At 40.0% G+C, this 144,179-nt stretch overlaps 1 protein-coding gene and 1 long non-coding RNA gene across 2 annotated transcripts; both read left to right on the top strand.

The window, feature by feature from the left end:
• The first annotated feature begins 5,658 nt into the window (after window positions 1-5,658).
• SST (somatostatin) lies at window positions 5,659-7,152 on the top strand. The gene is made up of 2 exons (XM_003895257.5): window positions 5,659-5,926; window positions 6,787-7,152. Exons 1-2 carry the CDS (start codon window positions 5,789-5,791, stop codon window positions 6,997-6,999), a joined length of 351 nt encoding a protein of 116 aa, XP_003895306.1. The 5' UTR covers window positions 5,659-5,788; the 3' UTR covers window positions 7,000-7,152.
• A 60,090-nt stretch (window positions 7,153-67,242) lies between these two features.
• Window positions 67,243-133,866, top strand: LOC103882463. The gene is made up of 4 exons (XR_644305.4): window positions 67,243-67,363; window positions 74,142-74,272; window positions 130,948-131,044; window positions 133,716-133,866. It is a non-coding gene; the product is annotated as an uncharacterized LOC103882463 (long non-coding RNA).
• Window positions 133,867-144,179: the final 10,313 nt, after the last annotated feature.

Here is a 144,179-nt window from a genome sequence, read left to right as displayed (position 1 = left end):
ATAGGCTACATTATCTTATTAGTTAGAGACGGGTTAAAGATATTCCAGGAGAGGAAACAGCATGTGCAAATGGAGATGGGAGGGTACAGGGAAGAGGAGTGTTTAGAGGGATTAGGAGGGCTGGCAGACAGGGAACCATGAAGAGGGAGACTCATGGGAAAGTCACAAAGGAAATACAGCTGTCAGGCTGCTGTGTGTGCATTTGAACACACTGGCACTGGGGACTCATTTAAAGCTTTTGAGCTGGAAAGTGACAGGATAGGAGACTGCTGCAAGACATGAGCCTGTGATGTCACCACCCATCCCTCTCCAAGAACAGGTAATCTTACAGGTCTTTGCCCTTTCTTACCTAAAGCAATCACTTTGTCCTAGGCTTTGTGGAAGGTGGTGAAAGTCAATTTGTCAGGGAGGTCTGGCTCTTCTACCATCAGCAGTTCCAGGGGCTTGAGCTGGGAATTTTCCAGCTGAATGGAAGCCCTTGGAGGGTTGCAAGTTTTAATTCTTGTGCTCCGTGATGGTGGGGTTGCTTAGAAGAAAAGGTCCCTATGCGATGTTCATCCATGCACCCTTGAAGTGTCTATATACTCATAGCCTACCGCCATCCCCAACAGCTCATCTCACACAATCTGTCTTCTGCTGCATGGTTTCTTACTCCAAATTGGTCTCCTTCTCCCAGCTTTACTTAAATCAAACCTTCCACTTGCCAGCTATAAATCTAGAAGACAATTCAACAAATGAATCCACATTAAAATGTTAATAGTTACTAAGTTTTAATGTATTATACCTCCTAGGTAAGTACATGTAAGGGAGAAGAGAGTATTTTTTAATGGAAGGATTTCAGCACCTGTCTGCTGCATTTCTGTGAGATCTTTCTAGACCTTTAAGTCACACCCGACACATTCCCACTGAGAAAGGTCTGCATGCTTCTTGGGTCAGAGCCTCAGCAGAGTCTCCAGCTCCCAAAGTGATTGACTGGTTCATTGGAATCACCTTCGGCTTAGGACTGGTTGCCTCCATCTGAGCAGCAATAAGAAAACCTGTGACATTTTATGGGCTACCAAGCATTTTCACTTACATGGTCTTATTTGGTTCTCAAATCTTGTTTGAGAAAAAGAGAGGATTAGCAGGTCCATTTTAAGCAGATGCAAACTGAGTACTTAAGCCTGGGGCCTCAGACTCCCAACCCATGACTGTTTATGCTCTTCCATGTTGCTTCTCCTCACTGACTTTATTTCTCACTGTCTTCTGTCTGGAAAATAAAATGGTTTTCTACTTGCAAAATGTCCAGGAGAAGTTTTTGGCATAAACCCACTTCCTGACCTCTCTGGAATTTGTGAAACTTGAAGGCATTTGAGAGATAATCTGGATGACTCTCTAGGCATTGTTGATGGTTCTTCTCATTTCCTTAACTCAACATCCAAATAAACCATCATCGTATCCTGCTTACTATACTTCAAAATGAACTTTAAGTCTAACCAGTCCTCATCTTCTTCATGGCTACCACCTTCGCCCCAAACATCATCTTATGTCACCTGAAGTAGGTCTAGAGCACAGGATTCCCAGTAAAAAAAAAACAGTTGGCCATGGGACATTTCAAATAAAATCTGTGTTCCTTTTGCCCTGGCTCCTCTTCTCTCTTAAACACTTCTTAGACTCTGAGGTTCTCTCCTTTCTTGAGCTCTTGTGCTCCTACGATTAATTCCCCACTGAGCAGAAGGCATTATTTTTAAAAGAATCAAATCAGGTCAGTTTTCTTGCTCAGAAGGGTTTCCCTGCCACAGCCTTCAAGGCTCTCTGTGATCTGGTCCTGGCCTGCCTTGCTGACCTCATCTCCTAACCCTCTCTGCTTTAACCACTCTGTTCGAGTCTTTGCCTTGTTGCTGCTGTTTGCATTTACCAAGCATACTTCTGCCTCAGGTCTTTGCACTGATTGTCTTTGCACTCAGGTCTTTGCACTGATTCCACCTGAGTTGGAGATATCTTTATTCAGATATTTGCATGGCTAGCTCCCTTGCCTCAAACAGCTCTGTTCAAAGAGCTCCTCCTCAGAAGCATCTTCCCCCTACCATTATGCTCTATACTTTGCTTTAACCCTAACATAGTTGAACATACCTGGGTTAATATGTTTATTCTTTGTCTTTCTCAGGAGGACTATGCCTATCCAGTTCACTGCTGTATCATCGGCGTCAGTCTAGCAAAGCTTCTCAGGAATTAGCTGTAGAAAGAGGTTGAGTGAATCAATTTTATGGATGGAGAAATTGAGGTCCAGAGTGAGAAGGGCAGGTCAGTAGCAGAAACAAGACTCAAGAATACATCTTCTAATAGGCCTGGGAAATGCTCTCTGCACCCAGCCTCCTTTCTGGTATTACATAAAAACCAGGTTCTCTTCCAATATAAAATTCTCATCTTGAGAAAATGATAACATCTTAACAATAATAGTACATTCTAGTTTGCCTTTTTATTTCCTCAAATTTATACTCATTAATTATCAGAGCTGGAGGGAACCACAAAGATGACCTGCCAAGTTTTGTTTTGCAAATAAAGAACCAAGGCCCAGAGAGGACGTCCCATGGTTGGTTGTGGCAGAACCAGACTAGAGCCCAGGTCTCTCAACTCCCACTACAGGCACTTTCTCCTTCCTTACATTGCTTAACATTGAATGTCTATGTCTAGTCACAGATTATGTTGCTTTGTATTAAAATAAGTTTCTACTCCTTATACTGGCAGGTAGTCACACCAAAATGTACATTCCACAAGGGAGGTGGGAAATCATATCCTGTCCAGAAAAAACTGCACATGAAAGAGGCTTGGATGCCTTCTAGAGGTGCATGTATCCCGGCTGCAGACTGCTCAGCCAGGAATCTCTGGCATCTCTGAGTCAGGGAAGCATGAAGCATTCTCAAGTGAAGTAACATTCTCCCTGTGACCATGCCACTTCCTGCCTGTGTGCCCTCGTGTAAGGCACTGAAGGTCTAAGTACCTCAGTTTCCTCCTCTGTGAGGTGGGACTAACATGCCTTGATGTATTGGATGAGAAAGTGCTTTGTGAGCCACAGAGGACTGGGTAAGGATTCCTAGTGAGCTCGGTTGGTCTGGGAAATAGGGTCCCCAATACAACCACAAACCACTTTTCCCTTCCAGCTTTGAGACTTGGGAGAGATGCCCTGGGGGTTGATTGCAGAAGGCTCAGGTTGGGAAAGTTTGAAGTGCTTTATGCTAAACCAACCTTTAAGCTATAACTCACCATGGAGGGCTCAAGGGAGAATTTGTGTTCCTTTTTGTCCTGGCTTCTCTAATAAGTGGTTCTTAGACTCATAACACTCCAGGAAGTAAAAACAATAAAAGCAAAACCCATAAGTCATCTCATTACAGCCTCAGCTCCTCAGCAGGGTGCGAGGGAAGCCACTGTTTACTATTCATAAGTAGGTACTTAAACAGATAGAGATCATGAAGTGTTTTGTTTGTTTGTTTTTGGTGAGAAGCAGCTGAAGAGGGAAGAAGAAAGAGAAGAAGAGAGACAGGAGAAGGAGAGATGTCTTGAGGCAGAGACTGGGATAGGCCCTGGCTAAGCAGGGAGAGAAGGCAGGGAAAGAGCCGGGCTGAACCAGACCAAACTCAGAAAATGATTGAGAAGGGCAAGAAAAACAAAGGAATGAGGATACAGAGTCAAGAAAGGAGACAAAAGAAGGATTGAATGAGCAAAATTCTGAAAGATAAATTTGCAGAAAGGTTAAGGAAAAGGAGGAAGAAGAAGGAGGAGAAAGTGTAGAGGGAGAGGACAGGGATGGGGAAGGAGGCGAGCAAGCATCCGGGGAAGGAGAGAGAAGAGATCCTAGAGCACAGGGGAAGATGGGGAGCTGCTATTTGTTCTTCGACTGGCTCCTGCTTTAGAAAAATCCTCCTTTCCTACTCAGTGGGAATGCCAAAGACCACATCCTGGATACAGGAGACATGAGACCATTTGGAGGTACGGAGGGACAGTCACACTGATAGAACTAAACTCTGAGTCCTTAGTCAGGGGCCAGAGAGAGTTGCAAGATTTAGAGAATATAACATGTATTTCCTAGGGCTGGGTTCCACAGCTCCGGATTCACTGATCTCTTAGACTATTCTGACACATGTGAATGACTTTTTAATGTCCCACTTTAAATGTCCCGCTTAGTCTTGTCAAGACCTGGAAGCTTTAACACTTCTTGCTGTGCATTTCCTCTTTGCCTTGGATTACAGGCACAAAAGGAAATAGTGACAATTATTCAAGCATTCAGGATACTTCCCAAACCTTTCTGCCTTCTGCCTCTCAACACTGTGGTTCAGGTCTAAGTACTGAGAATATTTTAATACATAATGTGAGCTTCGCATGGTTTCCGGAGATGCAGCATATCTTTTTAGCTAATATTGGCTTTTTTGAAGCTCATAAGATATCAGCTCTTAAAGATCCTGTAGGGATCATCTCGTCCATGCTAGGAAATTAGTTGGTCCTTCCTCAGTAAGGAACTATTTAGATAAAAGCAGTCAGAACTCTGGCCTGAAGAGCAAACATTTAACCAGAGTTCAATCAGAATTCAAGAACAGGTTTTCTTAAACTTTCTTTGTGTCTAGGAGATCAGGCAGAGCTGAATTTAAGAATCTTTTGATCCTTTCCCACTATAGATACACAATAGTGGTCATATATGTTTTGGGAGTTCCTAGACTTTATATGTCTAAACTGAGGCTTCCTGACATAAAACTACGCCTACTGGTCAGGAATCTGTTAGAAAACTCAGAGCTTGGTAGAAGAAACTCTGGCTTTGGAATGTGGAGGTCTGGTTTTGCTCAAAGTATGCAGTATGTGAATGAGAACAATTTACTGACCATTACTCGGCCTTACGGATTCAAATTCTGAGGTTTATTGGATGATTTCTTAGATTGCCTTCCAGTTCTAAATTTCTCAGCACCAAAATGAAGTCAATTTCAATCTCTCTGTCTCTCTCCCTCCCATACATATACACATACTCATACATACATATGGACACAATAGAAAGGCGGGTAGATCAGAAGTCTCAGTTGCTGAGAATCAGGGAGGGAGAGTGAGCCAGAGGTACCTTCTCCCCCATTTTAGAGAAGAGTGACGTTCTTTCAGAGCCCTGTTACATCTTCAAGACTTTTGATGAGATAATGGAGGAAATAAAGAGGGCGCAGTCCTTTTACTGTCCGTATTTCATTCCCAGATCTGTTATTAGAGGAATGATTCTGATCTCCACCTGCCATACACATGTCCTTTTGCATTTGTCGGGCCTTCCTAAAATGTTTGAGTATGATGACAGATGGAGTTGTCTGGGTACATTTATGTGCATTTAAGGGTGATAGTGTATTTGCTCTTTAAGGGCTGAGTGTTTGAGCCTCTGTTTGTGTGTAATTGAGTGTGCATGTGTGGGAGTGAAATTATGGAATGTGTATGCTCATAGCACTGAGTGAAAATAAAAGATTGTATAAATCGTGGGGCTTGTGGAATTGTGAGTCCCTGTGCGTGTGCAGTATTTTTTTTTTTAAGTAAGACACTTTAGATCTTGTCGCCTCCCTTGTCTTCTGTGATTGATTTTGCGAGACTAATGGTGCGTAAAAGGGCTGGTGAGATCTGGGGGCGCCTCCTAGCCTGACGTCAGAGAGAGAGTTTAAAACCGAGGGAGACGGTGGAGAGCACACAAGCCGCTTTAGGAGTCGCGAGGTTCGGAGCCATCGCTGCTGCCTGCTGATCCGTGCCTAGAGTTTGACCAGCCACTCTTCAGCTCAGCTTTCCCGGCGCCGCCGAGATGCTGTCCTGCCGCCTCCAGTGCGCGCTGGCTGCGCTGTCCATCGTCCTGGCCCTGGGCGGTGTCACCGGCGCTCCCTCGGACCCCAGACTCCGTCAGTTTCTGCAGAAGTCCCTGGCTGCTGCCGCAGGGAAGCAGGTAAGGAGACTCCCTCGACGTCTCCCGGATTCTCCAGCCCTCCCTTACCCTTGCTCCTGCCCCATTGGTTTGGACGTAAGGGATGCTCAGTCCTTCTAAAGAGTTTTGGTGCTTTTCTGGGTCCCTCATCTCCCAAAGCTCTTGAGAAAACTTTCAAAGGCTAAAATCCCCTTTTAACTCTTTTTTCCCCCATGATAAGCAGAGTCGGGCACAGTTCAGGTGAGTTCTTACTTGGTATTCAAGAAAATTCCAAAACCTGGGTAGTTGTCTGGGCACGAAGCGATGATGGCGTCTATCCCTGGTGCTGACCCTGGGAAGCGCTGACCCAGGTGCTGAAACGCAGACCTCGGAAGCTGCTACCTCTTCGCGTATGTCACTTCTAAACGTCGGGACTAGGGCAAAGGGGCACTCTAAAGACCAAACGCAGTATGTTCGAGATTGTGAGAAGTCTCGTTTCCTTGCAGTTTACTTGGTAAAATGGTAAAACAATTCTACTTTGTAGCTCGTGATATGAAAATTGAATTAAATTGTTGGCACACACTTTATCTTACCAGAAAGGTCTTAATGTCTGTGTGTGTCTGTGTGCGCGCGCGTGTGTGTGTGTGTTTTAAGCCTACAGGGACAGAAAGATTGCAGAAACATTTGAGCTCTTAAAGTCTTTTTGTGTAACTTGGTAATTATAGCAATTACCCTTATTTTTATATCCTGGATTGATTTTAAATGTGACAAAAAATGCGCAGCTGTAAAAACTGGATTTTGTGTGTGACCAAATCTGTTCTTTAATTTAGGCTTTTCAATTTTTTTCCATTGTCCTCCCTCCTTCTCTTTCTCTCTTTTTCTATCCCTTCTGCCATATACAGGAACTGGCCAAGTACTTCTTGGCAGAGCTGCTGTCTGAACCCAACCAGACGGAGAATGATGCCCTGGAACCCGAAGATCTGTCCCAGGCTGCTGAGCAGGATGAAATGAGGCTTGAGTTGCAGAGATCTGCTAACTCAAACCCAGCTATGGCACCCCGAGAACGCAAAGCTGGCTGCAAGAATTTCTTCTGGAAGACTTTCACATCCTGTTAGCTTTCTTAATTAGTAAAGTCCATACCAGACCTCTGATTCCTCACCCCTAAACCCCATCTCTCTTCCCTAATCCTCCAAATCCTCAGCGAGACCCTTGCATTAGAAATTGAAGACTGTAAATATAAAATAAAATTATGGTGAAATTATGAAAAATGTGAATTTGATTTCTATTGAGTAAATCTTTCTGTTCAATAATACATAAAAAGCTTGAGTGGTGGTTTCAGTAAAGTTATTTGAGATAGGCACGTCAATGTTCACAAAGATCTATTTAAAATTCTCAGTGGCAATAAAGTTTACGTTTTAAATGATAACTATTATAACATGAGTCATTTTAAACCTAAATAGTTTCACATAACTCTATGCATTCAAACTTTAATTCAATGATAATTACTGGGAGGGGCTGACACAAACATTAATTACATATTAAATACACCTAAATTATATGTTGGACTATTGAAATGAGTGTGTGTGAATAGTTAGGCTGAAAAATCCAACTATCTACCAGGTTGATATGTAAAATACATAACATATGAAAAGATGGAAGGAAAAAAGTCTTTTAGTGGTTGAGAAAAAGTCTGGCTTAAATAGCTAAAATGAGGTTCTGAATTTGTTTCTAGTTTGTAAACATTTATCTAGAGAAATACCATTGCTTCTGTATCTTCTTTGACAATTCTCTCTAATTGAACAGTGCTAAATGACTGTTTTAAAAGCAAGCTTTTAAGATATTTTTTTCTCAGGGAGAAATATTGCTTTTATTGTAAGATTCCTTCTGGAAGTACCATAGGTTGCAAGAAATGCACATTGGTTTACCTCACTGAATGCTATCCATATTGCTGGTATTGGAGCTCAAAACCATAATTATGAAATAGCTGAAGGAGACATCTCTGGTATTCTCTTAATTTTATCAATATGGGAGTCAAATAAAAACACAAAAATTATTCTTAAATTCTCAGTAAGGGTGGTAGTCTTATAACAACATGCTAAATGGGACCACTCAAGACAGAAATGGAAACATTGCTAATTTAATTTACAGAGACCTAAAGAGATATCCTTTTGGGGGATGTGTGCTTTAGCTATCAACTGCATTTCTGCGTAGCTACTGGAATAAAAACCAAACATAAATATCTAGGCTCAATATAAATCCTTGTAGTATAAACTAACTGGTCGTATCATAAAAACATTTAAGAAGAGCTTAATATTTTATAGAAAATATTTGTGTTAGATAATACACATTTGAATGTGGCTGGCTTAGAGGAAGTTAATTTCTGAACAGCTGATCAAACAAAAGAAAAAAAACCAAGCCACTTTACTAATCTCTGTGAAAACAGAACATCCTTTGATGCTCTGGTATATCTTTTATTTACAAGACATTTAGGTGTGGGGATTAATGCATGTCCACTTATGGGATCTGTCTGTGCTAAATGCCTTATGTACATCTGGCTACCAAAAAAACCTCAGTGGAGTAATAGCATCATATTATAATTAAAGCACAGATGAGAACACAACTTAATGATTTTCTGGGCCGTGTATGAGTGTCAGGGGATTTCGAGTTTTTAATACCATCTTTGTTGTCAGTTCTCAATAGTAGTACGAAAATAATTGGCTTGGGAGGCTGAGGTGGGGGCATCACGAGGTCAGGAGATCGAGACCATCCTAGTTAACAAGGTGAAACCCCCTCTCTACTAAAAAAAATACAAAAAATTAGCCAGGTGTGGTGGTGGGTACCTGTATTCTCAACTACTTGGGAGGCCAAGGCAGGAGAATGGCATGAACCTGGGAAGCGGAGGTTGCAGTGAGCTGAGATAGCACCACTGCACTCCAGCCTGGGTGACAGAGTGAGACTCCATCAAAAAAAAAAAAAAAAGAAAGAAAGAGAGAGAGAAAGAAAGAAAGAAAGAAGAAAGAAAGAAAGAAAGAAAGAAAGAAAGAAAGAAAGAAAGAAAGGAAAAAAATAATTGGCAAGAATTATGTAGTCATATGCTCACATACATACACATTTTTAAAGCTTAAATTGAGTAAAACATCTGAACATAATCAACTATCTTTCAGCCTCAGTTTGCCCACTTCTGTAAGCAGAGGGTCGTATTAGAAAAGGCACGCACATCTCTTTTAGATGTGACTGCCAACTGCTATTTTGTGCTTTGACATTGACAAGGGTGCTCAAGGAGGGCTGATTTTGGGCTGTTTTAAGTAATATATAGAGTATAGCTTTGTTCTGCTTTGTTTTATTTTACATATACAGAGGATCTTGCTTTTTACTTCCTATTTAGTTCATTTGAGTTCCTTTTAAGTCTGATTCACTGAAAGAGTCTAGCATTCTAGCCTGTTTATTACCTAGCCACAGTGAATCATCTATATATTTTCCTTCTTGCCTGCCACAACCACGTGCTTCAGCCATCCTGAGCAGCCTGGTATTTCTTTTAATGGAAAAAATTGGGCTAGGTGTTCTTTACTGCTGGACCTTACTTTTCCCACCCGAAACTAGGCACACAGCAGAACTAATCCCTTGCATTTATGACGATTCACTGAGACCATGTATTTAAAATTCTTAGTACACACTGAACAGTAAATAAATGTTAGATGTTACAACTGATGTCAACTTTTTTTCTCATATGTGGTATGCTTCCCAGCCTCTTTTTCTTTGCCTTTGCTATTTCCTGCTGTTTCCACGGGATAAACCTAATGTAGTCTTGAAGGTCCATATTACATACTTCTTGCCCATAAAATTCTTCTTTTATACCCTCAAGTGGAATACCTGCCTTCTCTAATCTGTGTCTTAATCTGTGTCTCTTTCATGGCGCTTATTTATCACTTTGAACCATTCATGATAGTTGCATGAATGTATGCAGAAGAGTGAGTGAATGTTTGTGTGTGAACTTCCTTCGAATAGATATGTGTCTGATTCATATTTATGGTCCACTCAGAATCTCATACAGTGTCTTATGTATAATAGTGTCTCAGTGCTCATTGAAAAAGTGAGTGAATGATCTATGAACTTACAGTGTCTAGTGAAATAAATCTCTATTTATGAGGAGGCAACATTCTTATTGCTTTAGTTGGCATAGGAAAATGACATTAGTGGCCATTTTCTGTCATGCTAGTGTGATGACAGAAATAGCACATAGTTATGATTTTAATAACCACTAAAGCATGTGGTTAGCAGACTCAGTCATTTTGGAAGCTTCAACCCGTTCAATTTTCCTTAACCATGGTACAAAACCCTTGGCAGGGCTGCTTAACTGTCCATCAACTATGGGGCTCACAGTTATAGAAAATTAGATTCACTAACCTTTTTCTCACATTTGTTTATTTCAAGATCATGTAGATCCATTTTTGACCCTAATACATGGCCACGTTTCTTGGCCTTTACTGAAACTATTCTCAACATATTGACAATTCAGTTTTATAGTGACACAAAGTATACCTTTAATTCTAAGTATCCAATATGAAAGGAGTCTCAGAAATGATACTGTCCTCACCACTTATGTTACTGCAAGATGACTTGGAGAGATTAAGGTTTCTAAGAAAACAGTAAGTTGCCACAGAGTTTGAACAAAGCTAGACTCTCCCTCTCCTATCTCAGGGTTATTTTGATTATTCCACTACACTGTCCCACAAGGAATCTACCATTCTAGATAATTGGTATATTTTATTAGTCTGATGTGAATACTAATTTTGTTCCTGGAGCTTCCTTACCCTCCACTAAACAGTTTGTTTTCTTCTGAAAGGGAACAAGACAATTGGTACAAAATAACGTGTACATTAGGAAGAAGTGGTAAAGGCATTGAATAGGAAGAAAAGAAACTCAAGGGACTGTCTTTCACTAGATTAGACCCAAGAAATAAAGGATGCTTCTGTCCTGGAGTGGAAAAGAAGTGGCTGTCCCAGAAAATAGAAAATTTTTAAAATAAAGAAATAGTAGTGTGCCTTGAGAGGTAGTCTTCAAATCAGTCATGGTTCACAACCACAAAACTAAGGAGACACTTTGATGACCACACCCCTGGCTCTTTAGTAAATGAGAATGAATGCTTCAATTCCAGGGGTTCTTCTTTTTATTACCTAAAGTGTGCCTCAATGTCAAGGATGTGCTGGAAACTGGGAAACAAAGTTTACATGTCAAGGACCCTGCTTTCAGGAAGCTGAGTCGAATAGGTAACATACATTCATAAGAAATAACCAAATGCTATAATGGAAGTTCGTACAGAGTGCTAGGAAATGACTTCTGTAGGAGTTGGGAAAAGCTGTCAATGACCCCTCTCTCTTTCTGTGTCTCTCTCGCTAAACTATTTTTTCTTATTGGTTTTTAATTATGTTTTAGAAGTCTAAATGGTTTTATTCTGCATGAAATGAATAAGTTATAGGTATAATGATGTAGTATACACTTTGATAACATCATCCACATTAGCTTGAAATGAGTTAATATTTCTCTTGCATGTGAAGAAATGGAGAATCAAAGAGATTAAGTAACTTGCCAAAGGTGTCCCCAGCTGCTTAAAGGTAGAGATGAAACCAGGTCATCTGATTTCCAATCCAGTGCTCTTCCTACTGTATCTTAGGGAAAAGAGCAGAGTTAAAGGAAAATTGTAACTTGCTGGGCAAATTAAGAATAGATCAGCTCTAGGCCATCTAACTTAGCTCTTCAATTTATAATACAAATGGGTATTACTACTCTATTATTGTTAGAGGAGAAAGTGATTTAGGCTCTGGGATTGGGATTTCATTTTGTGACTTTACTAGGGGCATTATTTCCAAGGAATTATTTGTAACCTTTCTTCTCATATATTCAATGTCATAGCTTTAACTTTACTAAATGAATAAATGGATAGACACATAAAAAATAAAATCAGTGACCTCATGTTTTAAGCACTCCTTTTCTCATTAAATTCCTTATACACAGGTTTTAGTACAACTCAGGATGTGGGCACATTTAGCTTTAAGCAACTATAAATTGACTGGTCACAGTCTTTACTGCACAGGCCATGATATCTGCCTCCGTCATGACTGGGTAGTAGCCATGCCTTCCACCCTCTGACCTTGTAGGTGTACCTGTAAAAAGTTGGCCTGAGCTGAAATCTGAAGACCTGAGTATTTCTTTTTTGAGATTTATAAATGAGGTTAACTTTTATGTAATAAGCATTTATGTCATTGAAGTTGATATACCTCTCAGGGTCTCACATGAATATTCTAGGTCACATAAGTAGTAAAGGGTCTCATATAAATATTCTAGGTCACAGAAATTGTCGTTTTATTTCTATTAGCTTCATATGTTTTTAGAATATGGTACATTAGGATGATGAAGTTGTTATCCAGATATTAAATAGTACTATTAATATAAATAGTATTTCAAAGAAATTCAGACATTTAAGGTAAAGTTCAAATAGTTAAGAAGGATAATGCATTTCTAGTTAATTGCTGCTTAATTCTATCTTTCCTGTATAAAAACCTGAAAGTACATTTTTATTTCCAATGCTGCATTAAGGTCAGATGACACACTTTATGAAGGAAAATATTAAACTGCCCTAAAACTGCTGTCCTTGGGTATCAATTTGTTCAGCTACAAAATGCACATCATGAGAGTTAAAATTCTATATGTAGTATATTCTATACTATATGTAGTAAATTCTATATGCAGTAGGACGTAATTTTCCCCTCACTTTTCCACGTACATTTACTCACCACCCCAAACAAGGATGGAAAGCAACGATTTTACTAAACTTCTCACCACTCCCTTCTTCATCATCATTTTTGTTTGTAATTATACATGGATTAGCAGGACGGACTCATGTGTAAGACCCCTAATCAAGTTCTGCAGTCTTTGCAAAGTCTTCTGGAATTCCTCAGCAATCAGGCTCTTTCTCTCATCGGAATTACCAAACAGTTACTTTTGGGTTACTTGTTTTCATCGCAGCAAACTGATTTCTGAAGTTGTCGCTGCTGCCTTCTGTCTTCATTCTCCTCTCCTTCTTCCTCTTTCTCTTCCCAGTTCTTCTTTTCTAATACACACTTTGAGTAACCCACCCCTCTGTGTATTCTCAGCAGTGTGGTTGAAATTGACTCCATTTCCAGTTCAGGAATGATATTAGAATGGATTAAGCCATTTAGAATATATCAGCCCCTAGACATAGGGATTGGTTCACCTATAATCACATGACCATAAACTTCTCTGGGCACTACTGGGACATCTGACAGTTCTGATTGTGGATGAAGAGGTAGTCCTGAGAGCTTCTGTCAATCATATTAAGATTTTCTCTGCAGTTTGAAAGCCTGTGTTGTAGAAGGCAGAGTGGAGAGATGTAATAAAATTGGGTATTTTGTGTACTTATTAAAGTACAATATTAACCTTAATTTTGAAAAAAACCTCACCATTGTATTTTTTGGTATGTATGATCCAATACGTTCTCTTTATTTTTTAAAAGTCATTTGGGTAAGATTTTCCTTTACTTTTAACCGAATTTTTCTTATTCACATGCACCTAGTACTATCTTGTGTTACTAGTGTTGTGTGTACACATGTACATGCGTGTTTCTATGGTTATGTTTTTGTTTACATATTTATAGCGACTTATATATTAATGTTTATCCCAACATTTCAACATGAAAGTTCTGAGGAAAAAAAGGCTAGGCTTTACTAGACTTTTTATCTTTTGAAAACTCTAGTATGTGACTGGCATATACTAGCTTCTTTACAAATGCCTTTGATAATAAAGGAAAGAACCACTTACAATTTTAAAGATATTTTCCAATTTATTAAAGTGGTCTACAATCTCACTGGAACTTCACACATTTTATAATTCATAAGTTAGACAATAGAATAGTAATTTATAACTCCATTTTTAAAGATATAGAAACTGATGTTCAAGGTATTTAAACCACTTGCCCGAAGTCGCCGATAGCTTACATGGAAAAGTTGAAAATTAAGACTGGCTTTTCTGAAGAATTAACCCTTAAAAACATGTGGACAATTATTATTTCCCTTACCTGAGTGCTTTCTTCTCCAGACTAAATTCCTTCAGTTACTTTAACATTTCTTGCATAGCCTAATTTCAAATTCTCTTCACCACTTTGGATGCTCTGTCCAAGAACTGCTTAAATTAATCTATATTTCTTAAAGGGCGATATCCAAAACAATATGCAATATTACAAGTGACAGCCAATTAATACCCTCCAAAATGGAACTGCTTCATCCTTCTAGAGTAGAAGAGGTTCCCTTCTATTAATGTGGCCCCAGAGAGGGGCTGCAGTGCTATAGCTGTTCACTTTTGGTGGGTGCTATCTTGTTGTGAAGAACCATCTATAAATCAGTCCTAACTTTTGTTCTTAATCAAGTAGTTATAAGGAACCCCTTCATGAGGTGGTGGATGTGGGCTATCTACCCATAGAAGAAGCAGTGCAGTAGGTGTAGAGACTGTGGGTACCTGGGACCACTTGCTTATGCTTACTTGTGCCTTCAAGATGTGTATGGGCCTTAAATCATACATATCATTCTCATTTGTTAATGAAATGCTGCTGTGTGCACCCAAGCTTATGGGCTGGTGGATCAGTCAGTACTCAATTCCTGGAAACTCAGACTGCAGTGTAACTTGATAGACTCCGGTCAAGCGTTCAATCTCTACTAGGGTCTAGGAAGAAGCCAGAAGCTGTGGGTTTTTGGTTTTGTTTTTAAAGGAGCATGGTTATCTCTATAGGATAGAATAGCTTAATTCCAAAACATGATTCATCATGAATCACCTACAGGAGCTAGCCAAATCTTCCCTAAAGCCCTCCTATGTGCCACATGCAATCCAAACAGGATGACTCTTTTGGGAATTATGGTCAAAATGGTAGAGCTGCTTATACTGAAGCCCAGATCTATTTGAAATACTTATTTTCTTCTAAGTCTTTCTAAAACCTGGGAGATTTTCAGATTACTTGGTAACGGGCCTCAGTTGTATGTCCAACAAAGGTATATACTGCTTCCATTCTAGAATCCCACTAGCCATTTTGTCTCTTTTCGTTAGGAGGTGAGAATAGGTGCATCTTACTTCATCTTGGTAAGAATATTACTCATTCCACCATGAAGACACATACACGTGTATATTCATTGCAGCACTATTTGCAATAGCAAAGACATGGAATAAACCTAAATACCCATCAATGACAGACTGAATAAAGAAAATGTGGTGCATATACACCATGGAATATTACACAGCTATAAAAAAGAACGAGATCATGTCTTTTGCAGCAACATGAATGGATCTGGAGGCCATAATTTCAAGCAAACTAATACAGGAACAGAGAACCAAATACCACATGTTCTCAGTTATAGGTAGGAGTTAAAGATTAGGAACATATGGATACAAAGGAGGAAAGTAGGCACTAGAGCCTACTTGAGGGTAAACGGCGACAGGAGGGAGAAGAATAAAAAACTATCTACAGGGTACTATCTTTACCATTTCAGTGACAAAATAATCTGTACACCAAACCCCTGTGACACAAAATTTACCTATAAAACAAACCTGCAATATACTCCTGAACCTAAAATAACAGTAAAAAAAAAAATCTCAATACAACCCAGACCACTAGATCCCTAGATATTTCAGTGAAGTTGAAGGCCCTTGAAGTTTTCTGGAATTCATTTGGCACCTTGTAGCATGCATGTGTCTTACCAAGATGTTTAGAGATGTTGCTCTATTTTGCTCATCTGTTCCAGTCTCCAGTGATATCCATGTAATGAACAGGCACAATGTCCTGTGAAATGTAGAGGCGATTGAAGTCCCTCCTAAGTGGATTATGTAATAACATAGAGTTTGAGAGTTGATGTACCCCCAGCTAGGATCATGAAAGTATATTCCTATCCTGGCCAACTAAAAGAAAACTATTTCTGTTGATCTTATCAACAAGTATAGAGAGGAAAATACATTCTCCAGATCAACAGCTATATACCAGGTGCCAGGGAATGTGCTGTTCTGGAGCAACAGTTGCAGTTGGAGTTACTATTTTAATAATTTTATGACACCTCACTGCCATTTTTCAACATCCATCTGTCTTCTGCACAAATCAAATATAGGTGACTTGTGTGGAAATGCTACAGGAATTACTAGCTCTGTATTTTTTAAGTCTTTGATGGTGACACAAACCTCTGCAGTCCCTCTTGAGATGTGGTATTGTTTTTGGTTTGCTATTTGATAGGTTGAGGCAGTTCTGTTGGCTTCCATCTGCCTTTTCTACAACAATGGCTCCTTTCTGTGGATCAGGGAGTCATTTTGGGAATTCTGTCAGTTGGGGAGATTTTCTATTTCAACTCTGCGTTTTAGACCTTGGGAAGATCCCCAAAGTGGGTACAGGGACACATTGTGCTTATTGGGAGATGAATCTGAACTAAAAGTTTATTATCACCTGATATCCATAAGCTCCTACACTGACTTGTGGACAACAGTGGAGTTTTGATTTTGTAAGAATTAGCATGAGTTTGGAGCTAATATCCAATAATTGCCCCCAAACCCTGACAATTTCTTCTTTCTTAATATACAGTTACCCTGATCAATGCATGCAAATCTCTTTGGGGAGGTTAAAAGTATACATTTTTGGCTGTTTAGTAGGGTTCTTCCTCAAGTAGATCAGCCTTCTCTTCATTCAAGGAGCTCTGGTCTGTGAACTGGCTCAAATATTGGAACTGGTTGAAGTGTAAAAGCTATATTATATATAACATATGTAAAATATATTATATATAACATATGTAAAATATATTATATATAACATATGTAAAATATATTATATAATATATGTAAAATATATTATATACAAAATATAAAATATATAATATATAAAATATATTACATAATATAGATAAATATATTATATATAATGTATATAAATATATATATAATATATAAAAAAATATAATGCCCATTGACTTCAGTTTCAGGGAAAACCAGGATCAATTAAACAATACTGAAGATCTCTGTTGGTCAAATCATTTTGACTTCTACTTTACCTCTACTGCTTGTTGTGGTAAGCACACTCACCTCATCTCTGGCTTTAAGCACCATTATTGGCCTCTGATACCCCAGGATCTGAAAATAAAGTGGACTCCCAGGAATTCACGGAGTTCATTTTAATGACAGCAACTTTTACTGTTATTTCCGGCCTACAGAGGAGAGACTTCATGAGGCTTCACAGAGCTCTGTGGGCGTTTTCCCATTCACAGCCTTGGTAGAAAGAGTGTTGCTGGTCCCTCTCACAGGTCATAGGTAGGAGGTGAATGAGCAAGTGTTATGTGATAAAGCCACTCCAGTATTCCAAGCTCCTCAATCCAGGATAATTTCCTCTGTCATAAACCAATAAAACATTACTTTAACTTTATTTAGTGTAGGCCACTTTAGGGTTTAGGTTCCAATCAACTAAGCAAGAAAACTCTGAGAGCCACTTCTAGCCACCAGAGCTAATAGTACACATAACCAAGAATATCTCCTTAATATGCCCATATTAACCAGTTTAGTCTAATCTAACATTATATTTCTTTCATTCTTAGTATCCATTCTCATACAAATCTCTCAGTCTTTTTTTCAACACTTTTTAGCAAAATTGTAAAATTTTTTTGGTGGTACTTTCTCAAGGTCACTCCTATACTTTACCGCCTGGGAACTGTTGGGATTTGATTCTATGATAGCTCCAGAAACAAAGGAGATGGTGGGGATACATCCTAAGGAGAAAGGATCAGCAGCCCTTTTAAGGCCACTGTTTTAGTGGAGTATTAAAGTTTCTTCAAGAAAAGGGAGACTAACTTCTTTGGACAACGGTAAAAGGAGATTTGGCAGAATTTAGGGGTTCAAGTTTGCCAACTTCACCAGAATCTGATCACATATCCCCATCCACCAGTCTTCAATATCCTACTCCTCTCTAAACAACACATTGAGCCTAAAAGACCCTTTCATGTTATTAATTCAATTTGCATATAATTTTTTCATTTTTAGAATTGAATTTTGGTTTTAGTTTTAAGAAATCTTAGCCTACTCGGGAGGCTGAGGCAGGAGAATGGCGTAAACCCGGGAGGTGGAGCTTGCAGTGAGCTGAGATCTGGCCACTGCACTCCAGCTCTGGCGACAGAGCCAGACTCCGTCTCAAAAAAAAAAAAAGAAATCTTAGCCTTGCAGCTAAGGAAATAAAAGTCACTTTTCGAGTAACAATAGATGCTTTCTGGTCACTTACCTACACATTGAGCTGGGAAATTAAATCCGTGAGCTCATATTTTTTTCTCAGGTTGTCCAATACCATTATTTCCAGTATCCTCCTTATTTTCATGAAAATGTTCTTGGTAGCAAGTACTTGGCCATCCAAAGCCTTGCTTTCTATAAGTTCTTGATTATTGGCACCTACAGGTGGTAATTCAGGTAAATTTTATGTCATGGGCTACAAATATCCCCTTTACCACAGACTTATTAATGCCTATAAGTATAATGAATTCTGTTAATTAGATAGCCCAGAACCAATTCAGAGAATCCATCTTTAAGGTCCTGTTCCCATGGAACAAACTTTGGTACCAATTTCTGTATCAACTGGAATTTGATCAGGATTGTAGAATCACTATCTGTGATATGGAATACAGGACTTTTAAACAGAGATTAAACCTTACACAGTTGTGGGGGGCTGGTGATAAAAGTTTATAGGAGACTACTTTGGTGGTTTGCCTGAAGTCACTGTAGTCAACAGTGATAAAAGTTGAGAAGAAAAGCTGACTGTAAAATGAGATGAACAAGAGAAACCTGGGAACTGTGTTAAGTAGATTTCATAAGAATTAATAGGAATCCACTGGGCACCGTGGCTCACACCTGTAATTCCAGCACTTTGGGAGGTCAAGGAGGGCATATCACGAGATCAGGAGATCGAGACCATCCTGGCTAACACGGTAAAACCCCATCTCTACTAAAAATACAAAAAATTAGCCGGGCGCGGTGGCGGGCACCTGTGGTCCCAGCTACTTGGGAGGCTGAGGCAGGAGAATGGTGTGAACCCGGGAGGTGGAGCTTGCAGTGAGCCGAGATCGCGCCACTGCACTCCAGCCTGGGCGACTGAGTGAGACTCCGTCCCAAAAGAAAAAAGAAAAAAAAAAAAAGAATTAACCTGAATCCTTATCTGTCTCTCACTGTCTCCAACCTCAACCACTTGAGAGACTTGTAAAAACAGCTGGTGTTCTTGGGCAAAGATCTGTGTACATGCTTGTCCCAGGAGTCAGAGAAGAAAAAGAAAGGGATATGGTGGGAGCTGGAGCAGCTATGGACCCAGCTGCTGCTCCAAGTCACTAAGGTGAGCCAGCAGATCAATGGCAACATGTGCAAATTGCAGTGCTTCCTGGAATCCTACATCGTACAGGTTGCTGTCTCACTTTCACCTTCTAAATCTCGTGTAAAAAAAAAAAAATTTTTTTGAGACAGGGTCTCCTTGTGTTGTCCAGGCTAGAGTGCAGTGGCACAATCATGGCTCACTGCAGCCTTGACCTCTTGGGCTCAAAATATCCTCTCACCTCAGCTTCCCTAGTAGCTGTGACTACAGGTGCGTGCCACCGTGCCTGGCTAATTTTTGAATTTAAAAAAAATGGAGATGGGGTTTCCATGTTGCCCAGGCTGGTCTTGAACTCCTGAGCTCAAGCAATTATTTCACCTTGGCCTTCCAAAGTGCTGGGATTACATGCGTGAGCCACTCATGTAAATTTTTTTTATGTCTAGCCCTAACCTGGAATCTATGCCAGGTGGGGGATTCTGCAGAACATAGCTCCAGCTTAACTAGCCACAGTTGGTAAGAAGTGTAGGCGAACTCATTTATTAGAACTTCTTTATTGATAACTTTTTAATTAGAGCTCTTACTCTCTTGAGAGTACATTTCAAACACATTTACATTTAGTGATGAGTGCTTCTGTGTATTATTAAGGAATTGTGTCATGGAAAATAAATCTGGAAAATATGGCATAAACGGGAGCAAAAATTATTGTCTCTTTTAATTTGTCTTTTCTAATTTTTCAGTTATCTGTATAAGCAATAGACCAACTATTGCATGGCCTAAAATGGCTATATTCTGATCAGCGTATCAGTACAAGTTGTCCCTTTCAAACTCTTCACCAAACAAGTTCAATTCTGCAGTGTAGAAAATAACACAGAACGCAAGAATGATAAAACATTGTAGAAGAAAAAAAATTAAAATCTACTCTTAAGAATTTTAAAGGCAGCAGAGGAATTAGAGTGTCCAGGTACAGGGAAGAAAAAATAAATTATAAGATTATATTTGGAAAGATATGTAGTACAGATAAAATGAAAAAATAGTGCCTCAAGTTGGAGTTTGCAATGTTTCCAAGACCTAAGTATATGTTGTTTACAAGAAATGTATAAGCATGAAGACATAGATAGATTAAAAGTAAATGATGACAAAGGTACACCGTGATAATCAAATCAAAAGAAAATGGAACATTTCATATTAATTTCAGACAAAGAAGACTTCAGAACAAGAAAAGTTATAGGGATAAGGAGGACATTACATAATGATAAAAGAGTCAGTCCTCCAAGAAGATTATTATCATTAACATGTATGCACCTAACCACAGAGTATCAAAATGTTTGAGGCAAAACTGACAAAGGTGCGAGGAAAAATAAACAAATCTACAGATAAACAAATCTATGGTTGGAGACTGCAATGTGTCTCTATCAATAATGTGCATATCCAACAAACAGAAAATCAGTAAGGATATAGTTGACTTAAACAGCACCATTAATCAACTAGAACGAATTGACATTTATAGAATACTTCAGCCAACAACAGCAGAATACACATTTTTCTTAAGCTCACATGGAACATTAACCAAGACAGACCACATTCTGAGTCATAAAACATACCTAAACAAATTTTTAGAATTAAAATAATTAAATAAAAAAAGTAAAAACATCATACCAAGTATGCTCTAAGAACATAATGAAATTAAACTAAAAAATCAGAACAGAAAAATAGCTGGAACTCTCCCAAATATTTATGGATTAAACAACATAATTTTAAATAACACATGAATTAAAGAAGTTACAAAAATTAAAACACTGTTTTTAAAATTTTTAAATATTTTCCTTGTAATAGGTACTAAAACACAATTTTAACTAAAGAAAAATGAAAATATAACTTTATCCAAATTTGTGGGATGCAGCAAAAGCAGTTCTTAGTAGAAAATTTATAGCATTAAATGGATGTATTAGAAAAGAAGAAAGATCAGGCCAGGCACAGGGCTCACACCTGTAATGACACTTTGGGAGGCCGAGGTGTGCAGATGGCTTGAGCCCAGGAGTTCTAGACCAACCTTGGCAATGTGGCAAAACCCTGCCTCTAAAAAAATTTTTTAAAAAATTAGCCAGGAATGGTAGTGTACCCCTGTACTCTGAGCTACTTCAGTGACTGAGGTGGGAGGATCGCTTGAGTTGGGGAGGTTGAGGCTGCAGTGAGCCATGATCCTGCCACTGCACTCCAGCCTGGAAGACAGAGGGAGACCTTGTCTCAAAAAATGAAAGAAAAGAAGAAAGACCTGAATTAAGTACGTACCTCAGGAAACTGAAGAAAGATAAGCAATATAAATCCAAAGCAAGCAGAAGAAAATGAGTAATAAAATTTAGAACAAAAATTAAAAACAGAAAATCAATAGAAAAAAATCAATGTAATCAAGAGTTGGTTCTTTAAAAAGATCAATAAAATGGATAAACCTCCAGCCAAGGTAACAGAAAAAAAAGAGCGAGAAGACAAAAATGAAAAATGACAAGTATCATAAATCAAAAGGGGTAATCGTTACTACTTCTACAGTAACTAAAAAGATAAAAAAGGAATATTGTGAACAGATCCATGTCTACAAATTTAACAATTTAGATAAAATGGACCAATTTATTGAAAGATAAAAACCACTCATACTTGTATAAGACGACATAGGTAATCTAAATGGACTGATTTCTACCAAAGCAATTGAATGAGAAATGAATAACTTTCCAAAAATGAAGCACCAGGCCCAGATGATTTTACTGCTAAATACTACCAAACATTTAAGGAATAAATTATACTATTGTTTACAATGTCTTCCAGAAAATACAAGCAGAGGAAAGCAGATAAAGCATTACAAGAAAGAAAATCTACACAACATTTCTCATGAACATAGATGCAAAAATCATTAAAAAAACAAAGCCAACAATGTCCAAAAGAATTATAACTACAACCAACTGGGGCTTTTCTACAAGTATACAGATCTGGTTTAACATTAAAAAATCAATCAGTGTAATCCATCACATAAAGTAACTGAAGAAGAGATGGCACAAACAAATGGAAAAACATTCCATGCTCATGGATAGGAAGAATCAATATTATGAAAATGGTCACATTGCCCAAAGCAATTTATAGATTGAATGCTATTCCCATTAAAATACCATTGACATTCTTCACAGAATTAGAAAACACCATTTAAAAATTGATACAGAACCGAAAACAGCCTCAATAGCCAAGACAATGCTAAGCAAAAAGAAAGACACTGGAAACATCATGCTATCTGAATTCAAACTATACTATGAGGCTGTAACCAAAGCAACATGGTACAGGTATAAGAATAGGCATATAGACCACTGGAACAGAATAGAGAACCCAGAAATAAGACTGAACACCTACACATCTGATCTTCGACAAACCTGACAGAAGCAAACAATGGAGAAAGGATTTCCTCTTTAGTAAACGGTGCTAGGAGAAATGGCTAGTCATATGCAGAAAAACTGAAACAGGACTCCTTCCTTACATCATATACAAAAATAAACACAAGATGGATTAAAGACTTAAATGTAAAACACAAAACTATAAAAATCCTAGAAGACAATGTAGGCAATACCATTCAGGACATAGGCACAGACAAAGATTTCACGATGAAGACTCCAAAAGCAATTGCAACAAAAGCTAAAATTGGCAAATGGGATCTAATCAAACTAAAGAACTTCTGCGCAGCAAAAGAAACTATCATTAGGGTAAACAGACAACCTACAGAATGGGAGACAATTTTTGCAATCTGTCAATTTGACAAAGGCCTAATATCCAGCATCTATAAGGATCTTAAACAAATTTACAAGAAAAAACAAATTACTTCATTCAAAAGTGGGCAAAGGACATGAATGGACACTTTTCAAAAGAAGGTATACATGCGTCCAACAAACATATAAAAAGAAACTCAATATCACTGATCATTAGAAATATGCAAATCAAAACCACAATGAGATACCATCTCGTGCCAGTCAGAATAGCTATTATGAAAAAGTCAAAAAACAGCAAATGTTGGTGAGGCTGTGGAGAAAAAGGAATGCTTTTACACTGTTGGTGAGAATGTAGATTAGTTCAATCATTGTGGAAAACAGTGTGGTGATTCCTCACAGACCTAGAGGCAGAAATACCATTTTACCCAACAATTCCATTACTGGGTATATACCAAATAAATAGAAATTGTTCTATTATAAAAACACATGCACATGTATGTTCATTGGAGCACTATTCACAATGGCAAAGACATGGAATCAACCTAAATCCCCATCAGTGCCAGACTGGATAAAGAAAACGTGGTACATATATACCATGGAATACTATGTAGCCATAAAATAGAATGAGATCATGTCCTTTGCAGGGACATGGATGGAGCTGGAAGCCATTATCTTCAGCAAAATAATGTGAGGACAGAAAGTTAAATACCACCTGTTCTCACTTGTAAGTGGGAGCTAAGTGATGAGAACACATGGACACACTGGGGAGAACAACACACACTGGGGCCTATCAGGGGAGGCGAAGGGAGGGAGAGCAACAGGAAGAATAGCTAATGGATGCTGAGCTTAATACCTGGCTGACAATTGAATAGGATCTGTGCAGCAAACCACCATGGCACACCTTTACCTATGTAACAAACCTGCACATTCTGCACATGTACCCCTGAACTTAAAATAAAACTTGGAAATTATGAAAAAAGAAAAAAAGAAATTGAAGAATAAAAATAGCATGATTATATTAACAGATTAAAAAAAAAAAGTGTTAGAGACCAGCCTGACCAACATGCAGAAACCTCATCTCTACTAAAAATACAAAATTAGCTGGGCATAGTGGCTCATGCCTGTAATCCCAGCCACTCGGAAGGCTGAGGCAGGAGAATCACTTGAACCCTGGAGGCAGAGGTTGTGGTGAGCCGAGATTGCGCCATTGCACTCCAGCCTGGGCAACAAGAGTGAAACTCCATCTTGAAAAAAGAAAAAGAAAAAAAGAAAAAAAGCATTTGACAAAATCCAACATCTATTCAACATAAAAGAGCTCAGCAAACTAGGAGGAAAAATTCTTCAACTTTATGAAGAATGTCTACAACAAACTTACAGCTAACATCATACTTACTGATGAGAAACTAGATACTTCCCCCCTAAAACTGTGAAAAGGTATGTCCTGTTACCCTAGTCCTACTCAACATCATACAGGAAGTCCTAGTTAATGTAATATGATAATAAAAGAAAATTTTAAAAAGCATACAGATTGAAAAGAAAGAAAGCTGTTTCTGTTTGCAGATGACATAATTTTCTATGTAGAAAATCCCAAAGAATTAGAAACAACAACAAAAGTACTCTGGATTTAACAAGTGATTATAGTGAGGTTTGTGGGATACAAGCTTAATATACAAAAGACACTTATTTTCCAAATGCCATAAATGAATGATTGAAATTTAATGTTGAAACACAATATAATGACATTAGCATCAAAACATAAATAAACAAAAAAAATTTAAAAATGCCCAAATATGATCTACCAAAATATATACAAGATCTATATGAGGAAAACTATGAAACTTTGATGAAAGAAATTTTTAAAAATTCAAATAAATTGAGAGATACTCTATGATCATGGGTAGGATGATTCAACATTGTAAAGATATCAATTCTTCTCAACTTGATCTATAGATTCAATGTACTCTCAATCAAAATATCAGCAAGAAATATGGTAGATGTTGACAAATGCCTTCTAAAGTGTACAAAAAACACAAAAGACCCATGATAGCCAACACAATACTGCAGAGCAAAGTTGGAGGACTGACAGTACCCTACATTAAGCCTTACCATAAGACTACAGTAGTCAAGATAGCCTGATATTGGAGCAACAATTGATGAATAGTTAATTATAACAGAACAAAATGCCCAGAATGCAATTAATTGATCTTTGACAAATAGGTAAAGATAATTTAATGGAAAAAGAAAACTATTTTCAACAAATCGTACTGGGATAATTAGATGATCATATGCAAAACAGAAATGAAAGCAACAAATGAAACAAAATAAAATAAAAACAAAAAGTCAAAGGATCTAAACACAAACAATGCAGCTTTCACAAAAATTTACGCAAAAGGTAACCAAATGGAAACAAAAATATATAAATGATCTAGAACAGTGGTCCCCAACCTCTTTGGCACCAGGAACCAGTTTCATGGAAGACATGTTTTTTCCACAGACAAGGGGTAGGGGGATGATTTGGGGATAAAACTGTTCCACCTCAGATCATCAGGCATTAGATCCTCATAAGGAACACGCAACCTATGTCCCTCACGTGCACAGTTCATGATAGGTTTTGCACTCCTGTGAGAATTTAATGTCGCCACTGATTGGACAGGAGGTGGAGCTCAGGTGATAATGCTTGCTCACCCACTGCTCACCTCCTGCCATGCAGCCTGTTTTCTCACAGGCCACGGACTGGTACCACTCCATGGCCTGGGGGGTGGGGACCTCTGATCTAGAAGATAACATGGGAGAAAATCTGGGTGACTTTTACATTCAACATCAAATGGATGACCCAAGGGAAAAAATGATAAGTTGAAACTTTATAAAAATTAAAAACTTATCTGTGGAAGACACTGCTAAGAGAATAATAAGATGAGCCACAGAGTGGGAAAAACTATTATAGAACAGACATTTGATGAAGGACTTCTGTATTAGTGTTCTCTAGAGGAATAGAACTAGTAGGATAGATGTATATATATAAAGGGGAGTTTATTAAGGAGTATTGACTCACATGATCACAATGTGAGACCTCACAATAGGCTGTCGGCAGGCTGAAGAGCAAGGAAGTGAGTCCTAGTCCCAAAGCTGAAAAATTTGGAGACCAGTGTTTGAAGGCAGGAAGCATCCAGCAAGGGAGAAAGATGGAGTCTGGAAGACTAAGCCAGTCTAGTCTTTTCACTTTCTTCTGCTTCACGTTCTTCTGCCTGCTTTTATTCCGGCCATGCTGGCAGCTGATTAGATGGTGCCCACCCAGATTGAGGGTGGGTCTGCCTTTCCCGGTCCACTGACTCAAATATTACTCTCCTTTGGCAACACCCTCACAGACACACCCAGGAACAATATATTGCATCCTTCAATCCAATCAAGTTGACACTCAGAATTAACCATCACAACTTCTATGCAAAATATATAAAGAACTCTTAAAATTCAACAATAAGAAACTAACCCAATTTCAAAAATGGGCAAAAGATCTGAAGAGACACATCGCCAGAGAAGATATACAGCCAACAGATAAACATAGGGAACGATGCTCAACATGATATATCACTAGGGAATTGCAAATTGAAACAACCATGAGACGCCACTGCATATCTGTTAGAATGGCTGCAATCCAAAAACCTGACAATACCAAATGCTGATGAAGATGTGGAGCAAGAGGAACTCTCATTCATTGCTAATGAGAATACAAAATTGTCAAAAATGGTACAGTCACTTTAGAAGACAGTTTGGCAGTTTCTTACAAAACTAAACAGAGTCTTAACATAAATCTAGCAATTGCACCCTAAATAAGTTGGAAACATACCCACATAAAAACCTGCACGTGATTGTTTTTAGCAGCTTTATTTATAGTTGTCCAAAGCTAGAAGCAACCAAGAGGCCCTTCAACAGGTGAATGGTTAAACAAACTGTGGTACATCCACAGAATGAAACATTTCTTAGTAATAAAATCAATGAGTTTTTAAGCCATAGAAAGACATAGAGAAACCCTAAACATAATGCTAAATAAAAGAAGCCATTCTGAAGAGGGCATACACTGTATAATTACAAACATATGACATTCTGGGAAAGGCAAAACTATAGAGACGATAAAAGATCACAGGTTACCAGGGGATCAGAGGAAGTGGGAAGGGATATATAGGCAAAGCCCAAGGGATTTGAGGGCTATCCTGTATGCCATGATACATATTCCATATGATAGTATAACGGTATAATTATATGTAATAGTATAATGGTGTATTCATGGTGTAACCTAGGGACTACACTTAATAATGTATCAATACTGGTTTATTAACTGTTGCAAATGTACCACGCTAATGCAAGATGTTAATAATAGAAAATATTGTGTGGGGGAAAGGAGATATATGGAAACTCTCAATACAAGCTGCCTACATTTTTTGTAAATCTAAAACTGTTCTAATAAATACATTTTATTAATTTAAAAAGCAATAATCTTTGCCCAATTCAAGATAACAAAGATTTATTCCTATATTTTCTTCTAAGAATTTTATATGTTTAGCTCTTATATTTTGGTATATGCCACATTTTAAATTAACTGTAGTATATAATATGAAGCAGGGATCCAACTTTATTCTTTTGTATGTAGATATCAAGTTATTCCAGCATTTATGGAAGGTGCTATACTACACTTCAGTAAACTTTCAGGATAGAAATCAGTGACTAAAAATCAGTAACATTTCTGCAAATCAGTAACATTTAAACTGACAGCCAAATAAAAAATTCAATCCCATTTATAGTAGCCACACACAAAACAACAACAACATCAACAACAAAAACCTAGGAATACATCTAACCAAAGACGTAAAAGATTTCTACAAGGAGAACTATAAAACACTGCTAAAGAAATCTTAGGTGACACAAACAAATGGAAAAACATTCTATGCTAATGGATTAGAAGAATCAGTATTGTTTAAATGGCCATATGGTCCAAAGCAGTCTACAGTTTCAATGCTATTCCTATCAAACTACCAACATCATTTTTTATAGAACTAAAAAAGAAAAAAAAATTCTAAAATTCATATGGAACCAAAAAAGAGCCCAAATAGCCAAGGCAATCCCAAGCAAAAAGAGCAAAACCAGAGGCATTACATTATCTAACTTCAAACTACACTGTAAGGCTACAGTAGTCAAAACACTGTGGCACTGGTACAAAAACAGACACATAGACCAATGGAACAGAATAGAGAACCCAGAACTAAAGCCACAAACCTACAGCCATCTGATCTTTGACAAACTTGACGAAAATAAGCAATGGGGAAAGGACTCCCTATTTAATAAGTGATGCTGGGATATCTGGCTAGTCATATGCAGAGGAATAAAAACAGACCCCCTACATTTCACCATATAAAAACTTAACTCCAGATGGATTAAAGATGTAAACTTAAGACTTCCAAATGTAAGAATCCTAAAAGAAAATCTAAGAAACACCATTCTGGACACTGACCTTGTAAAATAATTTATGACTAAGTCCTCAAAAACAATTGCAACAAAAACAAAAATTGACAAGTGGGGCCTAATTAAAGAGCTTCTACACAGCAAAGGAAACTGTCATCAGAGTGAACAGACAACCCATAGAATAAGAGAAAATATTAGAAAACTGTGCATCTGACAAAGGTCTAACATTTAGAATCTGTAAGAAACTTAAACAATTCAACAAGCAAAATTAAATAACCCCACTTTAAAAAATGGGCAAAAGACATGAGCAGACACTTCTCAAAAGAAGACATACAAGCAGCCAAAAGACATATGAAAAAATCCTCAACATCACTAATCATCAAAGAAATGCAAATAAAAACCACAATAAGACACTATCTCACACTGCCAGAATGGTTAAAAAAAAAAAAAGTCAGAAAACAACAGATGCCGGCAAGGCTGTGGACAAAAGGGAAACTTTATATATTGATGGTGGAAGTGTAAATTTAGTTCAGTCACTGTGGAAATCAGTTTGGAGATTTATCAGAGAACGTGAAACAGAACTACCATTCAACCCAGAAATCCCGTTACTGGATATATATCCAAAAAAAGAAAGAAAAAAAAAGAAAAAAACCTAAACTTTCGACCAAAAAGACACATAGACCACCATGTTTATCACAGCACTCTCACAATACCAAAGAGATGGAGTTAACTCACCCGTCCATCAGCAGTGGATTGGATAAAGAAAATGTGGTACATCTACAACATGGAATACTATGCAGCCATTGAAAGAGCAAAACCATGTCCTTTGCAGCAACATGATATAGCTGGAGGCCATTATCCTAAGCAAATTAATACAGGAACAGAAAACCAAATACCACATGTTCTCACTTATAAGTGGGAGCTAAACACTGGGTACCTCATGGGCATCCGATGGCAACAATACACAGTAGGGACTACTAGAAGGGTGAGAGAGTGAAAGGGGGAAGGGATGCAAAACTAACTATTGGGTACTGTGCTCACTACCTGGGTGATGGGATCATTTGTACCCCAAATCTCAGCATTACGCAATATACCCATGTAACAAACTAGCACATGTACCCCCAAATCTAAAGTAAAAGCTAAAATGAGTAAAGGAAGACACTATATTAGTCTGTTATCCCAAGAATCAGACTAATAGATTGGTTTCTTTCTATGAGAGATTAGTCTCTATTTGTCCCATCTATCTATCTATCTATCTATCCTCTGTCTATCTATCTATCTATCTATCATCTATCTATCTTTCCAAATAGATTTATTATAAGGAACTGGCTCACACAGTTATGAAGACTAAGAAGTTCCTAGCTCTGTAGCTGAGAATCTGGAGACCTAGAAGAGCTCATGGTATAGTCCAGTTTGATTCAAGTCCTAAAATAGGATAAGATTAATGTTTAATCTTATCAAACTGACTTAGAGCTGGGGCTCTAAGACAGTCAGGCAGAGAGAGAGAGAATCCTTTTTCACTCAGTCTTTTGGTTTTATTCAGGCCTTCAATAAATTAAATGAGGCCTATTCACATCAGAGAGGGCAATCTACTTTTCTCTATCTACCAATTCAAATGTGAATCTTAACCAGAGACATTCAAACAGACACACTCAAAATAATGTTTAACGAAATACTGGGCACTCCATGACCTAGTCAAGTCGACATATAAAACTAACCATCAGAGAGACTTTTCTTTCTCTATTGAATTGTCTTGGCAATGTTTATGAAATCAATTGACTATATATGTAAGGATTTATTTCTGGAGTCCCTATTTTATTACATTCATGTATATGCTTATCCTCTTGCTATTACCATACTACCTGTATTACTATAGTCTTGCAGTTATTCTAAAATTAGGAAGTGTGAGTCCTCTATTTTGTTCTCTCTCTCTCTCTCTCTCTCTATATATATATATATATGTATAAAATTCATGATCTCTTCAATTTCCATATGAATTTTAGGATCAGCTTCTCAATTTATGGGGAAAAAAAGTATTCTTTTAGTTTGAATCCAGCTAAGCATTTATATGTAAAGTGGGTTTCTTATAGATAACATGTAGTTGGATCTTGCTTTTTTCTGGTCCACATTCTTTGACAATTTATATCTTTTAATTGGTATATTTAGATTATTTACATTAAAAGTGATTAGTGATATGTTTGGACTATTGTAACTATTCTCCATGTGTTGCATTTCTTCTTTGTTGTTGCTCCCTCTCTCCTTATTTCCTTGATATGTTTGGCTTTAGTGGTTGCCGTAGACTTCACAACAAATTTTGAACCATTCTATGTCTCCCTTCAAATAACACTATGCTACTCCATGTGAGTTCAGATACCTTATAACATTATTCCTTCCATTTGTATCTTGAGACATTGCTGTTACATGTTTCACTTATTAATATGCTAAAATCAGCCAGTAAATTGTTACTATTATTACTATAAACTTACAGTTATATTGTAGATCAATTAAGAATAAGAAAAATAAAAAGATTATATTTGATGTGTTTTTTTTCCTCTGATACTCCATCTTTCTTTATGTAGTTCTAAGTTTCTGAGAAATATTATATTACTTCTGCTTGAAGAGCTTTTATCAATATTTCTTGTGGGTAAGTTTTCTGTCAATAAATTCTGTGAGTTTTTGTTCTTCGGAGAAAGAATTTTTGCTTTACTTTTAAAGGACAATTTTGCTATACATAAAATTCTAGGTTGTTGGTTTTTTCTTTAAGCACTAAATATTTTAATTCATTTTCTTATTGCTTGCATTATTTCTGGTGAAAAATGTGCTCTATAAGACAGTTTCCCTCTCCTTTGGTTACTTTCAAGATTTTCTCTCTGTATTTGGTTTTCTTCAGTTTGAATATGATATATTCAGGTGTTTTTTTGTTTTAGTTTGGTTTACTTTAGTGATTATCCTGCTTGGTATTCTCTGAGCTTCACGTGGTTTGGCACACATCATTAATTTTGGGAAGTTTTCAGGCATTATTACTTTAAATATTTCTTCTGCTCTATTTTCTCTTTTTTCTTCTTCTGGCATTCCCATCATGTGTATGTTATACCTGCCAATATTCTCACATTTCTTGGGTGTTTTCTTCTGTATTTTTTTAAAATTCTCTTTTCTTTATGTATTTTGATTTGGAAAATTTCTAGTGATCTACCTTACTTTTAAGTTCACTGATTCTTTCCTCAACTGATGAACCCACTGAAGGCATTCTTCCTTTTTTCATTGTTTTTGATTTCTTGCATTTCCTTTTGACTGTTTCTTGGAGCTTATCTCCCTGCAACATTACTTATCTCTTCCTACATGTTGTCTGCTTTTTCCATGAGTATCCCAAAGTTATTATTATTCTTTTTTTAGATAAATACCTCAACTACTTTTTCTTCTTATTCAAATATATTAGAATTTAAAGTACATTCTGAGGTAAATTGTAGGTATATTTCTGTCCAAGGATTTTTTCTAATCAATAGCTAGAATTATCATATTAAAAATACAATTCCAAATATTTATATAAATTAACATTTATATTTTATCTTTTGCTCATTAAAAAAATGATTTCAACTTTTATTTTAGATTTAGGGAGTACAAATGCCAGTTTGTTACCTGCGTATATTGCATAATGCTGAGATTTGGGGTACAACTGATCCCATCACCCAGGTGGTGAGTGTAGTACCCAATAGTTTTTCAGCCTTTGCCCCCTTTCACTCCCTCACCCATCTAGTAATCCTACTGTCTATTGTTGCCATCAGATGCCCATGAGGACCTGATGTTTAGCTCCCACTTGTAGGTGAGAACATGTGGTATTTGGTTTTCTGTTCCTGTATTAATTTGCTTAGCATAATGGTCTCCAGCTGCATCCAATTGCTGCAAAGGACATGGTTTTGTTCTTTCAATGGCTGCATAGTGTTCCATGTTGTAGATGTACCACCTTTTCTTTACCCAATCCACTGCTGATGGACAGGTGAGTTGACTCCATGTCTTTGGTATTGTGAGAGTGCTGTGATAAACATGGTGGTCTATGTGTCTTTTTGGTCGAAAGATTTGTGGGGTTTTTTTGTATATATATCCAGTAATGGGATTGCTGGATCGAATGGTAGTTCTATTTCAAGCTCTCTGATAAATCTCCAAACTGCTTTCCACAGTGGCCGAACTAAATTTACACTTCCACTGCCAATATATAAGGGTTCCCTTTTGTCCGCAGCCTTGCCAGCATCTGTTGTTTTCTGACATTTCTTTTTTAGCCATTCTGGCAGTGTGAGATAGTGTCTTATTGCGGTTTTTATTTGCATTTCTTTGATGATTAGTGATATTGAGAATTTTTTCTTACATCTGTTGGCTGCTTGTATGCCTTCTTTTGAGAAGTGTCTGGTCATGTCATTTACCCATTTTCTGACATCTCTTTTCCTGGAGAGTAGGCCTTTGTTATCAAGAAGGTTTGGGGCATATTTCAAAATGGTTAATTTTCTCCTGCCGTCTTGGACATAACAAAGGGACCTTTCTCAGAGCCCTAACTTGAAAACCTGGTGAGATTCCTGGAGGGGAAACCCACAGACGTTTCGGGGCTTCCAGGAGTTTCTTATTGTCACATTAGCCCACCTTGCCTCCAGAAATTTATCAAGATTACCATGGAAGTGTTCCTTCTGCTTCAGGTAAACAGATGTAGGTTGCTGTATTTCTCTGTATTCAACTGTTTCTCAAGATTTTAGGTGACAATTTGCCCTGCTACCTTCGTTCTCTGCTACCTTTGTTCTCTGATAAGTCCAAGAAAAGTTGCCGATTTTTAAACTTGTGCACCTTGGAGTTGTCCTTATAATTGTTCTTATTGTAAGATGGGAATTACAACTTCCAAACTGTTTATAGGTTGGAGCTGAAACCAGAAATCCTCATTTTCTAGAATTTGCTTTTTTCAAAAAAATTTGTCCTCTGATGGTGCTATGAAGATACAATGGATATCTGTTTTCTGCAGATATCCATGAACCTGCCCCTCTGGTATGCTCTCACTACACCCTGAGTGTATTTCTCACCTCCGTAGCATTTTCCTTACTGTGTGGTAAGTACCTATCCAGATATCATTGGCCTTCTACACTGCAATCTCTGTGATGGCAGAGATGATATCTTGTTCAGCCTCATAGAACAGTAACTGGTGCATTGCTTTGCATAGACTACTCAATAAATGAATGCATAAATGAAGCCACCTTAAAAACCAGGTTAACTACCAGCTCCCACATAGGGAAGGCAGGGTTTATCCATCAATCATGACTGGAAGGGAAATATTTAGTTTTCATAACGATCACCATATTTTGAGGAAAAGAACATTTGTGTTACATAGCTTCTCTCCGTGAAATGAAAAAGAAATCTAGAAGTAAGAGGTTTTCAGAGTATCTTTAGCTCTGTCTTGGATACACGGCCTTCTTTCCTTCAATCATTTTAGGCTGCTTGGTCCCACACAGGGAAATGGATACAGCAATGTATTGCAGCTCAATGCTACTGGCTGCCGTGCTTCACCAACTCACTTTTGTTTCTCTGAGTTTACACTTACCAGTTAACCTTGGATTCCTACAGAGGTTGATGCTCAGGAAGAGAAGGTGCTTCTTAGAGAAGCATATACCCTTGTGAGGTAGTTAAATTTTTCATAATTGGCTGAATACATCTGGTACTATGTATATAAATTTTGTCAGTAACGTTTGCCTCTAATAGATTCATTAGGCCAGGAGCGTTAGTTTACTCCTGTAATCTCAGCGCTTTGGGAGGCTGAGATAGGCAGATAACTTGAGCTCAGAAGTTCGAGACCAGCCTGCACAACGTGGTGGAACCCTGTCTCTACCAAAAATACAAAAAAATTAGCTGGGCATGGTGGTGCATGTCTGTGGTTCAAGCTACTAGGGAGGTTGAGGTGGGAGGATCACTTGAGCCTTGGACATGGAGTTTGTAGTGAGCCGAGATTTTACCATTGCACTCCAGCCTGTGTGACAGAGCGAGACCCCATCTCAAATTAGAAAAAAAAAAACACCAAGGTTAGATTCATCATCTCTGGGTGCAATGATAAAAATGATTTAGGGACTCTGACTTGATAGTTAGATCCTGCTAGTATGAGACACTCCTGGCCACACACTGAGGTTTTTCTTGAGTGTATGGTATGACTCTTAAGGTAACATTTTGTTTGCTTTTCTAAAACTGTTGATTCATAATCATCAAGATATTGTTTATTTCGCATTGTTATTAAGTGGTTCACATATGGTGGAATGTGTATTTAAGTGTGTGTATAGTTTTTTACTTTTATTTTTTAAGATGAACTCCTTTGATTTACAGATGTTTATTGATGGTCTATTTGCTAGGTGAGGTGGAAGCTACAAATATTAGTGAGTTAAAATCTTTGTCCTTAGTTCAAAGTCTAGATGCATGTTTACTAGTAATTATGATACAAGACATTAGTTCTTCAACAGTGTTAAAATCACCTAGAGATGTGTTAGAATCACCTAGAGATGTGTTAGAAATGCAGATTCTTGGGCCCAATCCCAGACCTAATAACTAAAAAATGTTGGTGACTGGGCCAGAAATCTGTGTTTTAACAAGCCCTCCAGGAGGTACTGATGCACACTAATTTTGAGAACCACTGTTCTAAGACAGTAAGAAAAAATATCAGACTTGGGTATATTTGGAAAGTCATCATAGTGACTAATATGCCATTTGTAAATATTTATGTTTACAATATAATATGCCGTTTGTAAATATTTATATTTTTCAGAATTTATAACAAATAAATACAAATAAAGTTGAAGGTTTTTTGTTCTCTTCTGCAGGGACAGGTACTATCATGAATTCAATGTGTATTCTTCTCCCTCAAAGTTTTAAACTTTTACTATATGTGCATAAAATAACAACTGATATGTTGCATTGCTTTGTATTTTAACAATCTTTATGAATATTACCTTATGTTATATTTTTGAGATCTATCCATTTAAATTTTTCAGTCATTTTAATTGTGTATAGTTATTTCATTGCACAAATATACCACAATATCTATATCCATTCCTCTAGTAAGAAACATTTGAGTTGTTTCACATTTATAAAGAAGGAAAACAAAGCTTGCTGATGCCTTTAGCTCTTTTTTAACACCATGAAGCAGGATGATCTCTTTTTACTAGAGAAAAAAGTTAAAATCTAAATAACTCTGCTGGTCTTATAGTGCCTTTCACTTAGCCATAAGCGTTTTATGCTTCCAGGCAATTTTTGTGTTATAATTTGCTTTATTTGAAGATTCATATAATTAAGTCCATCCACTTACTGTCCCTTTGTACTTATTCATCCCATCGAGATTTGGCCTCTCTGAAATTTCTTCTTTGGAAATTGTCTGTAAAGAGAACTCTCTGAATCTGCTGAACACAGCAGATGTTTTGTAAACTCCCTTGATTTCAGTTAGCATAAGTTCCCATCAGGTACTTCTAGGCAGATAGAGAGTTGAACAAATCAGACGCTTGTTTATAAAACTAAAATCATCTGGAAGGAGCTGACTTGAGAGGCTAACCTCAGGGTGAAGGCTTGATCTGCCTCAGTGAACCCAGCCACAGAGAAAATCAATGGTTCATTGGGGTGTAGACCCTGGGTCACTGTAACCTAGGGCTTTATAATCTGCTATATAGTTTGCCTTTTTAGGAAAACTACTTATATCCAGTGAATTCTTTACTGTAACAGCTTCTACCATCTCCCAGGGATGCACCAATGTCCTTCAAATCCTGTCCTGAGAGTTTTCTCAGAGATGGGTGTGGTTGGGACTCGAGAGAGAATCAGCATCTCCTGGCTATGTCCTCACCCATCATTTAGAACTTGAATTTGTTCTTGAGGCTGTGAGCTAACTCACCATTCAATATATAAATCTGCCCTGACATACCCCTATCCAGGAGCCATCCACACACCGCTGAAATGCCTCTGGTGGTGCGGTATTCATTGCTAAGAGCTCTCATGCCCTGGCCCCTCACAGTACCCATGTGCTCTCTTTTTTCTCCTAGCCACCCCTAGTTATTTACTTTTCCTTTTTGCATGTGACATGTATTCCAATCCTTTCATCCACCTCTGCACACAATTGAGTGTTGTCTATATTTTGTTTTTGTTTGTTTCTGAGAGTTAGAAATCATTCTAAAGATCTAGAAAAGAAGTAGTTCAACTACAGTGTTAAGTACATCAATTTATTTTTATTTTTTGATGGACTCTGCCTCATGGCACGTATGCTGCATTGATCAGCTCTTGGTTGAAATAAGAGCAAAAATATGCTGGATTTTAGGTCTGTTACTATCACCAAACCATAGGAAGATATTTTCTCGAACACTGGGAACTTATTTTTTATAAATGAGAAAAATGAGGTTTATGGAAGAAAAGTGTCATATACATTGTTACATTCAGGATTAAACCCTCATTCTCTTGGCTCTCTTACCAGTACTCATTGCATTATCTTTGTGAGACACTTGCAGGTATGAGTCTGTCATATATTAATTGCAGAATTTACAATTTGGCTTATGGGGAGGTAAGACTGTGAAGGCCATGTTGTCAATTACTGTCAAGCTAAAATATAATAATAAAGTTGGGTAAATTGCTTCCTGATGCTAACTGGGTTTAATTTTAAATGCAGTGTCATATGGTCCTCAAGGATTAGTAAACAAAATCTTCTTTGTATATATTTAATTTAATTATAAGGAATATTGAGTGCCAATGCACTGAGTTGGTGCTGTGGATATTCAGAGACATAGCCCTTGACCTTGACAAGTCCCATCTGGAGTGGGAACTGATGTGTTCATGGCTGAGTGTAGGAAGTCCTACATGTGAAGTGCAAAACAATTGCTATGGGGACACAGCCAAAAGAAAAGACTTATTCCCATTCAGGGAAATCAGAAGAGCTGGGCTTTCAACAGAGGGTAGAGGGCAGAGCCATGTGAACATCACTCCAAGTCAAACAGATAGCAAAACAGGTAGGAAAACACAGGCTGTGTTTCCAGAATGATGAGGAGTCAGTTGCAAGGTGTGTTACTGTCATCTAGATTCTCCATTGGACCTTGAAGGACAATTCAGGCAGCTGTTTGTTTATACATTTTTGGGGTGGTTGATGCAGGGAAACAAGTCTTTCCCTGGAATGAGTGGAGGATGTATGAGTTCTCTTTTGAGATTGCTTGTGAGCATTTTCCAATTTCTTTGAAAGACTAAAAAGCATTAGCAGAGGTCAAAGAAAATACATTTTTGTTATACTCTGTAACACTAGAAGAAAATCACGATGTTGAAGTAGGCTGTCAAAATATTTCTCAACAACTCAACCTAAAAGTGGCTTCAAATAAAAGAGCCAACTGGAGCCTTATCCGTTAGCATGAAGCCCTTTATTTCTCTAAATGACAACTGTGTCAGTATGCTTCTTGTGTTTGTCTTAATTTTTACAGAAAGCTAATCACTTGATTATACCTATGATAAAGTTAAAATTTGGGAAAAAGCATTAATCAGAATTTTAGAACCGTGGGGATGATCTATTGGATGTATAAGGCCTTAGACAATGTTTATTTTATATATTTTTCACAAGTATCAACTCACTTACTCAAGTTCTCAAGATAAATGTCCTAAGTATTTGCTATGTGTGAGGTTCTCTCCTAGCATTGATGATACAAAAAAGCCTATGGCCTCTCTCAAGGAGCTCACGTTCTTACAGGAAAAACCATCCTATAAAACAAAGTTCCAACTAAGTGTGATAGCAAGTATAGTGGCAGCTCATAAGGTGGAGTAAATGAAACTGTCTTATGGGAGAAGGAGTATTGGAGGGCTTTGCAGAGGAGGCAATGCTTGCACTGATTCCTGAGGATACATGGAAATTTTTAAGATGAAAATAGTTGCAGGATGATTCAGTCGGTGGAAAATGAGAGGAAAAACGACTAAGTATGAGATGTGTTGATGAGTGGCTTAGAATCATTTGGTGGCAGGTAAAGAGACTCATTTCATACTTATTTAAACAAAAAGGGAAAGCTGGATAGAAAATCATGGCATCCCACAGATCCGGAGAGCCCGGAGCTGCCAAGCCAAATGAGGGGGTTGAACCAAGAACTGAAAAGGAATCTACTGAACCATAGATATCTAATTTACAGTTCTGAGTCTAAATTCCAAATTCTTGATAGAGAATAACTACCTGGCTCAACCTGGCTCCAGAATCTGTTCCAGTCATACCATCATGATCAGAGTGGAAGGATCGTAGGGTTCAAACATAGTTTCCCAGGCTCTCTGCTATGGGTGAAAACTTTAAAGATGGGGACTTGAAGGCTGCACAGACAGTCTGAAAGGTGTCTGCTAGTTGACTGCAAGCTGTTGGGAGACCTCAAATAAGAACTGGGAATTTTTGTAGTGCTAAAGTGCAGTGGAGTTGGAGGGGGGTCAATAGAGACAGATGAGATTGGAGGATTGGCGTACAGCACATTGTGAAAGACTTTCATTTTTTTTTTTTTTTCTTTTTTAGATAATGAGGGACTTTAAAAAGTCTGGGCATAAAACAACCAAAATTGTGATTTGGGTGGTTAAGTATAACAGTGGTGTGGAAATGCACTGGAAAAGGACAACCTGAAAGAAGAGAAGACAGGTGAGAGGTTGCTGAAATAGTCCATATAAGAGGCTAGAGCCTTAACTAGACAATGAGAATGGATAAAATGAGATAAAATAGGAAAAAATTTAGGAGAAATAAATAACAGAATATTAAGAACTATTCAATGTGCCTGAGGATTGAGGAGAAAAATAACATGATTGCCACTTTTCTGATACAAGCAGCAGAGTAGAAGGGGGCGCCATCACCAAGGCAAGGACCAGAAGAGGACAAAGTTTAGAGGGAGCATAGTGGGTCTGCACTGAGCATGGGGAGTTAAAGTGCTGGGGACCACCCAAGAGGAACTGGTGAGTGAGAAGGTGGATGTTCCCTCAGGGATGAGGTGGGGGCTATAGATGGGATCTGGGAATCATCAGCTCATGCGCGGCAATGTAAGTCCGGGGGTGATATTGTCCAGGAAAAGCATATAAAGTCAGAAGAGAAGTGGAAAGAGGAGAGAGTCCTGAAATGAGTCCACGGTAAGAGGTGAAAGGAAGAAAACCGTCTCACAGGGGAGACCAAAAAGAATAACCACACAGCTGAGGAAACCAGAAAAGAAGGGTATCCTGGAAGCCAAAAATGGAGAATTTCAAAAGACTGGGAAGTCGTTTATCAGCACATTGCACTGTTATATCTGTTTCACGGAGAGTAAACTGAAACTTGGAGACTTAAAATGACAGTTGATTAGTGTCAAAGGCAAGACTATAATGGAGATGTTTCAACGTTCAGTTCTGTGCTCTTATTTTCTACAGAACACCACAATACTTCCCTGCAGAGAGACTGGAGCAAACCACCAAGATGTCCTGGAGAGGAGAGATGGGAGCCTGAGCTGAAGGGCAGGGTCCTACATGTTGTCTGTTCCTGCCCCACATGTACTTCAGCTGTCGTCCCAGAGCAGGGGGCTGTGCAGTGGGCGTAGGGCTGGCCTCTCACGTGTGGTGCCAGCCTGGAGTCCAGGTCAGTTTCCTACTAGCCCTGAGGCTTTGGTTGGACCGGACCCTCAGTTTTCTCCTTTGTAAAATCGAGAAGTTAAAATTTATTATCTCCTATCTCTAATGTTATGATTCTTTTTATGATACAGTTTATTGGTTTTCTCATTACAGAGGGAACAAATCCTCATAAACTTTCAATTCTGTTTGTAAGTATGAGGGTGAGGAGGCAATGAGAGGCACTGAGTAAGAATTGGAGACCTTTTTCTTTATAGACACGGATAATTCAGAATTTTACCAGCTTCTATAAAACCATGGGTGAATATGATGGGGAGACAGAAGAGCTAGGTGAGGATGCAAGAACTAATGGAGCATGAAGATCAAACAAATCAACTAGAGTGGTAACAGTAAAAGAAGAAAAAACAAGGAGAAGAAGAGAAGAAGAAGCCACAGCTAATTAAAAATAGCTGAAACCCAGGAGGTGCATTTAAAGCAATCACATCGGATTGTTCAAATTAAGAACAACGAATAAATAGCTATGCGAACTCCATATTCTGAGTGCTTTTAAAAAAATAATAAGCTGATATTAGAAAAAAGCGTTTCCTTTTTCAAATTCTCCTCTTGTTGCAGAAAGAGAAAAACAGAAAACTTTCACATCATTTTTCTCTAGTCTTTGGGTGCTAGAATGAAAGGAGAATGAAATTAAAATCACTTCAAGTGTTTTCCTTCTGGGCTGTAAAGCTGCTGGCATCATTTATCCCAGCTCCACACTTACATAATCTGGATACCACAGGAGCCCTTGGAAGTTATTAAATAAAAAGAAGACATCAAAAAATATAAAAGAAAGGCAATTAAAATGTTGCACCCAATAAGTGAGTCAGAAAACTTGATTTAAATGCAACCCAGGACCCAGAATATTGGACATCAAGGAGTGAGGGAATTCAACTATGAGGAATTAAGGGGGTTGAAAGAATGCCTTTAGGAGCCAGGAGGGGACCAGAGTTCCTTTGTGGCCGGGGAGTCTTTCTTTGTGTAAAGAGGGAGGGGCATCATCAACTCATAGACTCTGATAGTTTAAGAATCCCTGAACCTAGGAGGGAAAATGGGTATTGGGCAGGATGAGTGAGGGGGTATATATCTCAAATGTACTGATCCCATGGGGTGGGATGTTTGAATAAGAGAAAGACATTTGAGCTGGGCAGATAAGACTTAGAGGTTTTCCTTCTTTTGTTTTCTTTTGTTTCTGGTTTGTTGGACTGTCAGAGTGGACTCAAGTGTCTTATGTCTCTACTGGAAGCTGCACTAGCTTAAACAAGCAGGCTCTCAGTATGCTGAAGGCAACAACATCCAAAACACAGGCTCTTCTGGTCAAGACAGGGTGTTATGCTATTCTGGGAAGCCCAGGACCCTCCAACAGGAAGCAGAAGGTCATCTCCCTGACTCTGGCATCAAGGCAGTGCCCACCTGGATCATTAGAGTGATGGGAATTTCCCTATTGTACCTGCGTCTGCCCTTGAGTGTTCCTTGGGGCAATGCAATGGCTCAAAACAGCATAGGAGCTGAAGAGCTGGCATGCGACAGCACCAGCATCACTTCTGTCCACTTTTTCCAGAATAGGCTCAAAAGCAGGAAGTTCAGAAATCATCAACAGGTTTAGGAGATGACTTAAAAGGCAGGTCTGAGTCTTCCAGGAAAGAGAGAGTGAGGGCTCCACAGCACAGACCTGCAATGTACCACCACCTGCTCATTGCTGTGGTCTGAGGAATGTGTGTGTCAACAGGTCTCACTGGATCTCCATAAGAGACTCATCTCCTGCTGGAATAACCTTTGGAGATGCTATGGGAAAGAGGGTCTGCTGCTCCCTGGTTTCAAATCCCACTACCACACCCTCATCTCAACTTTACTTTGGAAAATGTCTCATCCATCGCCCTTTCCTAAACCCTGGGATCTTACACCAACTTCCACATTTGACAAGGTGAAAGGCACATGTGGTAGGCTGAATAATGCCCCCAAAAGAGATCCAGATTCGGATTCTTGGAACCTATGAATGTTTCCCTATATGATTATATGGTTTGGCTCTGTTTCCCCACCCAAATCTCATCCTCAAATTGTAATCCGCACGTGTCAGGGGAGGGACCCGGTGGGAGGTGATTGGATCATGAGGGCAGTTTCCCCAGTGCTGTTTTCATGATAGTGAGTGAGTTCTCACAAGATCTGATGGTTTAAAAGTGTTTGGCAATTCCCCCTTTGCTTGCTCTCCCTCTCTCCTGCTGCCTTGTGAAGAAGATCTTTGCTTCCCCTTCGCTTTCTGCCATGGATAGTAAGTTTCCCGAAGCCTCCTCAGCCATGTGGAACTGTGAGTCAATTAAACCTCTTTTATTTTTAAATTACCCAGTCTCAGGTAGTTTTTTAGAGGAGTGTGAAAACGGACTAATACATACGGTAAGAGGGACTTGGCAGGTGTAAACAAATTGAGAATCTTGAGATGGGAAGATTATCCTGGATGACCCAGGTGGGCTCTAAATGTAATCACAAGTGTCTTTATATGAGAGAGGCAGGGGACAGTTGAAGAAGACAAAGTGACACTGAGGCGAGATGGTAAGCCCCTGACTTTGAAGATGGTGGAAGAAGCAGCTCTAGGAGCTGGAAAAGGCAAGGAAACGGATCCTCCTCTCGAGCCTCTGGAGGAAACACTGCCTTTCTGAGACCTTCATTTTGACCAAGTGAAACTGACTTCAGACTTCTGACTTTCAGACTATAAGAGAATACATGTATGTTGGTTTAAAACACGGTATCTGTGTTAGTAATTTGTTACAGCAGGCACAGGGAGCTAACAGAGGGCACTCCTGCCACATGCGACGTTTTTATTTTAGGCAAAGGAATGGACTTACAAATGAACAAAATGTTTTCAGCCCTGGGAGTTTGGTATGTAGGATTTTTTTGTTTTTTGTTTTCTGATTTAAAAAAAAACCAAAAAACAGAGTCTTGCTCTGTCACTCAGGCTGGAGTGCAGTGGCATAATCTCACACTGTAACCTCCATCTTCCACCACACCCAGCTAATTTTTGTATGGTTAGTAGAGACAGGTTTCACCATGTTGGCCAGGCTGGTCTCGAACTCCTGACCTCAGGTGGTCCACCCACCTTGGCCTCCAAAGTGCTGGATTACAGGCGTAAGTCACCATGCCCAGCCAGTATACAGGTTCTATTCTCTTGTTTTTTGTTTCCCTCTTAGTTTATAACAAGCACAAAATTTTTCTTTGCTTAAAGATAGTTCAACATATTCCCTGGCAACCATACCTGTTTGGTCTGAGATCAACTTCGGTAAAACATCCTGATGCATTTTATTGATTTTTTATGGCAACATTAAAGAAAAAGGCCTGAGGGACTGGGCTGCTCGTTTCATTTTTTTCCCTGTGGATATGAGAGAACAGCAGAAAAAGACTGGAAAAGTGGCAACTCGCAGTGATATTGGGATCCTGCAAACTCCCTTTTCCTGGGGTGCAAATACCACAAGTTGATCACAGGTTCTCTTAAATCTTCAATGTGGCTTCATTGGAGAAGGCTAGAAGTGGAGTTTATGGCCACAGGCTGTGCAGACCTGCCCTTCCCTCTGTCCACATCTCTCACTCTTCAAGTTGCTTACTTAGAGTGCTCTATCTCTTTGGATGGCTTTGTCTTCTGAAGGGCACGACGGTCAGGTCTGGAGGCCAGGAAGAATCCAGTACGGAGAACTAAGGACTGGGCTTGAGTTTAGATCCTGAAGAATGGACATAGACCCAAAAGTTCTATGTCATCAGACATATCCTGCCATCAAGAAAAGAAGGTAGATATTGAAGTGAAGAACAAGATCTGGAAAGAAAGCAAGCCTTCAGCATAAATCTTCTGTATGGCTGAAGTGGGAAATGGTTCTACAACTAGGCTAAAAATCTTTGGCAGCTTCAGGCTATTACCAGTAGAGACCTTAGTCATGGGGCTTCCTTTTAGTGTTTCTGAGCTAGGGGAGGACAAGGCTTCTCTTCCTGCTGCTAGGGATCCTGGGAGGTTGCAGATTCAGCTTTGCAGACTGGCCTAGGTTGGAGTCAGGGAGCCTGCCTGGTGCTTGATGTCTTAGAAGGATTTGAGAGCTTGGGGCTTGTGGAGCTAGTCCTTCTCTCATGGAGCCACCTCAGAGTGTATGGTTTCTGTGTACTCTGAGCTTGATGGTCATGCAGGACAGAAATTATGGTTGAAAGTCTTACTTAGAGCAGCTCTAAGATGATCAGGAAGATTGTTTTACACAACAGGAATGTTGTTTACTTTCCCAGTTAAAAAAACTTGACCCTTCAATTTTATACTAAGTTTTCAACTCTAAGCTAACCTATGTCTCCTTTTCTCTTCCTCTCCGTCTTTCATTCCTTCTTTTTTTCTCTCTCTCCTACAGTCCTTGAAGCATCAGAAATAGAAATAGAGGCTGAAATAGAAAAACCTACTGAATGAGAGGGCTTTGTCTCCTATCCTTCATACACAGATCTTGAAGCTGAGGTCAAAAATTAGTGACAGAGCCAACTATTCATATTTTTAATATAAGATAATCTTTCTCATGCACTATGTGATGACATATTGTGAGACTATCACCAAAGTGATTTTTACTTTGCTATCAGAATGACCCTTGAGTAGTCTGTGAATTTTTTAGGGTAAAACTCAGTAGCTTCCCTACTTTGTTTTCATTCAGTTTGCAGGATCACCACTTTTCCGTGGGTGCTATTTATTCTACCATCAAATTAGCAGCAGAGTGGGATATTATATTAATGACTGGGGGAATCAGTAAGGAATCAATATTTCCCAAATCTATGAGGTACTTTGGGCTCAGCTGCTTTGATAAGCTTCAGAATCCTAAGGGTTTTTTGTTTTTTTTTTTTTAATTTGAGAATCTGCATGATGTAGTTAAAAGAATATTGAACATTTAACAATAACAGCACATTTTCTCTCATTTAATCCTTACAACAACCTTAAGAAATAGATAATAATTTTTAAAATTGGCATGATTCCAGTTACATGTGAAGTGTGAAAACATTTAACTCATAGAAACAGAGAGTAGAATACGTATTAGTTTTATCTGTACTTTACAGGTGAGGCTTAGTGGGAGATTATGGCAGAGCCTGGACTCTAATCGCCTATGTTTGGCCTCAAGGAATTACTTGTCTATATCTATTCATTAGGTAAGAGTCATATCCCCTTGGCATTTCTTCCTATTAGACTTGGGTGTGTCTTGGAGTGAGATCCAACACAGACAAACTGAGAGTGTCTTGTTGGATATAGTCTGTAAAACAAACAAACAAACAAACAAAAATTGGGAAAATAAAGTTTGCTGGGTGGGGGACTGATTATATGCCAGTTGGATAAGTTGGACTCATGGGATAAATAAGTAACAACTCTTGAAGGATCGTGAATAGAGAAGTCAGTGCCTTTGTATACACTGTGGAATACTATGCAGCCATAAAAAAAGGATGTGTTCGTGTCCTTTGCAGGGACATAGATGAAGCTGGAAACCATCATTCTCAGCAAACTAACACAAGAACAGACAACCAAACACCACATGTTCTCACTCATAAGTGGGAGTTGAACAATGAGAACACATGGACACAGGGAGGAGAACATCACACACCAGGGCCTGTCAGGGGGCTGGAGGTTAGGTGAGGGAGAGCATTAGGAGAAATACCTAATGTAGATGATGGGTTGATGGGTGCAGCAAACCACCATGGCACGTGTATACCTATATAACAAACCCGCACGTTCTGCACATGTACCCCAGAACTTAAAGTATTAAAAAAAAAAAAAAAAAAGAAGAAGTAAATGCCTTAGTCTGGGACAAGGCAAAGGTCAGAGCAAATAGACAGGTCACTTCCAAAGCCCAACCTAGCAGTCATTCATTGGTTCCAAAGCCCAACGTAGCACTTATTGGTTAGCACTCATTTAAGGTGGCTTGGCAGCAGGGAGAGATAATATGATTATTGGATCTCAATCATGTGAGAGTTGGAAGCCTGATCTAGTGAGGGAATAAATTCATAGACATTCTGGAGGGAAAGAAATGACAGGATTAGATGGCAATTAGACGTAAGACCTTAAGGAGAGTTATGAATCAAGGGTGACCTTGAGATTCTTCCCTGATGTCTTTTACATCTCAAAACTGTACTAAAATAAGGTGTCCACAGGAGGCAACTAGGGTGTAGCTCAAAGAGTTGGGGAAAATGTTAGGAAATATTCTCTGGTGTGGAATTTCACAGAAATACATGACATTCATCATATATGAAATATTTTTAGAAATTAACCCACTTGAAGGTGACTTCTGAATGTTGCCAGTGAATCAATAGTTTTTTCCCAAATCCCTCTGAGATATCTCAAAGATATCTATTTCAAATATAGATATGTGTCTGGAAACTTCTAATTGGTCCTATCTATCAAGAAAATATGTTGAGTGGTGACCCTGATTAATACAAGGTAAAACATGTTTTTGTGACTGGCTAAAGCAATTAATAAAGGAAAACTAGAAAGGAAAAATTGCCTCATAATTATTTAGTACTTTCTAAGGGAGAGAGAATCTGTATTCCTGACCTGGAGTACCTGTGGATTAGGATATAAATATCTTTTATTGGTGAGAGGGCGATTATTCTGCTTACCACAGCTAGTATTATCATACTTTGCTGAGCCAATTACGGGCCAGTCTGTGGTTGTATACTGTCCCTCCCTAAGTTACTGGCACAGTCTCTAAGGAATTGGTCTCTGAGACTAGGCATGGTCCAAGCAGTTAATGACAATCTCAAGATGGGCCCTTGGGAAAACCACTGTTCATGGCTAAGTGGAATTCATGAATACAAATAGGACCATACTCAAAGGTGAGGAAGCAAAAGGGTATGGACATTTGCCACACAGTGAACACTTAAAAGAAGTCAGTTCCCAGCCTTTGGATCTGTTCAAGCAGAGGCTGAACTTGTTAGGATGTTGAAAAGGAGATTCGGGATTTAACTGATGGCAGGACTCGGTGACCTTCGTGATTCTTCATGTCCTGAACATCTATTAGTTTATTGAGTCGGAGGCAGAAGTTCCATCTTGTTCAATAACCAGTGTCCTTAGCAGTCATTACCTAATGTATATTTATAATGATGAGTCAAATAAAGCTCCAGAATTTACCAAAAAAAAACAAAAGTCCCTGAGAACAAAATGGACTTCACGCCCACAGCTTCCATTAAAGTTAATAAGAAGTTAATCATGTCAATAGAAGTGACATTGTAGAATCTTGAGAAACTTGGGGAATAGAAAGACTCAACCTGATATTGGATGAACACTAATTCAAATAACTTCGCATAAAGTGGGGAGGATAAAGGACAGTGAGAAATTGTCTTAATTCTTTGCAGAGCACTCCAGTTCTAGTTGCAGTAACATTGCCTCTTAGCTTGAAGTGTTTGTTCAAATGAACCACTTTATTTAAAAAGAGTGGTTTGAGCTACTTAATAGCTTCACGACCAAGTCATGAAGGCTCTGAAAGGGTGGCCTTGCCATAAAGTTGTTCCCACTCTGTCTGCAGAAGTGCCCAGTCTGATTTCCATCTCTACCTCCGCTTTTTAAACCTGTAACCCTTTCCTAAGGTTTTCGCTTTGGGATTATTTTTTGTTCATTTTTCTTTGAATCTGCTTATATATAAATAAGGAATTGGAGAAGTAAGAAAGGTGTGGAAGTGAGTGATGGGGGGCAGAGAAGGACGTACCCCAGCTCTTGGCAAAATTTTATAAGAGTCCTAGAATGCCAAAGCTGGGAGGGTTTTGGGGGATTAACCCCAATCTCTCATTTTATAGTTCAGGCAAATGCAATCCAGAAAAGAATAGGGAATTGCCCAAGGTCTCAGGTAGACTAGAGAAAGGAAGAGCTGGGAGACCGCATTTCCTTTAGCTGACAGGCTGCCTTGTCTTTCTGCTGATGATGGTATGTGTATGATGGTCTGCTTCTGGTGGCCCATGGCTTTCTTTTTATTTTTATTATTATTATTATACTTTATGTTCTAGGGTACATGTGCACAACATGCAGGTTTGTTACATATGTATACATGTGCCATGTTGGTGTGCTGCACCCATTAACTCGTCATTTACATTAGGTATATCTCCTAATGCTATCCCTCCCCCTTCCCCCAACCCCACAACAGGCCACCGTGTGTGGTGTTCCCCTTCCTGTGTCCAGGTGATCTCATTGTTATCCCTTGTGGTCTTGTGGAGTGCTTCCTGGCACCATTTATCATTGTGAACTTAAGTAGGCTCCTTCAAACTTCGTCACCTACTCCCCAGAGTTGACTGGCTCCTCTCCCTGCTTAGTTCTACGGGTTAATTAACTAGTACTCTGTGTTACTGCTTTTGGTAGAAACCCTTCAATGTTTCCTTCCTCAAGGCACTTGTTCACACTATTTCCTGTAGGATCAGACTGTCCTCTTAATCTCTTCTATACAGCATCTCTTTTTCTCTCTCCTGGAAAGTTTCCTCATTCTCTCTGAACCTTCATCCAGCATTTCTGATTGATGTTCTTCTCTAAAGCTCTTACTGTTTTCTAAATTGTAGTAGTTACTCGAGTAAATGCCTTAAAGCACATGGTGATGAATCTCTTGAATTAGGGCCCAAGCCCCATAGCAGAACCTGGCACACACATAAAAAAATGATCACAGCAACAGAAAATATTAACAAAGCACTAATTAATGCCAGAAACTGTTTTAAGCAGTTTTACTTTTATTCACACTTTTAATCTCACAGCAATCACATGTTGCTATTGTTTTTATAATCTCCATTTTACAGATGAGGAAATTGAGTCATGGAAGGTTTAGGTATATATTGTTCAAAGGCACCCAGCTAATATGTAATTACACAGGTATCTGAAGCAGGGAATCTGGCCCCAGAGTCCAACCCTTAATCACTACTCTGAATAGCCTCCATATGTTTGTTAGAATATCCATACATTCAAATCTATACCTAGGTCTAGGTTTATGTCTAGGTCTATGTCTACATCTATGTCTGTGTCTGTCTGTCTGTCTCTCTCTCTCTCTATCCCTCTGTTATCAATCTACATCTGCATGTCTGTCTGTCTCTCTCTCTCTCTCTATCCCTTTGTTATCAATCTACATCTACATCTACGTATGCATCTGTGGCTATAAAGGTGTTAATGAGTGATATTTGCTCAGATGAGCACTCATCCCAATTATTTAAAGATTGCTTCTTTTACTATGAACCAAAGTATTGTAGATTATCGAAGCATCAGGACAAGCTGAGAGATAATAGTCTAGGGGCAAAAGTGAGGTCTTTCTCTTCAATTGTCTCACCTAAGACATGTCCTGGATTTTCTGGGGAGTGAAAGTGAGAACAGCACTTTATTTTCAATTATCTCTAAAGCTTTCTTGCTTTCCTATTTACCTTTGGAGACTCATGAACAAACACTAAAAGGTTCAGGCATGTGGAGGCTATAAACAGGCTGCATCTTCACATGAGTAAATATTAACAATATCTGGTTTTCCTGTTACCTCATCAAGATAGGTACCAGCAGCTTTAATAATTAATCAAATTAGGACCTAAAAGTCATTTCCCTTTTAGGAAGTTTCTTTCTGTTAGCTATCAATTAACACTGATGACTTCAGCTCCCTTCTCAGCGTGTTTCAAAAAATGGGAAATGGAAAAGCTCTGCAGTGTGTTAATGGAGCCATAATACACATTGTCTAATGAAGCATGAAGGCCCTGTTTACTCTGAACACTGTAATTATTTAAGAGCTTTTAAAACCCAATGTCAAACCTTGACTCTCGCCTACTTCTTTCTCATGACTGGAATGAGGCACTTAATGTTTTATCTGAACTTGGTAGAGGTGAGCTGGAAATAAATAGCTAATTATGAGTTTCCATTTGTCAAGCTTTTTCATTGCCATGGAAGGCTTTTGCCTAGTCTGGGCTCTTGTAGATGTTCCACAGCAACTTTCAGAGCTAACATTTAATGAGCGCCTACTACATGCAGGGCCTTGCAAGGGGTATCCTGCATTGGTTGTGAGACTCAGACATGTCCAAGAGCACATAGGCATCAAAATCTAGACCTACTGCCTTTTGAGACAGCAGAACCTGGTGTCTATATGCAGGAGCCTTGGAGTCAGACTTTCTGTGATCAAATCCTGGCTCCATTACTTATGACTCTGTGACTCTGGGAACACTACTAAACCTCTCTGTGATTCCTAGTCTCATGAATAAAATGGGGCTGTGACAAAGGTTTTTTGCTCAGTTGGACTTTAGTCAGGCTCCCCTGAATCCTCTTTCCAACAAGGCTTTTGAAAGTATTTCCTTGCACCGTGTACTTTTAGCAAGAATCCTGCTAAGTCAGTTTACGGAGAGCTCCCCACACTCAATATTTGATAGCTGACCAAGCTCCTTATTCCCACTATCCCCAGGTGATAGCGAATCACCCTGGCCTGCCTTCAGCAAGAATTCTGTGAGGCTGATTCAGCCCAAATCTCCCCAGACTTTATGTCTCCTCTACTAATTTTTTTTCTACCAATGCCCCACTACACATTCCTCTTTGCCTATAAATTCCCACGTGTTCTGAATGGATTTAGAATTGAGCTCCAGTTCTACACTGGAGTCTCTCTTCCCCTATTGCAATAGTCTTTGGAATAAAATCTGTCTTCACTGCCTTAACTTCTGTCCTCTGTCTGGCTGTGATTTTTCTTAACAGCTAGTGATAATAATGGTTATCACCTTACAGGGTTGTTGCTTGGACTAAATGATCTGCCTTTCAGAACAGTACCTGCCACACACTAAGAGCTCAGCAAATGTTAGCTGTTTTTATTATCTAACTCTTTGTACCACGTTATATGGCTTTTGAAAAATGTCAGCAAACACTCACTGCACACATGGAAGAGGTAAAGGGCCAAACACTGGTGGAGGAGAAATATCAGAGGCTAGCAATAGAAACATTTTGTCCAGCTTGTCCCTGCAGTTATCTCTATGGCTGGTAATATCCTCTCCCTCTGAGGTTTAGATCCCTCATCTGTAAAATGGTAGTGGAATTCCTCCTTCCTGGCAACCCTTGTGCCTGCTGTGAAGATTGAAGACTGCATCAACATGAGAGCGATTGGAAATTGGCTGGCACTGTGCTATAAGGGAGTGTGAGTGCACAATGCTGTCCTGCATACTTTAGGAGGTATGAGGACAGATAAGACTTATCCTCATCCTCACAAGTCTTGCCGCCTAATAGAGTACCCAGACAAATATATAAGTAACAATAACACCTGGGAAGTAAAAGGGCACATAGAGCCCAAAAGCGGAGAGTTGGTGTAGGAACAAGTCATTCTCAGTGAGATAAGGAAAAGTGGCTTCCTGAAAGAAGTCACGCCGGGATCAAGCCTTAGAGGATGAATGAGATCTAGATGAGTGTAGAATAAGGTGAGGGCATGCCAGGGGAAGGTAATAGCAAAATAAAGGCACAGTGTTGGTGACAAACAGAACGTGCATATCTGAAGCATGGTGTTTTGCATATGTTGTTCAAACCCAGAGCATATCCAGGAAAAATGTAGGCACCTAGACAAAAGACTTGGCTTCAGATTGAACCTCAGCTTTATCACTTAATAACTATGAAATTCTTAGACAAATCACTTTTTTAAAACTCATTTTCTATATCTGTAAAATGGGAATGCTAAACCTACCTGACTAATATTTATGAGGATCGATGAATTAATGCAGGTAAAATACTTAGAATAGAGCCTGACTCGTAGCAGGTGATCCACAGATACTGTCTAATGTTTATCACCAAGAGATAAGAAGAAAAGGTAGATTGGGATCAATTTGTGTAGGACTCGGCATATTCAAGTAAGAAGCATGGCCTTTATTCAGTAAGTGATGGAAGATCACAGAAAATTCATGGGCAGGCCAATGAAATGATCTCTGCTAAGAGGCATGGAAACTACTCAAGAGCTGCCTGGAAGATGACAAGGTGGGAGGGCTTCTGGGATGGATAAGCCTTGCTCATAGGTGAGGTTATGTGCACAGTAGCATTTCCAGCTACGTGGTACTTCCACATAGCAAAATGGAGAAGAAGATGTCATTTCCATCTCAATATGAGAAAATGAAGCCACAGAGAATCCAAACAATTTGCCTACTATAATGTAAATATTAGTGTCCCCTCCAAAATTAATGCTAAACTGAATCTCCAAGGCAATATTATTAAGCGGCGAGGCCTTTAGGAGGTGACTGGATATAACAGCTTCATCTTCATCAGTGAAATTAAGTATAGATAAAAAGCCTGGTGAGAACTAGCTAGATCCTTTTTCCCTTTTGCCATGTGAAGACACAGCAACAAGATGCCATCTTGGAAGCAGAGAGTGACTCTCAGCAGACACAGAATCTTGATCTTGGACTTCCCAGCCTCTAGAATAGTGAGAAATAAATTTATGTTGTTCATCAATTACCTAGTCTTAGACATTTTATTATAGCAGCACAAATGGACTAAGACATTGCCTAAATTCATATAGTTCAGTGAATCACTCTCAGTCATGAAATGCCTGCAAGTGCCAGTGTGTGGGGTAGGTGGGTGGGTTAGGGGGCATTTATTTTAGCTGTTGACACCCCAGGGTCAGTGAGAGGTCAGGGAGCAGGTTTGAATACTTGGGGGAGGAAACAGCCTGAGGACTCTGGATCTCTATGGTATAAGAAGTGGCCAATGGGCAGACTTGGAAAGAAAACCAAAGATGTCAGATTGACTCAGAGTCCCCTATGCTTTGCAGCCCTCAGCTGATGTGATGTCTCTCCTGACTTCATATTGTCACCAGCACAATGGGTTTCTGCCCAGGGATCTCTGAGTTAGTGCTCCTTTTGTTCTCCTCCATGACAGGAAACTGACAGACCACATGCTGATGGATTTTAAAGGTCTGGCTTGGCTGGTGCCCACTGCCCAAAAAAAGGACAGAGGTCTGAGGAAGAATCTGACAATGATCATTTCCTACAGACAGACCCTTCTGCTGCTTTCTCATCTGCCACCGGCAAAAGGAGCTCAGAGAGCAGAGGGGCATAATAATGCTCCAAGGGCCTGATAATCAGAGACTCACCCACCATCACCTACCTGGCAAGGGGATGTGAGAAGTGAGTCCTGTATTGTCATATTGACTTCTGGGCCCCTTGAAATCTGTTGAAAAACATCACCCACCAGGTGCTGTTTCTTTCTCATAAACATGTCCTCAGGAATATAACACTGAGGCAAAGCGGTTTATACAACACCTTCCTGACAAGGCCCTCCGGAGCTCTTCAGAATGAGCTCACAAATTCACAGGGATTCATTCAGCTAGGGGGAAAGGAATGTGATAACCTTTTGGAAAATGTTTTATTTCGTCTTGACTTGTGTCAACTCATGTCATTTTCTTTAGCTGAAACTAAAAGCTGATCGTTAGAATTTTTGGCTATATGTCATTGTCCAGAATAAATTCTGAGACTTGTTTTCAAAAATCTCAAGATAATGCCTGCCCCTTCTGCACAGTCTGGGTTATATCTATTCCCCTCAAGCACAGCCTGTGGCTTCTCACTATTTCCAAGGCTGGGTTTAAACATCTCAAGTCTCTTGACTAACTGGTCTTAGTCTTTCTCATATTATATCTCCTATCAGTTTTCTTAGTATGCCTTAAACTTCACATACACTTAACCTTATTTTCTCCAACCGACTAGGCTTTATCTGCTTCTTTGCTTTTCTCACTGTAGAGATACAGAAGTGAGTATTAAGAGAGAGAGTCAGGCAAAATGCTGAAAGAGAAGAGTGTAGTAATATAGTAGATAATTGTGCAAATATCATATTTTTTTCCTTTGTAGACCATGTATTTGCAGGAGGCAAAGTGGTATAAGGAAAAAGTGTTTGGTAATTGTCATCAAAAATGCCTGAGTACCATCACATTAACTGGCTGTGGAATTGAACTTTCAGTTCTTCTTCTGTAAATGGGGATAATAATATCTTCTTCTTGGAGTATATTGTAAGATTGAATTGAGCAATAAATATAATGTGCTTAGCTCATGACACCAACTCAATAAATAAACCTTTATCCCCAACGTTGCTACATAGTAAGTGTTTGAGTAATCAGAATTTAGTCCACAGAAAAAGAATCAGATATTGTCTGTACCTGAAATTGAGATGGTAAAAATCCACTCAAAATAGGAACGAATAAAGGCAAGAAAAGTATCATGTAGAAGGAGTTTCAAGGCATATTCTTGCTCATTAGGATTTACTACAATCGAAAATGTGTTTGCTCGCCAGTATTTACAAGTCTACCATGTGTGTAAGCCGGGCACAAATAAGAAGCAAATAAGTAAATTTGACGTAGTCTGGATGGAAGAACTATTGACCCAGGGAAGCAGGTTCTGGGAAGAGAAGGGCACTGAATTGCTAAATCGAAGAAAAGCCAGGTATTTATGAATTAGAAGAACATTATTAAAGAAAAGAGTAATCAAAACTTTAAGATTAAAATTATTTCTTCTCCTTGGTTTCTTTGTTCTTCAACATTTCAAGGATGGCACTTAAGGTAAAGAAGCCCAACACGAACTGGCAACCACCTTCTTCACTCTGATAATTTGGGAGAAGTGACGCCCTAGCTTATATCTGCTGTAGAATTGATTATATCAAAATATAAATTACTCTATCCTCTTTTCTGTTGGACTGTGTTATCCTTGGGGACAAGGGAGAGGATAGCATTTATGGATGTTCTCCTGGGCCTTGCCCTAAGCCAGAAAATAGAAATAACCACGGAGGAGGAGAAGAAAGGGGAGTACTATGGTTTGGATCTGTGTTGCTGCCCAAATCTCATGTCAAATGCTAATCCCCAGTGCTGGAGGTGGGGTCTGGTGGGAGGTGATTAGATAATGGGGGCATATTTCCCCTTTGGTGCTGTTTTTGTCATTGTGTTTTCAGAAGATCTGATTGTTTAAAAGTTTGTGGCACCTCTGCCCTTTCTCTCTCTTCCTCTTGCTCTGGCCATTTGAAGTGCTGGCTTCCCCATTTGCCTTCTGCCATGATTGGAAGCTTCCTGAAGCCTCCCTAGAAGCAGAAGCTGCTGTGCTTTCTGTACAGCCTTTGGAACCCTGAGGCAATGAAACCTCTTTTCTTTATTAATTATCCAATCTCAGGTGTTTCTTGATAGCAGTGTGAGGATGAATTAATACAGAAAATTGATACCAAGGAGTGGGGCATTGCTATAAAGATACCTAAGGCCAGGCACAGTGGTTCATGCCTATAATCCCAGCACATTGGGAGGCTGAGGTTGGCAGATCACCTGAACTCAAGAGTTTGAAACCAGTCTGGGCAACATGGCAAAACCCCATCTCTACAACAACAACAACAACAACAACAACAAAATTAGCCAGGTGTGGTGGCATGTTCCTGTAGACCCAGCTAGTCTGGAGGCTGATGTGGAAGAATCTTGAGCCTGGGAGGTGGAGGGTGCAGTGAGCTGAGATCATGCCACTGCACTCCAGTCTCGGTGACAGAGAGAGACCCTGTCTCACAAAAAAAAAAAAAAAAAAAAAAAGAAGCCTGAAAATGTGGAAGCAACTTTGGAACTGAGTAATGTGCAGAGGTTGGAAGAGTTTGGAGGGCTCCAAAGAAGACAGGAAGATGTGGGAACGTTTGAAATTTCCTAGAGACATGTTGAATGGTTATGACCAAAATGCTGATAGTGATATGGACAACGAAGTCTAGCCTAAGGAGGTCTCAGAGGGAAAAGAGGAACTTACTGGGAATTAGATTAAAGGTCACTTTTGCTATGCTTTAGCAAAAAGCCTGGTTGCATTGGGCCTGTATTCTAGGGATCTGTGGAACTTTGAACTTGCGAGTGATTATTTAGGATATCTGGTAGAAGAACTTTCTAAGCAGCAAAGCATTCAAGATGTGATCTGGCTGCTTCTAACAACCTATTGCTCATATATGTGAGCGAAGAAATGACCTAAAACTTGAACTTATGTTTAAAAGGGAAGTAGAGCATAAAAGTTTGGAAAATTTGCAGCCTGGCCATTTGGTAGAAAGAAAAGCCCATTTTCAGGAAAGGAATTCAAGCAGGCTGTGGAAATTTGCATAAGTAAGGAATCAAGTGCTAATACCCAATACAATGGGGAAAAGGCCCCAAAGGCATTTCAAAGGCCTTTGCAGCAGCTCCTCACATCACAGGCTCAGAAGCCTGGGAGGGAAGAAGGGTTTCATGGACTAAACCCAGGGCCCCACTGCCCCGGGCAGCCTCAGTGCACTGCTCCCTACATACCAGCCACTCCAGTTCTAGCTGTGGCTCAAAGGGGCCCAGGTACAGCTTGGGCTGCTTCTTCAGAGGGTGCAGGCTGGAAGCCTTGGCAGCTTCCATGTGGTGGTCAATTTGCTCAGAGTGTAAGAGTTGAGGCTTTGGAGCCTCTGCCTAGATTTTAGAGAATGTGTGGAATAGCCTGGATGTCCAAGAGGAGGCCCACTACAGGGGCAGAGCCCTTGTGGAGGATCTCTACCAGGGTAGTGCAGAGGGGAAATGTGAGGTTGAAGCCCCCACACAGAGTCCCCACTGGGGCACTGCCTAGTGGAGCAGTGAGAAGGGGATCACTGTCCTGCAGACCCTGGAATGAGAGATGTACCAGTAGCTTGCATCCTGTACCTGGAAAAGTCACAGGCACTCAATTTCCCAATTAAAATGGTGACTTTAATGATCTCAAAGGCTGTTGCTAGCACTTTGGTTATTTCAAATAACCTGTTATTTGAGAGCAACTGCATGGACTGAACCCTGAAAAGCCATAGGGGTGGAGCTGCCCAAATCCTTGGGAGACCATCCCTTGCATCAGAGTGCCCTGGATGTGGGACATGAAGTCAAAGGAGATTATTTTGGAGCTTTGAGATTTAATAACTTCTCTGCTGAGTTTTGGACTTGTGTGGGGCCTATAGCCCTCCCTTTTGGAATAGGAGTATTTACCCAATACCTGTATCCCCTTTTTATCTTGTGAGTAACTAACTTGTTTTGTGGGCTCATAGACAAAAGGGACTTGCCTTGCCTTAGATGAGACTTTGGATTTTGGACTTTTCAGTTAATGCTGGCATGAGTTAAGGCTTTGGGGACTGTTGGGAAGGCATAATTATATTTTGAAATGTGAGAAGGACATGAGATTTGGGAGGGGCCAGGGGCAGAATAATATGGGTCTGGATCTGTGTCCCCACCCAAATCTCATGTCAAATTGTAACTCCCAATGCTGAAGGTGGGGTCTGGTGGGAGGTGACTGGATCATGGGGGTGCTGTTCCCATGATAGAGTTCTCATGAGATCTGATTGTCTGAAAGTGTGTGGCGCCTCTATCCTCTCTCTGTCTCCTGCTCTGGCCATGTGAAGTGTTGGCTCCCGCTTTGCCTTCTGCCATGATTGGAAGCTTCCTGAGGCTTCCCCAGAAGCAGAAGCCAATTTGCATCCTGTACAGCCTTTGGGACCCTTGAGCAATGAAACTTCTTTATGAATTATCTAGTCTCAGGTATTTCTTTATAGCAATGTGAGAATGGACTAATACAGGGAGGGAAAGTAGAAAAGAATGAGGAAGTAAAGGAAAAGTGGAGAGAAACAGTAGGATTCCCTCTTCATTCTTTATCAGATGATAATTACAACTTCACTTGAAGTTAATTTCATTAAATTGTTAAATCGAACAGTTCGCAGACACTTGCATAACATTTATATCAGTAGTTCTCAAACATTAATGAGTGAAGAAGTCACTTTTAGCCCAGGAATCTGTACTTTAAACAAACTCTCCAGGTAACCAAGGAGCGAGTGGTCCCTGGACCACCCTTTGAGAAAGAAACACTGTATTCCCTTAGTGTCTCATTTTTGATTCATTCAGCCAACGAGTGTTTATTGAGGCCTATGCTATGCCTGGCGCTGTGTTGGAGTCTGAAGAAACAGTGATGAATAAGTTGGGTAAAATCTCCACTTCTGTGAAGCTTGTACCTGAGTGGGGAATCCATGCAAAGGCATTCTGAAATAAATAAAACAGGCAAAAGTCTACTTTACTAATCAGGAAACCATGACTCAAAGAGGCGCTCTTCCCGCTCCAATTCAAAGCCTTTCTGAATAAACAAACAAAACAACTTACAAATATATAAGCATAAAATATACCTTAAGAACCTACTTTCTTTGTTCCCATTCCAACCATTTTCCTTTGAAAGAAAGGGAATGAATGGGTACAGGGATCTTAATTGTTGCTCACAAAAAGTGCCATGACTGTGCTTTTCATCATGGCGCTGCCTCTCAGGTCGACAGTTCGGAAATACGGGAGCATGAGTAATTTTCCTTCATTTGATTACTTTGTGGTTAAAGGCATTCTGGCTCTAATGCCCTGGTCTCCCACTTGCTAGCTGTGTGATCGTGAACAAGTTACATAAACTCCCTGATATTATGAACCCAAAAATATCTGAGGCTGGTCTCAATTAACTTAGAAAGTTGTTTTGCTAAAGTTAAGGACATGCCCATAACACGGCCTCAGGAGGCTGACCTGTGTCCAAGGTGGTTGAGTCACAGCTTGGTTTTATACACTTTAGGAGACATGAGGCATCAATCAATATGTGTCAGACGTACTTTGGTTCGGCCCAGAAAGGTAGGACGACTGGAAGTGAGGACTTCTGGTGGGTAGATAAGAGACAAAAAGTTGCATTCTTTTGGATCTTTTATAACCTTTCATTGAAGACATAACTCACATGTGAGTGGGGGTAGAAGAATAGTCACTTATGCCTTAGTCTGACTCAGTGAATCTGCATTTTTACATAAAGAATAGGGCAGAAGAAGCAATTGGATATGCATTTGTCTCAGGTGAGCAGAGGGATGACCTTGATTCTGCCAGTCCTTTGTACTTCTCCGGTGAAGATAAGCTATCAATTTACATAGCCAGGGTGAAATTCAACAGAATTGGCTTAGGTGAAGGTCTTGAGGCCCACAAGAAATTTCCTGTTGGCAAATTGGGAGGGAGATATGTAGCTTTTAAAGCAATCTTTGTAACTATCTCATTTGAGAACTAAAATAGGAGGCAGGTTTGCCTGACACAATTCACAGCTTGACTTTTCCTTTTGGCTTCGTGATTTTGGGGTCCTGAGATTTATTTTCCTTTCACAATATGGTCTTCTCTTCTGTAAAATGGCAACAAAATTAGTACCTGCCAAATAAGATTAAAATCAGTTAATTTATGTAAAATGTTAAACGTGGATTCTGATATAATAAGTGTCCCATAAATCTCAGCATCTGTTGTCGTTGTTTATTTTGTTAATCTAAAGGTACTTTAAATGAGTTCCCTGTGGAAGTCCCGCAGTGTCTGTGAGGACTCTCCCTGGAGCCTATTCCTTAGAAATGCATTATTTTCTTCCACTTAGTATGCCTGCACTGGCACCTGCTTCGCACCCAGTGAGGTGCTAGGTGCTGTGAAAGGCATTGCCATCAGGAAACAATCTGATGGTAGAGGTGGATACCTACACAACAGATCATTCTATACAGCAGAATAACAGCAGTGCTAGGAAAAGGTAACGCAGGGCTGTGAAGGGATAGAAAGGCTGGGGTGGGTCAGAGAGGGCTCCACAGTAGAGGTGCCATTTGAACTGGAGAGTGAAGGCAGAAAAACAGGCAGAGGACATTCCACACCAGGGATTTAGGCCTTGCTTGACAGAGACCATGAGAGGTTTTTAAAAATGGCCCAAGATCATTAAGACTGTACTTTCAGACCATAATGCTGGTCACATTAAGGAATGGTTGGAATGGGTTTTCGTTTTCTGTGCTAGTCTATCTCTTATTGATCCTAAGTGTCATAAAGTCTGAGAGAGGTGAAAGAACACAGCATCTTTGAGAAATAACTAACAGTTTATTGCGCTATCAAAGGTTGAGCTGCGTCGAAAGAGGTGATAGGAGACAAGGCTGGAGGGCTAGTCTGGGACCCATAGAAAGGCAGGCTCAGAAATTAACTTTCTTCTGAGGGCAGAGAAGCTATTGGTAGAAGGAGGGGTGGATATCCTCTGACTCTTCTCTGATGATATATTCAACATACACATAGACATTTGCACAAATACATTAAGTAGTCTTAGATTTTTAGAAAATCTATTTCAGAGCCATGAAGTTAAGGCTAGAACACAGAATGTTTCAGACTCCTTGCTGAAAAGTTTGCACCTTATCCTGTAGAATGAAATAAAAGTTTCATAAGAAGAGTCACATGTACCATGGTGGATGCTGCCGGTGCCCGACTCAGGCCCCTTTGGTATGTGTGTACTCATTCCCAGGTGCTGTGAGTGTTGACCAACCAGGCCTGCATCACTTCTCTGAAAAATGGGAGCCTTTCCAGGACAGTCCTCAGCCACCGACAGTTGTGCAAAAGGCTACTTCCCTTGCCTCAGGGTGGGACTGATTGTGGGTGATTTGTGCTCCTGTGGGATTGGCTCTGACTGAGCTTTTCCCCTCTGACTTATTCTGCTTCTTTTACTTTCCTTCTCCCAAGTGCACTCCCTCCAGTAAATCCCCAGAATGAGAATCCCATCTCAGAATTGGCTTCCAGGAACCTTGACCTAAGTAAACCATGTGCTTTAGTAGAATTTCTCATCTGTTTTAGTAGATACTAACTCTAGCGGCCACCTGTAGGGAAACTTGAAGACAGGGATTGAAAGCCTCATTTTCTTCAAACTCTAGAAGTTTTTAAATGATGATTTATCCGTCCATATTTCCTATCCTGAATCATTATTTAGCTTTAGATGTCCATTTTCATCTCTCCTGACTGTCTTGGTATGTGTTTTACCATAGGCAGTACCTTTCATGATGCCTGTAAAAAGCAGTGAAACAGAAATTTCCCTGGCTTTCTTTGGGCATACTTCTGAGGATTTTAACATTTCTCTAAGATATAAATAAGCAAAAGCCTCCCGTTTTCCTGTAGGTGGGTATCTGAAGGCCATAAACTTCAGTAAGCCAGCTTGTTCTTGTTGAAAACCTGAATCTAATTATGCAAACGCAAGCACACCCACAAACATCCAACCTTCGTCAGCCTAACATTCTGGTGCAGCGTTGATAAATATTTGTGTTTAATGGCACGTAAGGGCAGCATTTTGATTTCTAAACATTGGCTGGTGAGTAATGATTTTGCCAAGAGCACAGCAAGAATTTTGCAATCTTGACTATTCCTAGGCTTTTAATGACATACAATTACTCCACACCGCAGAATGGAGTTGAGAGAAATTCTTTAAAGAACTTGTCACCAGGGAATACTTTAATCAAGAATAAGGGTGGGAACACCAAATGAATTCCAAGACATTGCATTTTCACATTCCAACCACCATTCTTTTCTCCTTTGAACATGTGAGTCTTCCGAAGGGCTCTGTTTCTGCAGTGGGGCAAAAGGAGTAATGATGGACTCAGTCCTTGTTCCTATCTGCCAGGTTTTAGAAAAGCACCCGCTTTTCAGTTGAACAGACCTAGGGATGAATCCCTAATTGTTGTGTGAACTTGGAAGTGTCTTCGGTTTTGAGCAAGGGGGCAGATGTGTGAACTGGGAAAGGGTAAGATCCTATAGAGGCAGGTATACCGGGTTCCATTGACTGTGTCACTTTGGGTGAAATAGTTTTCATTTTAGGGTCTCCATTTGTATTAATCTAACATGAGAATTGTAACACCTTCCTGTAGTCAGGGTTGTAGTGAGGAGTAACTGAGATGACATGTGGAAACTTGTACAACATGGTTCACAGAGAGAACATTGGACAAATGTGGGCTCTTCTCTAGGTGCCAGGTTGAGAGTCAAGCTCTCCAAGTCCACGTCACTTGGAGTCACAGGGGCACAAGGGAAGCCTGCAATGGTGTCGAAAGTCCCTGGCCAGGGAGACTGGGAGGCTGCTTCTGGTCTCTCTCACTTCCATTCATGTGTTGTGGCTTTGACAGGCATCGTGCCTTCTCTGTACCTTCCTTTGTATTTAGCCTTCAATCCTTTGTATTTATTCTTCAATACGTTGGCCTTCTGAACCCTTTATTTGTCCTTGAGTGCTGGCTATGTTACTTAAGTTTTATTTTTAAAAGTGTGTGTCTTAACTCTCCAACCAGGGCATCAACTTCTTGAGGTCAGAGACTAATCATATTCATCTCTGCATCTACCCCACCCCCATCCAGTTCATAAAATGCACCCAGCACACATTGACTGTTAAGTAAGTATTGATCGATCGATGGTTTTTGGCCAGTTTGTGAATTAGACCCTTGATTTAGAATATAAGGTATTTGTTGATATTATTTACCTTCATTTAACAGTTACTTCTTGTGTACTGGTTTAGGCACTGGGAAAACAGTGGTGAATATGATAGACAAGGTCCCTGTTCTCAGTGAGCATTTTAATGGGGAAGAAACAATTATCAACTCTGGAAGAAAACAAGTAGCGATAAGTGTTATTATGATGGGAATAACTCCAGGTGCTTTGCTGGAGTGGTAAGAGGAGTTGATAGGGTGGCCAGAGACAGCCTCCATGAGGAAGTCAAACCTAAGTTGAGCTGCTGTTGACCAGTGGGAACCAGCCACGCAGAGATACACAGAAATAATGTTTCAGAATGATGGAACAGCTCGGGCTAAAATCCTCAGACAAATGCTCATGCAAAGGTCCTAGTTCTTTAAGTTAGGGACCAGAAAGAACGCAGAGGGGAGGGAAAGCACAGTGGGGACTGTGGTTGAGGATCAGGTTTCTAAGTACCTAGGCACATGAAATGACCCACTCTCAACATACGCACTGTCATTCTGACTTAGTAGCTCAGTGCTTTTGCTTTTCAACATTCAGCAGGCAGCACTATTTTGACATTCTCTTTTTCTACCTTGAGAAGAAATAGACCCACATTTCTTATTATTTCTTGCCTTTAGGAAAGTAATTTATGAGCCATACTCACTGCTAAATTTGCTTTTCTTCACTGCACTTACCTACTTCAGAATTTGCAAAATTTTCAGAAAGAATGATGAAAAGGATGCTAAGTTGTCAGTAATCTACTTATTTACAGTTTTTTTGTTTGTTTTGCTGCTGTTGTTTATTTGTTTGTTTTTTTAAGACGGAGTTTCACTCTTTCACCCAGGCTGGAGGGAGATGGCATGATCTCGGCTCACTGCAACCTTTGCCCGCCAGGTTCAAGCGATTCTCCTGCCTCAGCCTCCTGAGTAGTTGGGATTATAGGCACCTGCCACCACGCCCGGCTAATTTTTGTGTTTTTAGTAGAGACAGCATTTCACCACTTTGGCCAGGTCTCGAACTCCTGACCTCAGGTGATCCACCTGCCTTGGCCTCCCAAAGTGCTAGGATTACAGCTGTGAGCCACCTTGCCTGGCTTGTTTACACATTCATTTGCTCTTTACCTACTTTCCCAAAAAGATTTGTGGCTGCCTATGTTAAAAAGCACAGATTATATATCGATACCTATATATAAATATATCTATTTTTATTTTTTTATTTTTATTTTTATTTATTTTTTTTTTTGAGACGGAGTCTGGCTCTGTCGCCCGGGCTGGAGTGCAGTGGCCGGATCTCAGCTCACTGCAAGCTCCGCCTCCCGGGTCTACGCCATTCTCCTGCCTCAGCCTCCCGAGTAGCTGGGACTACAGGCGCCCGCCACCTTGCCCGGCTAGTTTTTTGTATTTTTTAGTAGAGACGGGGTTTCACCGTGTTAGCCAGGATGGTCTCGATCTTCTGACCTCGTGATCCGCCCGTCTCGGCCTCCCAAAGTGCTAGGATTACAGGCTTGAGCCACCGCGCCCGGCAATATATCTATTTTTAAATCAAACAATTCAAACAAAATATTATGACAAACCAAGTCATACCACAGCCTGTGTTGATAGGGGGGTGAGGAGCTGCACGCTGTGCCAGAGAAGGTAAAGGAGAGGCACAGCCAAGCGACCAGGCAGCCGGTACAGCAACTTCCCATAGCCCACAATGTACTCACAGTTTTGAGTTTCATTCCAGTTATGGGATGAGACTGTGAGGCCTCAGGTAGCTCACCTCCCTTCTGGGCTTCACTTTCATCTGAGAAATGAGGGAGTTACTAGGTAAGGAGACTAAATCTCTGGGCCTGTCTAGTTTTAACATTTTGTGATTGTAGCTGTGGCTTGAGCCACAGACTGGCCAGGGTGGAACTGCCACGTAGGAAAGGGTACTTGGAAGGGGTCAGTCCTGCTGCAGGAGAAGACAAGGTGTTCCAAAGGGGCCTGCTCACTCTTTAAGTGGCATAGTGTGGTGGTTAAGAGCCTGCATTCTGACAGGTGGACTCTTTCAGTTTGCATCCTTTGTTGAGTTACCGAGGTTTTCTTTGCATCTTTATGTGATACGGCCTGTCTTAGTCTTTTCAGGCTGCTATAGCAAAATACCACAGTACTGAGTGGCTTATATACAATAGAAACTTATTTCTCTGAGCTCTAGAGGCTGGAAAGTTCAAGAATAAGGCACCGGCAGGTTTGGTGTCTGGCAAGGCCTGCTTCCTGGTTCATAGATGGCCATCTGAGCGTGGAGTAAACACAAAATGTTTCTTCTCTGCCCTTATGCCACAACAGTCAGCACAGAAGACTTTTGTGACTAAATGTTTTGGGATTTTCTCTCTACCATCAAGCAAGCAATCAATTCTGCAGTGGATACCAGCTGGACGTCCTCAATTCAATTCAATTCAATTCAATTCAATTCAATTCAATTCAATTCTTACACTATCTACCTGCAGGGCTATCTACTGAGCCCTTTCAAGTTGAAGGCTCAGTCCCCAAGACTGTCCCCTACTTTTTTTTTTTTTTTTTTTTTTGAGATAGAGTCTCACTCTGTCACCCAGGCTGGAGTGCAATGGTGCAATCTCAGCTCACTGCAACCTCCACCTCCTGGGCTCAAGCAATTCTCCTGCCTCAGCCTCCTGAGTAGCTGGGATTACAGGCACCCATCACCACGCCTGGCTAATTTCTGTATTTTTAGTAGAGTTGGAGTTTCACCCTGTTGGCCAGGCTAATTTCAGACTCCTGATCTCAGATTATCCACTTGCCATGGCCTCCCAAAGTGCTAGGATTACAGATGTGAGCCACCGCACCAGGCCTCTGTCCCCTACTTTTGATGCCTAGTGTAAACCTCAGGCTGCTCTACCTGTGCTTCTGACCAACCAGATATAAATCAGGGATCTCATTACCCACCTCCTTGGGTTCTATAAATTTGTTAGAGCAGTTCACAGAACTCAGGGAAATGCTTACTTATGCTTAATGGTTTATTATAAAGAATATTACAAAGGATACAAATAAAAGACGCATAAGACGAGGTATGGGAAGGGGCATAGCGCTCCCATGACATTCCTGGATGCACCACCCTCCAAGGACCTCTACATGTTCAGCTATCTGGAAGCTCTGAATTCTGTCCTCGTGGGTCTTTTATGGAGACTTCACTGGATAGGCTTGATTGACAGCCATGTAGAAATGTGATTGGACAAGAAGGGTATAATTTAATGCTAATAACTGAGCGGGGAAACCCAGCAAGTCCTGCCTGTTCCAATTCTTTTTGGCCTCTCTGTGCAGTGTTCCTTCCCCAGGGTATGAGGCAGAACCTCTTTGGAAGGAGGGGTCTTATGATGTACAATCAGACAGGGTGGGTCAGAAAATTTCTTTCTGGCCAGAGGTGGGGGAAGATTAGAGTATATTTTTAGTTTCTAAAGCCTGCCTTGTGGAGAAAAAGAAGCAGGTGAAAAACAGCAGAAGAAGGTCAGTGAGAGAGAGATTCTGCTTTCTGACACCTAAAGTGCCCCCACATTTTAACAAAAGACTGTAATAGGGCTATGGGAGTGATAAACTGGGAATTGTTAATGAAAACACACACACATACACACACACGCATACACATATACAATCTCATAATATCACACCATATTTTTACTATGTTCTCACATGGCTGAAGGGGGCAAATGAGCTCTCTGGGGTCCTTTCTACAAGAGCACTAATCTCATTTATGAGGGCCTCTAACCTGACCTAATCGCCTCCCCAGGGCCCTGCCTCCAAATATGATCATCTTGGGGGTTGGGTTTCAACATATGAATTTTGCAGTGACACAAATACTCAGTGTTTAGCAGGTCTATGGACACAATCAATGGTGTTAACACATCTAAAATAGGATTAATGGTAGGGCGGCTGACGACATCAATGACATTTATTTATGGAGAACACTAAATGTTCAGAAAACAGGAATGCCTGCTGCTGTCTTTGCTACTGTTCAGCACCCAGAACTTCTCAGAGGAGAGGACATCACTGCTCCCATGCACACTCAAGCCCAGAGAGTGACTCTGGCAAAGGCTTTGGGCAATAGTGTAAGATAACAGCCTGGACCCCCCACCTCCCAGATGTGACACAGAAGTGAACAGTGTACTCAACAAGAATTGCTGTGATTTACTGAGCATTTTCTGTGTGCCGTGTGCTGTGATGGATATCATATGGTGTCTTTTCATATAATTCTGTCAACAACCCTATGAGGTGGTTGGAGACTTTGAGGATCAGTGCAATCTATCCCTGCTGGAACTCAGGTCTGTCTGACTCGAAAGTCCATGCTCTTAAAGCAAGCCAAATACTTGGCTGACCTCTGAGCATAGCTGGTATGGGGACTGCCAGAGTCCTGCTCTCTGATGCAGGAAAATACTATCTGAGTACAGGAAAGCCAAGTGAGGTGTCTGGAAAAGACAATTTGGAAGGTGCAGGGTAAAGAAAGAATCAGTCTCTTTTTCTCTCTACATACACATGTACATATACATGCCATTATTTGTGGCACAAAACTTTCCATTTAGAGTCAGAAAACTTGGATTCAAATTGTTTTGTTTCATTTAATTTAATTTAGGAGAGCTAAATAATTAAACATGAGGCCAAAGTACGTAAGAAAGTGACAGTCTTTTATTGCAAATATGCGCACACTCTCCGGCGAGGTTCTCTGTCCTCAGGTGTAGGGGGCCAGGGAAGTCCCCCGGGCGCTCTCCAGTGAGGTTCCCCAGTCCACGGATGCGGCGGCGGAAGAAGTCACGCCGGCTCCTGCCGGCGGCGGAAGAAGTCACGCCGGCTCCTGCCGGCAGCGGACTTTTATGCATTGGTACTGGAATGGGGCGGGCAGTGGGCGGGATAAGGGCGTGATAGGGGCGTCTCCATAGGCGTGGCCGGGTAAGTTTCGATCTTTTCGGATTGACGTCACCTGGCGCATGCTCGGTTGATCTGCGTCTTCCCGGGCGCGGAAAAGTTGGTGAGGAAGAACCCGGAAGCAACATGGATTGTGCCTCCTTGTTCACCTTCCTCCATCTTGTCCTTTCTCCCTCACCCAAACACAACTATTTGTTGCTCTTTCACTTACAGGGATGTGAATTTTGGTAAGTCATTTCCTCAGTTCTGTCGTCTATAAAAAAGTCAGGTATTTCTCAGCTTCTTCATAGGGTAGCACAAAGCTTAAATCCTATAGATAATGCATGTGAATGTTCTTTGTAAGCAGTATAGCGGTACTAATGGCATTTGATTTTTAAAATCACTTATACTCGATATCACCAAGATTTTGGATTGCCTCCTTCCCGAGAGACTTCCCTCCCTTTTCAAAAAATCATGATCGTCCTTTTAGCAATGATTCTGTCCCAGAGGACACCCATGTGGATCAGGGAAAGAATAAATTGCCTTAACTTAGTTCCAAAGACATTTAAGGAGATCAATTTCCAGAGTGTTGTCAAGGGGCAAGTGTGTGGACACTGAATTTTAGTGAAGAGTAATGGCCCACTTCTGTCAATAGAGGAAACGAGGAGCATGGTGAGGGTGGGGAAGCTGCCAGTACAAGTAATCTGCTCTGCAGCTAGCTGGGAGAGGAGGCTTCCATTTGAAAACGAAAAGAGCTAGGTGGAAATGCTTAGTTCCTGTCTTTTTCTTTTTGGAGAAATGTAATTACTGTGTTGATGTGTTGACCATTCAGGCTTGCTTGTTTTGTAATTATTTCTTCCTTCCTTTTCCTTTGTTTATCCTACCTTAATGGGATAATTAGACCCGCAGGTGCTCATCAAATACAGTGGGTGCCTGGGAACACACTCCCTGGAGAGTAGGTAAGGCAGGTGCCAAGAGAGGACTAATACAGGGGTGCAGGCACAGGGTTGAGCATTATAGCCCTCAGCACCCGTCTGACTTGGCCACTCCTTCCTGCGTGGGAGGGTGCACTTGTTAAAGTGTCTGTTTCCGAGATGTGGTCTCTGGAGAGCACAGAGTGAGCCAGTGTGAGGCCATCTGGGTCTGTCCCTCTCATCCATGTGGTCTGACCACTTAGCTCTCTGAGTTTCAGTTGCTTCATCTGCAAAATAGTAATAATGATGCCTCCTGCTCCTCAAGGCTGTGGGGAGAATTGCATTCACAATGTATTCTTTTATTCCCTCAAAAGGTCTTAACTGAGCAACTACTGTAATCCAGGCACTGAGAATACAGCCATGAAAATAACAAAGATCTCATTCCCTAGGAAGCTCACATTCTATAAGTAAAATATATAGCAAGTCAGATAGTGAGGAGTGCTGTGGAGGAGAAGCATATCATGGGAAGGGGATAGGGAGTTTCAGGTAAGGTGGGCACAGTTACCATTTTCTTTTAGGCCAATAGGAAAGACAACATTTGAATACAGTTCTGAAGTAGGTAAGGGAGCAAGCCAGGTAGATATCCGAGGGAGGAATGTTCAGGATAGAGGAAACAGTAACTGCAAAGTGATGTGACGTGTGAAAATACCTTATAAATGGTAAAGGATTGTCTAAGAATAGCTGTTGTTATTATAACTCTTAAATACAGATAGTCTGATAACAGATTTTTCATCAATTTGTATTACTGCCTTGTAGTGCTACAGAAGTCTTTCTAAAAGTTCCTATCAAGTCTTAGCAACTTAGCAGTTCATGGAACTCCTTGGAGAAAGGCACAAGATCGTCTCTCTAGCATTTTCACCTTCACAGTATTATTGCTGTATTAACCATTTCTTAGGCCATGTTTAAAAGAACTACAGGCAATTAACAAGTCAACTAAAAAAAATGGTCAGACCAGTTTTGCATTCTGTGAACCACAAAGAAAGAAGTAGTTGCTGAATGTTTTTTGGTTTCTGCTTTACTTTTCATTTGGTTGTGCTAGAATGGTGAAGTCTGCCTCTCTAGTATAAAATGTACATTTCTACTGACTTTTAAAAAATGGCTCTGAGGGTTTCAGACAGAAGGCTCTCTAGATGTGCAAGAAGTTTCAATTATTCTGCTTGGGAACATTGTCTTTTTTTTTTTTTTTTTTTTTTTGAGATGCTTTTTGGTGTCAGGAGGCCTCAGCTGAGACAGGTGGGAGAGTTAATGAACAGAATTGATAATGACAGGTAGGAAAATTGATTGTCAGCCAAGAAATGGTAGGAACATAAGCAGGGAGCTCTGTCTAGGGATATGGAGGATGGGGTTGACAGTGATGAGAAATAGAGATGGGTTGTTGTGGGGGGAATATTATAGCTACTGACAGAAGACAGTGCCAACCTGAGACTGGGCAATGGAGCTCAAAGGCATATGACCGTTTAGGACTTAAGAAGAGAGGCTAATTTCTCATTGCGTTATTTCTGGGCTACTTCTTACCTCCCAAACTCAAATGGATTCAAGCCTGGTAAAAAATGTCAATGTGACTTTGCTAAGCCTGACTTTCTCTGGTTAGCCCCTGGATAAGCTTGTTATTGCAAGCTCCTTGTCTTCCAGCCTTAGCATGGCTGGCAGCAAAGATAATTAGTCTTGTGGTCTTGAGTTGCTGAGCTTAAAAGAGACCTCTTGTCCAAGAGTCACGTTACGATGGAGGATGCTCAATGCCTTGAAACAGAAAGTGACTTTGATCAGGTTCCTAAAGACATTTGATGGAATACTCAGGACTAGAGCCAAGATCCAGTCTCCAAGTTAGGAACTTTTAAAAATCATTTCATGTTATTTGAGAAGCCTACTCCATGTTAATGTGTGTGATTTGTTGAGTGGCCAGTTTGTCAGTGTTTACTCAGTAAACCTACAGAGAGATCTTGTTCTGGCCAGTGTTCAAATGATAACTACACCTACACCTAGATAGCTGGATTCTGAAATATTTGGAAATGTGAGCCAAGGAAAGTTGAATGAATAGAGCAAAAAAAGCATTGGATAAAGTATGATTTGGAAGACTTGGGTTCACATCTTGACCGATGAGATCCTGACTGGGGGCTTTGGGTTAGACGTAGAACCATGGACGCGTATAGTTAGGAAGGAGCTTAATGAATATCTAAGTCAACTCTTCATCATTTTACAGTACCCTGCACCATATCTCTGAGTGGTCCTCTGGTCCTGTGATGGTACAGGGGCTGATTTCCAATGATGACACTGCCAATCCAAACTCATAAATTTGTCTTTAATAAATTTCTCCAATATTACTTCTCTGGACCTCAGTTTTCTTGTTAGAAAATTGTAAATTACATTACCAGTATTTTCTAAGTCTCTGATGGAGTAGAAGTAAGACTGTGCAATAAAATACAATAAAAAAGAAGCAGTAGTGATATACCATAAAGTGCAATGGAAGTCCCCGCTACTTGGTGTGAGACTGAAAATTCTCTTTGAGCTTCAACTTTATGCTCCATAAAATGGAAATGGAAATACTTGCCCTTTTTCCCTTGAAGAATTTTTGTAAGTATCCAACAGATAAAATAAGAAAAAGAGGCAATATGATGTAGCCAAAGGAATATTACATTGGAACCAGAAAAATCTGCCATCAGTTTCCTACATTTAATCACTTTACATTTATGCAGAAATCCTTCAACATCTCTGAGCATTAATTTCCCAACATGCACGGTAGAAGTATAACACCTACTTCTTTCTTTTGCAAGGTTGTTAAAATCAAATTATCTATGATTTGCACACCATCACTCTGGGTGCGTGTGTTAGGTTATTGCTATTCTTCTGTGAATGTCAGAGAGCCCATGCCTTCCCTCCACATTCCTTACTATGCCATGCTCCTCCAGGGAGTCAGCCTTTGTATCAGAGGCCCCTGTGACAGTGGCTTCACATTATCGAGAGTGGGAGATCTTTGCTGGTGTCTGAATGCCAAGGTGAGCATCTCAGGCAAGCCTTGAGGGTGCTTAGGGCTGAATATTCACTTGTCTTTCAGCAGAACAAAAGGTAGCACTCCATCCTGGCCACATTCATGATGGATTAAAAACTGTATTTATGTCACTTCTCCCGTGGGCCTCAGATGCCATCTAACTTAGTCATAGTGAAGGTGTTTCATCTAGCAGTAGGCCAAAATTCAGATTCAAGCTCTCCAGGACTCATTGTATTAAAAAATGTCAGAGCTGAAAGCAATCTTTGATCATCTAGTCTACCTCTGGTTGTGTAGATAGGGAATCTAAAGCCCGAGGAAATTCTTACTCCAGAATAAGTCACAGTTAATATCATAAAGAGGCCTAGAATTCAAGGCTCCTCACTCCAGGTGCAGGGCTCTTTGATTCACGCCATGCAGTTGCACTTCAACAAATAGTGAGGACCTACTGTGTATTAGACACTGGGTCAGACTTTATTAAGTTCCCTAGACGAAAAGGCCTATTTCTGCTTGAAAAAGCTAGAGAGTAATTCAGGTGATTTGCATGCACATAAACAACTCGAGTCCAACTCTAGTCTAGAAAGGCTTTATCCTATACCTCTTGAGATTGCTATCTTTCCAAAAGTTACTGTTCAGCAAAATGGGCCAAATTTCTAACTCTTAAAGCTTGTTTCAACATCTCTAAAATGGGGACATTATGTATTCATTCATTCATTGACTGTCAAATATTTATTAATACCTACATACCACATTATTCATAACTAGGGCTGTACATCATCATCACAGCTTCAACAAAACATGAAAACCTAGGTTCCACCTGCAACAGACATACTGATTTAATAACTCTAGAATTAGATCTAGAGGATTTGTATCATGAACAAACTCAGGTAACCATGACAAGCAACCAAGTTGAGAATTCATGGCTTACCATATATGAGATACTGTACCAGACACTAGGATTGTGGAGGTATACAAAGCCTACACTTGCTCTCAAAGAACTCACAGTCTAGTTGGAGGTGGGGAGTCTAGACAGACGGTTAACTGGCTATGATATTGCAGTCTGATAAATGTTATGCCAGAAGCAAACACTAGTGCCACAGAATATAGCACTAGGGCACCTAAGTCATTTTAGAGAATTGGGTAAGGCTTTCTGGAGTGGGAGTTGGTTGAGCTGAATCTTTAAGGCTATATATGAGTTAGCAATTAATACTTGAATGACCAGGGTGATGTGGGTAGTTCAGGGACAGAGAAAAATAGGAAGACAAAATGTAATTTAATGTATTCAGAGAATTGCAAGAATGAATGAGAAAGGAGTGGTAACAGACAAGGCTGAGGAGGAGGGTAGGGGTGAACCCCAGCAGACCTTTATCCTCTGGGCAATGAGGAGGAACCAAGGATTTATTTTAAGCAGAGGAATGACATGATTCAATTTGAACTTCAGCAGATTACTTTGTCAGTTGTGTGGGGAATAGATGGGGAATACATTGGGAAAGACAGAGGGAGACAGTAGGGTGAGGTGGTGATAGTCCTGCTTGGTGTCTATACCAGGCGGTTGGGAGATCCTGTGAGATGATGGGAAATCACTCTATAAACAGTATCCCTCTGCAGAAAAGACACATGTGCCATTACTTTCATTACACTTCACGACTTTGAGCAGAGTCAGGGAGTCACAGTTAAAAAGGAAAGGGGGTGAAAAGGTGGCTGGTAGAAGAGTTAGAGGGGAGGAAGGGAGGGAGGCAGGAAGAGGACAGAGGAGTACTTGGTGTCAAATGGTGTTTAAAATATTCTTCTTGCATCACACTAGCTCTTAATTTGTACCAACCACTGAGGGGCTGATTGATCCCAGCAAGAGTCCAGCAAAACAGATAATTTCTTACAAGCATCTGAAATTCATGAACTCTATGGGGTCTCACACACCAACACTTTGTTGTTGCTAAAGTCTGAGACTTCCTTGAAGGGATAAGCATCTGGGGTGGCAGGGTCTTTTTATTTTTTCTTTTCAAAATGCAGAATATATTTATGTAGTTAATGCCTGTGGTCTTGCTGAGCAGATGAAAAGAAGAGTAGAGCAAAGAGCTGGGCTACCAAGCTACTTGTTAACGTAATGGGCTCATTAAAGAGCTGTTAGGGCTAAAAGGATGTGCACTGTAAATCTAATTTTGGATTAAGGCCTTCATATATAAAAGACTTGCTTACCACACACTCAGGGTTTGGGTCAAAGGAAGTTACCCTCTAATGTTGCCTGTCATTTACAACTAGAACATGGGCATTCAGATTTCTCTTCAGATTTCTTGGGCATTTATTTGCACAGTGGGAAGGCAGACTACATTTATTGAGAACCTACTATGTGCCAGGTACTATGTCTTTGATTATTTTCCCCTAGAAGCCCTATCAGGATAAATACTCCTCTTTCTCAGATTTGAAAACGAACCAAAAAAGACTACATCATCTGTCCGAGGTCCCACTAGTAAATGCTTTGGAGAGTTAGCTGGGCATCAGGACTAGAGAGCTTTTGAGTTAAGGCATGGTTTCGGCTACTCATTGAATTACTTTTACTGACATTGGCATAGTACGGACAAAGCATTTTATTTATTGGAAGTGTGTAGATATTGACCACAACAGTATGCTCTTTATGAGGACATTCAGGTCTCAATATTGGGATATACTTGCTGTCTCTGGAAGCCTGTTTGTGTTTGTCTCATGGAGAAAACTTGATATGTCAGAAAGTTGTGAAAATAATGCCCAAGGCCTTGGCATCCTGTTTGATTAAATAGCACATTAGGAAACTCTTTGCGGATGCTAACCCTACCCTGGGGTTTCCCCTTATTTTGTTATTGAATGTTTTTCTAATCTATTTACTGTAACAACAATGGTGACATAAACAACAATAAAAACCTTCTCCTTATTCTTAAGGTGTTGAACTCACTGCCTCATTTTTCTCTTGGTGTGTTTAATCTTCAACTCACACACACACACACACGCACACACTCCTCTTTCTGTGCTGCTTTTTTTACACTATACCCTGGGACAGATTGTGTGTATGTGAATAAGTTTCCTTATTAATTCCAGGTAGATCCATGGTGAAGGCTGACAAATCCTGCTGAAGTTAGTCAGTGACTTTATGACAAACATCTGCCTGCTGTTAGAAATGTGATATCACGCAACACAACATTTAGATGTTTGTTCTCCGTGATGCGAAAGTGAGTACTGAATTTTCCCCCTTTGTAAACCATTTGGTTGTCATGTAGACTCAAGCCTTTTAAAGCGAATAACAGAAGCACCCTGTTAATTTGTCATGGAAACTGATGAATCCGGACCTCACAGTCCATTAGGGAGACAGACATGTACGCAGGTCAATTATGATAAACGTGATACAATAAGGATGTGATTCTAGTTATATAGGACTACCTTATAGTTTACATCATTTTTTCATATCTATTAGTTTATTTGATCCTCACATTCTGGTGTGCATGCCAGGAATGAAAATCCTGTTTCACAGATGGGGAAATGGAGGAAAAGAGAATTACATGTCCTGTTTAGCCTGAGTCATAGCTGAGAATTAAACCAGTGCACTTTCTCTCTTACATGGTGCTCATTGCTTGCCGAGTCAGAAAGGGATTCTTTTATGTTTGACTCTAGGAGAGCAAGCAAGACACTAAAATATTGTTTGATAAAAGAACAACAATAGAACAAGTTGGTTTAATAACAGATTTATTTCCAGTGTCAAGTGTTCTGCCATTTTCACAATACCGATCAATTTCCCAGAGCATCTGAGCAGAAAGACCATCCATTTTGGCTTCTGTGAAATAGATATGATCTTTTGCATCTTGATTCTTTTGAGACCTTCCTCACAAAGAGTAGGCCCCATTTAGGGTTGTTTCTCATTACTCTTATGGATGATGTGTTCAGCTGCAAGGGCACTGTTCTTATAAATAACAAGACGTCAATTAACACTCTCCTCAACTCTTAGGAGTTAGAAGCTTCCCAGGAACATCCATTTCAGGAACTTTCATTTCAAAGGAAATGCCGTCAATAGGAAATAGTTATTTAAATTCCAAGCAGGCTGAGAGCTTTTCTATTTGAGAGCTTCTACACAAATATAAATGGATTATTATATTAATCATTTTAAATAAAGTAGTTGAGGCAAGAAACTGCCACAGAATAAAAACAAACCAAAAAACCCACCCCACATCAAGAAAAGCACATTTAAAGCAAATCTTAACAAATGAGCCCTTGAGTTTTGCTGCCCCCTGCCCGTGAGACAGATGTATTTGCTAGGAAGCCCTATGCCCTTATTTGGCCACCCCCATGTCTTTTAGTGCAATAGAGAGAAGAAGCATGAGCCTGGTATGGCAGAAATTTTGTGAAGTTTGGAGCAAGACTCCAAGACAGACTGGTTATAAGAGAGTAACCCTTTGTTACTAACATCACTGGACCAGAGAAAAAGATGCCTCTTTCTAGACAATCCATTTTCTCTCCATCAGAGCTCTCTCTGTGAAAGAACACCATTGGTTCCAACATCAAGATGCTGTGAAAAAAACGGCTGTAAAGCTTTTGAAAGCAGCTAGTTACCTTGGGAGGTTTTATTCACTAAGCAAAAGGCAAACTCCATTTTGAAGTTGTCAGCATGGACCAATAATGATACTTAGATAAACTCTACTATGGGTGAATTAAGAATTGGTGTAATAGATTTATTGATTTCCAGAGAGTTTCAACTGAGGCAACTTCCATTTGTATCACTGGATTTCTTCACAAACTCTGTGCTGTCATCCTAGGTAAAGTGATCCCAGCTTAATCGACAATTGTCTTCTTATAGGCAGTTTATGTAGGAGATGCTGCTCATCACTCATAGCCACATGGCAAGGAGAACATAGATCTGCAGTAATGCATGTGGACCATTTCACATAGTTGAAGTGGGGAGATGCTCACGCACATCCCAGCCCACTTCCTTTAGAAGGCAACCAAATACTGAAGAAAGAGCTATTTGAAGTGTAAAACTGCCCACTATGGGCTATTCATGAAACTTGTAGTGAGCCAAACTTCTCTTTTGCAATAATTTAATCAAATGCATGCAAGGGTTTGTCTTTAGAGGACTTCAGAATGATGTCAGATGAACACTTAGGGATGCTGGCTAGAGAGTTCAACTCTAAGGTTTCCTCCAACCCTGAGGTTTTATTATAAAGTTATCCTATGCGTTCTTGCTCTAGCTCTGCTCTTGATTTTGGTAATCTGAAAAAATAAATTGGAAAGTCCTTTCTGACTTAAGAATTTTATGGCTGTTCTGTTCTTTGAGATCAGTGGAAAGCATTATCTTGCCGATAAATTCATTGGAGGCAAGTCACACTCACCTTGGCACAACTGATTATTTCTTTCTTAATAGAAAGTCAACGTCTTTTCACGAGAAGAGCTATTTGTATAATACATTTTCTGAAACCTCCACGACTCGAGAAATAAAAGATTCTTTTTCACGTCCTTTCAGTATAAGGAAGGATTTCTCAACTATCAATATAAACTCAGGCCAGAAAATGGGGAATATGGATATAATAAACAAAAGTTCACCCCAATTCCATCTTCATAACCCAGCTATTATGACTTGTCCACCTTGTCCATGCCATATCCATAGTGTCTTGAACAGTGCCTTGTCCATAATGGGGCCTTAGTGCTATTTGGTAAAGGAATGAATGGTAAAGGAATGGTAAAGGAATAAGTGAATGAATTATAATTTTGATATGGTTTCTTTTAATCCTTTCCCTCATGCATATTTTTCATAGCTATGTTCATGACGTTTATGATGGCTTTTGTACCTTGCTTTGTCTTTGTTTTATGTGTCATTGTAGAAAACATGCTCATTAGGGCCATACAGTCCTCTTAATCATTGTCTCTAATGGCTGAGTAATATAGCGAGCACTTTCTAATGTAGCTGCCTAAAGATTAATCATGTTGCTTACAGAATTGGTGTTTTCCTTAACCCTAGCAGTGTTCACACACAGGCTGGATACTCATGTATGAAGTATGAGTTGAACTAGATGCATGGCTTTAAGACCACTTTCTAGTCTAGGACTTACAAACTTTGAGGACCAGGCATTTTGCAAAACTAACAGGCTTTCACAAAACATCACTATCAGGAATAAAAGCATTTCCAAGAACCACCCCTTCCCACTCACACATCATATTCCTTGATACCCACTACTAAGTTTGTAATGTAAATTTGAAAAACAGTGGAGCATTACTTCCTTAGAAATAGCCACTAGTTCAGAATTTCTTTCAGATTAACAAGCAATAAGTAAATTCATATGTGTCAGGTACATTTTGAGGTGACTAAACCTCAATCTCTGATCTCACAGTATTCAGTTAGCAGTTATGAACACTGTATTAGGCATTGAGCATACAAGGATGAGAAAATACCTCTGCCCTGTGGAACTCAGAATTGACAATGAGAGGAAGGAGTTGAGGACTGAGATATAAACAAATAACCAAGAGAAAATAAGGTAAATGCTATAGAAGAGGCATGTGGAAGGGGCTGCCTTGACTCCCAAGAGAGCTAAGTTAATTCTGTATAATGTAGTAGTATCTGAGGTCAGAAAGCCAAGATATGTAGACTAACAACCTTTAACAAGGAAGAAAGAACTAAATGTCTCAGGAGAGGATGGAGGAAACTGGGAGATTTTTTTATAAGAAAGAGGTTTTTTTTTTTCCCCCCGAGAAGTGTCCAAGAAGGATCCAGTGCCGTGGGGCATCCAATGACACCTTGACAAGGGTTATGACTGGGTGTGAGGATGGTAAAAGGGTTCTATTATGATAGAATAAATCCGGTATATGGTGTCTGTATTTAGATCCCCAGGACATGGTGTTTGCCTTTGTTTCATGGTTTAACTTTTTACCTTTTTCTTTTGGCCTTTTCATGCCAGAGAAAGAATTCACAGCGCAGTCAGCACACCAGTGGGTCTGGTGTTGGTTTGGGAATGTATAAGTGAAACTGGTCCACCTTCGGCTGTGCTCTCCTTCCTTTAGAGCCAGACCAGCCGACCTGGCATCAGCACCGAAACTGTGCCCAGAGCCACCTCCCTGCTGCTGCATGCCCGGCAGCCCCGCTTTTGCCTGGCCCAATGTACCTCTCTGGGAGACAGTGTGCACTGGCATTTCTTCCCATTGAAACATTACCTGCCTGGGCCTCCGGTAAAGAGCAAATCTCTATTAGAAGAATTCGGAATGGTTGCAGGACTCAGGAGCAGATGGCCTTCTCCCTCCTCTGGGAGGGAAGAGATGAACCCCAGAGGAGAAAGAGAAGTTTTCTCTTTCAGAATGGTAGAAAAATGTATCTTCATAGAGGCGGCCATAGATGACCATGGCAGGCAGTGCTCTTGGAGAAGGTCCACGGCAGACTGTGATGCAGAAGTGGACACGAAGGCCACAGCAGAAAGTGGCCCATACACACCATCATGGCTGTGGTGTATATTCTGGCCTGACACATCATGCCAGGCCAGAATCCTGAAGGTGCCAACAGGGACCCTGAGCTTAGTAGAAAACCTCAGTCCTAGCCTTCTGATTCCAGATTAAATAAGACAGTGGTAATAAAAAGCAGTAACAGCAAACATATAGAGCCTTTTTTATGCACCAGGCCCTGTTGTGAGTGCTTTTACATACATAAATTCTTTATTCTGTTTGGTCTTTGTAGCAACTTTATGAGGTAGAAACAATTACAATCCCCATTTTAGAGAAGATCTATGAAAATAATGCCTGTAGTAGAATAAAAGCTTCTTTATATGAAGCACAGAGTCTTAGTTCTAGTAAACCTCCCAGGGCTTTTGTGGGGTTCAGATGGGATCACGTCTGCAAAGCTTTTGTGAATACTTTAAAGTGCTGTCCATACATGAGGGAGTCCCACTGCATCACGGTTTCTCCTGCATTTTCCTTGTCCATTTGCTCTGAGCACCTACAAGGTGAATGGCATAAAGTCAATACTACAAGAGAAATCAGTGGAAGAGACCCAGCACCCCGTGAGTGATTGCAAAGGAAGGAAGATGGAGTAAGTGCCAGGAGGACAGCCCAAATAAGCTTTAAAACAAAAACAAAAAACCCAAAACCTTCTTTTCTGATTGAGAGTGGGGTGGAGGTCAGGAAAAGGCCTCTAGGGGAGATTGCTTCAAAATTAAACTTCAAAGGGTCAATAACTCTGTGCTGTTCTGCCTTCTTCCCAATAATGACCTACCACTGAATATCCTGTGAATTCTTTCTTTTTTATTTTGTGTTGTTGGTGTTTTACATAATTTTAAGAACATGTTTGAAGCCCTAGATGAAAACAACTCTGTCAGTCCTATTTGGTCATCACAAGCAGACTTAAGCCACACAAACTTCCAGGGGCACCATTATCTGTTTATGAACAACGGACCATCAGGCCGATGAACCATGTTATTGTCATTCCACTCGCGTCTCTCAAATCATTTCTCATCTCGACTAATCAGGAGATAAAGTTGATCCTTCTCCACTTTCCGCCTCCATACTCATTTCAGTTCCCTGCAGTTTCACGCTGGGCTGGGCTGTTTGAAATCTAGTATAAAACACCCGAGAAGAGCTATAATTTTCAAATTTGCCCATGGGTAATGTGTGTAGTAAATGTAAAGTACTAGCAATTTGGTTGTTTGAGATGCAATGATTTTTTTTTTTTTTTTTCACGTCAATGTGTAGGGTCTAAGGCAGGCACAAGTTTCCAGAGGCAACATATATCACTGCTGGCCAGACTGCTGGGAGTCCATGGGGGTCACCCAAACAAGGAAGGGAGGAGGCAAAGTGAGGAAACCAAGGGCCCCCTCAATGCTGATCCCTGTGGAAGTTTTAACACAAGACAGTGGGAGGGGGGGCACCTACAGGGCAACTACTGGCTGGTTACCTTGAGGAGTCCTAAAAGGATGCCTGCCTTCCTTCAGAGGATTGACCATGGCCTGGTATCTGACCCCCAATGGTGTAGGCTCAGGATTGATTTTATTACCACAAGGAGTGTGTGCTCTTCCAGGGCAGACTCATACTAACCAAACTCATAACACTGATGCACAAAACTACAGCTTCTCAGGGAAGGACCATGGCCACGAGGCCCAGACCACATACCTCAGTATGCCAGGACTGTCTCTTCCCAGAAGAAAGCCTCCCTGGGAAGTTAAACCTTATATCAGGAGGCTGCTTGCTGAGAATGTATTCATATCAAGAAGAATCTCACAAGGAAAATAGTGGCATCAGACTGGCCATCCACCAAAGGCCTAGGTCTGGACTCTAATGATTTTCCTGCCCCAAGACAATGCCTGCATGGACACTCATAGTTCTCCTCTCTGTGACTTTCTTTAGTGATGCATTTCTGACTAGCCATCTCATTGTCCATGTTGGCTGAGGCACCAAGTTCTGGAAAATCCTGTCTCTGTGGTTTGAACTGCTTGATGTTTACTGGGTGAACAACTCTGCTTCCCAGACTTTAGAAGAGTCATGTCCCTCAGCTTTTTGGCTGCCTTGCCTATGAGGGGAGGGGTTGTTGGTGGACTCATTGTGGGATAGAGTTTAGTCCAGGGAAGGGGTCTAAGGGCCAGTACTTTGACCCTAAATTTTCTGGTTGATTTGACTGCAGATTTTCTGGGTGAGTGTATGAACTTCAGAAAGTTAGCATCTCTGAAACTGTGACTATATTTCTGTCTTAGCAGCTAGGAAGTGGAGAACCAAATTTGTGGTTTTTCCTGGCAACAGTGTAAGATCATGAGGCACACATTAACTGTGCTGATCTGAGGATCTCTGGCTTCTTGTTTTTGTTTTTTGTTTTTTTTTTCCCTACAATCTGCTCAACAATTGTTTTATACTTTTATATTTTTGTAAGCTGTCTCATACAAGCCTCTTTCCATAAACAGAATTGAGAGCTCAAAAATCTCAATGTGCATGCTGGCAGTGAATTTCTATATATAAAAGAGAAATAGCTGTAAATTTCTTGGGACACTTGAGAAAGAAAATGTAATTTTGTGAAGTTATTTGAACTCCTCAGATAGAAAATGCAATTTTATAGTCCTATGTGAGTACAATTGCCTTGTCTATGAGATTTGGCTGAACTTCTTGCATATGAGGGAGAAAAATGGTGAAGATGGAATGGGAGTGGGGAGGACTTTATGCACACAAGAAGGACTTTGTGCACATTGGGAGGACTTTACGCATGGGGGCGAACTTCATGTGTATCTCTTGGGTACAATAGGAGTGTAAAGAGGGGCAAGAGAGTTGGAAGTCTCAAAGAGTCTCCGATTGAAAATGAAGGACTTCAAGGAGGAGCTTTCTAGGAACCTTACTTCTTTTCACTGGAAATGTGAAGCTCCTTGCTTCATGGGGTTTGCAGACTGGTTGTTTCCCTGTGTTGGGACCATGGAGATATCTAGCCCAAATTCATTGCAAAAATGAAGAAACTGAGGTCCAAAGACAGGATGTAACTTGCTCAAAATCACCAACATTTAGCAGCCAAACAAGGGTAGAATCTGGGTTGGGGGTCTCACAGCACAGCTCATTTTCTCCAGGCTCCTGCCTGACACTTCTACCTATTTCCAGTTTACTCTCTGTTTAATTCTGCACTATGAATGTACCATTGTCCTTCCCTCCCCTCACTCCCAGATCGGAGACAGAAAGATGCCTTCAAGGAATATTTTGCAACAGACCAGTTTTGTGTATTTCATTTAGGGAATAACTTCAGTGGCAAGTAAGATTTAAAAATGGCATAGATAACATACAAAAATCTGTTTTTCTATCAAGCAGTGGAAAACTCAGAGGTAGACAATCTATTGCTGCCACCTCACCCATACGTGTTGATGGTGATTCTAGGATCTCCCATGTAGCTCAGTCATCCTTTGTGTTTATGTGACCGACGATGGTCTCAGGATGCCTCCAGGAGCACCGGCCATATTATTATTCTGATTAAGAAGCATAGAGAAGGGGTTCTGAGTGATAATCATGACAGATGGGAGGCAGAACTAGATTGCAGCTTCGACTCAAATGGACAGAGCAGGGTGTGGAGGCTCACATCATGAATTTTAGCTCCAGAACGACTGCAAGAACAAACCAGCAATCCCGAGAGGACCCACAGACCCTCTGAAGGAAGCTTACTGCTTGTGCAGGACCTGGGAGACATCCCAAATACTGTGAGTGCCTTAACTGCAGAAGTGGGAAAGGGAGAACCTCCGTCCCTGAACATACACCTCCACTGGGCCAGCAGCATTTTTCCCACTGGGGAAAATGAAAGTCTAGTTTGCAGGAAAAGTTTCCTACCTTACCTGCAGCTGAGTCAATTTGGAGAGCTGAGTGAAATGCAGGGGTAGGGGAAGCAGTGGGAAAGGCCCTGGGAGCTTGCTGCGTCCCCAAGCAGGCCATTCCTGTCTGGCACCACAGGGATCCTTTGGGAGGGTGGCCAGAGGCAGTGGGGGGAATGCCACAGAGAGAAGAGTCTCCAGCTGAACTTTGTAACAATTTGAACCGGGCAAGAAGCCTGCTGGCCAGAACTCAGGGGAGGGTGCAAATCCAGTGTGCAGACTCCACAGGCTGGGGAAGAGCCAAAGCCCTGTTCTTTTGAAGCTGGGAGGCGGGTAGCCTGGGGCAGGTTCTTAGCCCTGCTTGCCCACTGCCTGGAAACAGACTCAGTGCTGTTAGCTGGGGGCATGGTGGGAGTGAGACCAGCCCTTCAGATTGTGTAGGAGCTGGGAAAGGGCTGACTACCGGCTTTCCTCCACTTCCTTGACAACTTGCATGATTCAGCAGAGGCAGTCATAATCCTCCTAGGCACTCAACTCCAGTGATCTGGAAATCTTACTTCAATCCCCCATAGCAGCCAAGAAAGACCCGCCTAAGGAGGGTCTCAGCTCAGACACGCCTAGCGCTGCCCCCACCTGATAGGCCTTCCCCGTCCACCCTGGTAGCTGAAGACAAAGGACATATACTCTTGGGAGTTCTAGGGCTCCATCCACCACCAGCTCCTCTCCGTAATACCACAGCTAATGCTCTCTGGAAGGCACCACCTCCTGGCAGGAGACCAACTAGCATAAAAATAGAACATTAAACCATCAACGCTAAGGAGCCTCACAGAGTCCATTCCACCACCCTACCACCTCCAACAGAACAGGTGCTGGTATCCATGGCTGAGAGACCCATAGACGGTTCACATCACAGGACTCTGTGCAGACAAGCCCCAGTACCAGCCCGGAGCCAGGTAGACTTGCTGGGTGGCTAGACCCAGAAGAGAGATAACAATCACTGCAACTGTCTCTCAGGAAGCCACAACTATAGGAAAGGAGGAAGAGTACTACATCAAGGAGGGAGCACCCCATGGGACAAAAGAATCTGAACAATAGCCTTCAGCCTTAGACCTTCCCTCTGACAGATCCTACCCAAATGAGAAGGAACCAGAAAACCAACTCTGGTAATATGACAAAAGAAGCTCTTTAACACCCCCCAAAAATCACACCAGCTCACCAGCAATTGATCCAAACCAAGAAGAAATCCCTGATTTACCTGAAAAAGAATTCAGGAGGTTAGTTATTAAGCTAATCAGGGAGGTACTAGAGAAAGGCAAAGCCCAATGCAAGGAAATTAAAAAAAAAAAAAAAAAAATACAAGAAGTGAGGAGAGAAATATTCCAGGAAATAGATAGCGTAAAGAAAAAAACAATCAAAACTTCAGGAAACATTGGACACACTTATAGAAATGCAAAATGTTTTGGAAAGTCTCAGCAATAGAATCGAATAAGTAGAAGGAAGAAATTCAGAGCTCAAAGACAAGGTCTCCAAATTAACCCAATCCAATAAGACAAAGAAAAAAGAATAAGAAAATATGAACAAAGCCTCCAAGAGGTCTGAGATTATGTTGAACCCCTAAGCCTAAAAATAATTGGTGATCCTGAGGAAGAAGAGAAATCTAAAAGTTTGAAAAACATATTTGGGGAAATAATCAAGGAAAACGTCCCCAGCCTTGCTAGAGACCTAGACATCCAAATATAAGAAGCAGGAAGAACACCTGGGAAATTCATCCCAAAAAGATCGTTGCCTAGGCACATTGTCATCAGATTATCTAAAGTTAAGAGAAAGGAAAGAATCTTAAAAGTTGTCAGATAAAAGCACCAGATAACTTATAAAGGAAAACCTATCAGATTAACAGCAGATTTCTCAGCAGAAACCCTATAAGCTACAAGGGATTGGAGCCCTATCTTCAGCCTCCTCAAACAAAACCATTATCAGCCAAGAAGTTTGTATCCAGTGAAACTAAGCATCATATATGAAGGAAAGATACAGTCTTTTTCAGACAAACAAATCCTGACAGAATATGCCACTACCAAGCCACCACTACAAGAACTGCTAAAAGGAGCTCTAAATCTTGAAACAAATCCTGGAAACACATCAAAACAGAATCTCTTAAAGCATAAATCATACAGGACCTATAAAACAAAAACACAATTTAAAAAGCAAAAACAAGAAACAAAGTAAACCAAGGTACACAGACAACAAATGGCACGATGAATACAATGGTATCTCACATCTCAATGCTAACATCGAATGTAAATGGCCTAAATGCTCCACTTAAAACCTACAGAACTGCAGAATGGGTAAGAACTCACCAACCATCTGCTGCCTTCAGGAGCCTAACCCAGCACATAGGGACTTACATAAACTTAAAGTAAAGGGGTAGAAAAAGGCATTTCATGCAAATGGACACCAAGACCGAGCAGGGGCAGTTGTCCTTACATCAGACAAAACAAACTTTGAAGCAATAGCAGTTAAAAGAGACAAAGAGGGACATTATATAATGGTAAAAGACCTTGTCCAACAGGAAAATATCACAATCCTGAACATATATGCACCTAACACTGGAGCTCCCTGATTTATAAAACAATTACTAATAGACCTAACAAATGAGATAGACAGCAACACAATAATAGTGAGGGATTTCAATACTCCACTGACAGCACTAGACAGGTCATCAAGACAGAAAGTCAACAAAGGAACAATGGATTTAAGCTATACCATGGAACAAATGGACTTAACAGATATATACAGAACATTTCATCCAACAACCACAGAATATACATTCTATTCAAGAGTGCATGGAACTTTCTCCAAGATAGACCATAAGATAGACAATATGATAGGCCATAAAATAAGCCTCAATAAATTTACGAAAATTGAAATTATATCAAGCACTCTCTCAGACCACTATGGAATAAAACTAGAAATCAACTCCAAAGGGAACCTTCAAAACCATGCAAGTACAAGGAAATTAAATAACCTGCTCCTAAATAAGCATTGGGTTGAAACGAAATCAAGATGGAAATTTAAAAAGTCTTTGGACTGAACAACGATAATGACACAACCTATCAAAAGCTCTGGGATACAGCAAAGGCAGTGCCAAGAGGAAAGTTCATAGCCCTAAATACCTACATCAAAAAGACTGAAAGAGCACAAACTGACAACCCAAGGTCACACCTTAAGGAACTAGAGAAACAAAAACCAAACCCAAACCCAGCAGAGGAAAGAAAATAACCTGAGCAGAACTAAATGAAATTGAAACAAACAAACAAAAAACAATACAAAAAATAAATGAAACATAAAGCTGGTTCTTTGAAAAGATAAATAAAATAGATAGACCATTATCAAGATTAATCAAGAAAAGAAAGAAAATTCAAATAACTTCATCAGGAAATGAAATGAGAGATATTACAACTGACACCACTGAAATACAAAAGATCATTCAAGGTTACTACGAATACCTTTACACTCATAAACTGGAAAACCTAGAAGAGATGGATAAATTCCTGGAAAAATACAATCCTCCTAGCTTAAATCAGGAAGAATTAGATACTCTGAGCAGACCAATAACAAGCAGTGAGATTGAAATGGTAATTTAAAAATTTTCAGTAAAAAAAGTCCAGAACTGGATGGATTCACAACAGAATTCTATCAGACATTCAAAGAAGAATTGGTACCAATCCTTTTTTCACTATTCCACAAGATAGAGAAAGAGGGAACCCTCCCTAATTAATTCTATGAAGCCAGCATCACGCTAATACCAAAACCAGGAAAGGACGTAACCAAAAAAGAAAACTACAGACTGATATCCCTGATGAACATAGATGCTAAAATCCTTAACAAAATACTAGCTAACTGAATTCAACAGCATATCAAAAAGACAATCCACCATGATCAAGTGGGTTTCATACCAGGGGATACAGGGATGGTTAAACAAATGCAAGTCAATAAATGTGACAAACCACATAAACAGAATTAAAAACAAAAATCACATGATCATCTCAATAGATACAGAAAAAGCATTTGACGAAATCCAGCATCCTTTATGATTAAAACTCTCAGCAAGATTGGCATATAAGGGACATGCCCTAATGTAATAAAAGCCATCTACGACAATCCCACAACCAACATAATACTGAATGGGGAAAAGTTGAAAGCATTTCCTCTCAGAACTGGAACAGGACAAGGATGCCCACTCTCACTACTCCTCTTCAACATAGTACTGGAAGTCCTAGCCAGAGCAATCAGACAAGAGAAATAAATAAAGGGCATCCAGATTGGTAAAGAGGAAGCCAAACTGTCACTGTTTGCTGAAAATATGATCGTTTACCTTGAAAACGCTAAAGACTCCTCCAGAAAACTCCTAAGAACGATCAAAGAATTCAGCAGTTTCCAGATAGAAGATTAATGTACACAAATCAGTGGCTCTTCTATACACCAATAGCGACCAAGCAGAGAATCAAATCAAGAACTCAAGCACTTTTACAATAGCTGCAAAAATGAATAAATAAATAAATAAATAAAAATGTATTTATTTTTATTTATTATAAATAAATAAAATAAATAAAAATATATATATTTTAAAATTACCTAACCAACCTAACCAACGAGGCAAAAGACCTCTACAAGGAAAACTACAGAACGCTACTGAAAGAAATCATAGAACACACAAACAAATGGAAATTCATCCCATGCTCATGGATGGGCAGAATCAATATTGTGAAAATGACCATACTGCCAAATGCAGTCTACAAATTCAATGCAATTCCCATCAAAATACCACTAGAATTCTTCATAGAATTAGAAAAAGCAATTCCAAAATGTATATGGAACCAAAAGAGAGCCCACATATCTAAAGCAAGACTAAGCAAAAACAACAAATCTGGAGGCATCACACTAACTGATTTCATGCTACACTATAAGGCTGTAGTCACCAAAATAGCATGGTACTGGTATAAAAATAGGCACATAGGCCAATGGAACACAACAGAGAACTCAGAAATAAACCCAAATACTTACAGCCAACAGATCTTTGACAAAGCAAACAAAAACAAAGTGGGGAAAGAACACCCCTTTCAAAAAGTGGACCTGGGATAATTGACTAGCCACATGTAGGAAAATGAAACTGGATCCTCATCTCTCACCTTATATAAAAAGGTGGATTAAGGACTTAAATCTACGACCTAAAACTATAAAAATTCTAGAAGATAACATTGGAAAAACACGTCTAAACATTTGCTTAGGCAAGGATTTCATGACCAATTACCAAAAAACAAATGCAATCAAAACAAAGATAAATAGTTGGAACTTAATTAAACTAAAGAGCTTTTGCACGGTAAAAGGAACAGTCAGCAGAGTAAACAGACAACCTACAGAGTGGGAGAAAATCTTCACAATCTGTACATCTGACAAAGGACTAATATCCAGAATCTGCAACAAACTAAAACAAATCAACAGCAACAACAACAACAACAACAACCACCACAGAAATTCCATCAAAAAGTGGCCTAAGGGGAGGCTGAGGTGGGCAGATCACTTGAGGGCAGGAGCTGGAGACCAGACTGACCAACATGATGAATCCCCGTCTCTACTAAAAATACAAAAATTAGCTGGGCATGGTGGCACACACCTGTAATCCTAGCTACTCGGGAGGTTGGGGCAGGAGAATTGTTTGAATCCAGGAGGTGGAGGCTGCAGTGAGCCGAGATCATGCCACTGTACTCCAGCCTGGGTGACACAGCAAGACTCCATGTCAAAAAATAAAAAAGAAAAATAAATAAATAAATAAAAATAAAAGGACTTAGGACATGAATAGACAATTCTCAAAAGAAGATATACAAATGACCAACAAACATATGAAAAAAATGCTCAACATTACTAATAATCACGGAAATGCAAATCAAAACCACTGTGGGTACCACCTTACTCCTGCAAGAATGGCCATAATAAAAAAAAATCAGAAAACAGTAGATGTTGAATGTGGTTATCAGGGAACACTTCTGCACTGCTGGTGGGAATGAAAAACTAATACAGTCTCTATGGAAAACAGTGTGGAGATTCCTTAAAGAACTAAAAGTAGAACTACCATTTGATCCAGCAATCCCACTACTGGGTATCTATCCAGAGGAAAAGAAGTCATTATACGAAAAAGATACTTGCACATGCATGTTTATAGCAACACAATTTGCAATTCAAAATCATGGAACCAGCCCAAATGCCCATCAATCAATGAATGGATAAAGAAACTGTGTTTTATATATATGTGAATACCGCACAGCCATAAAAAGGAATGAATTAATGGCATTTGCAGTGACCTGGGCAAGATTGAAGACTATTATTTTAAGTGATGTAACTCAGGATTGGCAAACCAAACATGGTATGCTCTCACTGATATGTGGGAGCTAAGCTATGAGGATGCAAAGGCATAAGAATGATACAATGGGCAATGGATTTTGGGGACTTGGGGGGAAGGATGCAAGGGGGGTAAAGGATAAAAGACTACAAATAAGGTGCAGTGTATACTGCTCAGGTGATGGGTGGACCAAAATCTCACAAATCACCACTAAAGAACTTAGTCATGTAACCAAATACCACCTGTACCCCAACAACCAATAGATTTTTTTTAAAGAAGCATAGAGAAGGGTAAGAAGCACAGTAGCATGTGCAGTCTTATTCAGACTCCTTTAAAGAGCTTTGTAGAACCAGCTCCCTACAAGTGACTATGTCAAATGTCTACTTAAATCATAAGGGAAGCTGGGAAATATAGTTTTTAGCGGAGTGTTTTATTGACTGAATAAAATTGGAGTCTATTCTGAAGGAAGAGAGTAGAGTGGATATTAAGCAGAGAACTTTCATTCTCTGCCACTTTTATGACAATGGGTAAATTGATTAACCTTTTAAATTAATTAACCTTTTAAAGTTTACTCATCTATAAAGTGGAAACTAAATAAGGTCGAATATGAAAAGTACTTAGCAAAGTATCTAGCACAGAGGAAGTGCTAAAAAAATATAGACTATCCAGAATATAGAACAGTATTAGCTTTTTATAGGACATACAAAATTTCCCACTGTCACTAGGATGGCAGTGAGAACTATTTTTGGAAGGAGGAAAGAAGTTATAAAATTTGGAAGGCAGATATTTTATTTCATTTTTCATCCAGCATGTTGGGTGATGAGTTTTCTGAGGTGTCCTGGAAGCTTTTGTTTTTCAGGGGACCTGTGTGACATTTAGGAGAATTATGAGAGCAAATGTGGGTCCTCTGCTCAGCCGTCACCTCTTCCCAGAAGATGTCTCTGAACCATCAGTCTGGGCTAAATGCACCTCTAGGAAATCTCTCTTTACATGTCTGCCTCTCCCTGGTTATGAGCTGTTGAGAATAAGAGCCGTGTCTTAGTCACCATCATCTTCCAAGGGCCCAGCGCAGTACTAGGAGCATGGTAGAAAGTCAATAAATGCATATTGCATTGGGAGTAGCGGCTTTGGGCTAACTCCTTTAATATCTTCCTTGGCCAGATGCAGAAAAACCTAAAGCTTTCATTCCTAAAATCCTTCTCTGTTGGAGGAGTCTTCTGAAAAATGAGACAGTCATTCAAGTTTCTCCATGCTACACTCCATCAGGGAATGTGCAAAGCCCTGAGAAGCCTTCAAGTTATCATTGGAAATTACAAAGGTGAAAGGATGGGCATGATACTGATATGTTCAGGATCATGGCCCTGGTACATGTCCCTGGAAGTTAGTATTGTACAGGGGATTCACACTGAACCTAGAAACAGAGTATCTTGGGTCTAAATTTTGATTCTGCTACTTGGTTACTAGGATAATGGAGGAGACTAAGTTAATATTTTGTCTTTGTCGTGGGCAGCTGAAAACACTCATGGATGGGAAGAGCTTTGTACTGAATGTGAGGGACTGCCATGGCTGTGACTGTTGGTACTCATGAAAACAGTACTGGCCTCTAATATCCACCTTACTGAATGTATTAGTTTGCTAGGGCTGCTGTAACAAAGTACCACAAACTTGGTGGCCTAAACAACATAAATTTATTGTCTCACAATTCTGGAGGCTGGAAGTCGGAAATCCAGGCATTGGCAGAATTGGATCCTTCTGAGGGCTGTAAAAGAGAGTCCGGTCCATGCCTGTCTCCCATCTTTTGGTGGCTTCCTAGGAACCTTTGTTGTTTCTTGGCTCATAGAAACATCACCATGGTCTCTGCTTTCATCTTCACATGGCATTTTTCCTGCACATGTCTGTTTCCATCTTCAAATTTCCCCTTTCTATAAAGACACCAGTCATATTGGATTAGGGTGCACTCTAAGGACCTAATTTTAACTTGATTATCTTCGTGAAGACTGTCCCTCCAATTTGCATTACATGCTAAGGTTCTGGGAGTTAGGATTTCAACATACAATTTTGGGGGACATAATTTACTCATAACACTGGGGATTGTGAAAGGTCAATAAATAGGTTATTCTTGATCTGAAAATGAAAGTCTGAACTTTAACTCCATTTAGTTCCTGGTGAATGTGGAGGCTACAGCCACCTTTTCTAATTCAAGTTTCAGTACTTGCTAACTCTGTCCTGTTTAACTTCTTGAGTGTCAGTTTTCTCATCAATAAAATGAGAATCTTAAAAACATTCTGCTAAGGTTGTTGAGATTATCACATGCGATGGCATATGATAAATGACCATTCCCTTTCTTCGCAGCACTGTGAGATAAAGATGAGAGAACAGAAAAGGGGTGGTGGTTGGCACTAGGCTTCATAAAGCAGTGATGTTACTTTTTCTAGCTATATTGTTTTTGTGAAGAGCTATTTGAGTTTGACGCTTTAGAAATGGAAAGCAAGCAGTCAGAAAGCTTTTTGAGCTGACAAGAGACAAGCTCTTTGATAATCCATCATCTTAAATTACCTACCCTGGATCACGTCCTGCTATTTTTGCTGATGATTTCACCAATAATGACTTCTATTAACTTTCAATGTGCCTTTTTTTTTATAAAGAGATGATTTGTAAATAAAAATATCCTCCCAGACTCTGTTTACGACCTTGAAAACTATGAGATTTGATTTATCATTCCAATACTTTGTACTTTTACAATACATGATCAAAATATATCCAAAAGGGAAGCTTGAGTAAGTCACCTCACTGTGATGAGGTGGAAGATGACTCTGAAATAATCTAATTCAATCTCCGCATTTTTCAGATGAGGAAACTGAGGAACAGATGAGGAGAGTTTCCTGAGGTTGCCCAGCAGGCAGAACCTGGACTTGAACCAGGGAGTCCCACCTCCCAGTCTTTACAAGTTCCTTTACTTTGTGCTCTGGGCTAATTAATGTTTTAGGCAGGGACAGTTCTGCTTTCTGGGTCTCAGTTCCCACTTGTAAGAGGGACCGGAGCAAGATTCTGCTCTGGCATTGCTTCACAGAGCCACAGTCAGGCAGCTCCCACATGTCCATCCTGCTCCTCAAAGCAGCAGGTCCTCCCTTCTCTCTTGCTCAGCCTGCCACCCTAGTGTCTGAGCCCTGTGGCAGCATAAGATGGTAGAACCTGACCCAGCTTATAGTGGTGACCTTCAACTTCATCCAGAAATCAGTGGCTCTGGAAGAGTGTTTCCTGTGATAAATAACAACACACAAAACTAAACCATGTTAGTGAAAATGGCTATTGTGCAGTGGAGTGTGTAAACGCTCTTCAGAATGTGGCAAATTGGAATCCTGCCCATCTTGCTAGTGGAGTAACCTTGGTCAAGTTAGGTTAAATCAAACTAAGCCAAGTTATTCAACTGTTTCATTAGTAGTGACAATAAAAATATCTAAGGGAGAAGGTTGTTTTGAGTATTAAATGAGATAATGTAGGTAAAGCACCTGCAGAAGACCTGGCACATGGGAAACATATTAGTAAAAATATTTTACAAGAGAAAATCGAAGTGATTCAGTGGTTTTTAGCCTGTTCTAGATCTGCTGGAAGTGATCTCCCCCACAATACACATACATGTGCAAATGTACAAACAATTTGGGGAGGGGGTGTTAGAATATTCCTGACACCCATATAGAGACCTTAGGGGCCCATGGATTTCTGCTTAAGAACTCCTGAAAAAAAAAAAAACTCTATAAGTCTCTGCTTTATTAGTTATTCAGTGAAATTTCTTAAGTTTGCCTGACAACTAGAGAAGCTCTATCTAGATGTTCCATAAATCAACTGAATCATAATGTTGTAAGAATAATACTCTTTGGCAAGGGCCTGAAATAGAGTAAGAGTAGGAACTTTGATGGGAGAAATAAATGTCCCAAATTTCACATTAAATCAGAATCCAGTTAGCAGTTATCCAAAAATAAGAAATAAAGTGCCTCATTATGATTCTACAAAATTAGAAAATGCCAAATGTGAGATGTTAACAGTTTTTACAGTCTGAAACCCGGAGATGTCAAAGTGATCTCTTGGCCTTCTGGCCATGCTGTCTATGACCCTGACAGTGACCATGACCATGGCCTTCCATTTGCATGGGATGAGCCTGCCCAGGGCTGCTCAAGCCCCTCTGCTAATAGAAGTACTAGGTTATTTTGTTCCCGAAGATGCCCTTTGTGGAATTAGGAAGAGTCCATTTAACTAGTTGGCTCATTTGTTTGTTTTCAAGAATCTTTAACCAACTCTTTTCTGAAGCTCATCGTTCTAATCTGAGTGAGACTCTGCTCTACTTAGACACTCCTTGTTGATAGCACAGACATTTACTGAGACCCTCTATAGTGCAGAACTGTGTTGAGCTGTGTTTTGAGGGATGCAAAGAGAAATGGTCCTCTATGTTTGTTTTTAGTGTCAACTAAATTTTCTGGTTTATACTCTTTCTGTTGCATGCTCTTCCTGGCTACACTTTCACTCCAAATATTTTATTTGCAACACTCAGAAAGATTGTGAGGAATGTCTGACGGTGCTTTTTATTCCTGCTTTACAGATGAGCCTGAATGCACGTTACTCTGGGCCATAGTAAAAAGAAAGTTTAGGTACCATTATTTCAAATGCAACCACTTTCCACTGTACAGAATTGCCCTCCACTTGTTTGGTTTAATATGACAGAGACCTTTATGCACAATTGGCCGTAATGGAAGGCAACACAGAGGAACCGTGAGAGCTCAGAGATCAAAAGAGATCCCTTTCAGTGGTCTGAGGGGAGGGATCAGAGGAGACTTTGAGGAGGGGAGCTTGTTGGCTTTTCCCTGTTGACACCTCTAACAGAGATTGGGGGAGAAGTGACTGAGCAATCTCTTTACTTCTTCCAATGTCAAGAAGACTTGTAGTTGATCTACATCTAAGTATAGCTGTAGCCGATTCACATCTTGTATAGCACATGCATGGTTAGTTTTCTGATAAAGTAATTATTCATTAATGGAACAAATATTTATTGAATACTCCTTTTAGTTACCATTCTCATAATAGAGCAGGAGACTCTGTGATCACAGTAATGACTCCAAATCTACAGATGTGTGTGTGCACACATATGCATGCATATACATGTATGTTTCTTTTTCTGCTGAGCCAATCATTTCTATTTAAGTACCCATCCATGTATCCATATTAGTTCCTGGGCCATACAAAAGAACCACAAACTTATTCTCTTACAGTTCTGGAGGCCAGAAGTCTGACATTAGGTGTCAGCTGAGTTTGTTCCTCTGGGGGATGAATTAGCCTTCTTTCCTTTTTCCTGGCTTCTGGTGTTTGTGGCAATCCCTGACATTCCTTGGGTTGTAATTGCATCACTCCAATCTCTGTGTCCATCTTCACATTGCCTTTCTCTCTGGGTCTGTGTGTCAAATCTCTTATAAAGCCACCAATCATTATATTTATGGCCTAATCTAAATATAGGATAATCTCATCCTGAGATTCTTAACTCAATTTTATCCACAAAGATCCTATGTTCAAATAAGGTCACTTTGGCAGGTGCTGAGGCTTAGGACTCAGACATGTGTTTTTGGATGACACTGTTTAACCCACTGCAATGTCCAAATGGGACCTAGCTTCTCATCTTTGCTTTGAGATGATTTATGCTTTCTAATGAACATTTATATTATTTGTAGCAGTAACACTATGAAAGAGATACTCATTTCAGAGAGTGACATTCCCTGTAAAAGAAGGGAAAAATCTCTTAGTTGAATAAGCGAGGAGAGGTAAATGAATAACACACCACAAATGATTTACCTGCAGCAGCAATTTAAAGGATATTCCTGTGGATTCATCCCTCAAGTATAAAGTGCTCTGAACCTCTAGAAGAGTGGTGTGACTATAAGTGTCTAGATACTACCTATTATATAAAAATCCAGGATTGCTCTCATATCAAGTGCCTGGACTTGTTTTTCTTAAGAAGTCTTAGATAAAATATTTTTTGTTACACTGTGAAAATCAATGTGTATTTCAGACAGTGTGTTCTTTCAAGCCTCTATTTGCCAAAAAGAACAGGGCACTTGAATTACATTGGGTCATAGAGATCTCATGTAAGTGGGTTGTGTACAATGAGGAAGACAGGTGACTAGGATATGAGCTCATTTTGGCATTGTGGAAAACTAGAGATTTAGACAATCAAGGTTTGATTGGAAACTTTTCATGTTAATGTACAGTCGCTATAGATGTTTACCTTGACTTGAGTTATCAAAGGAAAATATGAATGTAGCTAAATTGTCTTTAGTGGTTCATACACTTAGGTTGATGCATTATTGCTTATTTTATGCCCAGGATGAAATAGGAAAGGAAACTCAGCAATATTTAGACTGGGATTATGGTTTCAATTTTTTAAAGGATAAAAATGGTGCAGAAGTCTTTTGGGGGAAAGAATGACTATTTATGATAAATAAAACATTTTGCTCTTTTTTAAAAAAAATCTGTTCCCTGGAAGTCAGGTTTATTAAATGATTTAGCCTCTTAGTTTTCAACCTCAAATCACCACATGACTTGTGGTGACCTCAGAAAGTATACCTGACAAGCCTAATGCTTTGTGAAGGTTTTCTCTAGTGCAAACCACTTTTGGACAACAGTTTATCCCTTCACCTGAGGACAACAGATTAAAAAGTAAGAAGCAGCCATGACACTTCACCAAACATCTTCTTGCCTTTCTTTAAAGGATGTTGAAGGTGACTAATGGGGTCTGACATGTTTTTGTTATGTATGAAATATCAAAATGGCAAATCCCAATGTTTGCTTCATCCGGGGACACTTTTATACCTTATGCTTTACCTTGTCAGCTTGAATTGATATCAAGCTGGGACGGGTCATGACTGTTCCTTTGATTCTCTGTCACAGCTAAAAATGCTCAGATCAGCTGTTTAAATGTGTGGTAAAATATGTGAGACCATGTGGTGTAGTGAAGAGGACACGGGAACAGCTGCCAAAAACCTGGGTTCCAGTCTTGACTTTACTAGTGTGCAAACTTTAAAAAACCAATAGAACTCAGTAGATATTTGTTGAGCACTTAATATGTGCCAGGTCTTGTGCAATAGAAGAGCAGAGAGACAACTAAGACATGAATCCCGCAGAATGGTAAAATGTTGAGGTACACTCATAAATATAACTTCAGTATGAGGGATAGAGGTTTATGCCACAAACAGTACTAGATTAAAAGCTATAGCAAGTCAAGGAGGGAGCAATTTCTTAGATTTGGGAAGATCAAGGAAGATTTAATAAAAGAGGCTGATCCATGAGCTGAGGCTAGAAGGTGGGATAGGATTTGAGCTTGTGGTAATGGGCGTTGTGGGTGGGGAAGACAGTTCAGACAAAGTAAACCATGTGATCAAGCTCAGGGAGATAGTAAAACACACAGCACTGTGGAGACTGATGAGACACCTGTTAATTGCACACACAGGGGTGTAAGGGGTTAGTGCAGGGGGCTGAGAAAGCCAAAGCTACAAAAATATTGAAGCTAAGTTCTCTGTTGAAATTGATCTATTAGAAGAAGAAGGAAGAGGAGACAAGACAAAGAAGAAAGGAAAATGATGGATGGAAGGAAGGAAGGAAGGAAGGAAGGAAGGAAGGAAGGAAGGAAGGAAGGAAGGAAGGAAGGAAGGAAAGAAGGAAGGCAGGCAGGGAGGGAGGGAGGGAAGGAAGAAAAGCTAAGCCTGGGGAATATCTCTGTTCCTGTTCAGCACCTCTGCTTGGTCAAGGAACAAGTGGAAAAAATGCCCCTTGAGAGGACCATGTCCTGTCACAGAAACAGTCTGATTCAAAGGCCTGGTAGGTCACAGGGGCCGGAATTTCTGCCCAGATCACTTTGACAGGCTTCTTGAGAGACAACAAAACATGTTTGCTTGTGTAAATCCTTCCAAAGTTTGTGTAGGCTCTTCCCTGTACTATGGCAGACAAACTAAGCATAAAAATGGTGTTAAGAACATTGTTCTAACACTTTGTGGTTTATGAACTCTTGTAAATACATTGCTTATGAAAGCAGGCGATGACATACCATTTTATGGTATAATATCTTTGCCTGCTTTCATAAGCAATGTATTTATTACATACAAGGGTTCATAAACCACAAAAAGAAGAAAGAGGGAGAGAAGGAGATTAAACTCAGGTCTCTTTTTGAGATCAGGTGTTGGTAGGCTGGTACAATTGTGCAAAAGCCCCAAATTTTGATAGTGGCAGTGTTTCAAAGTTGGGACAATGTTGGCGACCTTACAAAAATGATTTAACTGAATTCTTGAACAGAATGTTAATTTGAGTTTTATGGTCAGCACTGTAAAGTATCTTTAGGAAGTTATTTACTTTCTTTCTCCTAGGTCATAATATTTCATTTTTAAAGTAAAGGAGACAAACCTGATTTTTAAAAGTCCTTTCTTTCTTTTCCTTGTATAATTTTAGGTATATGCCAGCATATAGTCAAACCATGATCCAGATTTGTATCTGCATGTTATTAGATATTCAAATAGAATAAATTTTCCTTTCTTTAAATATATAATTAATGCATGCATAGAATTTAAAATATTCAAACGGTGCAAAATAGCAAAAATAAAATGTAAAATAATCCTCTAATTCATCATCAACCCCTGTTACCGAAGACAGCCACCGTCAGTATTCTTTCTTGTTAATTTTACTAGCAATTATTGTTATAACTTTATATAATACATGTGGGTTCCTACTTTTTGATTTCTCAATTCTCAAGAGAAGCTATTATTTCCTGGAGAGAAGCTATTATATGAGAGCCGAGACGTTTACTTATTTATATTGCTATCTACTTTTTATTTCCCCCTCACCTCTGAAATTTTGTTAGCTTGATTATTATTTTTGGAACTTTACTGGTTGTCTTCACAAATTTAAGTGATATAACTAAAGTCTATTTCATGATTTAGCACCTTTAGACAGTTATAAACAGTAAAAGGGAAATGACACTAATGCACTCTTCTACCTCCAAATTTTTCTTTCCTCTGTAATTATTTTTATACGATCTAAATTTGTTACATCTGCATTCTCTTCTGTCATTGTAAATACATTTTACGTGATTATATAATACATGGATTATTTTTAAAAGAAAAGTCCAGAATTAACAATATAATGATTATGCAAATAATATTCAATATAGAACCAGGAAGCGTGGATTAAGTCATAGGGAAGAAACAGTTCTACGCCACTCATGTTTCAGGTAAAGGAGACCCTCTAAACGTCCTATCTACTGGATTCTCTCTTACCTGATTTCAAGTCTTCCTTACGCATCAGCTATTCTCGGCCACTGCTGCTTCTTGTATCTCATTTCATCTTCTTTCTCAAATTTTGGTTCTATTTTGGTAGAAGACCACATCTCGAGTAGTATATTTTCAATTAGCATAAGAGCTTACACTTCTTGAGATTTTGCACATCCAAAAGTGTCTGAATTTTGCTTTTACATTGGACTGATGGTTTGACTGAATACAGAATTCTATGTTCAAATCCCATTCCCTCTGAAATTTGAAGTTTTTGTTGTCTTCTAATATCCAAGAGATGCTGATAAGAAGTCTAATATTACTCTAAGTTTTGTTCCTATGTCAAGGACCACCTCTCCATCACTCTGACATCTACATAGTCCCCTGTCCTTGGAGTTTCCAGCTTCTACCGTGATGTGTCTATTTGTCCTTTTTCACTGGTCCTTCTTGGCATTTAGCACCTGTGAGAGTCAAGTTGATGATAGTGAGAGGCAATGTGGTCTACTGGACTGAATGAAGGATTTTGAGGCAGACGATTTGAGTTCAAGTCTTGATTTTGTCACTTCTTTTTGTCTCTCTGTGAAACCTTGCAAAGTACTTTATCTTCACTTAGAAACAATTTTTTTTTTTTTCTACCAGGGCAAAATAGTAATCATCTCAGCCCTGCTCTTTCCTGCCATGGCACACCTATGTTGTAAGGTCGTTGTTATTATAAACTATTGGGAGTAAAATTGTTTTACAAATTCTAGAGTTGGGTTTTAGGGTCAATATTATTGCAACGGATGTGACACAATGAAAAGTGTTCATTGGTGTCATAGAAATGTTGGGGTCTTATTTTTTCTGCATTTATTGTTTGTTGCTGCCTAGATGTCTGGATTCTGGATATTACAGTGAAGTCGTCACTTAGGCAATATTGCAAGGCAAGCTTGCTACTTGGAAGACTTGGCCCCCTGACACCTGCCAGGCAGCTATGTAGAGCATCTCTCTCATTCAGCAAATCTCGAGGAAGGCACATGGGTACACTCAGCATGAGGCCTGAGTGATTACTGACCTGTCTCTTTATCCTTAGAATAACTCCCCACTGCCTGGGAAATAGAAATCGCACACATACTGACGTACTGTATAGCTCCAAAGTTCAGCCAGTCACAAAAGGGGTAAGAAGAAATAATTTAAATGACCATTTGAGGCATAAGCATGAACGTTTCCAGGAACTGCAAAATTTAGCTTTCTGAAGTATACTTCTGGGAAATATCAAACAATGATGTAAGCTGGAGGAGAAGAGAGTAAATTAGAATCACAAATCATTAGATTAGGAAAGAATCTTCCAATTAACCAGATCCCTGTTTTACAACTAAGGAAACTGAGGCTCTGTCTGGTTTACATGCACACACACCGGAACTTGCCCAAGGTCATATGAGCTGGACGGAAGTAAATTCTAGGTCCCTTAGCCCCATTTCACAGTTCTTTTACTCAAAGAGTCCATTCTGCTAATAGTCTTTTTAACTTTCCAATATGTTGCTTTTTAAGTGGAGAGCAGAGAGAGTCCCTGCAACAAGAGTGATCTGGAAGGTGTTCTCAAGGCAGGCAGTGGCAGTACCACAGAGCAATTCCTGCTGCAGACCCCGTGTGGATGGGACAAGCATTGACCACAGGCTTCTCTCCACAGTCATGGGAGGCAGAAATTACTGCTTCGACCTCAAAGAGTCAAGGAACTTTCAGGGAGGCCAACAAGGTCACACAACCTGTAAAATTTGTTTTTGGTAAATGGCAGAGGTGGAACTTGGACCCAAATTTGATTTTAATTGTGGGACTGGTTCTCGGAATTGAGTCGAAAAGATAGTCTAGGAAATCCAGTACCCTGAAGACTTCATTCTGTCTCACAGTTTTTCAGCACATGCTGTGATAAATAAAGGCACAGGAACCAGTTTTAAGATAGCCAGTCCTGGGCACAATTTAAAGGAATTTTAATGGGCTCAACTTTACTGGATCTTGGTTTTAGTTTCTTTTGTCTGGCATATGGATTCCTTTCATATGGTCTTTTTAGAATACTCATGGAGCTGAGTAGATTTAAAATTCGTTGAGAAAGAGATGAACTGTGCTTTGCCTTGGTGAGAGCACAGCTTCAACAGTGCATTCAGTCCTGGGTACCACTCATGGTGAAGATAGTGTGTCCAGGAGAAGAGGGACCTGGGAACAAAACATGAGACAAGCCATGGAAGGCAATGGACATATTCAGTTTAGTGACCTCAGTCAAAAGAAAGCTCACGGGGCACTTGTTAGCTGTGTTCACGTTCCTGGAGGACCATGAAGTGAAGATGAGGTTAGACTCGCATCATGCACCTTCAAGAGGCTGTGTAACCAACAGATGAAAATTATAAAGAACAGTATTTTAGCTGACAATCAGAATGATTTTCTAACAGCTGAGCTCTCTGAAGATGACATGAGCTGCCATTACATGAGCTCAGTTCTGAGAGGCAGTGTGAACTGTCCTTGGCAGGGGAGTTGTGGTTGAGTTATTGAGACAGCCAAGTATAAAGGGATTCCTGGAGAACCTCTAACTGGCCTGCACACTGGGAGGACTGTGCATCTGGGTAGAGATTTGGGAAGTTCATGCCGGTTGCAGTGGTGGGGAGCCTGGCCCCTCTTCTTCCTGAGTGGACACTGGGATTCAATCTGATGTGGGAGCATGTTTACAGGAACCTATCTCATGTTGCTGAGTTTTTTTCCTTTTTGCCCAATAAATTCCATTTTTCTCATGCTTCGAAGTGTCTGCGAGCCTAATATTTCATGGTCTTGTGGCAAGGACCCCATTTTTAGCTAAACTGAGGAGAAAGTCCCACAACATTATGATGGAAATTAAACTGGAGCCATCAGAAAGTCTGTCCAGCATGGAGATGATAGTATTCCTTCGTTTAAGAGTTCAAAATCTCTGCAACTCAAAAATCACCCATCTACCATAACTAAACATGCACACACGTACTTTATCTTCCTGATTACAATGACGACAGCCTAAATTTATTGAGCATTTGCTATATGCCACGTAAGTTAGCTTCTTATATGCTTTATTAAATTTAATCCTTCTCACTGTCCTATTGAAAGTTTATATTATTATGTATTTCATAGATAATTGTGAATATTATAAATCAAATAACCAATAATACTCAGATATTACTAAACATCCTAGGTAGGTAGTGGGGGAGCCAGGATTTCAATCCAAGTGTGTTTAATACTGGGATCCTAAATACTCTGCTTTTCTGCCTCTTTTCTTCGTGAAGCTTAATACATTGGAAATACCAAAAATAACCTGGTTTGCACCCAGAATAACTCAATGAGAATTGGAGAGGTGCTAAAGATAAACTGAAATAATATTATGATTTCTCTGTCATGAATAAGTGACAGCTATGCTCCATTTTGCCCAAGGAAGTAAAATTCTCTTATTAATGAGAGAGTAGCAGAGATACACAGCCCCACAGGAGATAACCTTCCCAGTTTTAGTGATTCTCCATCAGTTTTAGATGGAGGGGCTTCTGGATGTCAACCTAATTTATGGCTGTGTCCTTGAAGTTCTTGTGCAGGAAGTGAGGTTGGGGAAGCCAGTAGGGAAAAGAGGGCCAAGCCTGCTGTCCCGAGGAAGAACTTGTTGAACTTTAGAGCCTTTGGGAGTTTTAATAATTAAAGGTGTGTATGTGTGAGTGTGTTGTTTCCTGTGGAAGATTTTCTGGCCATGACTTCTGGGCATCACAGTTGCTTTAGCACATGCTCAAGGAGGAGCCACTTCAAGTCTGATTCGATTTTAAAATATGAAGAGAGAAAACAAGACAGAAAAGCTCTCCTGCAACTCATCAAGACAATCAGAAAACAAACACAGAATTCCCTAGGTCAGAAAAGGAGCTCGAGAGGCTCTTTTATCAGTTTGATGTTTGCAGCCACCCTGAGATGATGTTGCAAACTTTGGATTTTTCAAACAATTGATGATTTGCAATCCAAGAGAAGCTTTTCATTTTCTCTGCTTTTCTGAAGATCATGTTACACATGGGATTCGTGAAGCCTCTTGAGTCATTTGATTCCACAGAGACTCAGGAGCACTGTGGAAATAGCCTCAACTAAGGAATCCGGATATCTCCAAAAGTTTTCAAAGCAGGGTGCTGGAAAGCAATGAGAGTTTTAAGTGTTGCCTTAAAACTAGTCTGGATTTCCCTTAAAAATATTGGAAAATATTGAAAAATATTTCCTCCTAGCACTTTGGAAGACAAAGGCAGGAGGATCACATGAGCCCAATAGTTCAAGACCAGCCTGGCAACATAGTGAGATCCCATCTCTATTTAAAAAAAAATTGAATTGATTAAAGACATGCCCTTGTCCCAAGGACAAAGGCGCACAGGAGAGGAATCCACAGCAAGTAAGAGATGCTGACATATTTTGAAAATTCTGAAAGTGGGGTAAAGACCATGCCAACCCAAGGACCCCCAAAATGGGATGCTATGAGAAGTGAGCTGACCTGACCCACAGAACCCCTACGAATCTCAGCTGTGGCAGAGAGAGCAGGGGGAGGGTGCTGGGAGCAAAAGCAAGGAAATTAGTTGGAAGCCTGAAAAAGAATCGTGGGCACTCCACTTCCTTTTCTTACTACAGACTACTAAGGAGTTAGCTGTGCCTCACAACACTGGAGACCAGAGCATTGCTCTTTTGGAAAACAGAATCATTTCATTCCTGAGTTGGGGCACCACACGTAGCACAAGGCTGATGTCTAATATGTGGCCTGAAACATGGGGAAGAGGAAGATGTGCATACTGAACCAAGGAAGTCTCATTTCACTTTCTAACCGCATCCCCGCCCCCTGCCCGCCCCAGCCCCTGGGCCTCTGTAGCTGGAGTTCTGGCCATGGAGCAGAATGTGTTTTTCTATGGGGAAACCAAAGGAATTCATTTAAAAAGACTTGTAGATTTTATATAAAGTGCCAAACAAAGGCTAACCAGATGCCTGAGAACTCCACAGAAAAGACAGAGAGTGGGCATGTCCCATCCACAGTCACAAAGAAGTATGAGTGTATGAATGGGTTGCCAAGGATACCAGGCATCCGAAAAGCCTTCAAGCGTGAGAGTAAAAGAGATGACTACAACAAACAAACAACAATAATAATGAATTCAGAGGACATAGAGACAATGCAGGGCAGAAGAAAATTAAAATATAATAACTTACAATTAACATCCCCAGAGAGATAAGAGCTGAAACAAGAATAGGAAGCATAAAAACCAGAATGAGGCCTTGGAATTAAAAAATAAATCATCTCTGAAATAAAATCCCAGTAGAAGAAGATGAAATCAAAAGAATCTATCAGAAATAGAGTAAGAAGATAGAAATGTAAAAGATATTGGCGATTCGAGAAAGTGAACAGAAAAAAAGGAAGGAGAGGATATGATGAAGGACATAATTCCAGAACTGAAAGCTATAAGTTTTCAGATTGAAAGACACCATTGAGGATTCAGCTCAGCAAATTTAAAAAGACTCTCACCAATACACAGCATTATGGAATTTGTTGATGGCTTTTTTTTTTTTTTTTTTGAGATGGAGTTTTGTTCTTGCTGCCCAGGCTGGAGTGCAGTGGCATGACCTCAGCTCACTGCAACCTCCAGCTCCCGGGTTCAAGCAATTCTCCTGCCTCAGCCCCCCAAGTAGTTGGGATTATAGGCATGTGCTACCATGCCCAGCTACTTTTTGTATTTTTATTAGAGATGGGGATTCTCCATGTTGGTCAGACTGGTCTCGAACTCCTGATCTCAGGTGATCCACTTGTCTCGGCCTCCCAAAGGAGGTCTCCAAAGAGCCAAAGAGAAGAATTTTATTGAGTTGAACTTGATCTTGTGATACTTTTACTTCGTCTGAAACCTAATGTTACTTAGCAGGTTAATAGCAGTAACAGATAGACCCTAATAAGTGTAATGGCTCAAACACAACAGAGAATGGTTTCTTACTCAGGTAACAGTATCAGTGGGTAAAAACATCAGCATGGTGGTTTCTTCTATGCTGTCATTCTTAGATCCCCCAACTGATGGAAGCTCTGCCATCTTTAACATAGGGCTCCCAAGATTGTCCTGGGTACCACCTCCATTCCTGCTAGTCAGACATGAAAAAGAAAATGGAAAAGCACAACATGAAAGGGTTTTATGGGCCAGGCCTGGAAGTGGCACACATTATTTGCCTCAATATTCCAGTGACTAGAACTCCTGAAAATGGCCACAATGAACTATAAGCTTGAGGTAAGGAGAGTGGAAAAGGATTGAGAAACATAGTCCCTGGTTGGGTAGGCAGTTTCTGACCTAATCCTACACTAAGGAAGAGGAATCATGTTTGAGATGGACAGCTAGCCATCTTTCTCAAGTGGATATTTTGTTGATATGTTTGGATTTGAGTCAAAGTAAAATAGAATGCTCTCAACTGATGTTCGTATGAGTTAAATAGGGTTTCCTTGAACTATTTTCATTTATTCTATTCTTGATATGGTTTGGCTCTGTGTCCAAACCCAAACCTCACCTTGAATTGTAATCCCCATAATCCCCAGGTGTTGAGAGCAGGACCCGGTGGGAGGTGATTGGATCATGGGGGCAGTTTCCCCCATGCCATTCTTGTGATTGTGAGTGAGTTCTCATGAGATCTGATGGGTTTACAAGTGTTTGACAGTTCCTCCTACACACGCATTCTCTCTCTCACCTGCTGCCATGTAAGACATGCCTGCTTTGCTTTCCACCATCATTGTAAGTTCCCTGAGACCTCCCCAGTCATGCAGAACTGTAAGTCACGTAAACCTCTTTCCTTTATAAATTACCCAGTCTTGGTGGTATTCTTTATAACAGTGTGAGAACGAACTAATACAATTCTTATAAGCAAATAATGACTATCTGCATATCCAACCAATTTTTACTTGGACTTTACCTCTAAAACAACAGTACCCATGAATTTTTAAAAAATCATTAGCTTAGTCAAAAAACAGTATGTTCATCTACAACCATCTGATTTTTGACAAACCTGACAAAAACAAGCAAAGGTCAAAAGATTCCCTATTTAATAAATGGTGCTGGGAGAACTGACTAGCCATATGCTGAATACTGAAACTGGACACCTTCCTTACACCTTATACAAAAATTAACTCAAGGTGGATTAAATACTTAATTGTAAAACCAAAACCATAAAAACCCTAGAAGAAAACCTAGGCAGTACCATTCAGGACATAGGTATGGGCAAATATTTCATGACAAAAATGCCAAAAGCAATTTCAACAGAAGCTAAAATTGACAAATGGGAATTAAACTAAAGAGCTTCTGCACAGCCAAAGAAACTGTCATCAGAGTGAACAGGCAACCTACAGGATGGGAGAAAATTTCTGCAATCTACCCATCTGACAAAGGTCTAATATCCAGAATATACAAGGAACTTAAACAAATTTACAGGAATAAAACAAACAACCCCATCAAAAAGTGGGCAAAGGACATGAACAGACACTTCTCAAAAGAAGACATTCATGCGACCAACAAACATATGAAAAAAGTTCAACATCACTGATCATTAGAAAAATGCAAATCAAAATCACAATGAGATACCATCCCATGCCAGTCAAACTGGCAATTATTAAAAAGTCAAGAAACAATAGATGTTGGTGAGGCTGTGGAGAAATGGGAATGTTTTTACACTGTTGGTGGGAGTGTAAATTAGTTCAACTATTGTGGACAACAGTGTGGTGATTCCTCAAGAATCTAGAACCAGAAATACCATTTGACCCAACAATCCCATTATTGGGTGTATACCCAAAGGAATATAAGTCATTGTACTATAAAGACACATGTACACGTATGTTTATTGCAGCACTATTTACAATAGTAAAAACATGGAACCAACCCAAATGCCCATCAGTGATAGACTAAAGAAAATGTGGTATAAACACACCATGGAATACTATGCAGCCGTAAAAAGGAATAACATCATGTCTGTTGCAGGGACATGGATGAAGCTGGAAGCCATTATCCTCAGCAAATTAACACAGGAACAGAAAACCAAACACTGCATGTTCTCACTCATAAGTAGGAGTCGAACAATGAGACCACATGGACACAGGGAGGGGAACAACACACACCAGGGCCTGTCAGAACATGGGGGATGAGGAGAGGGAAAGCATTAGGACAAATTCCTAAGGCATGTGGGGCTTAAAACCTAGATGACGGGTTGCTAGGTGCAGCAAACCACCATGGCACATGTACACCTAGGTAACAAACCTGCACATTCTGCACATGCATCCCAGAACTTAAAGTATAAACAAAACAAAAACAGTGTGTTAAACCTTATACCAGATTTTGGGGATATACCAATGAGCAGGACAGGCAAGTCTTCTGCCTGCGTGGTCCTCAGATTCCAGCAAGGATAGGCAGGGGATAGACAATAAACAGATTTTTAAAATCAGGTAGTGCTAAGTGCTAAAAGTAAAATAAGACAAGGTAGTGAGAAATAGAATGGCTGGCTGCTATTTAGAATGTGAAGTTAGACATGTGCCCTTTGAGGAAGTGGCATTTAAACTGAGACCTCAGTGACTAAAGGCAGGCAGCCATTTTGGGATCTTGGGTAAGAACTTTTCAGGTTCAGGGATTGGCTAGTGCAAATGCCCTTAGATAGTAATGGGCTTGACTGTGAGACAGCGACAAGGCAAGTGTGGTTAAAAAGTTGTGAAAGGAGGGTGTGATGGGGTTGAGAGCAGACATGGTGTCAGGGAATTAGATAACACAGTATCTTAAAGGCCATGATAAGGAACTTTACTTTTAGTCCATGTGCAATGGGAAGCAGTTGGAGGTTTGAAGCAGGAAAGTGACTCTCCTTTCCGTTGTTGTTGTTGTTGTTAACTCTACTCTGCTTGTTATGACAAGAGTAGATTGAAGAGGGCCAGGAGAGGCAGGGGTGCTGCTACTTAAGAGGCTTTTGTTATGATCCAACATAGGATGATAGCAAGCTTGGAATATGGAGGTAGTAGCAGAGATGAACAAAGGATGAAACTGATGAGTATTTTGGAGATTCTGTGGTCCAAATTTCTGAAGGATTTGTTGTGGAGGGAGTGAAAAAGTAAAGAATTCTAATTGCCTTTTATGTGGGATGCATTTGCCAACTTTCATTATTTTATTGACTCCAAGGTACCTCTAGAAGAAAGTGTCTTAGGTCTAGGTAGAGGGTCAGAAGATCTGGTTTCTCTTTGCTTTTCCTTGCTGTTTTACTTGCCTGAACAAACTCCTTGCTCTTTAATTTTTGCAAGAAAATGAAAATGGCCTCTCATATTTACCTAAGAAAGCTGGTGAAGGGTGATAAATGTGATAATATTCTCTGAGACAAAATTCTAATAGGAACAAAGATGCTCTTCTGGCTGGGAGATACATCCTGAGCATTTGAATTTAATCAGACAGCAACATATTTCTTAGCCCTTTTACAATGATGATGACTAACTGGCTCCCATGTGGGTAGCTTATATTTTAGACAAAGGAGGGAAAATAAAATCATTCTTGACTTGGGGCAGTTGATATCATTTAATTGAGTCATAGCTGCATAGACTACAGTTGAATATGCAGAGGAATCTAGGGAGAATTTTTTCATCAAAAGGGTGATTTCTTCCTTTTGCTTTCTTGTCTCTTTGTTAAGAAAGGGTCTTCTGTTCATTTTGCCTTTACCTGATTTGGCTTGTGCTGCAGACAAGAAACTCAAAAGAGCATGTGAGGAGGGATTTCAGTCCATATGATATCAGCTGTCATTTTCGATAAGTGATCAGGCACTTTTAGGACCCAGAGGTTATGGAACTGGAATTTTAGGTACACTATAAAGCAAAATAGAACGACAATTCACCCTTTCAAATGTAAGAGTTTTGAGTTTCCAAAATCATTTACTCAGACTGCAGTCAAACATTAGTGATTTTGTGCAAACTAAATTCTCCCCTTGTAGGAAATATACAATGAAAACAATAGTTCTATAGTTGGGAGACTTTAGCTTCTATGATTTCTATTTCCCCAAGTATGTATGATCATTTAGTACTGATGCTTTCTTACATTTTTAATTAAAACTATCTGAATTTTTGCTACTTTGTAGGTCTTGTAATATATATTTCTAAAGGTGGTATTTAAGATCATACACCTCTGACCATGCATCACTCTCTACTAGGGAAAGATGTGTGGCTTTTTATACCACCAAGAGAAAAATTCTACTGATTATGACTGCCTATGTGTCTGTTAGAGGGCGAAGTTATAAAGATCTACAAAGAGACTTAGAGTCCCAGACACTAATAGTGAGAAACTTTAACACTCCATTGACAGTAATAGACAGATCATTGAGGCAGAAAATTAGTACAGATATTCAGGACCTGAACTCAACATTGGACTCAATGGAGCTGGTAGAGCTCTACAAAACTCTCCATCCAAAAACAACATAATATACATTCTTCTCATTTGCACAGGGAACATACTCTAACATTGACCACAGAGCTGGACATAAAACAATCCTCAGCAAGTGCAAAAGAAACAAAATCATACCAAACACACTCTCGGACACAATACAATAAAAACAGAAATCAAGGCTTAAAAACATTGCTCAAAATCATACAGTTACATGAACATTAAACAACCTGCTCCTGAATGACTTTTGAGTAAATAATGAAATTAAGACAAAAATCAGGAAGTTCTTTGAAACTAATGAGAACAAAGATACATCATAACGGAATCTCTAGGTCACAGCTAAGTCAGTATTAAGAGGAAAGTTTATATCCCTAAACACCCACATCAAAAAGTTTAGAAAGATCACAAATTAATGACCTAACATCACAACTAAAAGAGCTAGAGAAGCAAGAGCAAACCAACCCCAAAGTGAGCATTAGACAAGAAATAACCAAAACCAGAGTTCGACTGAAGGAGATTAAGACATGAAAAGTCATTCAAAAAAATAAATCCAGGAGTTGGTTTTTTAAATAAATCAGTAAGTAGGTGACTAGCCAGACTAATAAGGAAGAAAAGAGAGAAGGTCCAAATAAACACAATTAAAATGACAAAGAGGATATTACAACTAACCTTAACAAATACAAATAACATCATAGTAGTCCCTACTACTATGAACACTTCTATACACACAAACCAGGAAACCTAGGAGAGGTGGGTAAATTCCTGGACACATACACCCTCCTAAGACTGAACCAGGAATAAATTGATTCCCTAGACAGACCAATAACAAGCCCTGAAATTGAATCAGTAATAAATAGCCTACCAACCAAAAAAAGCCCAGGACCAGACTAATTCACCACCAAATTCTACCAGATAAACAAAGAAGAGCTGGTACCATTTCTACTGAAACTATTCCAAAATATTTGGGAGAGACTCTTCCACAACTCATTCTATGAGACTAGCATCCTCCTGATACCAAAACCTGGCAGAAATACAACAAAAAAGGAAACACTAGGCCAATATCCTTGATGAATATTGATGCAAAAATTCTCAACAAAATACTTGCAAACAGAATCCAGTAACATAAAAAGCTAATCCATCACATGGAGTAGGCTTTATCCCTGGGATGCAAGATTGGTTCAACATATGCAAATCAATAATGTGATTCATCACATAAACAGAACTAAAGACAAAAACTACATTATCCTCTCAATAGATGCAGAAAAGTCTTTTGATAAAATTAAACATCCCTTTACGTTAAAAACTCTCAATAAAGTAGGTATCAAAGGAACATATCTCAAAATAACAAGAGACATTTATGATAAACCCATGGTCAACATTATACTAAATGGGCAAATGCTGGAAGTGTTTCTCTTGAAAACCAGCACAAGGCAAGGATGCCCTCTTTCACCGTTCCTATTCAACGTAGTATTGGAAGTTCTGGCCAGAGCAATCAGGCAAGTTAAAGAAATAAAGGCATCCAAATAGAAAGAGAGGAAGTCAAACTATCCCTATTTACAGATGACATGATTCTGTATCTAGAAAACCCCATAGTCTCAGCCCAAATGTTATTTCAGCTAATAAACAACTTCAGCAAAGTTTCAGGATACAAAATTAATGTACAAAAATCACTAGCATTCCTATACTCTGATACGGCTTGATTCTGTGTCCCCACCCAAATCTCATCTTGTAGCTCCCACAATTCCCACGTGTTGTGGGAGGGACCCAGTGGGAGATGACTGAATCACGGGGGCGGGTCTTTCCTGTGCTGTTCTCATGATAGTGAATGGGTCTCATGAGATCTGATGGTTTTAGAAACGGGAGTTTTCGGCACAAGCTCTCTTTGCCTGCTGCCATTCGACAACAGGTAACTTGCTCCTCCTTGCCTTCCACCATGATTGTGAGGCCTCCCCAGCCATTTGAAACTGTAAGTCCAATAAACCTCTATCTTTTGTAAATAACCCTGTCTCAGGTATGTCTTTAACAGCAGCATGAAAATGGACTAATACATACACCAAAAACAACCAGGCAATCAGGAACACAATCCCATTCACAATTGCCACAAAAAGAATGAAATCCCTAGGAATACAGCTAACCAGGGAGGGAAAAGATCTCTACAATGAGAATTACAAAACACTGTTCAAAGAAATGAGAGATGATATAAACAAATGGAAAAACATTCGATGCTCATGGATAGGAAGAATCAATATCATTAAAATGGTCATACTGCCCAAAGCAATTTATAGATTTAATGCTATTCCTATTAAACTACCTATGACATTCTTCACAGAACTAGAAAGATCGACTTTAAAGTTCACAAGGAACCAAAAAAGAGCCAGAATAGCCAAGACAATCCCAACAAAAAAGAACAAAGCTGTGGGCATCATGTTACCCAACTTCAAACTATACTACAGGGCTACATAACCAAACAGCATGGTACTGTTGTAAAAACAGACACATAGACCAATGGAACAGAATAGAGAGCCCAGAAATAAAGTTACACAGCTACAACCATCTGATCTTCAACAAAGCTAACCAAAACAAGCAATGGAGAAAAGACTCCCTATTCAATAAATGGTGCTGGAGTAATTGGATAGCCATATGCAAAAGATTGAAACTGGACACATTCCTTACACCATATACCAAAATCAACTAAAGATAGATTGAAGACTTAAAGGTGAAACCTAAAAACTGTAAAATTCCTGGAAGACAACCTAAGCAAAACATAAAACTTCATCATTTCATGACAAAGATGCCAAAAGCTACAGCAACAAAAGCAAAAAAATTGACAAATGGAGTCTAATTAAACAAAAGAGCTTCTGCACAGCAAAAGAAACCATCAACAGAGTAAACAGACAACTTATAAAATGGGAGAAAACTTTTGCAAACTATGCATCTGCCAAAGATGTAATATCCAGCATCTCTTAGGAACTTAAAACAAATTTTCAAATAAAAAACAACTCCATTAAAAAGTGGGCAAAGGAGATGAACGGATACTTCAAAATAAGATATACGTGCAGCCAACAATCATATGAAAAAAAGTTAAAATCACGATCGTTAGAGCAATGCAAACCAAAACCACAATGAAATCACCTCACACCAGTAAGAATGGCTATTATCAAAAAGTCAAAAAATAACAGGTGCTGGCAGGGTTATAGAGAAAAGTGTTTATACACTATTGGTGGGAATGTAAATTAGTTCAGCCATTGTGGAAACCAGTGTGGCAATTCCTCAAATAACTAAACACAGAACTACCATTCAACCCAGCAATTCCATTACTGGGTATATACCCAGAGGAATATAAGTTATTCTAATATAATGACACATGCAGGTATGTGTTCATTGGAGCTCTATTCATAATAGCAAACACATGGAATCCACTTAAATGACCATCAGTGGCAGACCAGATAAAGAAAATGTGGTACATAACACACCATGGAATACTATGCAGCCATAAATAAGAATACGATCATGTCATTTGCAGGAATATGGATGGAGCAGGAGGCCATTATCTTTAGCAAACTAATGCAGAAATAGAAAATCAAATAATGCATGTTCTTACTTATAAGTGGACGATAAATAATGAGAACGTATGGACACAAAGAGAGAAACAACAGACACTTGGGAATACTGGTGGGTGGAGGTGGGAGGAGGAAGAGGATCAGAAAAACTAGCTATTGGGTCCTAGGCTTAGAACCTGAGTGATGAAATAATCTGTACAACAAACTCCATGACACGAATACCTATATAATAAACCTGTACATTTAGCCCTGAACCTAAAATAAAAGTTTAAACAAAAAGGAGAAAATAATTTCTATTGTCTTTTTATTTAGCCCCATAATGGTTTTCATGAATGAACACAATGTACAGTGCAGCCACTATGTCCAGTTATTTTTCTATGTTTTTAGTTATTTTAAAATATAATTTTTATGGTCTGTAGCAGATAATTCTATTATGTCAAGTCCTTGAGAGCATTTAATTTTCTGCCTTTTGTATCTATAGTCTCGCTCTGTCTCTCTCTTTCAAGGTGGTTAATTTCCTTGTGTTTTCGTAATTTTAGGTTTTAAGATCATCTTCTGTAGGGCTTTGTCTGTGAAAATATTGGGAGTACTGGATTAGAATTTTTCATTTGCTTCGGGGAGGTATAACTAACTCTGTACAACTTTCTTTCTTTCTTTCTTTCTTTCTTTCTTTCTTTCTTTCTTTCTTTCTTTCTGTCTGTCTGTCTGTCTGTCTTTCTGTCTGTCTGTCTTTCTTTCGTCTTTCTTTCTGTCTGTCTTTCTTGTCTTTCTTGTCTTTCTCTGTCACCCAGGCTGGAGTACAATGGCACTATCTCAGCTCACTGTAACCTCCGCCTCCTGGGGTTCAAGCAATTCTCCTGCCTCAGCCTCCCAAGTAGCTGGGATTACAGGCATGCACCACCACACCTGGCTAATTTTTTGTATTTTTAGTAGAGACAGAGTTTCACCATGTTGGCCAGGATGGTCTCGAACTCCTGACCTCAAGTAATCCACCCACCTCGGCCTCCCAAAGTGCTGGGATTACAAGCATGAGCCACCATGCCCAGTCTACAACCTCTGTTTTTTAATAAAATTTTTATCATAGAATAGTTTTTGATTTACAGAAATGTTGCTAAGATAGTCTAGAGGATTCTTGTATGCTCTATACTCAGTTTGTCCTATTGTTAATATCTTACAGTAGTATTATGCATTTACCACAACTAATGAAACAACATTGACAAGTTATTATTAACTGAAGTCCATATTTTTTTCCAATTTCCTTGGTATTTACCTAACGTCCTTTTTCTGTCCCAGGATATCATCCAAAACATCACATCACATCACATTTAGTCATCATGTCTTCTTAGGTTCTTCTAGCCTGTGGCTTCTTGAGATTTTCTCAGACTTTCTTTCTTTCTTTCTTTTTTTTTTTTTTTTTGAGGATCTTGATCCTGTACCTCTCATGCACCTAAAATATATCCTCAAAATGCATAACGAAAAATAATCCAAATTATAAGAAGAAAGTGTCAAAACCACAGTCATGGTGAAAGATTTTAACACTTCTCCCTCAGATTTCATAAATCAAGTAGATAAAGCTTAGTGAGAATATAGGGAATATGAATAACACAATTATCAAACTTGAACTAATGCAGATGCATACATAGAGCTCTGTATCTGCAAATTTTAGAAAACCTACTGTTTCAAGCACATATAAAACATTTATTTACAAGAGTCAACCATCTACTCCTCCACAAACGAGGTTTCAACAAACGTAAAAATCAGGCCGTGTTCCTTGACCAAGGTACATCAGAAATTAATTACCCAGGATAATTAAAAATCCACTTACATTTAAAAATAAAGAACACACATAATTCATGGATCAAACACAATATCAAAACAAACCTAGAAAGTATGTAATATTGACTGAACAAAAATGTGTCAAAACTTTTTAGATGAAACTAAAACAGAACTTAGAAGGGAAATTTTGGCCTTAACATTTATATCACAAAAGAAGAAAGTTTTATCTTAAACTTATGTGCAAAGACTATTTCTTAAGAAGTTAGAAAAAGAAGAAAATAAAACCAATGAAATGGGGGAGGACATTCTGCATGGTCTACGCAAGGAAGTACAAAGAATCTCCAGTACTTAGGGCTTTCTGAAGCACAGGTGTACACACACACACATTGTATTCAGAAATCAGATACACTGTGGAAATGGTGCGCTTAAGACATTTCTTCCGTAAAAAAGTTAACAGAATATTATGTCACCTATATATCCTTCAATGAGATTCAACAATTTTTAAACATTTAGTCATATATTTTCTCTCTCTCTCTATGTACTTTTTTCTGTACCATTTCAGAATAAGTTTTTGGCATTGACACCTTGCATATAAGTACATCAACATTCATCTTCTAAGAATAAAAAAAAAATCCACTTTATGATACTGTTGTAACCTCCAAGAAAATAAATAATAATTTCATAATATTGCCCAGTATTAACACTCGAGTGTTACTAATTACCCCAATAATGTCTTTTTAGCTATTTCTCTTTTCTTTTCTTTCTCTTCCCAACCAGATCTGAGGCAAGGCTCATACATTGAATTTAGTTGTTATGTTACGCCTCTTTACTTTCTTTTAGTCTAGACACTAAAGGAGTTCTCCCATTTTTCTTTTTAAAATGAGATTGAATTTTTTAATAGTACAGATGGTTGTTCTATAAAACATCCTATATTCATGACTTTTCTGATTACGGCTTCATAGTATCATTTAACTCATTTTGCTGTCTCTCATATTTTCTATAAACTGGAAGTATGTCTCAAGGGCTAGATTACATCCAGATGAAATCCTCTGGGACAAGAAGGCATCACAGGGAATCTTGTGAATTTTGCCCTGCAGTACATAGACAGCCACTGATGCCAGCCTACCCCACTGCCAGTGATGTAAAGTTTGATCATTGGTGAACGTGCTGACCATCAAATCTCTCCCTTGCAATCATTTATTTTCTCATTTAAATTTGTCATTTGTGTGGTGATATTTTGTCACCATGAGAATATCCTGTTCCCCACAGCTTTTCACTTCATCGTTTTAGCTTTCTTTGACGATCCCCGACTGCATCAATTATTATACTGGGGCTTACGAAAAGGTGATTTTCCATTCTTATCCTTTACTACTTTGAAGACTTTGGATGTGATTCAAAGTTGAGTTCTTTTTCTGTGTGCAGATTGGAGTCAATGGATCTTTATACAGGGGAATTTGAAGAAGGAAGAGAATAAAGGGCTTTATGGAATTTGTACCAGGATCCTGGGGTTCCAATATTATTTTCTCATCTTTGAGACTCCTGGTGAAGAAAGTTACTTTAGTCTGAGCACTCTTTCTAATCTGTAGGGGGACCTTCTGTGAGAAAATGAGGGCCTTTGTACCCTGGATATGAAGCTTTCCTCAGAGCAAATGTACAATGTAAGCAGCCTTTGACTCAATTACGGCCTTTAACTTTACGAACAACTACGGAGTCCTCGCTTAGAGAGGAAATTATATATGTGTATGTGATATAATACACACACACACACACACACACACACATATGTACACACATACAGCTCCTTCCGTGAGAGAATGCTTCGCCCATACCCATTTCTACATCACAGCTTTGCACCTTCTCCCATGCAGCCTCCTGGCCGCCGTCTCCTGCCTCCCTGGAGCCATTATTCTCTGGGACCTGTTAATCTCTCCTCTTCTTAGAGCAATTCCTTGTTTGCCAGTTCTTTCCCACTTATTAACAGCAACTTTAAATAGGTCTAAGGCCATTATAGTGAGGATGAAAGATTTTGTCTACCCTCAGCAAACAAAAGATCCTCCAGTTACCTGGACCTATACTTTTCATATATATACACACATACACACACACACACACACACACATATACACACACGTAATTTCCCATGTAATTATATGTATTAAATTATACATATAACATAATATATGCAAATTTACTGTGGTGTATATATGTGTGTATGTATAGGGGTGTGTGTGTATGTATATTTATATCATATAACTACAAAGTGAAAATAGACACACAGGATAGATTGCTTTAACACATAAGACTCATTCTTTCTGACCCATAGTTATTGGCTTTTTTTTTTTTTTTAACTTTTAGGTTCGGAGATACATGCGCGGGCTTGTCACATAGGTAAACTTGTGACATTATTTTTGTAAACAAACATAATCTGTTTGTTGCACAGATTATTTCATCACCCAGGTACTAAACCTAGTACCAAGTCATTATTTTTCCTGATCCTCTCCCTCCTTCCACTCTACCCTCCCGTAGGCCCCACGTCTGCTGTTTCCCTCTTTGTGTCCATGAGTTTTCATCATTTGGCTCCCACTTATAAGCGAGAACATGTGGCATTTAGTTTTCTGTTCCTGCATTAGTTTTCTAAGGATAATAGTTTCCAGCTCCATCCATGTTCCTGCAAAAGCCATGATCTTGTCGATTTTTATGGCTGCATAATATTTCATGGCATATATGTACCACATTTTCTTTATCCAGTCTATCATTGATGGGCATTTAGACTGATTCCGTGTCTGTGCTATTGTGAATAGCACTGCAATGAATATTCACATGCACGTTTCTTTATGGTAAAATGATGGATAGTCTTCTGAGTATATACCCAGTAATGTGATTGCTGTGACCTATAGATTTTACTCTTAGGAATTTTTCATCAGGAAAATGTGCAAGAACCTCTCTACAACATCTCAGTGTGGTTTACTTCAATAACTCATATAAACAGTCGTAATGCCAAGCAAAATATATTGGTTAAATAAATTTTTGTGCGGCTTTATAGTGGATATTATGAAGGTATTGAATATTATATGATAGGAGTAGATTTAATGACAATTTTAAAACTTTAATATGTAAATTAGTAGATGCAAATACGTACAAGGACACAGACCTGCAAAAAGGACACAGACTGATTCCCTTCCAGAAATCTCCAGACCCCACGGCAGATGTGCACTTTGGAAACTTGTGGTTGCCAGACTCCACTTCCTGTCAATATTGTGGCTTCATTTCAGCTGCGATATAAACAAAATTACTGTAAAGGGGATTATCCATTCCTCTACCCACCAGCATCTGCATCCCAAGTCCTTTTAAGCCAAAATGCCTGATACATGTAAATTTATGCTTGCTGCTCGCTCCTGCTTCCCTGTTCTCTTTCTTTAAGCTCCCTCCAAATTGACTTCATTCTTAAGGAGTAATGAGCAATGTAGAATACTGCAGAATTCACAGAGGAGGCAGAGGAGAAGACTGACGTTTCACAGTGCACAGGCCCTCATCTCAAATTCTCCCGTGAGAGGATGCTTTTTCCATACCTGTTTCTACATCCCAGCTTTGCACCTTCTTCCACTCAGCCTCCTGGCCGCCGTCTCCTGCCTCCCTGGAGTAATTAGTCTCTGGGCCCTCTTAATCTCTCCTCTTCTTAGAGCAATTCCCTGATTGCCAATCCTCTCCCACTCATCAATACTAACTTTAAATAGGTCTAAGACCATTAAAGTGAGGATGAAGGATTTTGTCTACTCTCAGTAAACAAAAGATCCTCCAGCAACCTGGATCTATACGTTTCATATCAAGAAAGATTATAAATAATAAATATTTTTCTCCAGCCTGTCATGTATTAAATAAATGTTCTATTATTAATATGTTTCTTATGTAATAAATGTAAAACAAAATGGGGTAAAGGTGGTCTTTTTCGGTCTTTTTCGCTCTTTGGTCTGGAGCAGGTACTAGTGAATGTCCAATCTCCAGGGTAGGGATGAGGTGAAGTCGGTCACAAGGTAAGGCCTCTCAGCAACAGAAGGACCAGGACACTCTCTGAGTGATGAGGTCAGAGACATGAAACGGAGATCAAGACAGTGACTTTGTTACTGGGACTAGATTAGAGGGGCATAATTACAGTTTCAGGTAGGATGCTTTTGGTTGTAAGCAACAGAAAAACAGAAAAATCAAATTTAGGCAAAAATAGAATTTGTTGACTTATCTAACAAATGTGATTTGATCCAAGGCTCACGAATGTCACAAAAATATTTTTCTTCATTTCTCTCTTCCCTTTCCCATTTTAACTCCATTCCTAGGCAGGCTTTCTCCATAAAGTAGCAATATGGTTGTCAGATAACAATCAAGTAGAAAAAAGGTATCTTTTTCCCCCCCAGCACTACTGTACCAGCAAAGTGGGGTAGATTAAGACCCGTGCCCATTTGCATGCAGTGGATGCATACATGATTGGCTTCTGTTTGGGTCATGTGTTTCACCCCAAAATGCACAGAGTGGAGGTGAGGAAGGGCTGAATCCCTAAAGAAGAGTAGAGCTGTATCCAGAAGACTTGAAAATGGATACCAAGGAGGTAAGCAACAAATGTTTCCCACACAAATCTGAGGTCTGACAAAGGCCTGAGCCATTGCATATAACTGAGAGATTTCTAAGGTTTATTTTTAGGGTTAGCATTATTTTAGGGTTTATTTCTCTTCCCTGAATTTTCTAGCAGGTTTCAAGAGGCTCTAATTTTAGGAAAAAGGAACATATGATGCAGACTGGTCTTGACAATTAAAAAACAAAAACCAGTCTCAAAACCGAAAGCAACATTACCTGCCCCCTCTCTGCATAAGAAGCTTACATAGAGGCCGGGAGCAGTGGCTCACGCCTGTAATCCCAGCACTTTGGGAGGATGAGGCGGGAAGATCATGAGGTCAGGAGTTTGAGACCAGTCTGGCCAATAGAGATGGGTGAAACCCCATCTCTACTAAAAATACAAAAACTTAGCTGGGTGCACGCCTGTAATCCCAGCTACTCAGGAGGCTGAAGCAGGAGAATCACTTGAATTCGGGAGGCAGGGGTTGCAGTGAGCTGAGATTGCATCACTGCACTCGGCCTAGGTGACAGAGCGAGACTCCGTCTCAAAAAAACAAAATAAATAAATAAATAAAAAGAAGAAGCTTACATAGAGTATTAAAGAAGTAATATGTGAATTTTATTTATTACTGTAACAGAACTCTTTTATGTAAGGGTTTTGATTCTCAAACTGCCCTATAAGAATTATCCTCAGAGGCCGGGCGCGGTGGCTCACGCCTGTAATCCCAGCACTTTGGGAGGCCGAGACGGGTGGATCACAAGGTCAGGAGATTGAGACCATCCTGGCTAACACGGTGAAACCCCGTCTCCACTAAAAATACAAAAAACTAGCCGGGTGCGGTGGCGGGCGCCTGTAGTCCCAGCTACTCGGGAGGCTGAGGCAGGAGAATGGCGGGAACCCGGGAGGCGGAGCTTGCAGTGAGCTGAGATCCGGCCACTGCACTCCAGTCTGGGCGACAGAGCGAGATTCCGTCTCAAAAAAAAAAAAAAAAGAAAAAGAATTATCCTCAGAAATATAAGTCTTTCAGACTTCCATAATATTCAAAGCCCTCACGAAGACTGGCTTTCTAAAAAGCTGTTGCTCTTCCTACCAACCCCTTTCTTTAATTGAAAGAAACTTTGATCCAGGCAGGTGAGCAAGTAAGGCTGATGGGTGATATTTTCCAGATGTATTTTAATTGGAAGCTAGTTTTCCAAGGTATTTTCCCGGTTCATTATTCGTAATTAGTTTTTGTTTTGTTTTGTTTTTGTTCTTGTTTTTTGAGACGGAGTCTCGCACTCTCACCCAGGCTGGAGTGCAGTAGCATGATCTCCGCTCACTGCAACCTCCGCCTCCTGGATTTACACCATTCTCCTGCCTCAGCCTCCCAAGTAGCTGGGACTACAGGCGCCCACCACCATGCCCTTGTAATTAGTTTTGCTAAAAATTTTTGTGCTATTTTAATTCTGTTTAAAAACCTCCTTGTTCATAAGATATAATTGCTTTACAAGGAAAGGAAGAATAATAAGGGAAATTGTACCTTAAAACCCCATAGCCTGAATACAAGTCTCAACTCTACCATGTACTAACTTTGTGGCTTTGAGAATATGTATATCTCTAAGCTTCGTTTTTATCATCTGTAAAACGGAGATAGTAATATTAACATGCAGGCCAATCGTGAGGATTAAATGAGAAAACTCAAGTAAAAAGTCTCTGACTCATCCAGAAACATACAAGCTCAATAAATGTTATTTTCCATTGTAGTCTTCCCTAACTTCTAACAAAGGAGGGATCTTACGTCAGAGGAGAACTTCTGAGCTCTGTATTCCAATGCAGAGGGGCATCTGGTGATTGTTAAAATATTCGAGAAACATTTTTTAAAATCTGATTTTGTTTCCTCCTTTAAAGAATATCCAGAGAATTCACTGGAGCCTGTTCACAGGTCACGTTCAAAGTAGGAAAATGAGCACTGTCTGTAGGGCATCCAGGTGAACTGGGAGAAGTTAAAGTGCCATCTCCTTTGAGAAGCCTCCCTTGATCCCACAAGGCTGATCTGGGTGGCCATTTTTTCCCCTAGCTCCCTGGCATGACACCTCCAGAACAGGAGCTAGCAAACTGCAAACCAGGGGTCAAATCCAATCCACCATCTAATTTTTAGCTTGCAAGCTAAGAATGATTTTTTACATGTTTAAATGGTTGGAACACATCAAATGAAGAACAGTATTTCATAACACATAAAAATGAGATAAAATCCAAGTTTCAGTCTCCACAAATCCTATGTTGTTGAAACATAGCTGTGCTCATACATTTGAGTATTGCCTATAGCTTCTTTTGCATTTCAATGGCAGAATCAAGGAGTTGTGACAGAGACCACGTAGCCATTAAAGCGGAAAATATTTATTGTCTGACCCTTATAGAAAAAGCTTGCCAACTTCTCCTCTAGAACATTCACAATTGAGTCATATCGCATGTGTTTCCTCCAGGCTCTATATCCCTTGAGGATTGGGACTGACTTTCATCTTTGTGTCTTTAGCACCTAGCACAGTGCCTGGCAAATATTAGGCATCCATAACTTCGCATCTTTCCCCTTTTTGGGTATCTCTAGTAAGGTGTCTTCTTACTGTAATCCACAGTAGGTCTGTCCCCAGGGTCTCCAGCCTTCAGTCATTCTCTGTATCCCATGGGTACTTAAAGGTCTGGTAACTGTAGGTGTGGCCAGAGCCTGTTGAACCTTTCAGGTGTCTGAAAACTAGAGGAGGGATCACTGGAAGGTTCCTTTTCTCTGTATCCTGTTTTCTGAGGGGGTATGGTGTCAGGGAAGGAGCACTGGATGTTGAGACTCGGACTGATGAAGCTGTCCTCAGCTAACGACTTCCAGGTTGTGTGATCTCGGGAATAAACCACCTAAATACCACTTTCTTCATCTGTGGTATAGAGATAATTATTACTCCACAAACCTCACTGGGTCTTGATCATGTTGGAGAATACCTGCCTCTGGTGGGTTAGGGGCCTTGTCTGTTTTGTTTACCTTTACATGTCCTGGTTTGCACAATGCCTGGCACACAGGAAACCAGAGGTTCTCAGCTGAGGCCGAACATCAGAATCAGCTGGGGACTTTTACTGCCCACCGACACAGAGCCCCACCCCAGACCAATGCAAATAGAGACTCTGGGAATGGGCCTGGACATCAGGTTTTTATTTCTCAAGCTCCCCAGGTGATTCTGATACTCAGCCAGATTCACAGCCCCTGCTGTGGAGTGCTCAATAACTATTTGCTGAATGAATGAATGAGGTGAAGTTGTTCCTGCAGATGCTTTGCTCCTCTGTGCTTTGAGATGCTGACTAAAGAAGTCAGGATTTTTTTGCGTCAGGGATAAAATGTGCTGTTCCTCACTGATCGAGTCACTCTCTCCAGTTCATGGAGGTCTGACTGCTGTCTTCTTTGCCCTTCACTGACTTGCATGACTGATAATTCTTTGTTATTTATTTGACCCTTTTGTCACTCCTGCCTTTTGTCCTCCACTTCCTTTTCATCCTCGTTCTTGTCAGTTTCCTCTTCTCCTTTGTAATCTTCTCAGCCTGTTTTTCTTACTGTTAAGTTCACTAGTAGCACTTGCTTACCACCAATAACACAAGGTATTTTCAACTATTCCCATTTTTTATTGCTGCTAAATTAGTTTTACCCTGTGCTTCACATCAGAAAATAAATCTCTAGATACTTCCTTCTTTACTCTCTAAATTTCTGTGTCTGGGAATAAATAGACAGTTGCAGAAGCTTTCAGCTAGTTGAAGAAGTAGCAAATCCAACTTCTCACTTTGCAGAAAAGAGAACTGGAGCTCAGCAAGAGGAGCAGCCTGCTCTGGGTCATAGAGTGAGCTCGCGGCACAGCTGGGGCCGGATCACAGATTTCATCAGGTCCAGTTCACGTGCCCTGCAGGCTGCCACACGGCCTGAGAGGTAGGCCCTAGGGTGTTTTGGACAATTCACTGCCTCTCTGTCATAGAGGCTGGCACCTTTCCAAAGCTGCACCTTGCCAGACTCTATTACTTTGATCTCCCAAATGAGAAAGGAGCGTTGCTAGTAGTAGTCACATGTAGGTGTGGGAGGGACTGGCTGATCACTTTGGTTTAGTGACACTCCGAAGGACCCAGCCCTACATGTGTAAGCCTCTTGGCGTACAAACCAGGAGAAGCAGGTGATGACAGATGTCCTGGAGGGGCAACAGAGCAGCAGGAGAGCCTTCCCCATAACCATGTCTAGCTGCACCCCCAACAATGACATGGTCATGAAGAGCTAGGCATTTTCCTGCCTGCAGAGACCTGCACTGTCCAATACACTAGCCCCTAGCTATAATTAAAATTCATGAAAATAGGATTAAATTAAAGCCTCATTTCTTTAGTTGCACTAGCCACATTCATTTCAAGTGCTCAGTAGCTTCTGAGTTACTGTATTCAAGGCTACCATACTGAACAACATAGATACAGAGCATTGCCAACAATTCTTTTGAACAGGCAGCTCCAGATACTTGAGTAGGATGACTTAGTCTATAGAATGAACATCACAGCTAAGGACAATTAAAAAGAGGTCCCTCCCTGCAGTCCTTCTCAGGTTCTCAGATTCCAAGGCTGGTTGTGCAACCAATCAGCACCTCGTCTCCCCTCTCACATCCTGCCATCTCCATGTATGACTTATTTTCCTACGAGACTCTGAGCCTCTTGGGAGCACTGTCTGTCACTGATTAATTTGATGTTTCCACAGAATAGAGCATAGGACTTGATACAGGATCGCCCTCAGTAAAATATGCTAAATAAAATTGTGAGTTAGCATTCTTTAACCATTTAGTATTATTTTTAGAACAATTATATTCAATACAATGGCAAAAAAATTCTGTCTTTTTGGTAAAGAGAAAGACATGTTGAAACTGGCTGTTGCTTATGTGAGAATCAGTGTTGAGTTTCCATCTCCTGGGGGAGAAGGCTCTGACACTTTGCTGGGGGTGATGGGCAGTGGAACAGGAGGATTGTGGGGCTGAGCACAGTTTCTCAGTAAACACAGGCTTACAAGCTAATCCTCCACTTGGGGATTAGCTCTGCCTCTTGCACAGGGTTCTGCGATGGAATTTCTACTGATAATTCTAAGCCAGAAGGCAATGTGGAGTGGTGAACTTGGAGGCCAGGGGTCCAGATTTAAGTCCTGGCCCTCAAATCAATGAGCTGTTTAATGAAACTTAGTCTTTTTATGACAGTCCAGGCTGGTAATAAGCTCTATCCTCCCCAGTGCACAGACAGGATTGAAGTGAGGCTCAAGTGAGATTAAGTCCTACGAAACCTTTGTAGCCTGAACAATGTATGTCACCGTAAGGGACAGTGGTCCAGAGGGTTACTGTGAGCGAGTTTTATTAGACTATGGGGGCACACCATTGTCTAATTAAAAACTCCTCTGGAAATGCTAGAAACCCCTCTGGAAATGTGAATCAGTTGCCTTTTGGCAACTGATGCTTGTGCCGGTCAATCAAGTGCCTGGTTCAATCCTAGATTTATTAAAGTAATGCAACAGCCACGAAAATCTCTGGCAAGTCGACAGCTACTAAAAAAGGGCTTAAAACAAAAGCTGACCTAAAAGACCCAGCACATCCCACCGTCCATGTTATCTCCAAGCTAATCAGAAAGTGAGAGAACGAGGGTGAGATTTAAATCCATCGTTTCTGGCTGCAAACCTTAAATTTTCTCCAGGGCTCTCTGGATGCCTGAGCTATGGCTCAAATCAGTTCTCTACCAGACATGCCATAATTTGGGTTTATGATAAGGCTAAACATTTCTTGTTCCCTTTAGAAAAATCTAGGTAACTTTGGAAGGCTTTCTGGTCTGAGATAATCTCATTCAAATATTTTGATCCTATTTTGGATTACAACAACTTTGCTGATAATTCTATGTAGTTATGGCAACAAATAAATGTTAATGTTCCCCAAGAGTACAGATAACCTTTTCATTATCTAGTTAACTTCTCACAACCCCTATCTGGCACCATTTCCTAGTATTTGGAGACTGATGGAATACAGACCTGGCAATATTCCTTATTCCTTTTCAGGTTAAAGTCCTTTCCAGGAGTGCTTCATAGTCAGATGCTTTTATTAATTCAGCCATTTTATCTCAGCCAGCAGTTTCTTGACAAGCACATAGGCTGTGGCTTGGCCCTTACTGAACTTACGCCAGGGATATCAGTGGGGTTCCGTGTGTCCCAAGGTAGCCTGAAGGTACAACTTGCAGAGTTAAATAGTGGGATGGAGTGAGGTCAGGGATAGATCTGTCACTTACTCAGTGGTCCTGGGCCTGGATGATTTTACCCATCTTACAAATGAGAATAAAAACCTTAGCTTTGCCTACGTCCCAGGGTAAAATGGATTTAACAGACATTGATTGTTGTGGGTCGAATTCCTGTGTTGAAGATCTACTCCCAGTAACTCAGCATGTGACCTATTTGGAGTAGGGTTGTTGCAGATGCAATTAGTTAAGATCAGGACATACTGAAATAGAGTGGGCATCTAATCCAATATGATTGTATGTCTTTATGAAAAGGGTAGATTTGAACACAGACACAAACACAGAGAGAACACTAGGTGAATGTGAAGGCAAATATTGGGGTGCTGCTTCTACAGGGAATGCCAAATAATACCTGCAAGCCATCAGAAGCTGTGAGAGTAGCATAGAAGAGACTGTCCCTCACAGCCGTCACAGGGAACCAACCCTGCCCACACCTCGATCTCAGACTTCCATTCTCCAGAACTGTGAGGCAATATTTCTGTTGTTCAAGCCATCCAGTTTGTGGAACGTTGCTATGGCAGCCCTAGTAAACTAATATACTGATGATGTTTGGTTTTGATGAGTGAGCAGGAACCAGATGAAATACTGAGGGGTCCAATACCCTCAAAGATATTGCTCTAAAGACTCTGGGCAAGTCAATTAACCTTTCTGTACCTCAGTTTCTTTTATGAAGTAGAAATTTAATAATGTTTATATTGCTTTTATTTCAGGGAGTAAGTGGGACAACGTACTCAAAAGCATTTTTATATGTTGTGAAATTCTATAAAACTATTATTGTTTGGGGACAATACATTTTTGATTCGGTGACGGTAGGAGGGAAGGAATGCCTAGATAGAGGATTAAGACACGTGCAGGCATCCCTCAGGGATATTGCAAGTTCTGTTCCAGACCACCACAATAAAGGGAATAACATGAATTTTTTTGTTACCCAGTGCATATAAAAGTTATGTTTATTGTCATAACTTTTGTGTGCAACAGAGTTATGTGTGAAAAACAATGTATTTTTAAAAATTTTAGACATTTGAATTAAGGTATGTGTCATACCTTAATTCAAAAATACTTTATTGCTAAAAATTGCTAATAATCATCTGAGCCTTTAGTGAGCTGTAATTTTTTTTTTCACTGGTGGAGGATCCTGTCTCGATGTTAATGGCTGCTGACTGGTTGGGGTGGTGGTTGCTGAAGGTTAGCTGGAGTGGCTGTGGCAATTTCTTAAAAATAAGACAATAATGAAGTTTGCTGCACTGATTGACTCTTCCTTTCATGAAAGATTTCTCTTTAGCATGCAATGTTGTTTAATAATGTTTTATCCACAGTAAAACTTCTTTCAAAATCAGAGTCAATTCTCTCAAATCCTGCAGCTGTTTTATCAACTAAGTTATGTAATATTATATATCTTTTGTTGTCATTTCAACAATGTTCACAGCATCTTCACCAAGAGTAGATCCTATTTCAAGAAATCACTTTCTCATCCATAACAAGCAACTCCTCATCCATTCATGTTTGATCACAAGATTGCAGCAATTCAGTCACATCTTCAGGCTCCACTTCTAATTCTAGTTCTCTTGCTATTTCCACCACATCTGCAGTTACTTTCTCCACTGAAGTCTTGAACCCCTCAACATTATCCATTAGGGTTGGAATCAGCTTCTTCCAAATTCCTGTTAATGTTGACATTTTGACCTCCTTCCATAAATCATGAATGTTCTTAATGGCACTAGAATAGGTAAATCCTTTCCAGGAAGTTTTCAATTTACTTTTCCCAGGTCCATTAATGGAATCACTATCTTTGACAGCTATAGCCTTACAAAATGTATTTCTGAAATAATAAGGCTTAAAAGTTGAAATTACTCTTTGGCCATGGGCTTCAGAATGGATGTCGAGTTGGCAGGGATGACAACGTTAACTTCCTTGTACATCTCCATCAGAGCTCTTGGGTGGCTAAATGCATTGCCGATGAGCAACAATATTTTGAAAGGAATCTTTTTTATCTGAGCAGGAGGTCTCAACAGTGGGCTTAAAATATTCTATAAACCATGTTGTAAATAGATGTGCTGTCATCCAGGTTTTGTCATTCCATTTCTACAGCACAACACAGTAGATTTAGCATGATTCCTAGGGACCCTAGGATTCTGGAATGGTAAATGAACACTGGCTTCAACTGAAAGTCACCGGCTGCATTAGCCCCAAACGAGAGTGCCAGCCTATCCTTTTAAGCATTGAAGCTGAGCATTGACTTTTCGTCTGAAGCTATGAGAGTCCTAGATGCCATCTTCTTCCAATAGAAGGCTGTTACATTACATTGAAAATGTGTTGTTAGCGTAGCCACCTTTATCAGTTATCTTTGCCATATCTGGATATCTTGCTGCAACTTCTCCATCAGCACTGGCTGCTTTGCCTTACACTTTTATGTTATGGAGACTAAACCTCATGAACCAACTTTTGCTGGCTTCCAACTTTTCTTTTGTAGTTTCCTTACCTCCTCAGCCTTCATCGAATTGAAGAGAGGTAAGTCCTTGCTCTGGATTAGGCTTTGGCTTAAGGGGATATTGAGGCTGGTTTGGTCTTCTATTCAGACCATTAAAACCTTGTTTATATCAGCAATAAGGCTGTTTTGCTTTCTTATCATTTGTCTGTTACTGGATCAGTATGTTTAATTTCCTTCGATAGCTTTTTATTTGCATTCACAATTTGGCTAGAGGCCAATTTGGCACAAGAGGCTTAGCTTTCAGCTTATCTTGGCTTTTGACATGCTTTCCTCACTAACATTAATCATTTCGAACTTTTGATTTAAAATGAGACTTGTGTGACTCTTCCTTTCACTTGAACACCTAGAGGCCATTGTAGGGTTGTTAATTGATCTAATTGTCTCAGGATATAGGAAAATCCAAGGAGAGGGAGAGAGACGTGGGAATGGCCAGTCCATACAGCAGTCAAAACACACACATTTATTGATTAAGTTTGCCATCTTATATGGTGTGGTTTGTGATACTCCAAACAATTATAATATTAGCATCGAAGATCACTGATCACAGATCACCGTAACAGATATAATAATAATGAAAAAGTTTGAAGTATTGCAAGAATTACCAAAATGGGACACAGAGACATGAAGTAAGCACATACTGTTGGAAAAATGGCACCAGTGGACTTAGTTGGTGAATGCAAGGTTGCCACAATCCTTCAATTTGCAAAAAACTCAGTATTTGCCAAATGCAGTGAAGCAAAGTGCAACAAAACAACGTATGCCTGTATTCTGCATTTGCTGAAAACCACATAAAATACTTTACTGATTTTGTGAAGTGAACAAAATGTCTCCATCAGCCAAAGAGGTAATCCTTGATTCATTCTTCCTCCTGAGATTTAGCACATGGAGCCTAGCAGCAGAAGCCAAGGGTAGTCTGCCTGGCTGGCTGCCCCGGGCCACCAGTCTGCTTCCGGCTAACGCCTTGGTCTGCCCCGTGTTGATTCCAACCCAGCTCCCACCACTTGCTCATGCCAAAGGAAAAAATTCAGCATACGCTTTTTTGACTCCTGATTCACCACCCCCTCCATCACAGACATGGATCTCAGACTCTTCTTTAACACGCTGAAATTGAGTTTATGGAGCTTGTCTCATCTCTCTTTGAAAAAGAATTGCTGCATTTTCTGAGCTGCTTTCTCAGTCCCATGCTTCTCTGTTATGGAAGACAATCCTACTTCTTCCAGAGTTTGCCAATCATTTTAAAGAAGCTTTTCAAATGCTATGAGCAGTTCTGTGTGTGTGTGTGTGTGTGTGTGCGCGCGCGCACGCATGCACGTGTGTATGTCAGTGTGTTGGGCTCCCTCACCGGAGAGTCAGCTCCAAAATGTCAGAACCCCAGGTCTGTGTTGCTCAATCAGTACCTAGCACAGGATTGGGCTACAAACATAATTATTGAATGCATAAATGAATGACTTTTATGTGAGAAAGGTGGTATGATCTAACTTTAAGAATTTAAGATGGTCAAAACCTTTGGTTTCATTATGACATCCAGAAATAACATTTACTTGCTGTGTATAAGTGAACAAATCACCACTCAGAAGAGCCTCAGTGTTGGAATCTGTGGAATGTAGATGATGCTAACTTCTCTGCTTAGCTAAAGAAATTGGGAAGTTCAAATGAGGTAAAGGATGGTGTGGTTGTTTTATGCACCGACTTGGCTAGGTTGTTGTACGCAGTTATTTAATCAAATACAAACCTAAGTTGTTGCTGTGAAGGTATTGTGTAGCTGTCGATAACATATACCATTAGTTGACTTTAAGTAGAAGAGATTACCCTCTCCAACTGGATGGATCTTATCTAATCAGTTGAAAGGCTTATAGGAGCAAAAAACCGAACTGTCCCACAGAAGAAGATATTCTCCCTCAAGACTGCAGCATCCAGTGCTGCCTGAATTTCCAGCCTGCTAGCCTGCGCTACAAATTTTAAACTTGCCAGTCCTCACAGATACATCAGCTAGTTCCTTGAAATAACTCATACATATGTGATTATAAGTAAGTAATAAATATAAATTATTTATTCCAAAAGAATGTATACCTAAGCATGATATGCATATAGGCCATCTACATATATACAGTTTTCCCTCTGGAGAACACTGACTGATGCAGATGACATCGTGTTGGTCAGTGTGGAGGGTCAGGAAATGAAGGGCAGGGAATGAAGGGAGGAAGGCAGAATGAAGGAACCGCCAAGCCAAGGGAGACCGAGAGGCTGGGAGTGCCAAGCACTGCAGTCTCTCTGTCTTCCTTGGAAATGTGCATCACTGCCACGCTTTCTGCAGGAAGGAAGGTGTTCCAGATGGTTTAAAGGTGCCACCTCCCCAGGTCCTGGCTGGGGCGGGACTGGCATACACATTCTCAGGGGTTGAGTGTGTAGGAAGTAGATACTAACAAACAGGCCCCTAAGGTGGGGAGGAGAAGGCATCAGGGGCAGCAAAACTTGGCAGCTCCTTGCACCCTACCCTTACAGAAAAGACACAGAGCTGTCTGTGTGGGTGTTCTCCTGGCTGACACTATCCTAATTAGTGCAGGCGCCCTCTGGAGCTGAGCTTCTTTTATTAATGCCTTCATTAAAAGGTCTCCCCTAATCAGTCAGCTGTGGAGCCTGCTTACCGGAAGAAGGTTCTCCGGGCTCACAGACAGGCCTTGTATCCGAGAAAGAAAAGTATCCGGTTTCTGTGTGCAGGGTTGGGGGTCTTCTGGAAACCTTTTTGAGACAGTGCTTGCCCTTAACCAGTCTCTTCTACTCTCTTTGCACTCCTCCTCCCACCCTACAGGCATTTGATGTGACAAATAAAAATTAAACCCTATGCAGCACATTGAACTCACACCTTATTCTCAAAAAGAAACAAAATTTTGCAAAAGTTCTTAGCCAACCTCAATGAGTAAGTGGCTCATTGAAATAGGAAATGTTATATCTGATGCTCCTTCACTGCAATAATAACAGTAACACTAATTATTCTTCACATTTGTATATCAGCTGGTGATTTAAAACATGTAGTCACATCCATTATCTGCCCAGTGCCATTCTCTGAAGTTGGCGCTGGGAAGTCAAAGATGATTGACTTGAAAGTACGATATTTTATTCATCAGGAAAAATGATCATTAAAACATTATGCTCAGAAGAGGCACTGCAGGAAGCTCTGGGAGGGGATAGCCAATTGCCTGGAGAATTAGAAAAGGTCTTTGGAGGAAATGTGAATAAGTTAGGTTGTTTGAGAAATAAAAACAATCATGCATTTAGGAATACATACACACCCATATACATACATTTAGGAAAAACTTTAGGATATTCCTCTCTTTCCCCATAGTTCCATGATGAAAGGTCTTTTTGGGATCAAGACTTTAGAGTGGGGGCATGTTACATGATGATGCAATTGTGATCTGCAGCCTGGGTGCTGGCCATGTGTCTCCAGGCATTTTGTGGTGGGGCCCGAACTGATAGGGAGTTGTAGTAGAAGCAGTCCCGGAAGGGGAGGCAGGAGGCCTGGGTGCTAGATCTTGCTCTGCTGAAAAGTTAGCATTTGACTTTGGGGAAGTCATTTCTCCTTCTAGCCTTCAGTCTCTTCATCTGTTAAATCAGTTCCGTTTTCTTTGTTTAATATTGAAAGCTTCTTTCCAGATACAGACAGAAAACTGAAAAGTAGGTGAAATTGATAGAGCAGAGCTATTTTCATTCTTATGCTCATTATTCTTCCCATTGAAGCTGGGGGATGGATAAGAGCCACAGCAGCCTTTTCTCCCTTTTTACCCCCAAAGGAACCCCAGAAGCATGTCTCTTTCACTCTTGAGCACTGAAGAGCAGCGTGAAAACCATAGGACCGAGGGCTCTTGGAATCCTCTACTCTGAGCGCAAGTACTTCTATGAAACTCACCAAGAAATCTGTTTTTCCTAAAAAATGATGACAGCTAATAACTAATATTTATTGAATATTGTTTATCAGGTTTTGTTCTGTGAGCTTTTCGCAACCCCATAAGTTAGGCATATTGTCATCACCATTTTAGAGATGAAGTAAATGAAACATGAAAGGACTGTGACTCACCCAGGGCCATGCAATTATTAAGAGGCAAGATTCAAACCCAGACAGTACGGCTCCAAAGGCCACGATAATAACCATTATGCTATCTCACTTTGTAGCAGTCCTACAAATGCCTTCCTTGACATTTGCTTAAATAGTTCAAGCTATAGCTTACGCTCGTTTATTCTTAAGCCCATAACAGAAGTAACCAATTGAAGAATTAAATATGTCATCCCATAACCTAATTGCTGTTCTTTAGAACAAAATTATGATGAGGAGTTTGTTTTCCTGAATGTAGCTGGGCAATATTTTTCTGCTTTACTGAATTCCATTTCTTCTTCCTCTCTCCATATTCCACAGACCTTGATTTTTTTCCTTTGGTGGAGAGGAAGAACAGTTGGTCTCCATCTTCATAATATTCTCCATTTGGCAACCATTAACAAATGTTTCAGCCTCCCCAGATCTAAGCAAAAGCAGCAGAAAAGATCTAGGTATCCCCATATCCCACAGCACTGGGCAGGGGTCTGCACTGAGTTGCTTTCAGGACAGTCAGAGAGGTTCTGGGAGAGGGACAAGAGCAAGCCCCCTGCAAAGTCCCAGCATCCAACCTCAGCTGAGCCCTCACCACTCATCATAAGTTTCTTATTTCCTGTTTCTTGATGTCTGATTGCTTCCCTAAGCAGTTGCACAAATTCTTCTCCACATTTTCAAATCTCAAAGTCCACCCTATTTCCTCAGTTTCCCCAGTTCACAGCTTGTCTTTGATTTGCCAGCAGGGATCTTCTCTGCTCTGAGGTTCTTCAGCTTACTGTGCCTCACTAGGAAAATCTTTCAGAGCTCCTCCCTGTTCTTTTGTCCTTTTCTCTTCCTTTTGATGAAGAAGTGCCCTGTATCCTTCCGCATGTACTCCTGGCCTCAGCCTGCCCAGCTCCCCACCAGCACTTAGCTCTGTCCACTCTTTCTCTCAGTCTCCTGCTCCCTCAGTTGCTTTTTCTCCTCCCACTGTATCCCTTTAACAAACAAATAATGCAGGTTTCACTCATTTCAAACAGACCTTTCTTTGATCTAGTTTCCTAGTCTTGGCATCATCTTATCGTCCTTTCTACTACCAAATCATGTGTTCATTTTTTCTTCTCTCTCTCTCTTTTTTTTTTTTTTTAAGATGGAGTTTCGCTTTCATTGCCTAGGCTGGAGTGAAATGGTGTGATCTTGACTCACTACAACCTCCGCCTACTGGGTTCAAGCGATTCTCCTGCCTCAGCCTCCAGAGTAGCTGGGATTACAGGTTTGTGCCCCCATGCCCAGCTAATTTTTGGGTTCTTTTAGTAGAGATGGGGTTTTGCCATGTTGGCCAGGCTGGTCTTGAACTCCTGACCACAAGTGATCTGCCTGCCTCAACCGCCCAAAGTGCTGGGATTACAGGCACGAGCCACCACGCCTGGCCAATGTGTTCATTCTTCCGGCACTTCTCTCTCCTCGTTCTTCCCTGTAAACCCCAATCACAGCTCCTCCTCAAAAACCACTCCTGAGGTCTCAGCCATCATCTCTAGCCACCATCATAAAACACTAGACTTCTGCCAACCTATAACTTCTTCCACTAACTTGCTCTGTGGTTCTGGCAAAGTCTGGCCTCTTTCTGGGCCTCAGTCCTTTCAAATGTAAGTTTTCAAAATTTTTAAAGCTTAATTCAAACAACAGTATGTTCAGAATCCTAATATGTACAACAGATAAAAGGCACGGTGGTCAGGGGTATAAATGTGTGTGTATGTATTTATTTACATGTTAAAATATATTCTTCGACCTGGTCAGCAGGAAGTATAAATGTGTATGTATGTCTGTGGGCATGTATGCGTGTTTATGTATGTGCATATGTGTGTGCTGTGTGTAGGGGCCAATAAGGAGCCCCAATAACCTGAATAAGCAGCTCAGCTCCTTTTCCCTGAAAAATTCCCACTCTGTTCAGAGTTGGGGTCTCAGCAGGTACTTTTTAAAATTTGACTCTGACCCCTGGACATGGTCAATTGCTTCAGGGGTAGGCACTGAACCCCAGCAGAGCCAATCAGAACCCTTCCCAGGGCCTAAGAAATTCCAGTTTCTGTCTCATTTAATCCTCATGATAGCCTCCAAGATGACCCTTAATAATCCCACCTCCTGGTATTCACATCTTTATGTAATCCCCTCAGTTTCAGTGTGAGCTGGATTTAGTGGATATCACATGGCTGAAGTTATGCCATGTAACTTCCTAGATTAGATTACAAAAATAATGTGGCTCCTGCTATGGGGGCCCTATCTGGGGCTCTCTGTCTGTTACAGTTTGTACATTTGTTCCCACAAACCTCATGCTGAAATATTGAAGTTGGGGCCTCATGGGAGATGTTTGGGTCATGGGGGCAGATCACTCATGAGAGGCTTGGTACCATCCTCACAGTAATGAGTGAGTTATCATTCTATTCGTTCCCGAGAGTTGGTTGTTTAAATGAGCCTGGCACCTCTCCACTTTCTTTCCAGCCTCCTCTTGCCATGTGATCTTTACACATGCTGTTTCCCCTTTGCCTTCTGCCGTGCGTGAAAGGAGCCTGAAGCCCTTACTAGAAGTAGATGCTGGAGCCATGCGTCTTGTACAGCCTGTGATCCAAATAAACCTCTTCTTTATAAATTACCCAGCCTCAGGTATTCTTTTACAACACTAAATGTCTCTCTCATTCTCAGATCGGTCATGTGGAGGGAAGTAAGTTGCCATGTTATAAGCAATAATATAAAGAGGCCTGTGAGGCTTAGGAAGGCACTGAGGTTTCAGTCCTACAGCCCACAAGGAACTGAAGCTTGCCAACAATCGCATGACTGGGTTTGGAATTAAATCGTCTGAAGCCTACCAACAGTAACGTGAGTTAACCTGGAAGTAGGTCCTTTTCATCCTTTGCCCAACCCACTCCCCAGTTGAACCTTCAGAAGAGACCAAAGTTGTGGACAACACCTTGACTGCAACCTCTTTGCAAATCTTGAGCCAGAGATACTCAGAGAAGCTTGGCCCACAGAAACTTTGAATAATACATTCTTGTTGTTTTAAGCCACCAAGTGTTGGAATAATTTGTTATGTAGCAATAGATAACTAAAACAACGCTTGACCAGGGAAGTGTCAGCCTGAGAGCTCTAGGAGACCGTGTTTTACTGTGTCCCAGAAAGCAGACAGAGTAAGTCTGCAGTGACAGAGAAGGTGAAGTCAATGTGAAGAAATTCCTTGTGGCCTTTAGCACCTTGGCTCTGGTTTACTTCTGAGACCTAGTTCATCCTTGCCTTTGAAAATTGTGTTACGCATAATTGAGGACTGAAATGAAAGCCCTAAGCCTCTCCAACAGACTAATGGATCCTCCTTTGGCTAAAATAGACTCTACAAATTTTAAGATCTTGGCATAACAAGATGAGAGGCTGGTCACATTCTATTTGCTGCCATGCCCCACCCCTCACTTCCCATTACTAATCATTAATAGATTTTCTCAAAAGCAAGCTGGGGAGAACGAAAGACTGGAAGAATCCTTCACTCACTTCATCCAACCACCCAGTGCCCTTTTCCTGTTTTTTGGCTCTGACATGACTTCCATCCTGGTGTACAAACTTCTCCTTGTTGATAGATGACAGCTGGCTGCAGATTTGGATTTTCTTAAGATGTGCAGAAAGCAGCCCTATGCATCACGCTTTACCTTTTACGTATAGGAGCTAATTATAATGTATTTAAACGTTAAGTCTCCACCCCAAAGTGAACATGGGTTATATGTTTCATACATGTAAACCTAATGTGCATGCATGTCTCCTTCATGAATATTAATAAACTCCTCCTATATACTGATGAATATGTATACTCTGCCACCCTATTTAGCATATATTCCTAATTTTAATTGCTCCTCCTTGAAGCACAGATTTTTGATTTGCAGGAGGTTTCACTTCATGCCTGCAGGATGCAGTCCTCCTTTAGAAACAACGTTCTCCTTTCTAAAATTACTGATTTTGTGACTTTTTTGGTCAACATAATAAAAGTCATTTTTTCTCTGCTATTTGTATTTGTAACCAAATACAGGGGCTCTACACATACATCTTGTTTCCTTTGCCACACCATCCTACAGGGTGGCCCAGGCATTGTCCATGCTGTGGAACTTTCCTTTCCTTGACCAGATGTTCCTCTCCTCTCTAGATAGCCAGAGACACTTCTGTGTGCTTCCTTAGACGTCTGAACGTATTTGAGACATTTACCACGATTCTGAGACTGTGCAATGCACCTGTCCAGTTTCCCAGTTGAAAGAATGAAACTGTCTCACTCATCTCTGTGTTCTGCCAACACCTTATGAAATGAGTTTGTGAGCCAATAAAATAGAATAGTATTCAAGACATGACAGCTTTCCTCCTATAAAGCAGATTTTCAGTACATGTTATCAATTTACAAATTCTGAAAATCTGATAACAAAAAATGCGTGTGTGCATGTGGACTTCAGTAGAGAGAAGGAATACATTCTGGGAAGGTTTCATGGAAACATCATTTGAGCTAGACTTTGACTAAGAAATAAGATTTTGACGGGTAAAGGTAAGGGGCCAGGTAAAATCCTTCAAGTACAGAGAACAGCTTGAGCAAAAGCATTGAGACATAAAAGTGCCTGAAGTATTTAGAAGCATCATAACAAGTAGCAAGTGGATTGAAGGGTTTGTAGTGCATATCATAGAAAACAAGGCTAGAGATGTGAACCTAAAAGAAGGATTTCTGAGGGGGGCGGAGCAAGATGGCCGAATAGGAACAGCTCCAGTCTCCAACTCCCAGCGCGAGCGACACAGAAGACTGGTGATTTCTGCATTTTCAACTGAGGCAAACAGGGTCTGGAGTGGACCTCAAGCAATCTCCAGCAGACCTACAGCTGAGGGTCCTGACTGTTAGAAGGAAAACTATCAAACAGGAAGGACACCTACACCAAAACCCCATCAGTACATCACCATCATCAAAGACCAGAGGCAGATAAAACCACAAAGATGGGGAAAAAGCAGGGCAGAAAAGCTGGAAATTCAAAAAATAAGAGTGCATCTCCCCCGGCAAAGGAACGCAGCTCATCGCCAGCAACGGATCAAAGCTGGACGGAGAATGACTTTGACGAGATGAGAGAATAAGGCTTCAGTCCATCAAATTTCTCAGAGCTAAAGGAAGAATTACGTACCCAGTGCAAAGAAACTAAAAATCTTGAAAAAAAAGTGGAAGAATTGATGGCTAGAGTAATTAATGCAGAGAAGGTCATAAACGAAATGAAAGAGAGGAAAACCATGACACGAGAAATACGTGACAAATGCACAAGCTTCAGTAACCGACTCGATCAACTGGAAGAAAGAGTATCAGCGATTGAGGATCAAATGAATGAAATGAAGCGAGAAGAGAAACCAAAAGAAAAAAGAAGAAAAAGAAATGAACAAAGCCTGCAAGAAGTATGGGATTATGTAAAAAGACCAAATCTCCGTCTGATTGGGGTGCCTGAAAGTGAGGGGGAAAATGGAACCAAGTTGGAAAACACTCTTCAGGATATCATCCAGGAGAACTTCCCCAACCTAGTAGGGCAGGGCAACATTCAAATCCAGGAAATACAGAGAACGCCACAAAGATACTCCTCGAGAAGAGCAACTCCAAGACACATAATTGCCAGATTCACCAAAGTTGAAATGAAGGAAAAAATCTTAAGGGCAGCCAGAGAGAAAGGTCGGGTTACCCACAAAGGGAAGCCCATCAGACTCACAGCAGATCTCTCGGCAGAAACTCTCCAAGCCAGAAGAGAGTGGGGGCCAATATTCAACATTCTTAAAGAAAAGAATTTTAAACCCAGAATTTCATATCCAGCCAAACTAAGTTTCATAAGTGAAGGAGAAATAAAATCCTTTACAGATAAGCAAATGCTTAGAGATTTTGTCACCACTAGGCCTGCCTTACAAGAGACCCTGAAGGAAGCACTCAACATGGAAAGGAACAACCGGTACCAGCCATTGCAAAAACATGCCAAAATGTAAAGACCATCGAGGCTAGGAAGAAACTGCATCAACTAACGAGCAAAATAACCAGTTAATATCATAATGGCAGGATCAAGTTCACACATAACAATCTTAACCTTAAATGTAAATGGACTAAATGCTCCAATGAAAAGACACAGACTGGCAAACTGGATAAAGAGTCAAGACCCATCAGTCTGCTGTATTCAGGAGACCCATCTCACACGCAGAGACATACATAGGCTCAAAATAAAGGGATGGAGGAAGATTTACCAAGCAAATGGAGAACAAACAAAAGCGGGGGTTGCAATACTAGTCTCTGATAAAACAGACTTTAAACCATCAAAGATCAAAAGAGACAAAGAAGGCCATTACATAATGGTAAAGGGATCAATTCAACAGGAAGAGCTAACTATCCTAAATATATATGCACCCAATACAGGAGCACCCAGATTCATAAAGCAAGTCCTTAGAGACTTACAAAGAGACTTAGACTCCCATACAATAATAATGGGAGACTTCAACACTCCACTGTCAACATTAGACAGATCAACGAGACAGAAAGTTAACAAGGATATCCAGGAATTGAACTCATCTCTGCAGCAAGCAGACCTAATAGACATCTATAGAACTCTCCACCCCAAATCAACAGAATATACATTCTTCTCAGCACCACATCATACTTACTCCAAAATTGACCACGTAATTGGAAGTAAATCACTCCTCAGCAAATGTACAAGAACAGAAATTATAACAAACTGTCTCTCAGACCACAGTGCAATCAAACTAGAACTCAGGACTAGGAAACTCAATCAAAACCGCTCAACTACATGGAAACTGAACAACCTGCTCCTGAATGACTATTGGGTACATAACGAAATGAAGGCAGAAATAAAAATGTTCTTTGAAACCAATGAGAACAAAGATACAACATACCAGAATCTCTGGGACACATTTAAAGCAGTGTGTAGAGGGAAATTTATAGCACTAAATGCCCACAAGAGAAAGCAGGAAAGATCTAAAATTGACACTCTAACATCGCAATTAAAGGAACTAGAGAAGCAAGAGCAAACACATTCGAAAGCTAGCAGAAGGCAAGAAATAACTAAGATCAGAGCAGAACTGAAGGAGATAGAGACACAAATAACCCTCCAAAAAATCAATGAATCCAGGAGTTGGTTTTTTGAAAAGATCAACAAAATTGACAGACCACTAGCAAGACTAATAAAGAAGAAAAGAGAGAAGAATCAAATCGATGCAATTAAAAATGATAAAGGGGATATCACCACCGACCCCACAGAAATACAAACTACCATCAGAGAATACTATAAACACCTCTACGCAAATAAACTGGAAAATCTAGAAGAAATGGATAATTTCCTGGACACTTACACTCTTCCAAGACTAAACCAGGAAGAAGTTGAATCCCTGAATAGACCAATAGCAGGCTCTGAAATTGAGGCAATAATTAATAGCCTACCAACCAAAAAAAGTCCAGGACCAGATGGATTCACAGCTGAATTCTACCAGAGATACAAGGAGGAGTTGGTACCATTCCTTCTGAAACTATTCCAATCAATAGAAAAAGAGGGAATCCTCCCTAACTCATTTTATGAGGCCAACATCATCCTGATACCAAAGCCTGGCAGAGACACAACAAAAAAAAGAGAATTTTAGACCAATATCCCTGATGAACATCGATGCAAAAATCCTCAATAAAATACTGGCAAACCGGATTCAACAACACATCAAAAAGCTTATCCACCATGATCAAGTGGGCTTCATCCCTGGGATGCAAGGCTGGTTCAACATTCGCAAATCAATAAACATAATCCAGCATATAAACAGAACCAAAGACAAGAACCACATGATTATCTCAATAGATGCAGAAAAGGCTTTTGACAAAATTCAACAGCCCTTCATGCTAAAAACGCTCAATAAATTCGGTATTGATGGAACGTACCTCAAAATAATAAGAGCTATTTATGACAAACCCACAGCCAATATCATACTGAATGGGCAAAAACTGGAAAAATTCCCTTTGAAAACTGGCACAAGACAGGGATGCCCTCTCTCACCACTCCTATTCAACATAGTGTTGGAAGTTCTGGCTAGGGCAATTAGGCAAGAGAAAGAAATCAGGGGTATTCAGTTAGGAAAAGAAGAAGTCAAATTGTCCCTGTTTGCAGATGACATGATTGTATATTTAGAAAACCCCATTGTCTCAGCCCAAAATCTCCTTAAGCTGATAAGCAACTTCAGCAAAGTCTCAGGATACAAAATTAATGTGCAAAAATCACAAGCATTCTTATACACCAATAACAGACAAACACAGAGCCAAATCATGAATGAACTTCCATTCACAATTGCTTCAAAGAGAATCAAATACCTAGGAATCCAACTTACAAGGGATGTAAAGGACCTCTTCAAGGAGAACTACAAACCACTGCTCAGTGAAATAAAAGAGGACACAAACAAATGGAAGAACATACCATGCTCATGGATAGGAAGAATCAATATCGTGAAAATGGCCATACTGCCCGAGGTAATTTACAGATTCAATGCCATCCCCATCAAGCTACCAATGAGTTTCTTCACAGAATTGGAAAAAACTGCTTTAAAGTTCATATGGAACCAAAAAAGAGCCCGCATCTCCAAGACAATCCTAAGTCAAAAGAACAAAGCTGGAGGCATCACGCTACCTGACTTCAAACTATACTACAAGGCTACAGTAACCAAAACAGCATGGTACTGGTACCAAAACAGAGATATAGACCAATGGAACAGAACAGAGTCCTCAGAAATAATACCACACATGTATAGCCATCTGAGCTTTGACAAACCTGAGAAAAACAAGAAATGGGGAAAGGATTCCCTATTTAATAAATGGTGCTGGGAAAATTGGCTAGCCATAAGTAGAAAGCTGAAACTGGATCCTTTCCTTACTCCTTATACGAAAATTAATTCAAGATGGATTAGAGACTTAAATGTTAGACCTAATACCATAAAAATCCTAGAGGAAAACCTAGGTAGTACCATTCAGGACATAGGCATGGGCAAAGACTTCATGTCTAAAACACCAAAAGCAACGGCAGCAAAAGCCAAAATTGACAAATGGGATCTCATTAAACTAAAGAGCTTCTGCACAGCAAAAGAAACTACCATCAGAGTGAACAGGCAACCTACAGAATGGGAGAAAATTTTTGCAATCTACTCATCTGACAAAGGGCTAATATCCAGAACCTATAAAGAACTCAAACAAATTTACAAGAAAAAAACAAACAACCCCATCAAAAAGTGGGCAAAGGATATGAACAGACATTTCTCAAAAGAAGACATTCATACAGCCAACAGACACATGAAAAAATGCTCATCATCACTGGCCATCAGAGAAATGCAAATCAAAACCACAATGAGATACCATCTCACACCAGTTAGAATGGCGATCATTAAAAAGTCAGGAAACAACAGGTGCTGGAGAGGATGTGGAGAAATAGGAACACTTTTACACTGTTGGTGGGATTGTAAACTAGTTCAACCATTATGGAAAACAGTATGGCGATTCCTCAAGGATCTAGAACTAGATGTACCATATGACCCAGCCATCCCATTACTGGGGATATACCCAAAGGATTATAAATTATGCTGCTATAAAGACACATGCACACGTATGTTTATTGCAGCACTATTCACAATAGCAAAGACTTGGAATCAACCCAAATGTCCATCAGTGACAGACTGGATTAAGAAAATGTGGCACATATACACCATGGAATACTATGCAGCCATAAAAAAGGATGAGTTTGTGTCCTTTGTAGGGACATGGATGCAGCTGGAAACCATCATTCTTAGCAAACTATCGCAGGAACTGAAAACCAAACACCGCATGTTCTCACTCATAGGTGGGAACTGAACAATGAGATCACTTGGACTCAGGAAGGGCAACATCACACACCGGGGCCTATCATGGGGAGGGGGGAGCGGGGAGGGATTGCATTGGGAGTTATGCCTGATGTAAATGACGAGTTGATGGGTGCAGCACACCAACATGGCACAGGTATACATATGTAACAAACCTGCACGTTATGCACATGTACCCTACAACTTAAAGTATAATAATAATAAATAAATTAAAAAAAAAAAAAAAAAAGAAAACAAGGCTAGAAAGACTGAAGCCAGATAGTGGAGAGCCTCAGACTCCTTTGTCTGTGTTTATTTTGTGTTCTAGTATTAAGGAGAACTTTGTGGTGTGCAGGGATTAAAAGATGGCATCATAATAGCTGGGTTTTAGGAAGAGAACTCTGTAGGATAGATTAGGCAAGAGGACTGGTGGAAGATGGATATAGGAACGACAATTCAGTGACTGGTCTGGCAGTGTCAGTAGGAAAAGAGGCAAAAGGAAGACTGAAGTGATTAGGGAGGCAGGCTCTGTCCTGGTCTGCAACTGGGCTTGCAGTGTTTAGAGTTCAGGGTTCCATCCAACAGGGCTGCCCAGTGGAGAACAACTCATGAGCCGGCACTGAGGATAGGACAGAGAGGATGTTGCCCTTTTATCAGAAGTCCACCCATAGGCATTAGTCAGATAAACCATGAAACATTGATTCAGCAGAATATTATATAGGCACTACAAAATATAAATGAGGCAGGTTATAGAAAAAAAGGGGGTTAGTGGGAAACTATGAGATAGATCAAAATTGAATAATAAATTAGAAAGGAGGCGGGAAAGAAGTTGGAGAAACAAAGGAAAAGTTGATGTGAATCAAAGAGCTGGGGCCATACGGATGAGCATGTAATGGGTGTCTTGGAGACAGCACTTGTATCTTAGCGTGTTAGGGGAGGTGCCCAGACACCTCATAGAGCAAGACTCATACACCAAAGGCTAAAGGACTCCACTTGAAGGAGCACCCAGATGAGAAAAATGTCCTAGATGTGTGCCCAATTTGATAAAGTAATAACAGTGCAGATGAACAGTTCCCATTCAGCACTGTTTAGGGAGGTGCCCACCTTGCACTTTACATTCTGATTATAATAAACTGACCATATTTTCCCAAGTTCATCAGACATTATGCCTCTATGCCTTTGAAAATGTGGATGTCACTGTTTGAACTGATTTTCTTTTTTTTTTTTTTTCTTTTTTGTTATACTTTAAGTTCTAGGGTACATGTGCATAACGTGCAGGTTTGTTACATATGTATACTTGTGCCATGTTGGTGTGCTGCACCCATCAACTCGTCAGCACCCATCAACTCATCATTTACATCAGGTATAACTCCCAATGCAATCCCTCCCCCCTCCCCCCTCCCCATGATTGGCCCCGGTGTGTGATGTTCCCCTTCCCAAGTCCAAGTGATCTCATTGTTCAGTTCCCACCTATGAGTGAGAACATGCGGTGTTTGGTTTTCTGTTCTTGTGATAGTTTGCTCTGTGTTAATGTGAAATGCTCTTATTCATGCTTCAAAACTCAACTGTAAAAAGAAAGAGACAGAAAGAATGAAAGAAAAGAAGACAGGGAAGGGGAAGGAAGGGAGAGAGAGAGAAGGAGAGAGAGAGAAAATAAATAAGGAAAGAGAGAGAGAGAGAGAGAAAGAGAGAAAGGTATTCTCCCCCCACACCAAAAAAGTAAGAAAAGAAAAAAGAAAACAACAACTTACATAAATCCAACTCCTGGAATTCTAATATAAAATCTGTAGCACCCCTAGATAAAGCATCATTACTTTTTCATTACAAAACTTTCATTACATAACATGCACAGAAAAAGGTAAACACAAAACACTAAAAACTGAGGTGATATCCTTCTAGGATATTTTTCGTCTGCATACTCAGGTTATGTCCTCACGAGGGATACTCTTCCTGAATAAAAATGCTGAATAAACATAATGTATTATCACCGTTGTATAAAAATATATGGGTTCTATGTTATGAAGCAAACAGAGCCTCCTATGTCATACACGGGCACGCACGCACACACACACACACGATACTTTCCAAGCATCTTTCTTCACTGAATTTAAAGACAGAAACTTTGAGAAAGCAACGAAACTGGGTATGATGTTTAAGTGCATAGCATAGGTGCGTACTGGGGAGTGCAAGGACTACAGAGGTGGAGATGGAAGTTGGCGATAGCTGATGATATCTTTGGAAGTGTACATCCTGCAGAAAGAGCTGTAGATGGAGAGGAAATATTGAGCTGGTTAAAACAATATGCACTGGAGAATAGTTGAGTCTTGGCATTCTGTTGTTATTGGTTTAGAGCATACCCTTGTAAAAATAAGTAAGAAAATCAATCAGTAAACAGGTAAATGTAAATAACAATCTATAAAAAAGTTTCAAACTGTTAAAAAATATTTGAAAAAATTAACATTATACAAAGCTTTAAAACTCCCAATAAAACCTTGGATATCCAATTTTAGTTTTCATATTGATGACAGTTTTGAAAAATAGTAATACTCAAGTACTCTCATATGCTACTAGAGATAATTAAATGCTTTCTGGAGGACAAGTTGACAATGCATATCAAGTGTCCAAAGATTAACCATCTCCTTTGATCCAAAAACTATATTACTAAAAAATCATAATAGAAAAATAAACAAAGATGTATATTATAATTTATGAACAATGATATAATTTAGGAACAATGTACTGTCAGCATTACATAAAAGGGTATCACAGCACTGTATCACAGCAATACTTATGAGCAAGAGTTAGAAAATACCAAAAATACTTTATTGATAGGAAAACGATTAAATACACAAAATATTTTAAAAGTTTTATGTTATTAATTACAAATAATAATTTTAGAGTATTTAATGATATAGGAAAATGTTCACATTATAATGTTAAAAAAGTAAAATACAAAAATCTGTACTTACAGAATAATCTTGATATTGTAATAAAATAAACAAAACACATATTTTATAGTTACATGCAAAACAAAAGACCTGAGAGGCATATGTAGTTTACGGATAA

Source organism: Papio anubis, chromosome 2 (assembly GCF_008728515.1).
Source record: "Papio anubis isolate 15944 chromosome 2, Panubis1.0, whole genome shotgun sequence".
Lineage (NCBI taxonomy): Eukaryota > Metazoa > Chordata > Mammalia > Primates > Cercopithecidae > Papio > Papio anubis.
The sequence above is the reverse complement of the archived record's forward strand: the minus strand, read 5'-3'. Positions and strand labels throughout refer to the sequence as shown.

Coding starts and splice junctions, on each gene's coding strand:
- SST (XM_003895257.5), top strand. CDS start 5,789: ATGCTGTCCTGCCGCCTCCAGTGCGCGCTGGCTGCGCTGTCCATCGTC. Junction 5,927..6,786: donor CTGCTGCCGCAGGGAAGCAG/GTAAGGAGACTC, acceptor TGCCATATACAG/GAACTGGCCAAGTACTTCTT.